At 45.6% G+C, this 143,604-nt stretch overlaps 2 protein-coding genes across 2 annotated transcripts; one reads left to right on the forward strand and one right to left on the reverse strand.

Annotated features, from left to right (window-relative positions):
* The first annotated feature begins 17,668 nt into the window (after positions 1 to 17,668).
* Positions 17,669 to 43,253, forward strand: LOC132327039 (sodium- and chloride-dependent GABA transporter 1-like). The gene is made up of 14 exons (XM_059845717.1): positions 17,669 to 17,995; positions 22,647 to 22,778; positions 24,058 to 24,158; positions 27,150 to 27,259; positions 27,639 to 27,771; positions 28,961 to 29,095; positions 30,539 to 30,642; positions 30,927 to 31,051; positions 31,736 to 31,848; positions 36,638 to 36,769; positions 37,491 to 37,593; positions 38,010 to 38,110; positions 38,883 to 39,050; positions 41,772 to 43,253. The coding sequence occupies exons 1-14, from the start codon at positions 17,755 to 17,757 to the stop codon at positions 41,874 to 41,876; spliced, it is 1,803 nt and encodes a 600-aa protein (XP_059701700.1). The 5' UTR covers positions 17,669 to 17,754; the 3' UTR covers positions 41,877 to 43,253.
* Positions 43,254 to 59,093: 15,840 nt separating this feature from the next.
* On the reverse strand, positions 59,094 to 82,834 carry IQSEC3 (IQ motif and Sec7 domain ArfGEF 3). The gene is made up of 11 exons (XM_059845718.1): positions 81,762 to 82,834; positions 77,448 to 77,609; positions 67,910 to 68,032; positions 67,135 to 67,301; positions 64,893 to 65,032; positions 63,964 to 64,089; positions 62,747 to 62,846; positions 60,529 to 60,690; positions 59,731 to 59,823; positions 59,259 to 59,302; positions 59,094 to 59,175 (listed from the first exon to the last, which is right to left on the reverse strand). The coding sequence occupies exons 1-11, from the start codon at positions 82,832 to 82,834 to the stop codon at positions 59,101 to 59,103; spliced, it is 2,265 nt and encodes a 754-aa protein (XP_059701701.1). The 3' UTR covers positions 59,094 to 59,100.
* Positions 82,835 to 143,604: the final 60,770 nt, after the last annotated feature.

Here is a 143,604-nt window from a genome sequence, read left to right on the forward strand (position 1 = left end):
GTTGAAGGAATAAGATTGAGGTATTAAAGTGAATGGCTTTACTCCTGAACCTCACAAGGGAAGAGAAGAAATGCATCTAACAGTGCACGGATGGACAGTGCAGAGGTTGTTTGGCTTTGTATTGTTTTTCAAACCCACAATAAGACCTTGCCCCTTCAACTGCTTGTGGACCATGATCCTGGCTCTGGTTTGAATCCCTGACCCACAACTGCAAAGGAGGACATGAATTTTCAGAGCAGTGTGTTCTGGTTTGTCAAGTCCGAGCTTGGAAAGCTCTGTGGAAAGAAAAGGGATTCCTAGGGAGAAAAGCTTTCAATGTCTATTCAAAGCCTGTTGTGGGCAATTCCATCCTGTCTAAGTTTTGGTGACATGCCAAGACCATTCTGTTAAATGGCTTTTTGATTTTTTTTCTCCTGTTTTGCTTAGGTTTTTTTACAGGCTGTAGAATAGTTTCCTGCCCAGCCTGGGTTACAGCCAGGATGGGAGCTGTGGACTAGGATGGCTGGCTTGGACCAGAGGCATGCTTACCCTCAATCGTTATTTGCCAGTGGCCACTTTTCCAAAACATGCTTTATTGAGTGTGGAGCTTTTGTTGTACCACGATGTAGATAGTGATCTCTGGAGGAGGATGGGAGATTACAAGCCATCTGGTGCCTTTCTGGACCACATATTTCAACAGGACATGAAATAAGCTTCTTTTTCTCATGGAGAAATAAACCCTCCCTCAAGCATAAAAGCAACCTGCCACTTTCACTGTTATGGTTTGGAAAGACAGGTGTCTGCTAAGGAAGGCAGGAGCCTCCCATGAAATGGAAAATATAAACCCATCTCTCCAAATTGCTATAAATTTTAAATTAAGGGGGTCTCAGGCAAAAATATGGGAGCCAGAATAACAGTTTTTTATTAGGGAAGAAAATAAAAAGAAAAATAATGCAGCAAACCAAAACAGCACTGACAAAGTCAGAATTCAGCCTGACACTCTGTTGGTCAGGGTGTTGGTAGCAGTCCAATTGAAATGGTGGCTGCAGCCCTCCTGGAGTGACAGGTGTGGTTCTGTTGGAGCAGTGATCCTCTAAAAGGGTGTAGTCTTCCTCTGAAGATCAAGTGGAAGAGGCAGCTGTTCTGGGAAATCCAGTGGAGAAGCTGTGCTGGCGTTCCAGACCCTCAAGATTACATCCAGGTAGGAATGCTTGGCTCCTCCCTCTGGGTGGAGCATCTCACAATGGGATGCTATAGTCCTTATCAGTCATGCAGTGACATTCAATAACCTGTTATCAGCAGATGTCTCCCCTGAGAGAGGGTTGGTTGTTCAAGAGATAAGGAAAACTGTTCACTTAGCAGAAGACAACTGCCATACAGATGGCAGATAGAATACATCTTGCCTTGCAATCTGGGACATTCACATATCCTGGAGAAGGGCCATCACTGTAACATGAGCTTCCTCCCCACCTTCTAGCTTTGAAGTGAGGGTGACCTGAGAGCTGTCTTAATCAAGCTCTCCAGAAGCAGAGATCTTTATGCTGGAATGCTTCAAGCAGCATGCACGTGGGTCCAGGAGCTGCTGAAGAGAAATCTCATCAGTGGCAGGGCACAGCAGTGTGAATCAGTAACCCTGCATTAGCTGGGAATGGTGGGAGGCAGCCTGGCAATGGGAACTGGCTGGTGCTGGGGCTCAGAATGGTGGGGAAATCATGCCCAGGCAGTGTTAGTTTTTTGTGCAGTGTTTTTGGATGAGGTATTAATTTCCCAGACAGGCTAGGTGGCTGTGGCTCCCCTTGGCACTGATGTGATGCATACATCAGTCAAGGAACAGGGAGATGGCAGAGTTCTCTCTTCATGTTCCAGGAGATCCTGTCTTGTGTGTGTCTATCTCTCATCAACAACATTGGGCTCTCCCACCCCAAAAATGCTTTTGCAGAGCTCAGATTTACACCTGCTTTACACCTGCTTTACACCTTAGCTAAAGCATAAATTTCCAGCCAGTAAAAAAGAGGCTCAGGAGCAGCCTCCAGTTGTCCCGTCCCATAAACCTCCTTGTCCAGGAACCCAAGCATGGGAGTCTGTCTCCACATAGGAAAGCAGTAAGGTCAGGCACAGTGAGGTTTTTTTCGGAACCTCTGGGTGGGGGACATCTGAACACTTTCAGAGCATATTCATTTTACAGTGTTTAGGCTGAGAAAATAATAGGAATTAATCATTTTTCTTTTTATGAATTACCTGCCATAATCAGATTTCAAAAAGTTATTTGGTGGCTATTTTTTTTAATATGACAACCACTCCAGCCTCTTTTGCAGTACAGGTCAGGGGATGGCATTTCCCTTGCATTTGGGTGTTTTTGAGCTGTGTCACTTTCCTGTTTCTATGGTCAAGGGAGGCACCAGCAAAACCTTTGCTGTTTGGCCTTGGGGCACCTGTGAGGCTTCATGTGAAGAGGAGAAAGGTAAAAGGGGGCTGATGCCTTTTGGAAAGTTGGAGGTTCAGAACATCTTAGATCAGTGTCTCCATGTGGGGGTGTGTGTATGCTTCAGGGCATCCGGGGGAGAATTTGCTTTGGTAGGTTTTGCCTTAATGACATCACTACAGTGACATTGTGACAGGGGCTGGTGGGTAAATGTATTGCTGTCAGCGTTTTGAGTTTGTGAGGCTCTGGACTTATAGTGTAAGCAGAGATAATTTTTAATCTTCCAAAAAATTTTAAGCTTCCAAAAAATTTTAAGCTTCCAAAAAATTTTTCCCTCTCTGGAAGAAAGGGAAGGGTGTTTTAGTGACCGTGGGCAGAGGTGTCAGCAGCACCTTGTGGTTGTTCTGGCCAGAGTCCCTTGGGCAGGCTAACATAGGACACATCGAGCGATGGCAAAGCAATTTCCCATTGTCCAATCCTATCAATAAATGCAATTTCCCTGGAGGGTGGGGCTGTTTGAAAATCGATTGCTGCAGGCTGGGGCTGCTTCTGGTTGTGTGCATCACATGGCCAAGCAGCAGCAAGGCTGCAGGCTGGAGGTATTTCCCCTCCCAGTGGAGGCTCTGTCCCTTCTGATGTGGTAGTAAATGAGGTTGTTCCTGTGTGGCACTGCACAGAGGAACCAGGCCTTTACTCTTTCTTGTCCCCAAGGACTGTGTACTTATCATGATGGAGCACATGTGCTGGACAGTGGTTATACTGCCTCTGTCAGTAACCCCCATTTGCATCTCACACCCAAATCTGTCCTCTTTTTCCTCTGCATCTGTCACATTTTTCCCACACTCCTGTGCTTTTGAGGTCAGACACAGCCATGCAATAAGGCTTCACCCTGTAGGAAGACATTGCCATAAGGTTTGGGAGGTGGCATAAGCTCCATCAGTATAACTGTGCTTATGCTGATTTAAAGCATCTACCTCAGAGCTTTCATTAGCATAAGCCTCTTAATAAAGAGGGAAAAAAAAAAAGTAAGAGCTACACCAATGATGTAACTAGACACATTTAGTAGACACATTTACTTTAAAATTAGCTTGGTTTCCCAGAGTATGTGATTTCTGTTAAATCTTTCAAAGTACATGACACTTCTATTTATGTTCCATTCATACTAATTTTAATTTATATTAAGTCCATCAGGATCAAGTTTGAGCCAAGTTGGATGCAGTGTTACTGCTCACACTGGTTTTGATGGATTAGAAGCAATAGAGCTAAATCTTTCCAGTCCCTTGTGAGTCCCTTGCAGTTTCACTGACAAAAAGATGATCAGGTTTTTTTTAACTACATTTATTAAAACAGCCTGCAGGCACAGGCACACTTTCATAAATGTGACTCTGTCCACTTATTATCCAAATGGTCTTAAAGCAGGAATAATCATGCTTCAAAGTGGGCTGCTCTGGTTTAATTTAGCCTTATTTGTTTTGATTTAGATGGGCAGCACTGGCTGTAGACAAGACCTAAGAGAACACCCTGCAGGTAGGTACTGCTATTACTCAAGTCCAGCCAGGAATCTTCCATGCAGAAATCCCATGGCTGGTGTCCATGATAGCCCTCACTTTCTGGTTCCCAAGGCCTTGTGCTCCTTGTTGCTGTGCTGGGCATGTCACAGGGACATAGCACACCTGGTGTCACTCAGACACCCCTTTGGCAGGGAAGATAGCTGGGAAGAAGGAGCTGAGGGGAGACTCTGCCATACTTCAAATCTGCTCCCAAGCTGCACCAGGGACACCAGTGGTACATGGCCTCTGGGGCCACCCACCCAGGAACCTCTGTGTCCCTTTGTCACCTGGACCTCGGTCATGCTGTCACTCTGGGGACTCCAGCCCTTGGAGCATGTCTGGAGAAAGCTGAAAGCAGGTGCCTTTCTCTCATCAGTGCTTAGAGACTAACCAGCAATCACCTTGGGAGCTTTCTGGCTGCTGCTGGGAGGTGGGTACTGGTAATTTAACCTCATGCTTTGGAAGGGCAACTTAGGTCTGGCTTTGTCCACCAGGAAACTGAATCTGTGTCACAGTGAGATGCTGCAGGTGTCAGCCCCACAGGAACGGGCTATCCTCAAGCACCAACAAAAGCTGTGCTGTGCCTGGGGAGGGAGACATGATGGTGCAGAGGGCTGAGCTTTCACTGTGCTTTAGCTGTTGACAAAAGCCACAGACATGATAATGTGTGTAGCAGTGTGTTTCTCTCAGAATCATCCATGTACATCCTTATTTATTTCAATCAAATGGAAAAACCTAGAAATGCTTTACCCACACAAACTGGAGGTGAAGGCTCTTCATTGAAAGAATGAATTTAGAAAATGCCATAGAGACGTCTTTAAATGTATGGATTTTATTTTAGTGGCCTTTTCTTTCTCTTCTACCTAATATCCCTCTCCTCCCATAAGACATCTTAGGACTTGTCAGATTGATCATCTTCATTTTGTACTGGGGAACTCTTGGTCCTTCAGGTCTTACTTGCTGACTGAAAGCTCAGTGCTGATAAATCTTTAGCAGAAGAAGTTTTTCTCCCAGGTATTTCTCAGCCACATGAGTTATGGTAAGGTGCACAGGACAAACAACACAAAAAACACTGAGCTTAACAGAACTCGGCTGTTTCACACCTGACAAAATCTTGCTGCCAGAATATCCAGTGACATTATCTCACTACTTCTCCCTGTCTCCAGAGTATTCCAGGGGAAAGAAAATGAATAGGCACACACTGAACAAAGTGCTCCAACCCGATCTATTTTTCATTGACAGGTCACTTTTAATCTCCTCCAGTGGTGGAAATTCCTTTTCTTTTCTTATATTTATTTTCACTTTTGTTCTTGCCATATTTCTTTTACATTTTTATTCCTTCATCGTGTTCTGTTTTGTTTGTGCTGTTGACAGCAGGAGAGATTTAAAAATGCCCAGACTTTGAAGCAAGTCATCTACAGATGAAATTGTTCCTAAGGGCTCCTAGCAGCTGCAGGGACAAGTGGCATAAATGCAGATTTAATACCAGTGGCTGAAGGTAATTGTAAATAAAAGTACTCTCTGTGAAAAGTATTGCACAGGTTTCCAGATGAATAATATTTCAAAGAAGCTGTTTGCCCTGGAAACATGGCTAGCAGCCTGTGGAGAGCTATGAATATGTGGGGCAAGACCTTTCCCTGTGCCATGGGACTAGCTCATCCCAGCTTGACCAGGAATGCCCAAGATGAGGAGTAGCTGAGATTCTGGCAGTTTTCCTGGGGAGAAGGGGTCAGTGAGGATGGCAGGTGATTGTGTTACCAGATATTAACAGTCCAGCCACTGGTGACAAAGAATTTCTGGACAGCACAAGGGGAGTCTTCAACAGGCCACCAGGTTGGGAGTCACATGAAGTACCTGTGAGTGGAAGCTGGGAGGATTGAGCACAGGAATTGTCCTGCCTTACCTACCCTGGTCCCACAACTTTTCCCTGTCTATTCCCTACTGGCCATCCTTTAGGATAGGATGGCTTGGGTATTAGGAGTCAGACCAGACCTGAACTCTGAGCCTGCTCAGGGAGGAAGGAGGCCAGCCAGCTTGGCCCCCACTGCAGGCTGGCAGGATTGCTGAGGTTGTTGAGGAGGAGGCCATGCCTTAGACTGAGCTCAAAAAAGCTGTGCCTGCCAGCTCTGCTCTGCTGGCCAGTTTTGCTTCCCTTTGGAGGTGGTGGACTTTGTGGGCTTAGTCACCAGCGCCAGGCAGCCTCATATCTCATAACAGCTCTTTTCAGTGAGTACAGCCCTATTCCTCTGCAAATTATCCCAGAGTGATTATACTTCTGCTTATTTTGCAATGATTGTGTTAATGATTTTTGCAAATGAATTTTAAACCAAGAGATGTCTAGCCTGATTATTTGGCTGCTTTCACCACTGTCATCACATCCAATAGCTGTTATTTAGAAAACACTCTTTGCACTTGTGTTTACTTACACAGATTATATGGTGGGGTTGGGCTCTTTTGCTGGATATTTCCCAAGCCACCAAAAGCTTTGGAGGTGGCAGCCCAAGTGCTTTGAATGCAAATACTGAAGCCAGTGAGTATTTGTCTGAGTATCTGCCAAGCTCTCATTTTCTGGGAACACACTGGTGAATCAAAATTTAGTCTCATGAACATTTATGGGAAACAACCAAGTGAGCAGCTCCAAATCCCATCCTCTCAAATGAATTCTGCTTCTCTCCTAAGGCATGTTCCCAAATTCATTTGGGCTTACCAGTCTATGCCTAGCTCTTGCCAAGTATGAAATATCCATGTACTATCTTCTTCTCTTGGTCCAACTTCCCTTTTTTTCTGGAAAAGCAGGGGTTGCTCAGACTGGTGCTGAGAGACATTGTTTCTCTCCAGCACCTTTTTTACTCACAGCCTTCTTCTGCCTATAACTCACACAACAAATGTGATACAGAAAACTCTTGAGCTTTCAAATTCAATTTTTACTCCTTCAGTGGAAAAGGTCACTTTCTGGCCTGTTTTCTTTCCAGACTAGCAGTACATGTGGTGGGGAGGTGGTTTGCTGTACTTCCTGTGAAGGGAGTCTGCCTATGGTGGGAACTGGTGTTTCCAGTGGACCCACTGCAGTTTTCAGGTGTTCCTCAGTCAGGACTCTTTGGAGATCTGTGAAAACACATATAACAGGCTGGTTCCCTCAGGCCTGAGACCTCCACCTGCCCTGCAAGCAAATTGCTACTGTCTCTCTCTATCTTTTCATTTTAGGAGGTGTCACATCAGCAGTTGGTCTTGAGGCGAGATTGAAGACTGAGAGAGAACAGTGATGGATGGACTAATGCCAGACTCAGGAAAGGGTGAGCTATGATATCTTGGTAGCTTAGCCTTCACTCTTTCTGACAAAAGGGGGCCAGGAGCTTTGCTGCTGGCTCCCCTCTGAAACTACCTGCAGGTACCTGCTTTAATTTGGTTGGTTTTGCTGAAGAAAATCTCAATCTCCCAGTAACACAGCATTGCATTCAAAAAGCCCCCACCCCTCTGAGCTCTCTGGCAACTGCAAAGCAAGCTGGGCACACAAGGGAGAGATGAGCCTCCTACATGGTCCAGCACATCCAGGGCTGTGCCTGCACACTTCCCAGGAGACAGGGCAACATGCTTTTGCCAGCTCTGCTTTCACCAAGAGTTGCTTCATAGAAAATAGAATGGTTTGTGCTGGAAAGGACCTTAAAGGTCTTCTAGTTCCAGCCCTACCATCACAGAAAAAGCTCTCCAAGACAATGGGAACCTTAGTTCACCAGGAAGGGATTTGATCTTGTCCCTGTGGGACTGAGCTGGCAGCCATTCCAGCAGTGTTCCCTGGCATGGTGGGCAATAATGGTTTCCCTGTTCTCTACTACATGCTCCCTGTGCTTGCAGGTCTGGCCAGTGCAAGCTGTGCTCAACTGCAGAAATACAGAATGGGTTTCCTAGGGAGCAAAGGCAGCACATGTTCACTGGCTGAATTTTTATCCCAGCTAAGAGCCTAAATGAAAGATTTCTGAGACAGATGTAGTTTACTTCTCTTTTTACTCCATAGGCTGCTAAATAAGAGGTACTCAAGCTCCCAGAGTAGTGTGGGAGACACAGATTGCCTGAAGAGGAGAGGGATGAGAGAGCTTTCTTCCAGAAGGGATTGCCCCTCACTGCATTTGCTTCAGGTCCAGAGAGGGTGCCTTTTTGTCAGGTTGCCTCTAGTGCGTGTGCTGGAGAGCTACTCAGCTCTCAAAGCCCCCTGGGTTTACCCAATAAAAATACATTTTTTCTCCAATTTCCCTCTTGACAGCCTTCCTAGCACCACTGTCTTTCTCCTTTAAGGGCCAAAAAAGCCTGATGTGGGTCTTTCTGCCTCCTCCATGCTCCTCCAGTGACCACTTAGTCTGAAATGTGATCTTTAAACATGGTCTGTTGGCAGGATAATAGCACAGATGTAGGTGGCAGCACGAGCAGCAACCTCAACAAAGCTCTAAGGCAGCAGGTTTTCCCTCCCATCCCTATGGGGCAAGGGCTTTGGCCCATAGGCTGTGTCAGGTTTAGCTCTGATGGGTTATTGCCTGATCCAAGGGAGCAGGGGGCACCTTTAAAGAAGGAGAGTTTTGACAGCAAGGAATAAAATCTGTGGTATTACCTTGGTGCCCTCAGCCCAAGGAAATACCAACCTGAGCCTCCATGGAGAGGGTGCAATGTCAGGAATGGGGTGAAGCCAGCCTTTGTTTGCATGTAGGGGCAGGAGGGGAGTGAGGTCACCAGGTTGTCTCTTCAGCACTGAAAGCCACTAAAAGTACTTTTGTCATTTTAAGCATCCCTACCACTGTTTTAACACAGAGAGGAGAGCTGGTGAAGTGCTAAGGTGTTATCTCTGGGGAGAATTATGTTTTAGCTCATTTGGACTCCTTCCCCTGCCTCTCTGTCAATGCTGCCTCTAATAAGGTGATGCTCACAGCATCAGCAGGTCCCCTATACTGCTTTTGAGAGCAACTTCTCTCTACTCCCAGTGAATGGAAATTATCTTGGGCCTCAGAAAGGAAAAGTTCCACACAAGTGTTTTTAGAGCCAATGACAAGATTTACACACTAAGCAACTGGTTATTCACATGTGGCTCCTTTTCTTGGCTGGTGGTTGGTACCTGCCACTTCAAATGAGAAGTATCCATTTTCCTGCAGCTGGCCTCTCCATCCCAAAAGCCTGACCTGTACCCAGTAATGCACTTGTTCCTTGCAGGAACTAATAAATCCTTGCAGGAACTGCTGCACCATTAGGGGTTCAACCAACACCTTGCAACCAACTTGCTGGATGGCTCCCCCTTCTTTGGCATCAGGCCCTTTTGCTTTGTCCTCCCTCCTGCCCATGACCTTGGAACCTCTTGTCTCCCAGTGGCTGTGATTTTCCAGTGGCTGTGGGACCCCCCCCTCCCCACACCCACGACATGCAGGGTGTTGATTTGAATGGACATGAGCGCAAAGCTCATTAAGGACTCGTCGATAGTGCAATGAGAAGCAGTGTGGGGTGAGGCAGAGGGAGAAGGGCCCTGTGGCAGGAGGGGCTCACAGCTCCCCTCTGCCTGTGGGAGCAGCTCTGTATGTGCATCCCTGGGCTGGTGGCTCTGTGAGCAGCTCTGCGTGCCCCAGGGACCCGCCACCAGCTGGCACCGTGAGGCAGGTGAGTCCAGTGGGGCTGCAGTGTCTGGTCTTGGGGTGTGAGGACTGGGGGCAGAGAAGGGAATGTCAAAGTAGTGGTGGGACAGAGCCACCTGCCTGCACTAGGATTCCTGGGAAAGAGGGGTACAGGTGCTGGGCTCTCCTCCATCTATACCGGGTTGGATGTGGGGCTGAGTGGCGCAGCAGCCTGAGTACAAGGCAGGATGCAGGATTGTTACTGTCTTCCAAAAGGTGATGGAGGGCTGAGCAAATGAGACAAGCCCTGCCTGGTGCTCAGTTGGGGCAGTGTGAAGTGGAGCAGGTTTTGCCCAGCTTTATCTACAGCTGCACCACTGCAATGCCTAAATCTCTTCTGTTAGTTGCCATTGCAATGTCCCCTTGCTCAAGAAAGACATCAGCAACTTTCCCATCTGTCACTCCCATGCAGAGCCAGCTGGATTCCCATTGGTGTTAACAGGCAGGTGCAGCAACCAACCTCCAAAGCCTGTTCACTGAGCAAAATCCTGGGCTGAAGAAGTTGTTTCTGCTGCAGTAGAGAGGTGGGGCATGAACCATCTCTCCCCCATGCTGCAATGGGGGTGGCTGGGAAGGATCTGCAGGTGCTGCTTCCTGCCCTACTGCAACAGCAACCCGCTGCTTCCATCCAGGGAGCTGGCACTACCAGGCAGAGCAAGAGAGGAGGTGACTGTCCCAGAGTATGATCTCAAAATGGTACTGAAAGGTACCTGAAAATGGGGTCCCTAAGATTGGAAAGCTTCTCACAGTGCCTGTGGGCTGGGAAAAATGTAGTGTATGCAAATGATTGCCCAGTAAAGGTGCTGTATCAGCACTTATGTGAAAACCTCGGGCAAGGTTCTCTGGGGAGGTCTCCAGTGGGTAGAACTCCAGGAATGGGTTAGGTGATACACACATAAGAGGCATGGGCTCAGCTGCCCCTCCCTGGGGCTGGGATAGCCCTCCCCAGCCTTATATGTTTCAGTCCTAAGGATCAACATGATACACTGTTCTAGGTTCTTTGTGACCCTTCACAAAGAACCCCTGCAAGCTCTGATGGTCTGAGGCAGTGGAGTTCAGCTTCCTTGCCTGTATAGCTGCTGGGATATTTCTGGGGTCTGTGTCTGTGCCCTTCCTTCCTATCTATCTGCAAGAGACTCTGACTCTGGAGGAGGTAACTCACTCCTTCAGTGAAGCCCTCCCCATCTCTTCTCTGTCTCCACAGCACTGGAGACTGGATAAACTCACCCATCCCTTCCTCCCTCTCCTCCTACCCTCTCCCTGCTCCCTATCTCCCATGAGTGCTTCTTGGAACAGTCTGGATACCAAAGGCTCCTCAGTTTGCTGGTGACCTTGCTGTGATTCTGCCAGCACCTGGTAGAAACCTCCAGCACATTTAATTTTGGTTCTCTCCCTTCAAAGAGAAGCTCTGCAAAACAGTTTGGGATTTTGTTGTGTGGAGAACAAAAATCAGGTTGAAGACACATGGCTGGAAATGCATTTTCTTATGAAGAAACTTGATGGGCACAAGGAACGAGCAAGTAGTGTCCTTATACTGCAGGTGAACACCCCATGACACTGAGTCCTGTTTGCTGAGGATAGAGCAAGTGAGTGCTGTGTCTGGCCCCTGTGGAGGTGCTCATGTGGTAAAGGCTGGTGCTGGAGGGCCAGGGTCTGCATCCTGATATGGACTGGCTGTATGGGATGTGACTCGAGTCTTCAGCCAAGGCAATGGGGACAACAACCTTTCCTTCCTCTGCTTTATCTCCTGATCACAAGTCCTGGTGGAAGAGCTCTCCTTCTCCACTTCTCTATGGAGCTTAGCCTAAGAAGTGAGGATAGGAGAAGATCTGAATGTTAAATTGGTAGAGATAATGCCCAGCTAGTTGCAGGTTGATCCTGGACAGCAGAGGATGGTGCTCTGGGTAATGAGCATGTTTTCCAGGCTGTTTTGAGGAAAACCTCAGCTAGGGGGCTGTAGGCTACTAATGCTCTTGCAAGGTTCCTGCTGAGGCAGCTGGCTCTGCTGTTCTCTCTTTTCCACCCCCCAAAAAAGCGTGTGATCAAAGGGAGCCTTGTGGCAGCCTGAGGGCTCTGGAGCATGATTATCTCTCTGGTTTCATGAGAAGAACAAAGAGTTTGGCATCTGAGAATGAACACAGATTTTCTTTTCAGCTTGGCCATGCTGCAGCAGGAAAACAATGTTATGGTCTCCATGGTGAGGCTCTAGTCTCTTTGGAGCTGTATACTTGTGCCAGAGTTGTGACAGGCACATTCCCAGGTGCCATGTTCTGAATGAGGTGCTTGGTGGCTGCTGTGACCCTGCCCAGAAGGAGCAGGGGGAAGGTCTGGGATTTTTTCATTCTTTACCTATCTACCTTCCTCTTTGTGCTCTCATCTGAATGCAGCAGCAGAAATTTGTTGAGGCAGTGCAGGGTTTTCAGCTGCCCATCTTACTCCAAGGGCAGCAGGTGCTGTTCAGTGTGGAGCAGGCTAAACTCATCTGTGCCCTGTGGATGGGTCATTTACCAATCTGAGCTTCCCAGCCCCAGGGACAGCCAGTCCTTTGCTCTTCTGCCACACAAGGTGAGAAAAGACTGCTCCCTGGCAGCTCAGAGCAGGGCCTGGATCATTCTCATGCTTGTTTCTGCTCTTTCCTGCACAATTATTTTCCTTATTGAATTTTATTTTTATTAAATTGTGGCAACAAAGTCCAAGGTGACTTTCTCAAGTGCATGTCATTACTTTTCTTTGCAACACTGATTTTGCCCAATCTGCTTAGTTCAATGACTTAATTTAAAAAAAGGAGCAAAAACTAAATAAAACCCAAACAAAAAATCCCAAACAATGAACAAACAAACAAACCAACCCCCCCCCCAACCAAACCAACCAAACAAAAAAGAAGCACAAAAAACCCCCACAAAGCATATTAAAACAAATACAGCAAATAATGGCTGACATCACTTGCAACATCTCTGGAGCTGCATCAAATCCAGCTTTATGTGTACAAAGTTACGATTTCTTTCCCCTCATGCACTGGCTTTTGCACAGCACTGATGAGTCCTTGTAAACAGGGCAGTTTACCCCTGGGATCGCCAAAGTCTCACCCAGGATGTTGTTTCAGACCAGGATTTAAGCTAAAATCTTGGTTCAGAGGCAGAGTTTTGGTGAGGTAGTGGCCAGTGAGCAGGAACTCAGGCTGCATTGACTGAGCTGTGACAGTGCAGCCTCTCTGGAAAAAGAGAGAAGGGGCCAGTGTGGATTCCTGTCCCCATCCTAGTGGCAGTGCCCGGACACTACTCTGGGCTGTCACAAACAGGCACAGGAGGTATAAAGCAAGTGAGAAATTCCATCTGAAACTGCCCTCTCTGTGTCCATTCTAGGCACTTCTGCCCCACTGATGTTCTCATTGAAGGCATTGGGAAGGTTTTTTCCATTAGCCTCCCTGGAGTGGGACTATTCCTTACCAAGGAACAAAGCAGGTCACCCCACCACCCTTCTGGAGGAGCACTAACCTGCAGCTCTTCTCTCCCTCCATTCCCTACTTCTTTGAGAACTGTGCTTTTTTTTCATGCACAGGTGAAACTCACCAGTGAACTCAGAAAGTAACTGGTGTTTGTTGGGATCAGACACATGGGTCTTTGCAGAATAAAGCTGGGCTAAAAACGTCCATGTTGCTTCAGGCAGGGCAAAAGAATAACAGCAAAAACTACCAATGGTTTATGAAATGTGGCTCGTGACCTGATTGCCCCTTCTCATCTGGATGAGGTTGGGTGTTGTGCCAGCCTCACCTGCCACATTATTGAGTGATGTGGGCTGCTGGTGGAAGAAGCACATTGCACAGCAGCTGCAGGTCAGACCCAGGTATCAGCAACCCAAATCTTGTGCAAGAGGATGGAAAAGGGTGTGAAACTGCAGGCTACCCAGCAGCTCCATCACCTAGGAGAGGTAATTTACTTTTTTCTCGTATCCTCTGTGAGTGGTGACTTCTCTAACCAAGCAATCAGCTGTCTTCAGGGGAAAGCACATGAAATGTTGGGTGCCCGCAGTGGTACCTCTTGGGCAGCATGCAGAGAGGGCTGTGAAGCATGAGCCCTGTCTGCCTGACCCAGCTGGAAAGGACAGTGATGCTCCAGGCCTGAGTGGGCTCCATGTGGGGCCAGCACTCTGCCAGAATCCTCAGGCTCCCACAGGGAGCTTTTCCCCAGACCCTCCAGCTCTCCTGGATGCAGGAAGCTTCAGCATATGCTGCTGCTGCTGAAAATCAGCCCAGAATCTGCTGTGCCCTGATGGGCCGGTCACGGCTCTGAACAAGACACATGAGCCTTGGGGCTACTTGGCTGTCATTAAAATGCTGTGGATGGAAGGAAAAGTCTAATTGACTAAACAACAGCCTGCACTGTGTAATTAAACTAATTGTGGCTCTACCTGCATGGGTCGGAAGTAATTTGTGTGGCTGTTAAATCACTGACAAATAAGAGGTGGGGAGGTGTGTGGAAGTATTTCTTACATATGTTTCCATAGGTCATTTTGCTCATTTTGCTGTTTCATTTCAGGCAATTTTATGCCCTTGAAATTTTTGGTTTCTGTCAAATTTGAGGAGATTGTTAATATTTGATGCTGAAGCAGGGGAAAGCAAAAAGGTCACTGTTGTTAGCAACAGTGTTTCAGGAGGCAGAGTTTCAAGTGGCAGCAATACTTTCTCAGTGCTATTTTCTTATTTGAAGTGAAATCCCTCAAAAAAAAAAAAAAAAAAAAAGACAGTCTGTTTGCCAGAATGTGTATCAGCCTGGCTCTGCATCTACTGGGGACAAGGCAATTGTTTTTATTGACTTGAGCATCAGAAGACCAGGCCTTCTATACAACTTTGTGAAACACAGGTCACTCCTTTACTGCCAGGAATTTATGGCATTAGCTTTCACAGATTGCTCAGAAAATTCTGGCTTCAGAACATGGTGCATTTGGAAAAAGTTGAATGAGAAACCTGCTATAGTATCATGTTGAAACTTTGACCTTGTTTTCAAGTCCTTGCAAAGCAGAGCCACCTCCATCTTGTAGCTCTGCTCTTATTGATTATCATTTTGACTCCTTCAGCATTTTGTTGTGCCCAAAGCACCGTGTGCTTTTCAGAACAAATAATCTGATATGACAGAGAGCTGCTGAACTGACTCTGCTCTCTCTGCTGTCAGCACAGGACAAAGCTTTGTGCTCGTGCTGGAGGAGACCTGTGTGGATAAGTGGAGGGGCTGACATTTTGTCCCAGTAGGACTTGTTCAGCATGTGAGCAACATAGAAGCCAAACACTTGGCCTGGGGAGACTGATGCCTGCCTGTGTTTTTGCTGGTCAGGGCTATGTGTCTGGGGAAGGACATGGCACAGCTGGGCTGTGGGACATGCACAAGCCCTTCTGGCCTAATCATCCTTCACTGCAAAAAGACAGGACTGTGGAATGGAGGTGGAATAGATCCTCTTGCCTGTTTTTCTATTTCTTGACTGTGAAGAAACCTCTATAAATCTAGCTTACTCTTTTTGAGCTGGAGATGAAGAACCTCACTTTTCAGGTAAGAAGAAGTTGCCAGTGTGGTCTGCTCCTTTATCATCTTACCCCAAGTCTAGGAAATATGCATTGTGACCATCTAGCTGCAGTATCACCCCAGAACAGTGGCAACAGGACCAGGGGAAAGAGCACAGGGAGAGCAGGATATATAAATACTTTTTAAAGATAGCAGATTACCTTTTGGTTTTTTGTCTACAGAAAAGAAAATAAGTGAGTCTAAATGGCTCCTACTGAGTCAAATTTGTTATGTCTCCAGGCATAGCTTATTACCCTGACTTAGCCCAGCTCTGAGTTCTTCCCAAGGGTTTTGGTGCTATTTCTTCTATTTTGATTTATAAATTTTCTTGATTTTACTTTCCTCCTACATGTTCTGTATAATCTTTTTCTCCCTGCCTTAGTGAGGAGCCAGGAGCTGGTGTGACAGTGCTATCACAAGGTGTAGGACAGAAATAGGATCTGTCAACCAAAGCCTTTGCTCTGAGTGTCCTGCAATGGTCTCTTCTGGCATCTGCCTCATGGGCTATGTGAAATAGTCTCTTCTCCCCAGAAACCATTTTCATGCTGCCTCTTACTGCTGGGCTTACTGCAACCATCCTGGGGCTAGAGGAGTGAGGGTGAGGCTTGGTGTGGGCTCCATAGCTCAGGGAGCTTGGTTACAGACTTTGTCCCACAGCAAAGGAATTTCTGGCTTCTCCACTGACTTATCAGAAGGAATTACAGACATCTCCTGGTTCAGCCATTCCCTTCACAGCTGATAGACTTTTTCTAACCTCAGTGATGAATTCTGTGGGGGAACAAAATCCACCTGCTGTAATCATGGGATGCCTGCTGTAGGAAGCAGGAGTCATACTGCCATTGAGCCTGGACTTAGGAGATCATCTCTGTCCAGTACACTTTAGGAATGCCCATTAATGAGTCCCCCAAACATCCCATGGGACAAATGGGTTCTGTTTCTTTATGAGAATAGACTGCCAAGTCTAGAAAGCAGCTCAAGCAAGGTCAGCTTTAATGCTAGAGCATGACACCTCTTTACAGCATTGATTTGTCTCCTGATGTGCCCATTTTTTTTCCTTTCTTTTTGTTGGTTTGTTTGTTTTCCAATGTTTGCATCTATGAACGTTTTTTGTCAACAGACTTCTCTGGGAGATTGTAGCACTGATCAACCTTAGGACTCCTAGTGAGAATTAAATTTGTCTCTGTAAAATGGGCTGAGATGTGGGTGAGAGCAAACCTCATGCCAGTCCTGTCTTCTGTGCTGAATGACGGTGGATGCTGAGGGGAGAGGATAAAACCAGGAAAAGCAGAGGTGTTATTTCCTTGGAAAAGTCCCTCAACCTCCAACGACTTCCAGCTCAAGGTTTTGCAGAATGGCAGTAGTAGATTCTGGTGGATTTTCCTTCCATTATTTATCCCCTTAATTTCCTCTTCTAAAGTTCATATAAATTCTCAGCATCCAGCTTGTCCTGCAGTGAGGAGTCTTGCTCTATAGCTACACATTTTCTGGAATATCACCTCTTGCTCTTTTTGAACCTACCACCTGCTGGTCATGGTTTAATCCCTTGCAGTTCTTATGTCAGAAAAGGTGAATACTTGTATTTTACGACACTGATACATTTATAGGCCCCTGCCAGCTACCTCTTCCACAGAACAATGGATCCTGTTTCATTTATACTCTCTTCACATGGAAGTTACTCCACACATTTAAGCAGCCTTTTTGGCTCTCTTCCATGCCTTTTTCTGACTTTGCAATAGCTTGTGTGACAGGAAGAGAGAACTGCACTTATTTTTCAAGACATGAATGTGATGTTGGGTTAGACACAGGTGTAGTAACATAGCCTGCTCTCTCTCTTTCCCAATTGTTTTGGTGTGATGGTTATATACTTCTTAGGAACTAAAATCAATGCAGGTATTAACTAAATTTTTTAGTCGGACTCATGCAATTAATCATCAGGACTTGGAAGTCCTGACTTAATGAGATTTCAGTGGTTCACAGGCTGGGTCTAGTCACAGTGAGCACAAGCTGAATACACCTGGGGATTACAGAACCACATGCAACATGGTGTACAGGGAGGGGCTGAGCAGAGCAGTGATTGCCTTGCCAGATGCTGCAGGTGCACAGCTGTGAACAGGCTGTGTTGCTGCTGTGGTGAGGAATAAATGCTTGGGATTTCCAAGTGGAGCACATCCATAGCAGTACTTAGCTGGCTGGGCCACACAAACTCTCAGATGGCTCTGTGACTGCTGCACTCAGTTTTGGACCCCAGACCTGGGAGCTCTGGCACCTTCATTGTGCTCTCCTCCACTGTCACTCAGACAGGACAGATATATTTCTGTGCTGTGTGGTGGGTCACCCCCAACCGGTGGTTTTGCTGCATGCCTACTGGTCCCAAAGCTCTTCCTGCAGAGCACTGGGATGAGAAGCAGATGAGAGTGAGGGATTTGTTATGTAATGGTAACAACTAAGTCTGACATACTACATTGACACAGGACACCTTCCTTCTCTCCTTTCTCTCCAGGAGCTTTGCCCAGTGCTTCCCATCTTGTCTTCTTGTGGCCAGGGCAGAAACTGCCTTTCCTGCTCCTCCAGCCCCTCAGCAAGAGTGGACACACTTCTGAGTCACCATGGGCAAGATGGACAACACCTCCGTGGAGCTGAGCTCTCCCTCTGAGGTGAAGCAGGCAGCCCTGGAGGAGCCAGAGCCCATCAGCCCTGAGGTCGTGAGCACCAAGAAGAAGAAGAAGGAGATCCCAGACAGAGGTTCCTGGAAGGGGAAATTTGACTTCTTGCTGTCCTGTGTGGGCTATGCTATCGGTCTGGGCAACGTCTGGCGCTTCCCTTATCTCTGTGGCAAAAATGGAGGAGGTGAGAGAAATGCACAATGAGCAGCCTTGCACCTGAGCAGGCTTTGGCTTGGTGTGGGTCTGGGCAAATGGGTGGTCCTTCAGCTGGGAGCTCTCCCACATGGTGGGAGTTATTAAGTTGTCCAGAGATAAGTTTCCATGATCTGTGGTCTTTACTAGCAAGTGCAGGCTGGGAAGAAGCAGTCCAAAGAAATAAAACAAGCAGTTTTAGTTGTGCCATGCTTGTGCAGCCCAAATTTTCAGGGCTGAAAAAAAAAAAAAAAAAAAGCATTTGGGACCTCATTCAGGGAGGGCTATGCACAAATAGCCATCCAGCTGGATTCTGGGGCACCTCCAGAGAAACCAGTTTGCATCTGTTAAAGGTTGGGTTCTCTTCAGTCTACGGTATTTTCAAGGAAATTCTCCCTGCTCCGCTGCAGAATTTCTTGGATCAACTCAGAAAACACTTCTGTGCCTTAGCTCCCCTCTCAAATGGTGCTCTTTCTTCTGCCTTGTCAGGGAGATGCTTTTGTGGAGGGGAGTACAGGCAGGTGTCAGTAGAGCAGAGGCTCTTTCTTCTCACTCCATGCTGAGCTCTCCCATTGCTTGTGCCTGTTACTAAAACAGCCCTCCTTCTCCCCTTTGAAGAGCTGCTCACTTCCTTGAACCATTTTACAGACTTCCCACACAAGTCCAAACCCATTTTCCTCACCTTTAAATCTGTATATATCATTTTAGGTTTTGCCTGCTAGCCTTCCTACGTTGCTCTTTGCTTCCCTCTTAGTTCTTCCTGGCCTGGAGTCCCCATCCCAAGTGCCACACTCATTCATGCTGCTCTGAGGGTCTCTTCTCATGTTTCTTCTCCATGTCTTTTTTATTTTCCTTTTACCTTTGGCTTTCATAACTTCTTATATCACCAGCCTATTTCTGCTGTTGCAGGCAGTGTAGGATGCTCTTCTCCTCCAACCCTGGAGAAGAGAAGGGTCTTGTTCCCTGAAGCAATGTCCATTTAACTTCATGGCATTTAAGGGTATCTAGGACCTTTCTCTGAATCATGTGGAGTGAGTCCTAGCAGGAGACCAGAAAGTAAGTAATTTTGACATGAAGATTTCTAACTGACCGTGCTGTTTTCATAGAATTATAGAATTATAGGATAGTCAGGGTTGGAAAAGACCTTAAAGATCAGCCAGTTCCAACCCCACTGCCAAGGACAGGGACGCCTTCCACTAGGTTGCTCAAAGCCACATCCAACCTGGCCACAAACGCTTTCAGGGATGGGGCATCCACAGCTTCTTTGGGTTTTGTGGAGAGGTGGAAATGTGCAGCTGAGCTGAGTGAGGCTTATGGGAATATCCAGGCCTGCCCTGGGGAATCTGTGCCACCAAGGCCAGAGCCATGGTGCAGGTTTGTCATCTTTGTCTGGCCACACTCTGACTGCTAGCTCCCTTCATAGAACATGTCCCCGTGGCTGGTCCCAGCACTGGTTGTTAGCCAGCATCTGCCCTGTAGTTGCTGTGTCATCTCAAGTCTCTCACAGCTCTGCGCTGCCCGTGACTGTCTCCTCACACATAAAGGTGGGGATGACTATGGGTGTAATTAGATGAGGGGTGTAGTGAAGCTAAAATCGATCCTACATAAAAAGTCAGCTGAGAACCTAGGACAGAGGGTGCTGTAGAGGTGCGGAGCGCTATTTTTAGCATTAGCAATGGCACACGGGGTGACCTCTGCCCTGACAGCCGCGGGCACGCAGAGGGAGCAACCGGCTGCGAGCAGAAACGCCAGGCAGATGAAACGCGGGAATTGGTTCCTGCCTGCTCCCAACAAACACCCTGCCTCCCCTGCTGCTTCGTGCCGTTCGTGGCAGCCTGGATGGCTCCTTCCTCCGGCCCTGCCGGCGGTGGCCGCTCCCGCAGCCGGCAGCACGGAGCGAGCGGCGCTGGCAGAGCCGGCGGCGGCGCTGACGCACGGGAGCGTCACCGGGACCGGAGCGGAGCGAGGCGGGGGCGCACGGCGGCTCCTTCGCAACCGGGTGGGCACCGCCTCGACTCTGCCTCGACGGAGCACAGCAGACTGTGGGTGGAACTCTAATTTTAGCGTCCTGCATGTGCGCTGCTCAGAGCACGGTCGTGTGGGCTGCTTCCATTACGCACAGGCAAATTGAACTGAATGGAAATATTGTCGTCTCACTTACCGCTGTCGCATTGCATCGGCTCACGGCTGGTTTGCTCGGCGCAGGGAGCCCGGGGCACGGCAGCCCAGGGCTCGGACCATCCGCTGCGGGGAGCAGGCTTCGCCCAAAGTGATGCCTGGGCTCCCTGCTGGCCCTGCACGCAGCTGGATGTGCCCAGCTGTGCCCATGGCTCCAGCCTCTACACTGATCTCTAACCTTATACAGTCCCTCTGATCTCAACAGAATTGTACCAGACTCCAAATTCACTCTAAATGCAGCTCAGTACATGCTAAAAATTGCCTGTGAGATCCTAAGCTTGAATAACTTAAAAGAAAAACAATCCTTTAAATAAGCATCCTCCACTCCTCATTTGCACACTGAGACTCAAAACAACACAGTGTAACAGCTTGTAATGCTCAATTTTTGATTTGTGGGCAGTGTTCCCTGTTTTAAGGATTGTTGTTCTCTGCTGTGCAGCATTAGGAGCAGGCAGATTTGGGGCTGCATGGTGAGCACCAGGCACTATTGATCCTTCCTTGCCTCCAAGGGTCAGTGCTCTGAGCTGGACCAGCATCATCACCTCTTTGACACCCATGGATCTGGAGATGAACTGGGACTTTCACAAGGTCATGCACAAACATATTTTTTACCAGCCTGCAAAATTTAGATACAAATTTCAGAACTAATTTCCCATCTGGCTGTACAGGACCTGGGGACATTATCCATGCCTGCTTGGGGACCTGGCTCTCCAGAGTGGCAGTGGCATTGCCAACAGCCCTCAGCTCAAGGAGGTGGTCTGGTTTGTAGATTTTCCACTATTCCTGAGGATCAAGCCAGCATAAAAGACTTGTGTCCAAAAGTTTATTTGTTTGTTTTTTGTGTTTTTTTCCCCCCCAACAATCTAATAAGACCTTTTACCTACAAACCTTCCTGACCTGCTGTAGATGAGAAGTGCAGGATCATCAGAGCTGCAGCCAAATTTCATTAATTGCTTGCACAGAAGTGAGGAGGAGACTTACAGTGGTGCTAAGCTCAGCCTCCAAACTGCACAGCAGCAGGGTGGCAGCAGCCTTGGAGCAGACACTGGTTTCCCACAGGGCTCTCAGGGGCCTGGACCTTGCAGGCTGTGGTGTCTAGTGAGCACACAGGGGAGGCTGCTGAGCAGGCACAGTGATGCTCAGAGCTGTTCTCTCCTGTGCACCAGGCTGCTGGTGAAGCCAAGAGCCTGTGCTTCCATGCCAGCTTGTGATTCAGGTTCATGGTCACTGAGCTGCTGGCACAGTGAGTGTTTTCTCCCCACCACCCACTGCCAGCTCTCTTGCATGCTGCCTCCCATGGACTCCCATGACGAGTGCTGGCACCTGCCTCTCCCAGCTGGGTTCAGCTCCCTGCTTGGCAGGCAGATGTCCCCAGCTGGGTGTCCCCTGAGCCAGCATCCCTGGCTGTGCCTGGCTGCTTCCCTGCCCTCAGAGAGCAGCTGCTGGAGCCTGGCTCTGCTGGGTGCAAGCTGGGCCACAGCTCTCCAGAGTGCTTTGCTCGCTGGCTCCGTGTTTGCTTTCCTACGATTATCTGGTAAGACTCAGACTGACAGCTCAGCCCTAAGGCTAGTGCAGGAATCAGTGCTGTCCTGAACACAGCCAGCCACTTCTGGGCAAACTGAGTGTCCTCCCTCTGTCCCCAGTGAGCATCTTCTGCAAATGTTTGTCGTCCTCAGAAATGATGGTCTATTCCAGTACATGCATGAGAAAGACAAAAAATGGGCTTTGTCCCACATCCCAGAAATCAGGATGACCTGAACTTGTACAGCCTTGCAATCACACAGCAAGGCTCTCCTATTCTAATTGCTCTTCTAAAACTGGGTGCCAGTAATATCTCTAGTGAATGAGTGTTCTACCTCCTTTCTAGTGATGAGATGATTTCCATAGGGCCATGTAGAAGAATAATATTTTCATCAAGAATTTTAAGGGTAAAACCTAAAACACAGGTGGGGTGGTATATAGCACTATTACAAGAGCCAGTACAGTCTTGGTCACAGCTTTCTTAAAAGACTGAAACAGCTATAAACAAAGAAAGCAGTGGCCAATGCCAGATAATCCTCTGCACTATTCCCTCAAGAAGAAAAAGAATTGAAAGCTTCTGCAGGTAAGACAGAAAGCATCAACAAGTTACCAATGTCAGTGTCCAAGCTTTTGGGGTTGTTGTCAGATTGGGTTTAGCATTGTCTTAGCAGCGAACAAAGTGAGCCTGGCATTGCACAGCTAGTGATGCCAGTGTATCTGTATACACTGTGTACATGGTACATACATACCCACAGTGATAAGGGGAAGGCAGCTGTGACCTCAGTGGGAGACTCACCGAACACATCAACTCCAGCTGCAAACTGTCACCTCTGGGAGAGGCTGCTCCTCATCACATGGGTGCTGCAGAGCAAGAAACTGCAGCTGGAGGCATTTCCTTCTTGATCAAAGGGGGAACTGCCTGATAACATTGCTCCTTCTTTCAGGGGCCTTCCTCATCCCCTATTTCCTGACGCTGGTGTTTGCTGGGATTCCTCTCTTCCTGCTGGAAACTGCTCTGGGCCAGTATACCTCGATTGGTGGACTAGGAGTCTGGAGATTAGCACCCATGTTCAAAGGTACTGTGCTGTATGTTTGTGACAGCAATGGCACGTAACTAGAGGCAAAAGCCCATTAATGGTTTGAAAGCAAATCAGCAAATCCCTGGGGGCTGGGATGGGGTGGCAGGTGGTGGGGGGTTTCCTCTCTGTCTTTATCAAGCTGTCCTTGACCTCAATGTCTGCAGTCACTAACATCATTGTGCTCTGTTCAAGCAGTTTTGTGTGATGACAATGGACTTTATGGGACAAGGGACTGTGACAGAGGGGCTCTGGTTGCAGAAGACCCTTTGTTTTCCGAAGCCTTTCTACATATGCTTACTTTAATTGCATGGAAATGCAACCTCTTGCCATGCTTGAAATAACTGTTTTCTAGAAGCCAATGGTGATTTAGAAATGCCTTGGATGTGGGAAATTACAATTCTGCCAGGGAAGTGATAAGATCCTGTTTTCATGGAGCTCTGTCCATAGAGTAGCAGTAGCACACTGAAAGCATTGCTCCCCCAGTGGAAATGGGTGGCTGAGAGACATAAGGGAATGAGCCTCCCTTGCTGACCAGCTCACTGCACAACCATAGCACACTATGTGTTGATGAGCTGGTTCCCTTTTTTTGGTTTTCAAAAAAAAAAACCCTTGCTGCAGTGTCCATGAACTCCCTTGGGTACTCGAGACCTGGATTTGTGGAAACCCAAGACACAGGGAATATTTCTGTCTGCTCTGGGATACCCTGACCCCCAGGGGAGCACTGACTTTGACCTTCATTCATGGAAAAAGTTTCCTACACTTCAAGGTAGACTAGAATCCACAAAAGTATGAAATAGATTATAGAGGGTAGTGTAGGGGTATCACTTGGTGAGACATTTAGGTTTTGGTTTTTTTAGTATGTTGTGGATGGAAGCAAGATGAAGGGCACAGGGTGTTGTCCTGGGTTTCTTCTTCATGCTTCTTCTTCCTTCTTCTCCATGGGTTTGGGTGCCATTTTGTAATTGGGCAGAAAAGTCTGCATTGGGGGTTCCCTGGGATCAGTTCTTGGGTTAAAAGGGAAAATAATCTAGGTGTCAGTTCTTAATGGGATAGTTTAGTCTTAAAAGACCTTGTATCAAGAGATTGTTAGCCATTTTGTGCCTTCTAATGAAAAGCTGTTGAATTCACATTTGTGAGACTGTTTTACTGATAAGAAATAATAAACACCTGAGTCCAAACATGAATTACTGTCTCAAGTGCCTTCAATCCAGACCCAGAGAGACTGACAACTGGTACCCCCACATCGACTGATGCTGCTCTCTGCCTTCATTTGCAGGTGTGGGACTGGCAGCCATGGTTCTGTCCTTCTGGCTGAACATCTACTACATTGTCATCATTGCCTGGGCTCTCTACTATCTCTTCAACTCCTTCACTTCGGTGAGTCACAGGCGTGTCTGCAGCATGGCATTGGCTGTGGTCTGGGTCCTCACTCCCACTTTGGGCAGTGGTTTGTTTATGACCCACAGTGGTCACTAGCTGCTTGCCATTTGTGCAGAGCCCTTGTCAGCATTGTGCTACACCCTTCCTGAAGAGGTTCATCAGGCCTGGAGGCAGTTTTGTGGTGCTGATGGGTAGTGATGTTTGTCCTCTGGGGGGCATGGTCCTATCCCCTCTACAGGAACTGTTCCTCACTCCCTTCAGTCTTTAAAACTCAGCCTGTGTTTCTGTTTTATTTCTAGGGCTGCTCGAATCTGAGCTGCATATTTCCAGAACTGGTTTTGTCAGGTTTTGTTACATCATGGTCTTATTTCTCAGGACTTGCTCCTTATCTTAATTAGTTCTTTTTCACTCCTCCCTTGATAAATGATCTCCAAGGGATTTTTTTGCTGCTGGGAAAATGATTTAGAAAGTATCTAGACATCTACTTTTGGCTGTCCCTTAGTGTGTGCTTTGGTGTTATGGTTTATAGTGGGTTCCTCTTTCACAGCAGGACCTTCTACCATACAAGGTTAGAATCACACCCCATATAAACTTCTTGGTAGCTGAACTATTTATTTCAGCCCAGAAACTGGTAAGAGTTTCCTTAATGTAACTCTCTGAGCAACCTGAAGCTTTAAATACATCAGCCCCATGGTTCAAGTGGGATCTTTTAAAATGTCATTTAGATATAACGCTGACATGCTATTGTGGACACTGCACATCCAGTTTTCCTTTTTGTTCCAGCAAAACTTTCAAGTATCTATCAAGACTTTTGCTGAATTATTTCATTTGGCATTCTCAACTGTGCTTCTATCACCAACACCACCTATCACTGTAGGGTCCTGGATCTAGAACAAAATTATTGGCTGTGGGTAATTAGATGAACCCTCAGGGATTCCCAAATAAACAGAGGTCTTCCCCAAAGTAACCCATCCCAACTCCACCCTGGGCAGGATGTTTCTTAGGATAAGGTACTTTCAGGTGTTACAGACCCGGGTGGTGACAGTGCTTGTATGTGCATAGGCAGATCCAGGTGTTTGGCTCAAGACCTTTTCTTTTACCAGGGATAATAATTCCAAATTCCCAAAAGGAATTTGGGTGCAAATGAAAAAGCCAGGCTGATGTCTGTTCCCCTGTGCCTCCTAAATTTAACTAAGAGTATTTTGAACTATAATAGGAGCCCAGCCTGCCTTCTGCAGTTTCTGTCCTCTGAAATCCAGAGGAAATGGAGCAGCAACAAACTGTCCCCCAGCCTGCCCCTCCTTGTGAGAGCTGTGCAACTTCTCTAAGATGCAGACATTAAAGAGCTGCTGTGCAGCACTGCTCAAGCCACTGCCTTTTCTTCAGTGCAGTTAGCAAGTCCTCATGAAATCACCAGGGGGGTGCAATGGTCTGGGTGGCCACTGGAACATCTCCTCTGCCCCTGCAATAGTCACCATTCTGCCAGGATACCACGCTTGAAGGTATCATCTGCTGGAGTGAACTGATTTAGATGGAGCAGTGAAGTCAGCACTTAAAGGCACTGATGGCACAAGGCACTTAAAATACAGATAATATTCTTGAACAGTGTGGCATTGGCATTCTCTGAAAAAATTCCTTTGCCCAGGGTTTTTCTCCTGGGAAGCGAGAGAGGCTTCAGAGAGTGAAAGGCAGCGAGAGAGGCCTCAGAGAAAAGGAAAACAATTTTTATCTCATTTGCTTCTCCTGTGTTGTGCTCACATGTGGAATGTGTTTGGAGATTGTTTACCCACAGGTGGTTGTTTCATTGGACTCTGCTGTGAGTTGTTTTGACTCATTGGCCAATCAGGGCCAATCTGTGTCAGGACTCTGGAAAGAGTAATGAGTTTTCATTATTATCTTTTTAGCATTCAGTAAGTATCTTTTCTGTATTCCTTAGTATAGTATAGTATTCTTTAATAAAATATAGTATAATAAATTAATAAATTAGCCTTCTGATAAGATGGAGTCAGATGCATCATTCTCTCCCCTCATCGGTGGACCTGCTTTTATGATAAAGAGGTCTACATTCCTGGAGGAATAGGGATGGATACAAACATCTTCTTAAAGCTTTGTTGAGCTGGAGCCTCAGGTCTTATCTGCAGAAGGAAATCACCCAGAATAGCTGCTCTGCATTTATCTACATGCACTGTGCTTGGGAAAAGAGGTAGCTGCTCATGGAGACATATCTGAGCTGCTTTCCTTGGGCTAGCTCAGCCATGGCACTGCATGGCCTGGGTGAGTTGTCCTGCACACTCACACTGGCACTGCTGCTTCACTGCCTGCAGTGCCAGAGATGATTTCAGTAAGTCTGTAGTGTTGTGCTGCTGTCACACAGCTACCCGCAGTGTAAACCTCTCCGAGGAATCCCTTTGTGCTGCTTACCATCAGGGCAGTGGACAGTATCAAACAGCTACTGTCCTGGACAATTTACTCCTGTGCTTGTGTTATAAAAGTCTGTTTGTGTCGACAACCCATTGCCTCCATTCCCATGGCCATGTTGCTTTTTAAACATTGAAGTTGGTGTAAATGAAACATAAGAAACAAATCCCTGCTTATTCTTTCTGCAGTAAATTCCAGCCACCTGTTGAGTGAAGCTAGCAAAAAGCTGTAATGATTATAAACACAGTATCCCTTGACAGTATTTTAATTTGTAGGTATTAACTATCAATAGTTAATTGGAAGTGGCTTTCTATGTGGGGAATTTCTAGGAGCTATAGTATTGCCCTAATCACATCATAATATTTTTTTCTCCGGAAATCCTTATCACAATTTGTCATATTTTTGAAAATTGTTCCATTATTTTGGCTACAAGAGCATGCCCATCCAGTGGAGCTGCCCATTATCTTCACAAAAAAAAAAAAAAAAAAGAGGCTTCAGTTAAGAAGAAGCCAGATTTCTCTTGAGAGATATCCCATGAATGATCACCCTGCTGTCCTTGTTCTGGTGCAGGATCTGCCGTGGCAGAGCTGTGGGAACGCCTGGAACACAGAGCGCTGCTTCTCCAACTACTCCCTGAACGACACCACCAACCTCACCAGCGCCGTCACCGAGTTCTGGGAGTATGTCCCCAGCTGCCTACACCAGGTTTCTCCCCCTCCCTGTGGTCACTGTGCCTGCCCACCAGGGCTGTGGCTGTGCCTGTTGGCTCTGTTCCTTGGGCAGCTTCGGCAGTAGGGCATTACAGCCAGCCACTGGCCATGGTGGGCATGGGGTGCACTGTGCAGATGCACGTCAGATGGACCTGCAGGCAAACAGTCTCTCTACCTCTCTTCACCTTCCTTTGTCCCATCACAATGATCCTCAGTTCCCTCTAGGGATTTGTGGGTTCTCACACTTGTCTGTACCTAGCCCTTCACCCTCCAGCCACCTCTGGGAGCTCCAAATTCCTCTGCTCTTGACTGTCAGACTTCCTCCTGACACAGTGTCTCCCACCTTTAGGAGGAACATGCACCAGATGTCTGGAGGCCTGGGGGAGCCTGGCACTGTCCGCTGGCCCCTGGCTGGCACGCTGGCCCTGGCCTGGCTGCTGGTCTACTTCTCCATCTGGAAGGGTGTGGAGTGGACAGGCAAGGTACAGTGTGAGGGTTGGGTCTTTTGGTGCTGCCTCTCATTGCTGTGCCATCCAAATGTCCTCCAGACTCAATTTTATTTAAGTTCCTATAACTAAGGTTACAGTGTTTCGAGGCAAAATCACAGTAGATGCTATTAAATTCCTGACATTTACCTTTCACAGCTGTAAAAATTGCTATGATGTTTATGGTAATTTTCATTCTAAGTGTAGAGAATAGCTCTTGCCTGTAAGGTCATGGGTCTGAGCGTGCATTCTTTTTGGGAAGAGGCATTTTCAGAAATTACTTATATTTCCCACTTTGGGACAGCCCTTTGAGAGAGCAAAGCTTCTTGTGGCCTCCCACTTTTGACAATCACAGTCTCTTAAATTGCCTCTGGTGGAAAAAATCTCACCATCTCCTTTGAAAATTTCCCTGCTGCCCTTTTGATATTGGTGGGAGACCTTCAGATGAGAAGCCCGTTGTTATTCCCTGTGCAGTGTTCCAGGCTAGCACAGCAGAAAGGTAATTGCTTTGTTTAGTGAAACAGCAGTGCTGAGATGCTGGGATGTGTTATTTAGAGCACAGCATGGTGCAGCAGGACACTATTATGAAAGGAATAATCTAGAGGAGAGATCAGATAGAAGCACTTCAGGAGTAGGTCTCCTAAGCTGTTAACTTCCCCAGTGGCTCTCAAACAGGCTTTAGCTACACAGCCACAGCAAAGCCCTGGTGATTACTGGTGTGGGTCCTGTGATGAGGGACAGCACATACCTGTAAGATACTGAAACAGTGCTGAAAAGAAAGCAGTGGAATCAGGACAACTTGTTTTGGTTGATGCATTGGTCTAGAGAAACCCCAGCTTTAGCTCTGCAAAATAAGGATGTGATGACTTAAGGGGATTATTTCTGTGGGCTAAAATTATCCCTGTGCAATTCCCTTGTCTTTGGGCAATTCATCCAGACTTCAGCATGCTACTTTTGTGATTAGTGTGTCCTTGTAGATCATTGGCAGGGAGAATCCTCAAACAGCCAGAAATGTTACTGGCATGGGAATGGGGGACAGAAAATGCAAGGAAATGCTGCTGAAAGTGCTGTGCTTGGGAGCCTGTCCCCCTCACAGGGGAATATGCCAGACTCAATGACACCATGGGCAGGAAAGGTCCTGGGCACTGGTGGGCTGATGGCTTCTCTCCCATGGGGTCTTTTTCAGGTGGTGTATTTCTCAGCCACCTACCCCTACTTCATGCTTTTCATCCTCTTGTTCCGGGGAGTCACGCTGCCAGGAGCCAAGGAGGGGATCCTCTTCTACCTCACACCTGACTTCAAGAAGCTCTCTGACTCTGAGGTTTGTAGCCTAGTGAGGAAAGCTCTTATCTCCCAGCTGTCTCTGCATTAGGCTTCCCCAGGCACTTCCCATGAATATTCTAAATACTTAAAATAACTCTAGAATAACCCTGTACAAGTATTCATGGCCCATGTCCCATAGGCTGAGACAAAACTGAGGAAAAGGTCCTTCATGGGTGGAAATCTGTGCAGCAGCTCTGCTGTACTCAAGCAGTGTTATCCACAGGGTGTGGGGAGTCAGAAGTTATCCTGACAAAGGAACCTGCCCTCTGGGCTGGGAATGTCTCATTTCAGTGACTGCCCTAGGGCTAGTGGTCTGGTCTTGTTCTGGTGGTCCCAGAGAAAGGATGATGTGGCATGGGGACCTCATAAGGAGCACAAGCACAGCAGCACACACAGCAGCAGTTTTTGGAAGTGCTTAAGTGGTGAGTAGTGGCCAGTAATGTGTTCTTGGTCACTGGAAGCAGAGAGGACACCCAGGAGGAACAGGGATCCTTGCAAAAATGAAGTTTTTCAGGATACACAGACTCTGTGTTTTTCAGCAGCAATACTCCCATGGTTCCAAAGTCACCAGTCATGTGTGAGTGGGGACAGCTGGACATTTGTCACTTTCCAGTGAGGGTCCCAATGATCCCTCTTTCAGGATACTCTCTGTAACTATACTACCAACTGCATTGGCTCTAATGCAGAAAACAGGGTTCTCAAGACCAGAGAGTTGTGTAAATACTACACAATTAAGAAACAAACAGTCTGTCTCCTTTTCTTGAACTTTCTAAGCTTTAACACCTTAAGGCGCTGGGACCACATTTGCAAACTCTCTTCTGCAGTTGTTTGCACATGTTGTTTCCATGTTGGAAAATCAAAGACACACTAGTGGAAGAGAAATGGAAGGTGTGAGAGAAGGATGTGGGTCTCTGAGTGGAGCAGCATCCCTTGGGGGCACATGTGAGAAAGCAAACACACACACACAGACTCAGACAATGCAAGAGTCCCTTCTGATTGCACAGGACACTGTTCAGAAATTCATGACCCTTCATCCATCTACATCATCCCATCAGAGGGCTGGGGATATGTGTCTGATGCTGAGCCAGACTGCACTTTGATACACTTGACACATGGGAAGGATGCAGATTCCCTATGTTCCTGTACAGAAAAGCCCTGGAGGGGAACTTTTGACAAGACCATGGAGTGATAGGACAAGAAGAATGGCTTTAAACTGAAAGAGAATAGCTTTAGATTAGATGTTAGTGAGAAATTCTTGACTGGGCCCTACTGACAGAGCTCCCTCAGGTCCTGGCCACCCCTGTGGGCTGTGCATCCAAGCACACAGCTCCACAGTCTGCACCCAGTCCCCCTGCTAGCCCTGCCCTGTCCAGCTGCAGGACATGCACCTACAGCACAGAGTCCTCTTCTGCTGCACTCCTCTCTGGCTCCTTCTCCACAGGTCTGGATGGATGCAGCCACTCAGATCTTCTTCTCCTATGGCCTGGGGCTGGGCTCCCTCATTGCTCTGGGCAGCTACAACACTTTCCACAACAACGTCTACAGGTCAGCTGGTTTTTTCCATCCTCCTGTGTGGCTGGGACTCCTCATGGGTGAGGCAGGGGGTTGTGGTGAATCTGCCTGGTCTCTGCTGTCCCCTTGATGGCAACATGCAGCCTAGGGGACACACTGTGATCTCTTTAGAGGGGTTCCCTGCCTACATGACAGTATGTCACCTGTGCTACCTGTCCAAGGCACAGGACCAGCTATCTGCAAAGCTTGGTCTTACCCCACCCTCTGCTCTTGGTGGGACCTGCAGGTGGGGTTTTTTCTCTCTTTCTCTCTTCCAGAGACTCCATTATTGTCTGTTGTATAAACTCCACCACAAGCATATTTGCAGGATTTGTTATTTTCTCCATCATTGGCTTCATGTCACACATCACAAAGAAGTCAGTGTCAGAGCTGGCCTCCTCGGGTAAGCAGAAACCCAGGTTCAAATGCAACACCAACCTGTGAGAATCATTTGTGTGGGGTGCTCTTGGTTCTTTCCTGACTAGGTGTGCTGAAGTTTTATTCTGCTGTAGTGAAATATTTAGGCCATTTGCTGTCTGAAACCTTCCTATGGAGAATAGAAACTACCTATGTTTTCAGTAGATGTGATCAAAATTTGGAGTCCTTTTTTCATGCAAAATCTTGAGACTGTGATCTCAGAATAATTTTTAACCAAGATAGGACTGTGTCTTTCTGCACGAAGACATATTTTGAAATTGCTGTCTTTCCAGAGAAAGCTTTTATCTCAAGAAACAGCCTTTTATGGTGGGAGAAAATAAAAAGGCACCAGGAAAGTTATAACAAGCTCTGAATATCAGCTTCTTTTTCTAGCACAGTGCTCCAGCTCCATTTGGTTGCAATAATTTGATTACTTGATTACTTGCTTGCAAGACTTGTTTCTCCAATCCTGTCTCCCCATCTTGCCCCCTTGCCTCCCACCAAGCTGGTGTGTCACAGGCACAAAGGCACAGGTGTTCCCAGCTCCTACATAAAAACCCCTGAGTTCTTGGCTGTAATTTTTGTCTCTCTATTTATCTGTGGCACTCAGCTCAGACTTGCCATCAAATGCTTTGTGAACATGGACTCATCCCCCTTTTCCTTACTGCAGGCCCTGGACTGGCTTTCCTCGCCTACCCACAGGTTGTCACACAGTTGCCCCTGTCCCCACTCTGGTCCATCCTCTTCTTCTCCATGCTGATGATGCTGGGTCTGGACAGTCAGGTGAGACAACTCAGGGACAAAGTGGAGGAAGATAAAAAACTCAGGTACAATTGTGGTGTCCCCTTCTGCACTTGGGACAGTGCTGAGCAGAGGGGTTTTTTACACTCTCATGATGTGAGGGCCGTGCTTTCCTACAGCATTTTGGGTATTGTTGTTGATGCCAACAACAATGCACCCCTGTGTGGAGCTGCAGCTCCTTGGCCTGGTCCATAGGTTAGCAGGGATAGATCCTGGCAGAAGGATCTATGCCTTGGAAAAGGCTGTGCCTGGATACCCTGACTGCTTTGCTATCTTATCTGGTGGCAAAGTTTTACAAGATACTTGAGGGGCAAGAAGTTAGATATAGCAAAAGGTCTCTACCCTCCCCCCTCAGAGCCCTCACAAAACAAACCAGAAAACATTATCTCTGCATTTTTACATTATCTCTGCATTTTTACAATTATCATTTTTCCTGATAATTCAGCATAAAAGTAGCTACTCAGTGAAGCAGTGAATTGCAGCATGCCTTCCTTTTGAGTGTATCAAAATCAAAGGTTCCTGCAAAAACCTGCACTTGCTCTGTCATATCCACCCTTGTGCTCCCATGCTCTTCTCTTGCAGCACAAACCACCAGTACAAAATGGATGCTCTCTTGGATTACAGGTAGTGTTCATAAACCCAAGCCTACTTCACAATCAGACTCAAACCTATTCCTGAAATGTCACACCTGGTTTCCAGCAAAATCCAATCAACCAAATCTGATTTTCAATCATGTCACACTCTCAATATGCACTTTATAAAGCTCATGAATGCATTACCACAGACATTTCTTAGGAAAAAAAAATTCAAATAATACCTGAATGTTCTGAAAGAAACTACATTTACAGGAAAAAATCATCTGCATGGATTATTCACTCAGTGCTGGTAAATCAAGACATGACAATAAGCCCTCTAAGCACTCTGTGTGGAATTTATTTGCTGCATTTGCTTCTGAAATACCCCTTGAAATTCTGCACATCCCTTCTGACAGCCAGTTTCAGAGGGCAGACAGTCTGTTGGGAGGCTATCATTGCCTGGAGGAAGAGGCTCGTGGGGGGAATGAAGCATCAAAAGGAAAAGAAGCTTTTAAACAGCACAGCTAAATACATGTGGAGAAGCTTTCTGTCTGCATGCTGGAGCTCTGCTTCATTCAAACACACCAGCAACAGCATGGCAGCTTCTGCATATAAACCAGTGAACACAGGCTGCTACAATGGCTGCAATTCCACATGCGGTTTCAAGCATTCAGTTCTTAAAAAAAAAAAAAAAGAAAGGTTTTTCTACATGCTGATTGCATATCCTTTGTGGCATATGCAGATGGGGAGCAAGCATATTTCATTTGGGCCAGCCGCCCAGTTCGTGAGGCACAGCAGGGCCGTAGGGCATTTCCTGCCCCCCAGGGCTGCTGGGCTGAGACTGTCGCTTGTCACCGGCGGGGCACGGCTCTGTCGGCACGGCGGGGATGCTCGGGAGCCTTGCAAGGGAAGGGGGACTGGGCTGGGATCTGTGCTTGTGATGCAGCCACGAGCTGCAGCCCTTTAGTGGCAGCGGGAGTAGGTCTAGCAAGTCTCCTGCAGGTGCAGCACAGCTCCATCTGCTCTTCCTACCAGGGTGCTCTGCTGTTCCTTGAGTGGGATGAGTGACCTGTACTGACAGACACCTCCCTCCTGTGCCCTCACTCCTGTGCCTTGGTGTTCTGATCTGTCCAGGCTTCAGCTCTCTCCCATCCAGACCCTCTTTCATAATATGCTAGTGCTTCCTTTTAACCTACCAGTTTCCAGGTCAGGCATTTATTGCTCAGGGGAGCTGGCAAGCCTTGTGACTGCCAGCCTGTGTCTGTCCCATGTGAGGCTGCCTCTCTCAGGCTGGTCATGAGGATTTCCAGCTGCCAGCAGTGAGATGGCTCTCGAGGCTCTCTGCTGCACATCTGGCAGCTGTGGTCAAACTCCCCACGGGCCCATGCATCCCAGCTGGGTGCTCTGTGTGGCTGAGGAGGGAATAACAAGCCGGAGACACTGGGAGAGGGTGGAAGAGAGACTCTCCTTCAGTCAGAGGTGCCACACCTCTATTGACTCCCAAGCCCAAATTACTGCACTCAGCAGCCTTTGTAATGACTAGGCCCCTAAGGAGGAAAAGGAGCAAAAGAGAGAAGTTAATGGAAATAAAATGCTTGGGAAAGAAATAATATCATGAGGTGAGTCATCAAGAAGAGAAGAATGTGTGCTAAAAATTGTGGCTGGAGAGGGTTGGTAGGAAAAGCAGAATTTTTTGGAAAGCAGACTGCAGTGGCAAGAACAGGAGGCACCAGTGTTCAGCTCCTTGCCACTCTGAAAGCAGCATGCTTTCATTCAGGTGACTGCATGTGCAAGCAACCAAAGTTTGGTCTGTAAGCTGGGAAAAGTGAACCCCATGCCAAGCACCTGCAGTCCCTGGGGCTGGAAAGGTAAGCCTCCTCCAGGCTGCATCCTCTATGAAGTCTGAGGCTGTCATGAGGTAATTTTCAGTAAATGGTATGAAGGTCATTGCCTGTTCCATGGCTAGAATAAGCAATGTACAACCATTTGTTTCTCCACCTTATCCATGACTCAGGAGCTTAATTGTGATAGGAGACAAAGAGAATTCAACTGACTTTGTAGCCCTGTTCTTCACCACCCATCTCCCTGTCTTTCTTTCTGTGTATTCCCTGATTTTGATCATTCTTCCTGCACCAAAGGGCTGTCAGCTTTACTCCATCCAATTTTCTAAGGCATCATTTTATTTGCTCCTTTTCTACTGGGCACTACCCTCAGCCCATGACCAGGGCTGCTCCCCTCCAAATGCATTTACCTTTCTGGCCTCAGATCCCCTGGCCCTGCCATGGCTCCAGCAGTGCCTGGCCATGTGGAAGGAATAGCTTTCAGCAGTGGCTTTTTTAGTCATGCTATCTCTTCACATTGTGGTGCCAGTTCAGTCCTGACTCTTCCAGACAAGAAGCCAGGTGGGATGGGGTGAAGCACTCGCTGTCAATGGCTATAAAGGCAGCTTAACCCACGCATGAACAGCAAAAGATGCTTTAATGGCACTTGTGTCCAACACAAAAAGCTTAGCTCATTAAAAATTCAAGTGGAAGCAGTTGAGCTTTGATGCTCTGGGAATACTGGCTTTCCATGTGGATATAAAACCCTGGGCATGCACATCTCCCTTTGCCTTGCCCTGCCCACGTGGAAGGCAGCCCCAGCAGTCAGCAGTGTGCAAGCTCTTCCACCACCCCTGCCCAGCTATGGGCTGTGGCATTCACATGCCCTCTGAACAGACAGAAACTGTGAGAGAGGCAGAGAAGAAGGGAAAAGAATTCTTATCTCTGCTTACTACTCCTGTTGTTTTACACATGTAGAATGTGTTAGAAAATTATTTCCTAAAAAAATTAGTAATTAAATTCTACTAAAAATTATTTTGTTTTCTCAGCCAGTCACTCAAAACTGTGTCCTGACTGTCCAGAGACAGTCATGAGTTGTTAGTTAGTAGTATTTCTTTAGTATTCTTTGTAGTATAGATATAGTATTGTATAATACCTCTCTTTAATATAGTAATAATGTAATATAGTATAGTTTTAATAAAACAAGTATTCAACATTCCAAAACCATAAAATCAAATACCAATCATTTCCCTGGTTGGGGTCCCTAATTTTACTGTAATAGGCTCAGGCACTCCATTTTTCTTCCACACATCTTCCCAACCCTCTGCTGCTCTTTTTGGTCTGTATACCTCCACCTCCACTCTAGGGGATTTTTTTCTTCCCTGGGATGGGTAAGTCCCTGACATTGAGAAGTGATGAAACCACTTTAATTTTCATTGTATTGGCTTGTACATTTGGTCAGCATGACCAGGGAAGCCAGTTTACTGCCCTCATAAATTCCCAGGGTCATTGCTAGAGGCAAGATGTGCTCTCTGAGAGAGGGTATGTTACCTGTCGTTTCTGGGAGCGAGATATAAAAGTAAATCTCACAATTTATCAAGAGAGAGGAGAGAAGAATGCACTTCACAAGGGCAGTCAAACTGCCTTTGTGCCAGAAGGCAGAAGTAGTAGGAAAACTGGAAGGCAACACTCATGGGGATTTTGTTATGTGTTATGGTGCAGACAACATTATTGCACTGTGGCTGGTGCAGCTCTGCACAAACCATCCAGGGATTTTCACCTCTAGAAAGATGGTGTGCTGTGAAGATGGGCTTTTGGTGTGCTACATGCATTTAATGTTGTGTGCTTGAAAAAGTGAAATGCAGTCAAGGACTGGGTAATCAGAGATGTTATTTACATGCACACAAGACTGGGTAATACAGGTCCTTATTGAGCATTTTAAATCGTTGAACAGCACAAGTGCTGCTGCCACAGCCTGAGAAGAGCAAGAAGAGGAGAGCAATAAAGGTCCTGCACGTGTCCCAGCAGCAGCCAGACACAGAACTGTGGCACAGGGCCTGGCAACGTGGGGAGCAGGGCAGTGATAGGGAGTCCCTAGAGAGTTTGTGGGAAGAAAGAGGAGGCTTTTCATGAGAAGCAAAAGGCAGAGATTTAGCTGAGCTATTTTTAAGTATTTAACTTTGGTGCTCCTAGCTCCATCTATATTCAGTGGGGAGAGAGATGAATTTTCAGAAGATGGTTCTGACCAACTTTGTGCAGAGATGACTCTTTCTTTTCTAGAGTCTGCAGAGTCCATAAGGTTCTCAAAATTGAAGTTAAATGTGTGCAGGTTAAGTTACTTTTATATACATCTTCAGTGTATGCCTTTTCCCACAGTTCTGCACTGTGGAAGGGTTCATTACAGCCCTGATGGATGAGTATCCTCAAGTCCTACGAGCCAGGAAGAAGATCTTCATCGCGGTAGTCTGCTTCATCTCTTATCTCATTGGATTCTCCAACATCACCCAGGTACAGATGGTACAGGCCGTGCTTGTACCTCCATTCCCAACACCTTTCTGGCCACTTGGCATATCACAGCACCACCAAAGCTTTGGGACAAGTGACAGCATTTCCCCTACTCTGGGTGAAGTGGTCTGCTCATCACTGCTGCATCTCAAGTGACTTAGGATGCCTCCATAATTTATACCATCATCCTATTGTCAGTCTGGTCTGTTGTTCTGCTGTTTGCAATAAGGACTCAAGCCAACAGAGCCTAAATTTAGTGAATGCTTACTTCAAAGAGTTAAGATAACACAAATAAAACCTGTCTGTTGGGGGCTTGAACCTCTGGAGCTGAAGCTGAGATTCTTGTGAGGGGAGGTGAAGGCTGAGGTGTCTGGAGACCATTTGTGGAGCAGTGTGGGTTCATGAGGAGCCAAGGCAAAACTCTGGAGAGGAGCAGAGCAGACTAAATTGACTCCTTCTAAAGCAGAGAAATAGAAGAGATCCTAGTAAATTCTTTTGTCCTCACCCTGGGCTATGCCTGAAAAGGCTGGCTAATTGTCTGCAAGAGATCATCAGTTTTGCTGCTGGGGACCGGACTCCGGTGGAAACATTGCAACAGTGGCTCTACTGTCCAAGGAAATAGACATTAAACTAACAGACATGGACAGTAGCAATCCAAGCTGTAGCTGATATTGTTGATCATAACCTATAACTGAACTCCTTGACCCTGTTTTTGTCTTTTCAGGGCGGCATTTATGTCTTCAAGCTGTTTGATTACTACTCAGCCAGTGGCATGTGTCTTCTTTTTCTTGTCTTCTTTGAGACCATCTCAATTTCTTGGTGTTATGGTAAGCACAAAACACCTTGTTCCTTTGTTTTCTCTGTGGGCATAGTGACTTACTGAAAAAGACAAAACTGGTGAAGACAATGACAATTTTGCAGCCAAAAATGGCTAAGATTGATAACTTCATAAAATCAGGAGTGGGAGGCTGTCATGTCACTTCTCCAGGCCCTCACAAAGACCTCAGCACAGACTGGCAGATGCCCAGGGTCCTTCCCTCTGGGCCCTCAAGAGGACACCAGGAACATGGAAGCTGTTAGCATGAATCTGTGTCCCACTACTCCATCCCTTCCAGCTAATTCTTCTCATGCCACACTGTCACCCTCTTGCTGTGCCTGGCCTGTGCTCTGCCATGAGAAGAGATGAAGACCATGGTGCAGAGATGTTTTGGGTTTTTTTTCCAATACTAATTTCTTCTTGTAGGTGTGAACAGGTTTTACAGGAATATTGAAGAAATGATTGGGTACAAGCCTTGCATCTGGTGGAAGATCTGCTGGGCTTTCTTCACACCTCTTGTCTGCCTGGTAAGACCTGGGGTATCCTATGTGCAGAAGTGGGTCTAGAAAGGCCTCTAGTTGAGCTGTAGGGAAACATTCTGTTCTCAACCCAGTGCAGGTCTGGTGCAAGGTGGTCCCAGGCAGACTGGAGAAGGGTAAAATGATACAGGAGCCTCTTTCACTCTGCCTGCTGGAAGTCACCCATAAAAAAGTTCTAGATGATTGCTTTTATTCTAAATGAGGCCATTGGGATTTTAATTTTTTTTTTTCTCTGAGGTGCCAGAAGATAAGCAAAATAATGTAATGTTTTAAAAAGCTGTTATCAGTTCTGGCTTTCAGCTACTCCAGCTTCAGCCTCTCACAGGCTTATGAGAACAAAAGCTGTCACCAAATGCAGGATAACTGACTGCAGAGCAATTTGCCCTTTGCATGTTCCTGCCCTCCCAACAGAAGCAGTGCAGGAGTGGTGTGATATGAAGACTCCTGAGACCAGCTGTGAGGATGCTGTTTGCTTGCATAGGAGCTGCTGTGGAGGCACTGCTTCTCTGAGTAGTCTAGTGAAGAAAGAAATGTGGGGTATTCCAATTCCAGCTTTTTGGAAAGCTTAGGATATCTTATTCACCTTAGAATAAGAAGAAATTATATGAAATTACCAGTTGGTGGGCTGAAAGAATCTAGGTTAATGAAAAGAGCTGTTGGGTTCCTGTAAGGCTGTTGGGAGCTAAGAAGGTAATGAAGGAAAGAATGGTGGGACCCCGATTTTGCACTTTCCCCTGCAATGGCTGGTGTTCTTTTCTAGGGTGTATTCTTCTTTAGTGTGGTGGAAATGACCCCTCTGACACTGGGCAAATACGTCTATCCTGTGTGGGGCCAAGGCATCGGGTGGCTCATGGCCCTGTCCTCCATGTTTCTGATTCCAGGGTACATGCTCTACTCCTTCTTCACCTCAACAGGGACTCTCCGGCAGGTAGGAACAGCTTCACCACCCTCTGCTCAGGGTAAGCTCCTCCCTGAACTGAACCTGGACCAAGCACACCCTGCTCTGACAGAGTTATCAGAGTGCACCAGGCTGGTGCTGCAGGAGCTCTGTGCACCATCTCCCCAGGAGAGGGGGTGGGTTCAGATCAGCCCCAGTGCACTGAACAGCCTCCAGTGACACGGGCTTGCTGGAGAGGAGCTGCCAGCACAGCTGAGCAGGACACATCTGACTCTGGCAGCTCTGCTGGGCTGTGGCTGGACGTGCAGGTAGACCTTCAGGTGGTCTACCCTTATGTCTTTTGCTCCTCATTGAGAGTTTTGTGACCATCACCACAAAAATGGAGCCCTCCTCCCCTGACTATCTCTTTGGCATGGGGTACTGGAGCCATGAAAGAGTTTGGGAAGAAATCCTTGAGGTTTCTTGACCCAGAGAAATCCTGGCTCCTGAAGATTCCTGGCTATGAACAAGTTTACTTGGCATTCAGCTGGGAGATCAGCGCCTCCAAGCCTGAATCCTGAAATGTCTCAGGCTAGGCTCTGCTAGCAGCAGAAACAAGTACAGGGGTGGTTTGTCATGTGCCTTTCAGAGAACACTTAATGACTGAGGCGTTAGGAAGCAAGAAAGACCCACAATACCCACCCCATTAGTCCTGTTTAAAACATTTGCTTTAGTAATTTGAGCAGGATTTTTTGAAGCAGTGAATCATGAGTCTCTATGTCATACCCAGTACCTACTGTTAAGATTTTATGTACAGTGTTGACATTCAGTCTTGAGAGCACTGTGCCCCAAATCCCTGTCTCAGTGCTTACAGTTGTAAGAAGTCACCCCAGGAGTGTTGATTTATGGCTTTCCCAGCCCAGCTGGAACAGCAACCAGATGCCATCTAAATCACATGAGTTTATTTTAGGGATGCTGTATTTTAAACAAATTTTGGCTCAAAGAAATTGTGGCTGGAATTACTGGCCTGAGGTCAGCTACAGGTTCTCTACCTTTGAGGTGAAGTTGCAGGTGGATTTGAGTTTTTTTCCTCCCAGCATTCCATTTGGATGGGCTCTGATGTGGGTGAACTGGGTGGGTTTGGGATCTCAGATCTGCTTTCAATTTCTGGTTTCTCATCTAAAGCTGGGTTTAGGTACTTGTCCTTCCTGCAGGACTCAAGCCAGGGTGTCATGTCAAGCCACTTCGTTGACTTTGGCTTGAAGGCCAACTGAATTCCAACTGTGGGCCCTTCCTCAGACATTTACAGGGCTCCTTATTCACTCATAATGTAAGTTGGAAAAGTGGGGAAGGGAAGCCTGAAAGTACAGGCATGGGTTCAACCCTTTGCCTAGTCCCAATCCTGTTTCACTGGAGATGGAGAAAGCACACTGCAGCATCTGGGGGAGCCCAAACTGGTCTGGGACCTCTCAGGAGCAGCTCGACTCCTCCTGACCAAAGGCTTGGGCCAATTATATCCTTCCAAAGTGCTGTGTATTCCTGTGCTGCCCCAGGGGCTTGGAGGGAAGCTCATGAGTGTGTTTCCACCCCTCCCCTCAGCATCTTGTGCAAACCATCAGCACCAGTAAGCAGCATGAGTGGCTGATGTGCACCGTCCCTGTCTGACTCTTTCTCTAACATTGCCCACAAACATCACAAGACCCAGACCCCTCTCAATCATTCACAGACCTAGGAGTGAGCAGCAGATGGCAGCAGGAAGAAAGTAGGCTAATCTGTGTGTGCATGTGTTGGTATCAGAGAGAAAGAGAGAATTTTTGGCCTCTTATACACACAGATCCTGGATTAATTTGTAATAGAGCTGGAGCTGGAGGGAAATTAGATGCCAATCCTGAATAAAGTGGTTTTGACAGGCAGGAAAGATTACAAGTCATTTTGATCCTACTGAGCCTGAATGTTAGAGGGGGAAAAAATACAATGAATGGCAGAAGCAGTTCAGTGAACATTTCAGGGAATTCACACAGGACCAGTGGCATTGGAGGGTAGGAGTTTTTGTTCCCTTTACTGGAAAGAGGTTCTGCTTCTCTTAGTGATATCTGTTCAGGTCAGGCTTAATCCTCCTCTACATTCTCTTCTGCAGTGCACAGCATCAGTCCCTCCCTGACTGGAAAGAGTGATTCATTCTTTTTCATCACTCCTCATGCTCAATCCACATGCCTCCAGTAATGATTGTCCCCTCCATATTTTTCTAGGTTCTTGTTTCACTTTACTTGACTCTGCAATTTTCATTTGATCAGCTCAGGGTGACAGGAATTGCTGCTGTGCAAAGGTTTGTGCAGGTGGATATTCTGACCAGCATCAAAGGCACAGACTCTAACCTTGTTAACCTGCTGTAGTTACTTAGTAATGCTCTGTAATCAACCCTAATTGAAAAATAGGTCTGCTCTGAAGCCTGTGGCATTGCAGCTCTCTTCTTCCTCCTTGCAGCTGGTCTTGCCTGGTAACAGTTTGCCTCTTATCAGGATGCTCCCCATATTTCAGATACAAGGAGGAGCTGCTGTGCTCTGTGCAGCATCAAAGCAAAGGTGACTCTCAGAGGCTTTTGGGGTACTACCAAATGCTGCTGGAGGAGTCACTCCATGCACCATCCCCTTGCCCTGTAATCAGGGTCACCTCTGAGCCATGTGGTGAGGATCCCACCCCTCAGCTGCTGCCATGCATGCCCTGGCTGTCCCAGCCCTGGCTGACACACTCTCTCCTTTCATTCCCGGGCAGCGCCTGCAGCAGATGACACAGCCCAGGCCAGAGGAGCACGCTCACAACAACGGCCTCCAGCCCAAGACAGCCTTGAACGGGAGGATCTCGGACGCCGCCGTGTAGGAGGAAAGCCCCAACTCCTCGCTCTGCCCTGTAGTTGCTCAAAGCTCCACATTGTCCCTCGAGCTCCTCTGGCACAGCTAGCTGTCCCTGGTTCTGCAGTGGCTTTCGTTTGTCCTGGTGGACCTGGTGGAGGAACCTGTTCATGGCTCTTTCTCCTGGCATGGCTGAGCAAGGCCCTGAACCAGCTGCCACCAGGGCATTGTGTGGTGACCACCTTCATCCTGCAACATCCTGGTCCAGGCCCTCAGGGAGGAGCAGCTGGTGCTCACATCTTCCTCCTCCTGAGGAGAGGTGGTGTCTCTAGAGAGCTTAAACTGATTGTTATCCACTTCTCTGTTTTTCTTGCCTTTCCTGTGAAACTCCACAGAGCATCCCCCAGCACGCAGCTGTGTTTCACCCCAGAGAGATTGCTATCACTAGATTCAAATCCCAGATGGCTGTTGACTGATGGAGCATAAAACACCAGCAAATACATAACTGGAGGGGATGTGCAGAACAAAGGGTTCTAGTGCAGAACAAGGGATTCTAGTGAAAAGTCCTGCCTGTTGGTTGGTAGCTGTAGGACATCACCCCACACCTGGAGAAGGGCTTGGGGACAGTGTGTGCTGCTCACGGTGCCGTGTTTCATTCCTGTCAGTCTCCAGACACGTTTGCTGTGTCCATTGGGGCTGGCGCTGTGAGCCAGAGCCCAATGGAGCAGTCAGCCTTTCTTTTCTGGAGCATCCTGCCCTCTGTAGCTGTGTGCAGTAGCCACACCCTGACCCTAAAAAGCAGCAAAAATGGTAAATGGAGGGCTCTTTGCTACAGGCTGTTCAAGTCTCCCACACTGACCACAACAAGCTTCGTGTAGAGGCAAGGCTGTGTCATAAAGAGATTTTCCAGCACTGTGAAAATCACCATTCAGATAAAACAGGGTCTTTCCTGCCAAGCACCCTCTCTGGCTGTGTCCCTGGATGGGAAATAATAAGATGGAGCATGATGCCCATGGGTGGTTCAGTTTATACCCTTTTCAGGAAGTGGCCACTCCTAAATCCCAGCTGGTGGAAGGCAAGAATTCCTGAGGCAGTTGGCAGGATGCAGCCACCGTGCTTAAGGCCACCCCTATGAAACAGTGCTGACTTCCCTTGGGAAGTGTTTGTTCAGCCAGATCAGTTGCTGGCACATCCCCACTCCCAACACATAAACCACAGAGGGCTGTGAGCTCTTGTAGATGGTGCTGGAGGAGTGTAACACCTTGGAGAAGCCTGCAAAGTGTTTCAGAGCAATCCTAAAACAGCAGCATATTTCTTTGTAGTGAAGCTTTGTAAAAGGGTGGCTTATCAAAGCACCATGAGTAGGTGTGACAGTGATGCTCCCAGTTGTGCCAGTGACCCCACAGAGAGAGAGACATCCTTGTACAGAGAGTGTTTGATGAGCACACATACTGTGACTTAGTGCTGATTAGTCTCTCCCCTCCCCTGGCACAGCATTGCCAGGTCTGCTGACACTCCCAGCTTTAGATCAGAATCAACAAACTCATAAATGAGCATTCAAGAAAAGGTACACCCCACCCATCTTTCCTGCCAAAGAGTCTGGTCTCAGAAGTGACACTGCAGTCCCCCAGGTGTTCTACTGCAGGTGACAGATGAGTGATGAGCCTTTGCACAATTGTTTTGCTCTACAATAGTAGCTTCAGAATGTTGCAGGTTGGCCCTGTGCTGCTTGTCCCTGTGACTCACCAGAGTGAGGGGCCAGCCTACCCTTCTGCCTGTCTTCCAGCCTGTGGATCAGTAACAGAAGGAAGAAAGAAGTCTTCTGGTGAAAGCTGAGGTCAGACCCCTTTGGGAGTGGGTCCCTTGCCATCTGTGCATCTTGATTAGTGCTGCTTCAGAAGTGTAACCAATCTGTATTTGTATGCATGATTCTCAGCAGTTATGGCTGAGGGCATTAAGTGCATGTTTTGTGGTCTCCAACACCCTGAGCTGAGATCACGCCCTGTCCCACCTGTGATTTTTACACTGTTTGTGTCAAAAAAATTGCAGCTGTTAAATAGACATGAGGAAATGCTGTATTTATAGGCTTAGTTTTGTAAAGCCAAAAGCCAAACACTGAAAGCTGCAATCATAGCTCATCACTATTAATCTCAGCCAGTTACAGACATGTCATCTTTCCTTGTCCTTAATTGTCTGTGCCACTGTAGCTGAACATTTCTATTCCAATTTCACCTATTTTTATGAACCAGGGCAATAAGGAAATCACTCTTTATAAGCATATATGTCCTTAGAAAGGGACATCTGTGCACAAAAAAAAATGTGTTTAAGCTCTAAACTTTCCAGTAATTACCCTTACTAGAAACCTGCTTTTGCCTGTGCATCCAGGTCCCAAAACCTCCCTTCCCTCAAATGCAGACTGAGGGTTGCCCAGGTGGGTGATGGGCAATGGACTCAATTTTTGAATGAGGCCATAAAACCATGGAAGACTTTGTTTCTTCCAGCTTCCTTGGGGCACCTCAGGTCTGAGGAAGAACAAATCAGTGCAAGTGGTAATTCTTTTGTCTCTTGGCCAAAGAGCTTGATTGCTGGCAGAGTTGTCCAAAGGTTGTTTCCTTAAGGGGAGTAGAGAAGGAAGGGTCCAAAAACCAAATTTCTCTCCCTGGTTGCTGAGGAAATCTCTAAACCCCCAATTCCTCTTTGCTAGGATTTTAACCCCAGCATCACTCTGACCTGTGGCCTTGCTTGTGGCACATTGTTCCAGATGTAGTAGTAGGGGCTGCTCATAATAACAATATTTGATAAGATTTAACCACTTGCTCAGTTTTCTGCTTGTGACCTTCTCCTTTTGTCTCTCTCTCCTACCCTGCTCCTTTTTGTTCTCTTGCCTCAGTCCTTCCCAGCTATCATTTGTCCAGTGGAAATTATCTACCTCAGCTTTCTTCCTCCTGCTTTCTTAGTTCCACTGCTGTAAAATTGCAACTCTCCCTCCTTTCTCTTCTCCTTTCTATTCTTTCCTAATTTCTATCTCTTTCTATTATCACCAGCCTCTCTTCCCTGTTTCTCTCATGTGCTCTCCTTCCAACCTATAACTCCTTCCTGCATGCCTTAGGCTTAGCCTCTCACTGTGTGCATGCTCAACACTTCTGCCTACTGAAACCTGGAGCTCAAGATCCCACAGAGGAGCCCAGCTTTTCACAGGATCCAGTCCCTCAGAACCAATTTCCACCCCAATATCTAAATTATAATGAAGTTCCAGGTATTTCTCTTCCTCTTTGCACCAGAAAATGCTGTGCCAAGGAATACTATCTCCCTGTATTACTAGAAAGACATTTAAACTCACATTCCACCAGTGTGCACAGAGCAGTGCCTGTTCTGGAGGGGTTTGTGGCCTTTCCTGTTTTTGCACTATGTTATTTCCACCATGAATATTTGGATCTGTGAAGTCTGGCACCCATAACCTTGCAGGTAGGAAGTTGCCCTTAGTCAAGCTCTGTCTGATGGACTGATCCCCTTCTCCAGCGTTTCAAACTCATCCCATCTTTAGCTGGAAGAGCCTTCCCACCTCCACACACAGGTTTTCCATCTAGTGAGAGGTCAGGGGTGTTGATGGACCCCCTTAAGCTCATCCCACACCTCTGAAATGCCACTGTGGGTGGGTCTGTCAAAGCAGCCATATCTGTTCATTGACTGTAAGAACTGCTGTTTTCCTCTTCCCAGGATACACCACACGTGCTGACCTCCCCTCAGCTCCTCATTCCTTCTGACTCACCCAGAAGAGAGGATAAATAGCCAGGGTGTGGACTGCTGCCCTCTCCTCACTGCTGTAGTTAGAAGGGGATTGTTCTCCCCTATGCTCACCTACAGCACTCCTGCCTTTTCCCTGTCCCCTCACCCCCCCAGCACCTGTCAGCCTCTCCCCCCCACCACAGGCAGCTGCTTGAAATAATCCTTTATGAAATCTCTTAATTCTAAGAAGCTATTTAGGGACCTGTGTTCAAATCCCTCTGAAATCCTCTTTTTCCTGAGGCCTGCAAAATATAAAATAAATGCCACTACCCCCATCCTCTGCTGCAGCAGGGGGTGACACAGGCCATGGGAAAGGCAGGATTGTTCTTCTGCTGCTCAAGAGCTGCTTCCCCTGAAGACCCAGGTGTGATCCTCTCCCTTGGGAGAGGGGAGCTCTTCTTGCTGCTGTTCTAGCAGATGTGTTCCAACAGCTGGCAGCTGGTCATAAAACCCTTGTGCCATGTCCATGGCAGGATATGGTGCTGTGTGGCACTGGAAGGCTTTGGCTGGCCAGCCACTGTGCAGCTTGTAGTGTCTCCACAGTTCTATTAAATGGTGTGTTGAGAGGAGTTGTGTCGTGCATAAGGGCTGCCCTTAAAGCTGGTGCCATCCTGGATGAGCAATTTGTCCTTATCCATTGCCTCTTCCAGGGGGCTTCTCTCAGGACTGGAGGATCCTGGCTGTGATTTGGTGGTGGTGGCCAGATGGGGAGGGGGTCTGCATCACTCTTGGGATATATCCACTGTGGTTTGGCTTGTACTGAGGGCCACAGCTCTCACCAAGCACTGCCTGCCTTCCTCAGCAGCTGAGACCACAAGGCCCAGTGCTCAGCTCTGGGTGTCTACTGGTCCTGGAGGCCACGTGGTGTGCCCATAAAACACAGCAGGGGATGGGGTGCATCCCTCATCCCCACTGCAGCCCTGGCTGAGGCAGCACTGCCACAGGCCCTGACAAGTGTGTGCCCATCATCCCCGTGATGCCATCAGCCAGGAAGTGTCTGTGTCTGGAGAAGCTCAGGAGAGGTTAGTGCTCCCTGTGCTGATACCTGACAGCCATGAAGTGATGGAGATGCCTCCTGACAGCCTGGCACGATGCCACTGTGCTGCCAGGAGAATGGCACCAGCATTCACTGCAGCTCCAGGGACCATCCACAGGCCCTCGTGGGGTGGCACGTGTCCCCAGCACAGCTCCTGGGGACAAGCAGCCCTCACCCTCACAGCTGCAGCCCTGTGCAGAGTGCTCATGGAGGGATTTATCCTGAGCAGTTGAGGTGTTTCTGCTTCCAGGTGAAAAAAACAACTCATCAGGAAGGGACTTGTCTGAATCCCTGCTGTAAGGATATGGGGAGCAGGCTGGCCCCTGAGGGTCCCATAGCCAGAGCACAGGGGCAGGCAGACTGCTGGGGGGCACTGCTGCGTCTCCCACAGGCCCAGGGCCCACTGGCAGAGCAGGGCATGGTGGCACAGCTGGGTGTTTTTCTCCCTTTGAAGGCTGTGTGTCTTAGAGAAGACTCTTGGCCAGTTTGTAGTGCATCATGCTGTTCAGGAAAATACAAATATCCCTGCACTGACCCCAAAAAGAAAAGCACCTGCTAGTTTTGTGCTGATGCTGCTGACCCAGATCCAAAAAAAGCCTGCTCCATATCTTTCCAGATAAAAGGTTCTATGGTGTAAACTCATCCCTTGCCATCAGCACCAGGGCCCCTTGCACAGACCTGGGGGTACCTCAGCCCCCAGGCTGGCCCTAGGGTGACAAGGGCAGGACGTGGTGGCACCTGTGCCCCCTGTCTCAGCACACAGGCAGTGCCAGCTCCCTGCCCTGCTCTCTGCCATCCTCAGGGAGCCCGTGTGCCTTTTGGACACAGTTTGCTCCTGTCTGAGTGCTCCTGCCACCCTCTTTTCTGTGCATCCCCCTGCAGCACATGCCAGAGCTGACTGACACACCTTTAAAAATAACTCCTAGGTGTCAAGGAGGGCAAGAGATGGAGGGGGCTGACGGCGCCTGGTTGGAGAGGGACAACATCCCCCTTTGCCTCTCCCCGCCCTGCCGGTGGTGCCGCGCTGTCCTGGCTGAGCAGCCGCCCTGGGTCGCTGCCTGCCCAGCCCGTGGCACAAACTCTTTGATGTGGTTTTGAAGCGCATTTGGTCCTGCAGGGGGGAGAGAGAGCTGACATCTCTGTTCCCTCCCTGCACTTACTGCAAATGAAGGGATTAGGAGTTATAATCCAAGATTCTTATTTTAAAGCGGCTTTTCAGCTCTGTGAGGGGAACTTCAGCGTGATGCTCCTGGGGGAGGTGGTGGCAGAGCAGCTGTCACAGCCCCAGTCACCGCAGCTGCCTGGGCGTTGGCAGCCGAGGCTCAGTGGCACTGGAGTGCTCCAGGCTGTGGGAGAGGCACCTCTGCAGGGAGTGGGAGTGGGTGGGCAGCGGGCTCTGCAAGCCCAGGGTTCAGGGGTTATCCCACCACTGGGCACTTGCCTTGGCACCAGGGAGTGCATCCAAGCACTGTGTAGGAACCACCTCAGATTGCACCTGGATTTACAGGGGTTTCCAGATGTTTTGAACTCTGAAAAGAAGCTTTTTCCCTAAAAAAGGGCTCTTCCTTTGGGAAGGAGGGCAGGTCTATATTAGCCAGCACTGTTTAAATGGGACCTACCCAGGTGGGCAGCACAGCCATGGTGAGAGAGGTGACAGGCCAGCCCCTCTGAGAGCATCCCAGCCTTTGGCAGGGGATCATGTGCACCCAGCCCCGTGGGGACTGCCCCCATCCCTGGCAGCGCTGTAGACCCCAGGATGACCCTCCAGCTGTGGGGACTCCTCTGCTGGGCAGAGCCTGGGAATCTGAGGGGATCAGCTGCTGCCAATCCCCCACGGCAGCATCTGCTCTTGGGATGCTGAGTGCCAAATTGCACCAGCCCAAAGCATCCTGCAGCCCTTGGAAAGCTTCAGTCCCACACTGCCAGCAGTGTCTGCTTTGGAGAAATGCACTGATCTTTCTTCTTTTGTATTTGTTAACTCTTTCTCCTTCCCACTGCATTCATGGCAGACCTGTGTAAAATGTTAGCAAACTGCTGTTTTTTTCACTGGCGTCTCTGCAGCCTTTCCCTCTGCTAATTATTATAGCCATGCCTCTTCTAGGGCAAGTTGACAGATGGCTGGGGTTTTATCTTTGAACAAGCTATTTAAATAGGGCTCTGGCTTTTCCCTTGCACATTTCTTTTCTGGCTGCATGTCCTGAGCTGCTGGATGGGTTGTCCTTTTCACTAGAGATGACAGAAGTTGTGAGTTGAGACTGAAGGCTGAGGTCAGATCCCAGGAGATGGGTTCTTTCCTTTCCTTTTAGAAAGGGAAGATCATTCTGCCCTGCTTCATGTGGCCTCATAGACTGCTGTGGTTTGGATTTAGCATGAGAATAATGTTGATAACACCCTGATGTTTTAGTTATTGCTAAGTAGTGCTTACCCTAAATTAAGGGTCTCATTCTCTGCCAGTGAGGAGAGGCACAAGAAGCTGGGAGGGAGCTTGGCCAGCACAGCTCATCTGAACTGGCCAAAGGGATATTCCAGGCCATAGCACTTCATGTCCCATGCATAAACTGGGGAGAACTGGCTAGGAGCTGCTGAACATTGCTGGGGCATGGGCTGGGCATTAGTCAGTAGGTGGTGAACAATTGCATTGTGCATCTTTCCCCCATTTTCATATTATTATTAGTATTATTATTATTGTTGTTGTTGTTAAACAATTCTTATCTCAAGCCACAAGTTTTACCTTTTTCTGATCTCATCCCTATTCCACCAAGGGTGGAAGAGGAAGAGAGTGAGCAGCTGCAAGGTACTTATTTGCTGGCTGGGATTAATCCATAAGATAAAAAAAATGTACTGAAAAGTCAAGCCTTCCATAATGGGAGGGAATAGAAAGGTGTACATAGAATATCAGGATGGGTATATATCACACTAAATGTTTTTACTGCCACAGCCTTGGTCCTACTCTCCTTTGGAAGAAGCTCCTTCTGTTCCCTGTGTTGTTTCTTGTTTGTTTGTTTGTTTTTAATGATCTTGATATTGTTTTGGACACCCTACCTTAATGAGGAGGAAGGATTAGGAAGACAGGATTCTTGTTTTCAAAAAATTCAGTGATAACTGTGCCACACTGTAAGATCCCAAGGCTGGAGTATGAGTGCTGTATAAAATATGATCCTGCCCTACTAAGAACATTCCCAGTTCATGGACTGTATGGTTTAAGATAGAAAACAGCTCCTCAGCTAGCTTTTAACCTCAGTTGCACTCATTAGCTGCAAAAAAGTTGCTTCAAGACCCACCACGTGTGACAGTTCCTAAACTGGTTAAATCCCACAGCCCTGCTAACCATGCCTCATCATCTTTGAGGCACCTGCCTATTTTCAGCCACCATTCCCAGGTCAGGCAGGTATATGTGCATGACTCCAGGCTGCTGAATTAAGGATCTGGGCAGTGACTTTACAGAGGGGCACCCCTTCCCCAGCAGCTGGTGATGACAAGAAACCTCAGTCTGTGGGAAAGGGTGGAGCCTGACTCTGATCAGCTGTGCCCCAGGCACCCTCTTTCAGCAATTTTCCCAGAGTACCCCAGATGAGGGGTAAAGGGACCCATAATGACCTTCACACAACAGTGACACTGCAGGCACGTGGCAGCTCTGGGTCTGTGCTGACCTTCCTGCCACCAGAGTGCTCCTGGAGGTCTCCCCTCTCTGGGCAGGTGTTGGGATGGGTCTGAGACCCCAGAGGCAGCACCTTCAAACAGGAGGCAGCAGGCTGTGAAGTGCTGAGTTCAGTGGTGAATCTGCATTTTGCTTGGCAGGGGTGGATAGAGCCCACCACAGCAAAGCATTTGAGGATGTGCTTTGTAAAAGTCCATCTGAAAAGTTTTAGAGAAAAATTGCATCTCAAGATTCTCTGTGGAAAAGAGCAGTGTATTTTGATCCATTCCAACCACACTATGTATCAGTTATTGCACATAATGGATGCTGTATAGATATAACAGGGTACAGATGCACTGTGACAATTGTGGTATTTGCTTTTTGGGTTGTAATCCTCTATACCAGCACTACCTATATATGTCTACATAGCATCCTCCCCAGAGACACTTGCCATCTTCTGATTAATAACAGTACCTGTACATTGGAGCAAGTGAGGAGTATTTCACATATAGACAATCTGGTTTTATTGCTTTCATCTTCACTTTACAGCCAGGTGTGTGATCTGAACATCAGCCAGGAACTTTAATAATCTGTTTCAAAACGTCTTAGAAAATGCCTGTTTGGGATGGGCTAATATATTCATGGCACACAAAAACATAAATGGAAGCCTCTGAATCCCTGGGAAATATGCTGTCTGTTTCTAGGAGGGATTTCTGTCATCATAAGTATTTCATGGTGGGCCTGGGGATCCAAGGGATTCTTTGAAACCAGCAAAGAATTTGCAACCTATGGTCAGGGTTTTTTTAGCATCATTGGATCCAGCTGCAGAGATGGAGCTTGCCTTCCTCACTCATTGCAGAGGAGAGCTCGCTTTGTGTGCACGTGCTTGATTCTCACTCAAAGGTCAGCTTCATTAACCTTGGGGTTATGCTTTGTGTAAATATGCACTTATATCTGATCTGCACAGAATTGTGATTTTCTTTACGTGTCTCCCATCCAAATGCTCCCCAAGCCTGAGCCTGTGTAGCTGGTGAGATGTGCTGCAATGGTGACGCTGTGGCCAGCAAAGCTGTCCTGCTCAGGCAGTACATGCTGCCTGTGCCCCACAGTTTTGCTCAGCACGTTCTGTAGAGGTTCCTCCATGCTCTCTGAGGTGTAGTCCTCTGTGGTGTGAGCACTGCCCCACGGTGTGTGCTGCTCTCTGGTGCACAGGTTCCTGTGTGGCCACACGTCCCGCAGTGCACAGCAGCAGCGAGTGCTCTGCAAGGCTCTGTGGGCCTCCCTCCCCAGAGGTGCAGCCTGCACAGCTGGGAGCATCCAGCAAGATGGACAGCAATGAGCTGTGGCACAGAAGGGCTCTGCCTTCCCCCTCACCGTTTTCCTCTCCACCTCCCTGCAGGGGTGAATTTCACAGTTAAGTTGCCACCTTTTGAACAAGTTTATTGCTTCCTGTTTTCCTCTGGATCTGATCCTCAGAGAGCCTGAGCGCAGAGCTAGCTCCTGCTGTTTTTGACAAGAAAACAGCAGTAGCTGGGGCAGGCTGCCCCTGAGGCCAGCAGGAGTCCAGGATGCTCAGCACTCCATGGAGCAGCCCTTGGTGCGTGGCTGTGCGCCTGCGCACGCCGCTGGAGCCCAGGGACGCCGGGGTGGGGGCTGAGGCAAAGAAGACATTGGAGCACAAGTGACATTATCTCAATATAATTTCTAAAACTCTATTGATTGAACAGATAAAATACCTCTGATCTATTTTTTGTTATTTTTGTTACAAAATATTAGCCATTTGGACTCTTTGCTAGGTGTGACCACACCACTTTTCCCAAAGGAAGCTTTTGTTGGTGATATTTACAGCAGGAGACAGGTACAGACAGACAGGTGCTTTCAAGAGCCTAGGCATAGGTAACACTTCTGTTGTTAGATTTTAAAAAGACACATTCAGATGGGGTTGTGACTAGTGTTGAAGAGCTGGGTGACTTCAAAGCTGCTGTCCCAGGCGTGGCTGCGAACGAGAGGGCAGGACAAGGACAGCTCTAGCTCACAAAACACTGCCAGCAGTCCCTGGAGCCTACACTAGCACAGTGAGGCAGCTGGTGGAGTGGGAGACGGGGGAGTTTGCTCAGCAACTTGCATTTCAAAGCAGAGACTCTGCCAAGCAGCAGCATCCTTGGTTTAGGGCTCAGATTGGTTTTGGAAACCTCAGAAACATGTGCACATAGTTGCAGGTTGAGCCTTCTGAGAAACAGGTAACAAAACTCAAATCCTCATGGCTTGGAGGCCCTCAGATGCATCCAAATCTGGTGGTACCTTTCAGTATGAGTATTGATGAAATTCAGATTGTGGACCATGCCCTCACCTTCATCGACAGGAAGGAGAGGAAATGTGAGCAGTGGGATGCTTTGAAAGCCTTGTGAAAGCACTGAGTGTTGCTAACCCAGCAGCCAAGACTATGGCATTAAAAATTACTATGGCATGGGAAAAGCACTGCATTAAACCCAAATTGCTTGCAAGGCTCAATTCTTCTGTCACATTTTCCCATCCCTTTGCTACTGGTGCAAACAGATTCATTTCACTGGGCTTGCACCAGCATGAGCAAACATCAGGATAGAGCCTGATGTAACTCAGCTCAGTCTCTCCTACTGTTCAGCAAAGCCACCTTCTCATTTGGCCACTGACTACCAACACTCGCTGCAGAACACTTTTCACAAGGTTTCTGTTTTCTCTCTCCCCCCACTCCTTTTTAATATAGAAGGACATGAATTTGGCAGCAAAAAGACACTGGTTCATTTGGGTTGAGCTAATCTCTGCAGCAGCTCCCTGCCTGACTCCTCCACCTGAAAGATTGTGCTAGGTTCATGATCAAAATCCCTGCTGTCAAGAGCTGGTGATTTTTCTTTGGGCTGGTCCCTCCAGGTGGGCTGTGGTACACGTTTTGTCCTTCATTAGGTTGTCACTGAGGTGCCCTTTCTAGCCTGCACCCTGTCAGTCTGAGTGCAAGGGTGTCTGCTCACAGCTGTAGGGCTACACTGAGTCTGTGTGTCTCGCTGGCATGTGGGGGGACTGCAGGAGCAGACAAAACAATAAATCAGGCGAGGTGCAGAGATGTTTTAAAGTGCTTGTCATCCTTCGAGACCAACCTTCAAAGAAAAGAGAAAAAAAATCTGTGTTGTGAAGTGAAGTCCGAAGGGCTCAGCTCCACAGTGGAATTTTGACCAAGCTGTTCTATGACAACCTGGAACAGAGCAGTTTTGTGCCTCTCCAGCTAAACCAAACAGAAGATGTGGCAGCCAGCAGGCTAGAAGACAGCAAGAGTTATCTACATTTGCTTCTCTGTCCAAAGCTCAAGGCCAGCAGTAGCCTTTGCAAGGTCAGGGAAACAGAACCAGCTTGCCCTGAGAGAATACCTTGCCTCAGGTACCACAGCACTTCAGTTCACTCACTTCTACCTTCATCCTGCAGGGAGAAGGGAGTCTCAAGCAGTTTCCTTATTTCCTCTTTAGATCCTTGTAGCTCTCCCAATCAATTATTAAAGCAGCAAACATCTTGTGTAGGAACTTCATAGGCATTGTTATAAATATTTTATCTTAAAAAATTATTTCCTCAAGTATCTTAAGGTTTTTTGCTGTTGTCACTTTGTGTTAAATGTCAAGTAAAATCTAATTTATTTATTTTAACACACACACAGAACTTCATTGGCACACTGCACTCTGGAAAAAAACCTGAACTAGTACTGCCATTCCTCTCAGACAGTGAAATAACTACTGGGAAGGGGGGACAGTGCCAGTGCCTCCTGCACACCCATTCCACTGCAGCAGTGAGCAAAAACAACAGCAGCCACATACTGCATGACCAGAAAATGGCAGATGGCACACACACTTTCTTGGGAAGCTATGGGCAGCTCAGATGAGGCTCTGGCTGCTGTGAGGCAGTAGGGTGTCACCTTGGAGGGAGTCAGCAGCCGACCAGGCCAGCTGTGCCTCACAGCTGGCTGGGGTCTGAGGGGCTGAGCCCTGGCCAGGGGTGAGGACCTCTCCCAGCACCCAGTTCAGGATGCAGAGCATCCAAACTGACCTGGGGGCTGGCTAGGAGAAAGCTTCTCTGGTCTGGAGGAAAACTGGGCTTCTATTCAGTGTTTTCTTACAATCTTTTCTGTCATCTGCTTCTGCAGTCGCCCCTGAGGCTCTGCTTGTGGGCTCACAGTTGGTACATTTGCTATTGCAGATAGAAGTGGCAGCCTGGTGCCCAGCTGAGCAAACAAGTCAGAACTCTTGGCACAGCTGGGTCCATGGGTCATGCTCAGACTGAGGGGGACCTGGCAGTGAGCAGGCTCCTGCCCTGGAGGGCTGGCTAAGTGCAGGAGACCTGTCACTCCAGCTCCTGTTTCCCTAACTCCAGCTGGGCTTCTGCCCAGGTCAGATGTGTGAACTCTCTCCCTGAACATTCCAGCACAGCCAAGAAGCATTCAGGGAGCACTGAGGGAGCCAAGCCCGTCCCTGATCCACTGTGGCTTCTATCACTGGCCCCAGAGATCAGCACACTGGCACAATCCCTAAGGAAATTGCTGTGTGGCTTTTACCCCACAAGGTTAAAAAAGTTTTCTGCATCTATCTTTGCTGTCCCCCTTGTCCTGACATTTTGCACATCCCCACCACTGGCAACAACTCCTGCCATTCCTTACCCTACCATTACATCATCAGCACCCAGTGCTCATGTCTCAGCCTTGCATGGGAAGGAAGAGCATTTCTGTCTTTCCCTCATAAAATAACATAAAAATAAAGGCCCTAAAAGGCATTCTGTCCTATTTTAGAATCCTGAAGTTGATCTTCTTAAACCTCGAAGGGAGATAGAATGAGTGACTGAGACCAAAGCCTTTAAGCTAATTAATACCTTCCCTCCCTACTGCACAAAGAGATTTTTTTTTTCTAAAAATACATCCACAGCCCATTTTTAATGCTGTCTTCCTTCACGTCAATGTCCCCAATAAAGCAGAGGAGCTGAGCTGTCATCTCTATCTCAGGATCTGCCCCTCCTCTCACTTTGAAGCTGGGATAGAGAGGGAGAGAGAAGAGGCCTTGGAGTCTGGTATCTGGGCAGCTTTCCTACAGGAAGGGCTGATGGAGGTAAGAATATAGGGGTAAGAGATAACAGGCAAGAGATACAGATGGGACCTCACATGAGTGGTCTCCAAAAAGTCCCTTCCCTCTAACACAGGTGGAAAAGCCCAAGTGAATGGAATACCCACCCCAAAAGGTGAACATAACACTCAGCTTTGCTTTCAGAATACAAAAATGCAGGTGGGCAGGAAACACAAAACCAGCCAGAAGAAGGAAAGCAGAGGTGGGTCTGTTTTAGAGAAGACAATCTCCTGTGTGTGTGGGGGGGTGTGTGTGTTGAGGTGGGAGGGCACCTCTCGGTGCTGTCTCTTTGGAAAAGCACACATCCATTCATTCCAGGAAGATCCCTGGACTGAAGCCCTCCCTTCTGCTCCCTCAGAACTGCTTGGTGTTTCTTAGTAAGCATGCTCATACATATGCTACCATACAGGTGTATTTACATGTGGTGAGGTCTGCTAGGTCTCAGCAGAGGTCTCTGGTACAATGCTCCAACTTAACAACAGAAAAAGTTTTGGTGTTCAGTGAGGCCATCTTTGTGTACTTGTACTGCAGCTCAGGACAGTCTCTCCTCCTCTCAAGCTCTCTTCCACTCGTGCACTCCTTCCTTTGGAGCCGGTTGCTGCAAGGAGATAAAACTTGGAGAGCGATGAGGAGGAAGCGTGGCAAGTGGTGCAAGTTCTCACTCCAGCTTAGCAGGTGGCAGTGATGGTGGCAGGGAGAACTCCACCCCCAGGAATGCCCCAAGGCATGGCACAGGTGAGTCCATTTCTCTCTGAGGCTGGCGAAATTTCAGGGTGGGTACGAACCTATGGCCAGGTAAATGCAAGGCAGGAAAGGAAGTTGAGGAGTTGGAAACGGAAGACACGGTGCCTAGAAAGCAGCAGGTCATCAAGCCTCTGAGGAACAGGGCAGCAAAGTGCTACATGGGGACAACACGAGCACAGAGGCCAGCTGGGCTGGCAGGGTGTGAGGATGTGTGAGCATGTAGGCTGGCAGTTTCTACAGATGGCTCCTCACAAATAGCATCATCTTGAGGGGAGATGGGGTAAGACTTAGGTCAGTTGGCTTTTTTTTTTCTTTTGTTCTTGTTTTACTAAAAAATAAATCACAAACTAGATCTCTGTAGGCAGAAAGGGTCCCTGGGAGGTGCTGGGGAAGGGGAGCGAGGAAGTCTGTGCTGTTTGGTGCTGGTGCTATGGCTACACGAGGCTGCGTGAGCCACTGGAATACCTGCGCCTCTGAAGCAGCGAGCTGGGGGGGCAATACTGGTGGGGGTGGTTGTAGGGAGGGGGTGGAGGTGGCAGGGGAGGCTGATGGACCAGCTTCATGGGGGTCCCAGGGAGCCCACTGCCCACACCGCGCCAGGGGGTGGAGGTGCAGGAGTCGGAGGTGACGTAGCGAGTCAGAGTCTGGTTGAGGGCCGGCTCCATCCGAGCGAGGCACGGCTTGTCCAGGACAATGACTTTGACAATCTGCTGGCACTGTACTAGTGTCCCCGCCGAGGCGGGGTGTGAGGGCACCAGTGCTGTCTCCAGCTGCTCCCGTGGCATGTTAAGACGCATGCTGGGCTGCATTCCACTCTCGGGCCCCAGGGCGGAGTTGTGCTGGTACGTTTGAAGCCTGTTGTGAATTGACACCTAGTTTAGAAACAGCCAAAGAAGCATTAAATGTTACAAGACTTTTCCCATCCGCTGCTACTGGCTGCCCTGAACCCCCGCCACCGGACGACCTCACATGCATTCAACCCTCCCTCCCTCAGAAAACCAGAGGAGGTACAACCCTGGCTGCACAGTCCCCCTCAACAGCCCCATTGTCCCCATCCAGCCTAAGTGTCCCTGTCCTTTCCATCAGGTCAAAGGCAGCAGAGCCGCGTTCCCAAATGCAGTGAGCTTTGGTTATCCAAACAGCACAGGGAACACCAATCGATTCTAAGAGTGGAAGTGTCCATGAATTCTCATGGAAATGAACAGACCTCGAGGCCATGACTTTGCCCCCACCAGCGAAAAAGAGAGGGGGACCAGACCACAAGGTTTCAGATAATCGAGGCTGTACGTTTCAGCAATGACAGCAGCTGAGTCTCAGATAGAGACAGAGAAACTCAAGCCTTTCCCAGCTCCCTGCCTTTCTAAGTAGGAAGGTACACCACATGACTGTCTAATCTGTTTACAAAGGAAAATTCAGAAACCTGACATAGTCTAGCAAAAAGCAGCTCCCTCTGCTCCATTTGATGGTTTGTCAGTGAAAGGAAATGATTAAAAAAAAAAAAAAAAAGAAACAAATATGCCCATCTAGCTCATACAATGATAAAAGAAATTCATGATGAAATGGCAGCAGATTAGATAATCTCAGAGAAATGGAAATGCTCCTCTGCTGGCAGAGTAATACTTGGTCAGCTGAAAGCAGGTAGGGAAGCAGGAGGTCATCAGGGTTTCCACATGGAGATGTTGATAATGGAATCAAATAAGGGAGCTCACTGAGACCAGACTGAAAAAGACAAGCTGGCCTGGACAGGAGGTCCCTAGCAGGAGAAGTGCAGCAGGGAAATAATGCTTCCCAAATGATGGATGAGGTTAGAGTTCCACCTGGTGAGGACATGGGCTGATGGAGACCCCAAACCAGAGCTAAGTTGCTGGCTTAAAACAGAATGTCAGTCAAGAGACAAGCCCTGGGTAGGAAACAAGCCCTAGGTAGGCTGCACCTCCAGCCAGGCAGGGGTACAGGTGGGTCAGTGGGGCTGCCATGAGGGTCTGGCAGAGTCAGCAGCTGCACCAGCAACTGGGAAGGAGAAGCTGTGAAGTGACCAAGCTCCCAACCATGCTGGAACAAGGATGAGCTGTCTGTCCCTATCCAGACATGGAGGTTGCTCAGACTCACCACACAGCAGGACACAATATTGTGTCAATATTTATTCAGGTGTTGGAACATCCCACAGGAAAAACTGGTTGCTGGGCTATGAAGTGCCAATGACATTAGGATACATGGAAGCTGTTCTACATAGGGAGACACTTCTCCCAACAGAAATAGGAAACTGGCTGGCAGAGGCACCTTTCCCAGGAAGGGGGTGTCTGCAGAGAAACAGGGGGCTCTCCAGGGAAAAGAAGCAGCACCTTCTCCCCACAGAGAAGCTGAATTCTTTAAGTGAATATATGTTGACAAGAGGGGAAAGAACTACCCTGGAAAAGGGAAGGTTCAGCACAATGGAGATATTTCAGACAGAGAGAGTAGGAAGTAGTTGATAAGATTTTCAGTGTGAAGATTGCATTTTCCTGTTTCCTCACAGGCAGTGAGAGTATGGGTATATGTGAAGAAACAGGCAACCCACTGGATGCTAGACATTCCTGCAAAGATAGAAGTACACAGGACAGCCAAGCTCCCTGCCTAGGAAGGTGAAGCTCTAAGGAAAGTCTGGTGTACAAAGGCCATGCTTAATCCCCTTCAGGGGGACGGAGAGACAGAGCTGCAGAGATAGTGCAGGAAAGCTGGGCTGTGGGGAATTTGCATGTGATGCTGCATGGAGTTAGCATGTCAGGGAAGTCCTTAGTGGGGTTTTCAGTCTCCCCAGAAGCAGTGGGGTGGGTTAGTCTACAGCGTTTGGGAGCTTGGTCCATGAAGGATGTTACAGTTATAGAAACGGATTGAAAATGCTTTGAAGTTTAGTTTGGATTTGAAAGTTGTATTACCCGTCCTAGCAGTAACTTTTAATTGTATCTCTGGAAATTGGTAAAATTGTCAGTCTGGCTGGGGAGGCATTGATTAAAACCTGAGAAAAGAAACAACAGAGAATGTGAGAAGTGCTGAAGTGAGAGAGAATTACTTACCTCAGCTGCTCTGCACTCTACTTACCTCCACTGTGCTGTCCGAGACCTTCTCCCCCAAATCCTTCTTGCCTTTGAAATAAAACAAAATGTCTCACTCATGAGATCTGCCCCTCTAGTCAAGAGCTGGCCCTCATACTGTGGACTGGAGAGTTAAAGGGAGAGGTGCAAGGCCAATCCAGACCCTCTTGCAACCTGTTAGCTGCTTAGTGGGGTAAGTTTTATCAGTTCAGGGAAGAAAATTAGGCCAGGTTCTTCAGAAGTTACCCATGCTCTATCAGTAACAGCTCTTTACCAGGTATTACAGCTGCAGACTGGGTAATGAGACTTCAAGGGCTTTTCTAGGGTATTTGGAGAATGTATATGCTCTCATATTTCCACTATTTGGCCAAGGCTGAACACTTCTTTTTGCAGTTATTCTCACAGGAACCAGTGAGAACACATATGCAAAGGCAGCACTTCTAGACCAAAAAAAAGTTTGGTGCTGGGTGCCCTGTTACCTGTTGGAGAGCCTTGCTTAGACTGCAGTTCCATCTGGGCTCCATTGGTCCTTAAGGAGAGAGTCTTTGTCCCTTGCTGTTTCTCCAGTTCCCCTGCAAAACAGACATGGAGGGGAGGTCACCAGCATATTGAAGGAACAAAATGGGAAGTCAGCAGGGAGAATTAATGCAAGGAAATCACAAGTGAGTGTCAAGAAAGGAGAGAGGAACAGCCAAGAAAAAACAGAAACTGAAGAGGATTTGAAATGTGAAGAAACTTAGGTATCTCTATAGGACCTCCTACCTGTGACCTACATTTATGCAGGATTGGCTAGTGCTGGACAGAGGGGACACTGCAGCTGAGCTACTCTGGCTGGTCAGTCTGTACATGGAAAGGCCATCAAAGGCCACATGGATGTCTTGTCTGTGTAAGGCCATGGAGTGACAGACTGCTTGCCCTCAGGAAACTCTGCTAAAGGTAAGAGATCTATCCCAGCTATTTACAGACCATGTTTGCCCAGTCAAAGGAGTATGGGACAGAAAAGAATCTTCTGGGTGTGACAGTCTAAGCTTCCCTGTTCCAGGCTGCTGTATCACACTCCCTGTCTCATAAGCATTGTAAGTAGTTAAGTCCTTCCATTTCTCCTGCTGGCTGGTGGTCACAGTGTGCTTTTTTAACCTGTCAGTGAACCCAGGAACATCCTGTGCAGACTTGTGCTGCTCATCCTCTTTGCCCCTGTTCCTGAAGAACACTTCCTTTACCCTTTTTGCCATGCAGTGTGATGGCATTGGAGTGTGAATTGTATGAGAGACCCTTACATTCAATTCGTATCTGTTCCAGTTCTGTCACTTCTGCTATTGACTCTTTCAGGTCTTCCACAAACTTCTGCATTTCCTCAGCACCCAGAGCACAGAAGTGTAGTACCTGTTTTTTCTCTGAGCCTGAAACTGGAGTCACCAGTGTAATGCCATGGGGGTAATCTGAAAAAAAGATGTGCCAACAAAATAAAGAGGTGTTAGGCATTCTTGATGGAGTAGTTGGTTGTTTTGGTACATCTGAAGGACAGAGAGTTTTCAGCATGAGTCCAATGGAATTGCACAACCCAGAGTTTGTCACAGTGCCAACTGTGGGAACCTGCAGCACTGCAGCCCTCCAAGAGAACAGAAGGACCAAGCTGCAGCAGCAAGGCAAGTGTCACCAGCACCCCAGTGCTGCCAAAACCAGAGAACTCTAGCTCTTAGTTGCTTTTAGTGCAGCACTGGGCCTAGGAACCTGGGCACAGAGGTAAGACTGTAAAGCCTTTCTCAATCTGTGGAAGAGCAAACTCTGTTTATGAGGCCAACACTTTTTCTCCTGTGGGAGATGCAGCAGGAGACTTTGTCTTCTGGGGTCAGAGCCATTGCATCCACAGTGGCAGGACTTGTGCCCAGTCTCTCCTTTCACCTCTAGAAAACAGGAGGGGTGTTGGCACAGTGCAGGTGGGCAGCTTATTGCACTCTGCAGAGAAAATGGTAAAGGGAAAGATGTGTATTTGTAGGTCTCTGCTTAGTGCTCCTCAGAGGAGCAAAACACACAGGAATGTAAATGAGGGGCCACGCCCAGAGAGTGAAAATAAACAGCAAAAGGCCTTATGTTTTAAAGATCAGGTTTGTGTGCAGGGGGGGTGATGACTGGAGATTCAGCCAACAGAATCAGGAGAACACAAGAATGCAGACAACTTGCCATGCTTTTGACTAGACTTCCTCAAACATTTGCTCAATGGCTGGTGGTTTCAATCCGTTTCCTCCTTTCCTTTCACATTCCTCTAAATTTAATTTCTGTCTTCTCCTGTCACTTCTCCTCCAGTGCTCCTACATCTGCCTGCCTTCCATGGGCAGCCTTCCCTTATCAGTCTTTCCCAAACAAGCCAAGGCCTAACCTGTTATTTTCAGCCAGCTCTCTGCTCCCCCTGTTTGCGTGCCAAGCTCTTTTCCCACCCTGTCTCTCTCATCTGTTCAGATCACAAGATCTTTGTGACGTTTACTTTACTCTCTCTGCAGGGGATACACAACAGGGCACCTTTGCCAGAAGATTTGGGCACTAGGATAGTCATGCTACCCCTGAAAGCTGATTCCACTCTGATGGTGCCTCCTGGGGATGCTCAGGTATGAATGGCCCTTTAGTTCACAGGGATGTAGGAGCCTCTGCCTGCTGCAGAGTAGGGTGTTGGGAAAGTGACTCATGCTGCCAGTAGAGTAGAGGAGGGATAGAAAAAACTTAGTATAGCCACAGTGCTGCTATATTTTGCCTTCCTTGCAGCATGTTCTCCATGTGCTCACAATGGAGTGCATTGTGATCCCAGGGGATTGTGCCCCTGATCCCAGGAGCATCAGCCATGCTTGCCTGGGACTGCTCTGCCTGTGCCAGCAGGAAGCCTGCCTGTTTCTGGAACTCCTGCACGGCACAAGCAGCCCCAGTCATGACAAATCATGGCTCTATTCCCAGACCATCAAGGTCAGGCTGACTAGGGCTGGCCTCCTGCCATGCTTTGGTGGGTACTGTTCCAAGGGCTCTGCCTCTGCCTTGGGAAGCTCTCAGCACAGCACGGCATTGTGCAGGGAGGTGGCAGCAGCACCTCTGCCTCTGCCAGCATCAGAGGCAGCAGTGGGGGCTGTGACTTTGGGGATGAGGGGAGAGGGGCTAAAGCTGGCAGCAGCTGTTCTGTCAACAAGATTCTGCACCAACAGCTGGCTTCTGGGAGCTCAGTGAGATGTATATTGTTTCCCCTGGTCTTCACCACTGGTGTTGTCCCTGCCACCTTAACAAGCCAGATCCTTCCATTAGGCCCTTCTGCAGATGCTCAGACCTAGGAGAGGTACCAGGAGCTTCTTCTCATCACAGTGTACCAGTGATCTCCTTGGCACAAGCCTCAGTTTTCTCTCCTCCACTTTTAACTCTGACAGAATCTCTCTCCTAATACAAACTCACACAGCCCCCTCCCTCCTTCTCCTTTTCCCTGCCAAACCCCTCCAGGAAACCCAGGAGCAGTGGACTTACACTCATTCTCAAAGAGATGGAACTGCATCCCTAGCAGGCCGACTGACTTGCAGAATGTGTATGTTGAGGAGCTTTTCTTCTTTGGGCAAAGCTTGAGGATCTGTTGGAGGGAGAGAAGCATCATTGGTGCTGAGGAACAGTGAGGCAGGAGTGGTGCAAACTGCTCAAGGCAAAAAAGCTCTGGTAAGTGTACATGGGAGCAGTGTTTGCTGAGTGACTGGATCTTTGCAGGAGAGCTGCCTGGAATGCTGCACTTATAACAACACTTCTGGAATCCTGCACACATTGCTCGGGGCCCACTCAGCTCTCTCCCAGAGGTGCTTGATCACCACATTTTGACTTTGAAAGGGTAATTCTCTTCACCAAGGAACAGATCAAAAGGCAAAGGGAAGCCTGTCATAAATACCTTAGAGCTGGGAACAAGCATGTATGAGAATGCTGTGCTGCCCTTGTACCTCAGCACTTATGGACCTTGTACCTCCAGTTCTTATGGATCTGGTTTATCACATGGAGTAGAGGGATAGCAGGGAGCAGACCCCCTCCCCAGGTTCATAACTGTGCAAATGGCTGCAGAGGAACAGCTGGGTAAAACTCTTATCCTCTCCTTCTACAAAAGGGTTTGGGTTTAGCCTTGCATCTGCTGCCACCACAGTTTTACTTCACCATTAAGTTCAGGAAACTTCCATTTTGTTTGGCCTCCTTCCAGTCTCAGTGTAACTCTGGTCTCCTGTACCTGCATAATTCCATTGCTGGGGCAGGACACTTTCAAAAATACTCTGCACATTTGGGGGTCTGAAAAGTACTATCTAGTCTGCTACAGCCTTTTCCATGTTAGAAGGCAGTGATTTTGAAGTGTCTGGCAGGAAAGATTTAAAGGGCATGAGAGGGCTCTGTGTACTGTAGTACAAATATTCAAAGAAATGAACCTCTCTTTCATGAAATGAACCTCCCTGCTGGCAAAGGCATGAGAGAGAGCAATAACATTGCTTGGATGGCTGTGGGATGTGACAGTTTGTTTTTTCAAGGGTTTACTGAAGTTCTAGATTTAGTAGGTTTTTAATGGTGAAGGGTCCAGGGCTGTGTCTTACAATGATGATGAACTGGGAGCTGTCCTTAGAACAGAGGGAAAATGGATGTTGTGGGCTGGTTTCAGATTTCTTTACAGAAACCAGGGCAGGTTTTATTACTGCAGTGCCTAATTGCCAAGGCACACTCACCACCAGCAGGTCATTGAAGAGGAAGACTTCCCTTTGGTGAGCTGCCTGCTTCTGCACTTTGTTGACATCAGTCACCTCGAAGAGGCGGCTGCAGCACACCAGCCGGCGGTGGGGCACCGACAGGACCTGCAGGGAGCACACAAGGGCAGGCAGGGGCTCAAGGAGGGGCCACTGGGGGTCTCCCCCACCCTCAGACTGCACAACCCTGCCCAGTGACACAATTCCACCCACTCTGCCCAGATAAATCACCTCCTCACCACCATTCCTTGCCATCAATTTTCCTGCTGGTGCAGTAACAGAGAAAGCCTTTGTGGTCTGGGTAAATCAGAGGGCAGACTAAATGCAACCTTCTTGCTCACACATCCCATCTCTGGCTTCCAATCCTTGGGTCACTGCTCATCCTCTCTCACCCCACTGGACACCTGCAGGTTTCCTGGGCTTTGAGAAATCATTCTGCTTAATTTTGGATAAACAGTATGTATGCTCTTGCACTACAGATTAGTTTCTGCCAAAGACAATGTCTGTACTTTGGGGATCTCTTAACCCCAGCAATTTCTAGGGAACTCATTAGAGACAGACAGATAAAATTGTTTTCCATCACTTTGCCTTTTACTTCCTACACCCTTAAAAGGCCTAAAGGTTGAAACACTGCAGACCTATCAGCCAGCCAGGACCTGCAGTAAAATTCATGGGCAAACAATTACAGCACTAGATACTGTAAACTCTGCCAAGGAGATCCCTCAAAATTAGGAAAGAATGAGATAGCAGGAAATAAAGAGTTTGGGAAAAAAGGAGTACATTTGTAGAGACAAGCAAGGCAAGTATTACATAAGAGAAGAAAGGCATAGAGGAAAAACACAGGAAAGAGGGCAGGGAGAGAGGTGGGGACAGAGGGGCTGAGTGGGGGCCAGAGGGTTCTGGGTGCTCACCGTTTTCATTCCAACTATGGACTTCTCCACCTTGGTGACATAAGTTACATGGTCCTCATTAGATTTTAGCTCTTTCTGCTGGATCCTCTCATAGATCCCCACCACCAGCTCCCGAGGGATGTCAGCACCGTCGTCCACCCCTGCCAAACACAGAAAATGTTGGGCAGGCCAGCCAGAGAGAAAAGAAAAGGAAAGAAGCAATGATCCCTGGCAGGTCACTACTGCCTCTGCACTGTGCAGTGCTGGGAAGTGAAGGGGAACAGCAATACTTCACTTTAGGCTGTCTCCTTTGTTCCTCTAATGCATCTAATGCACCAGAGGAGAGACAGACATCTCTAAGGCCAATGCAGTTGATTTCATTATTCCATTGCTCTGCATGGTGGCTCCTTTCCATGTGTTCCCTAAGGTTTTATAGCCACAATTTCACATTCATTTATCTTGGGCCACTCAGCAGTAACCCTTGCATTGATTTTGTATCATCAGAAGTGCTAGATGTGGAAAAGGCCTATGATGGGATTCAGCAGCTCTTCCTGCCAATGCAAGCATCATCTCTCCTTGTCTGCTTGGTGACCTCCACCATTTTCCTTCTGTGCTGTCTCCTAGGAATAATGCTTTCCTGCTATTGTGTTTGTGGTATGTCTGCCTTGACCCTGCCCCTCTCCTCTTTTACATCTCCTCAGATAATTCTCCAGATTTTGCTGTCTGACCCTTCTGAGCCTGGCAGAAAAGTTTTTTTTTACCCTTCCCTGAGCCAAACACTGAAAACCAAGTTTCCAGTCCTTCCTCCAAACTGAATTCCTCCAGTAATTTTATATTGATTTTCTCTGTATTCCCTCCAGCTCCCTGGTCTGAGATGTACTATCCTGAGTGATGCAGGTGAGGACCTGCTAAGAAATAGAAAGGCATTGAGATCTCCTGCTCCCTTACCTACATCCTTGCACGTGTATCCCAAATAACATTCCCAACACAGGCTGCTGAAGCTGCTGGCCTGGGCATTGGCCTGCAGGTGAGTCTGGATTGAAGTATCTCTGCCTGTCTATGATGGGGTGACATTCACTTGCTCTAATGAGTTGTGGAGTGTTGCACACTGGAGATGAGTGACCCTCATGCTGATTTAATTCATTGTGGTGTGAACTGACAGTTTTTAAGGCAACTCTAAGTGTAAGTTAACATCAAAAAAAAACCAAAAACCTTTTTTTTAGTGCTATCTATTGTAATACTAAAGGGGGTGATGACAGGAACCAGACCCATTCAGTATCTGTGGAATTCACTTGAAAGAGGGCCTCAGTGTCACATAATACCAGTCTGAACCAGGTGACAAACTGTGGAAGGTGTGGGAGGCTCAGATGACATTTTCTGAACAGCAATCAGGACAAAGAAACAAGTCAAAGGAACCCAGAAAAAATCAAAATTTTTAGAAAAGACAGGAATTTATGCTGGAAAAACTTTGAGGGAGCTTTATATGAATTGCAGATGTGCACTAAGAGAAACTTGGAAAATGGCTGACCTAGGATGACCTAGGAATGAATATGGCTGAGAAATTAGACAATAATTTGTCTAGACATGATGTCAAAAAGGCCAAACAATACTGAGCTGAGTTAGTAGATCTGAAAATAAGAACAAGGCAGTCGCTCTATATATGAGTATGTTGTGATCACATTTGAAAAAGTGCTTCTTACAATATATTACCAGGATTGAAAAGACTGACCTTGAAAAGAGAAGAAAATTGATTTGGGGAACTGAAGTATCAGAAATTGCAAAGAAATAATGTATGCATGAACACTGTCACGCCTACAGTTACTATAAGTAATTGCAGGCAATTAAGAAGGGAAAGATTTAGCCTGAATAAAAGGAAAATGTGTTCATATAGTCAAAGCAGCAAGTAGGGCTTGTTTAGCACAACCCAGCAGGGTCTAAGAAGGATGGAGCTGAACAATAGGAAAATGTAATACAATGGACTGTTTCCAAGCAATGAGATATCTTAAAAGATGAATCCATCTCTCAAAGGAAAATGGTTGGTTTCTGAGAAGACTGGACAGCTTTCTGCAGAAAACAAAGTTAATTAGAACTTCCCTTCCCCAGCACCCTAGAAGGCATCTCAAAGGGCTTTCCATGTCTGGCTCACAGGCAAGCAGCAGAAGACCTGGGGAAAGGCAGTTCCACTAGGTTTTTCCTGACTACATCTAGGCAGAATTTAGAAAAGCAAGTGGGCAAAAAAGAAAAATCAAGGCAGAACCCTCACCTCTCAGATTGCGAATGAAGTCCTCCAGCATCATCTTCCTGTCAGGCTTGATGTTGGGGCTGTACATGTCTGTGTTGAGGAGGATGATTGCAAAGGCCAAGATGAAGATGGTGTCCGGGTTGTGGAACTGCTGGACCACATCTGGGTTACACATGCAGTACCTCTGGCTGCAGCAGGAGGGATGCACACACTTAACATGGAACATGGGAGCCCGCTGCTCCAGCTTGGCAATGCCTTTACTACAAGCAGATTGAAAGCAAGTTTCCCCTCCTGAAGGCAAATTTCCCCACCAATGGCTGAAGTAGGCCACTGAAACTTCAGCCTTCTTATTGTCAGGAACCAAAAAAGCAGGTGAGGCAGGAGTGGAGTACTCAGAGTGTGTCAGTACACAAGTGTAATACAGGAGGTGTCTGCTCCAGCCGGCCTTGTTGAGCACTCCTCTGGATGCACCAAGGGAGAACCGAGCAGCCCTGCAAGCCCCTCTGCTTCTCTTCCTGTGAGTGACCAATGATCAGGGAATCCCTTGCTGGAAGCCATACCAGGACTGGCCTCCCTCTGGCCCCTGGTACCCTTCATGCCATTGAGGCTCTGACAAGGCCAGAGCTGTGACAGAGCACAGAGGACTCCATCCTTCAGGAGCCCCTCCATGATCCCCCTCTCAGGAAGGGAACTCTGTGGACATTCTCTCCATGACTGCTGGATTTTTGCCTTTGGTGTGCTGTGTTCCCTGCTTCCCCTGGTTGCAGCAGTGGGGCTGCAGGGCTCCTGCTCTTACCTGAAGGCCTCGATGAGCCGCTCCACCTTCTGCGCCTCCCCCTGCACGCGGATGTGGGCCTGGAATTTCCGCAGGGCTTCGTCCAGCTCCATGCCTGAGAAGTCCATCTCGTCCACCACACAGCTGTGAGAGGGGGACACAGCCTTCATCAGAACACCCTCCTGTGGATGACACCGGGCAGGCTCCTCCACTGTGGCACTGAGGCCCAGTCCCCAAGGGAAATCCCATGGGAGGGGCCCTGAGACATCACTATGGCTTCCTGGATCCTGCTTGCCATGGGCAGTGATTTCACTCAAGTGATTCCTGCATTCTACAGCTGGTGAGCAATTCCTGTGCTTTATATATATATATATATGTGTGTGTGTGTGTGTGTGTGTATACATACACCATCATATATGCATATCACACCATAGACAGCATATACATTCACATGTGCACATACAGAGAAGGTATGTGTACATATATATGTAATGAAACTTACCTGTATCTATATAGATATATAGACATCTATATTGACATAGATATTTAGACACCTGTATCAATATCAATAAGACCAGAATCAGCTCAGAGAAAATAGGAAATGGAAGCTGTTGCACAGAAATAACATGCAACATTACCTGATCATCTGGTGTCACTTTGCATTTCAGTGTGATTCACTGCCCCCTGGAAATTCATGGCCAATTTAGATACCCCAAGAAGGGGATGACACCTCTCTTTTTTCCCACTAAAGCATTCTCATCTTATAAAGGCCCTGCTGTTAGTCTCCAAAACCTACCACTGCAGTACTTTCTCTCTGTATCAGTCAAATAATCTACTTGTTCTTCTTCTTACTGCATAATATTTCAGTCACTTGTAATGACAACACCTTTCTCATGTGGCTTCAGCACATTCTGTTAGCATATTCCTACCTTTTGTGCTCAGGTCATTACTGCAGCATTAATCAAAAGAAACTCCTGTTCATTATGTCCCTCAGGCCCAACTTCCCATTTCAGCAGAGTATGTAGGCATTAATGTCTGTATCAGCCAATTTGCTCCCCTGTTTATTATTCCTCTGCTAATTTCTCTCTCTTCCACTCTCAACAAAAAATTTCTCATGTCCAAAGCTTTGCTGAAGTCTAGATTTATGTTCTGCATGTCCTGTCTAGAAAACTAGTTATTCTAACAAAGACAGACATTGAATTACTCTATTTTCCACTGACTTTGGCATGTACAATTTATCTTCCTGCTTGTCATTATTCTTACCCAAAAATAAATTTTCAAAACTGAAATTCTGTCTGACAGTTGAAGAAAATCACAGGTGCTAAAATCCCATTTTCTTTAAACCTTCATTAAATACAAAGTCACTAATTTGCTAACGGGACCATCTTGACATTAGAAGTGCATTAAAAATTCAAGAACTTCATATTTTCTGCTGCTTTTTACCTTGGAGGCTACTTCTATTAGCCCCTTAACTCCTTTATTTAATTCTTTGTATTGTGTTTGGGGTAAAGGATATGTCATATGGTAAAGGATAAACCGATCCCACATTTAAGGTTATTAAGGAGGAAATTTTCCCCAAGACAGGGTGTCTGGGACTTTATGAGGAGTGGTATAGGGAAAAAAAAAGGGGGGAGGGGATTATCTCTCTTCTGGATTTGTTTGTTTCCTAGGATTATCTGGAATTTTTGCCAAAGAAACCTCTACTAATAAAGGGATATGCTGTTACCAGTTTCTTCCTTTCTGAGATAAACTGGGGGTGTGTCTGTTGGTTGTTTCTAAGTGCTGCAGTTTGCTGTGGGTTGTAGGAAACTGGTTTGTGAACTAAGCTGTTGAGTGCCACATGAAGCCTTGCTAGAATAAAAATCTGTTGCACAATTCTTGAAATGGGTGAGGGACAGAGATTTGAACTCAGAAATGTCTCTGCATTCCTCTATTGCCTTATTGATTCAGGAGTTATCATCATTTAGCTGGGGTGACACCTGCAGAATCACTTACCAAGAGCTCTGACTGAACATAAAGTGCTTTGTATCTTCTGAGGTTGGACTTGTTACAACCTCAGGTAGGAATTGTGGGCTTTTTCTCTGCACAAAGTCCATATAATCGAAATTCAGAAACAAATAGGGAGCATGGGAAGAGAATCAAAGGGACTGCCTCATAGGAAATCTTTTATGAAATATTTTTTTATCTCTCCAAGAGGTGGACTGCAGAAACACTTGGCAATAAGAAAAACTTCCTCCACTGCATCTTTCCTTATTTATTTTTATTTTTCTCATACTTACACTCAGTCCCTTGGGTTAACATCAAAGCATTCTTCTTCCTGGAATTTATCATTGATAGTAAAAACAGTTTTCCTCTTGTTAGTTGTTATTGTGTTCACAGCAGCAACCACCTCTGCACTTGGGCTTTTGTTATTATTTTTTAATCCTTTCCAGTGTGCAAGTGTTTCTCAGCACTGACCCTGGTGATTTTGCTGCTATTGTCTGCTTCCAGACATGTGAACACTGAGTGCTAGCATGCCCCAGGGACACCCACTATGGTCACCCTTGTAGCCCCAATCCACCAGCATTAAATCATCTGTCTTTTGCTTACTCCTTCCCTCTTTGATCAGTCTTTCCCCCTCCATGCAGTCTGCCCTAAAACATCCTCTCCTTTGTGTACAAATCTCAAGTAATAAAGTCAATGCCCTTAATACAGAAAGCAAGGAGCCTTCATTAGGACAAGTAGCACAAGGCAGATGTTCACAGCTCTTTTCAAACTCAAACAGGCATTGCTACTTGAGTTATGCTCAGATTCTCCTTGGAGAGAATCTGTCTGTTTCTCTCACAGACTGACTGATGCAGGTTTACTTTGTAAATTCTAACTCCTGGGAGTCTCTTCCATTTGGCTCTCAGCCCAAAGAACAGTGTCCCCTGTCCTGCTTACTGAGAAAAGTTGACCAGGCAGAAAGGACAGGTTAGGAAGAATGTTTGATTCAAGCAAAGTCAGCCTGTGATTGGATTTGATTTATCTGACAAATCCTGTGCCAAAGGTCTGAAGAACAGCTCCTAGAGGAGCCATCAGGTACCAAGCTGCTATTTCTGCTGTTATACAGGCAGAAAAAAAGATGGGTCAGACTTGTCTGGTACTTTTGTGTGCAAATTTGACACAGCAAAGTCCATTCAAAGAGCCAAATAACCTTGTGCTATGGGTCTGCCATGTTCCTCCTCCTCTTCCTTGTGCTATAGGTCTGCCATGTTCCTCCTCCCCTTCTAGACAGCTGGAAGTGTTGCAGCCTTCCCTGACTTCAGATTCCTGCACAGACTCGCAAGAACTTTCCAAATGCACTCTGTAACTGTGTCAGACATCCCCTGAAGTGCAGCACAACTTTTCTTCATGAAACCAGAGCAAGGACATCTTTTCTTTCCAAGCTAGAGACCATGGAAACAGACAAAGGATATGAAAGTGGGTGGCTCTCTGCATCCAAGGAATAAACAAAAAAACTTATGTGCACATGCCAAAACCAGTGCTGAGTTCATTTTCCCAGAAACAGCTGGAAAATGTGTTTTTTCACACCTGTGAGATGCCTATTCCAGGACAGCCAGGAGGCTTGAGAGATGATGATACAGGGACACAGTAATCACCTTATAAAATCTCATGTTTGAACTCCTTCTTGCCCAGGAACTCGCAACAAGCCACACAAATTGAACTCACAGTGCATCCAGAGATTCATTTAGCCCACTATCTGCAAGGCTATGACTTTGGATATTTGGATCATGCTGTTGAAGTGAGCATTGACTCCCTGCCTCATGAACAAGGGGATGGGGGTGGAGGACTCTTGGGCCACCTGTGTACATGAGGAGTTTGATCTGCCCTGAGGCACCTCACAACAAGAAGCAGAGAATTCCACATCAGGTTCCAGAACCAAAGAGTGAGCTCCTAGATGGTTTATTATGCTTAGCTGTTGTCTCTGTTGTAGCCTCCTAGGTTACAAGGAAAAGATCCCCCTAAAAGTGGGTGGACATAATGGCAGAAGAGCTGTGAGGATTTAGCACAGGGCTAAGCATGGCAAAAGAGCCTGTGGCAAAAGGGTTCAGTGAAGATAGGAAGCAGCTGTATCATGTGGGGCTGGGATCTGCTCACCCAAGTGTAATGACCTATTTTCCAGCTTTTCCACTCAGGTGACAATGCAGCAGGAGCTGGGATGCAGCTAAAAGCATCTGTAATGAACCTGCAGCCTCCACTCAGGGAGGGAGCAAAGGGGGAGGCAGCCAGGTGGAAAGTTTAAAATCACAAGGCACAAAAATTTTTAATAAAAGCCATCCCTTTTCTCAGCTTCCCTAATTCTACAGGCTTTCTGAAGGTGAATCAGGATTTGGGTGAATTGTAGAAGAGCTCAGCTCCCTGGAAGGAGACTGCCCTGCCTGTGCAGGCAGAACAGAAAGAAAAGTTAGGACTCCCCAGTTCCATGCACCAGTGGGCACAGGTGTGTGTCCCAATCCTGCCCTCCCCACCCTCTTGGGAAGGACAGTCTCTGCAATGGAGACCATGGCCCACACTAGACTTCCCTTTCTGGAGAATGCTACAGGATTGCTGTATTGCCTGTTTTTCCCCTGGGCTGTCATGCCTGCTCACCCTCCCATGGTTGTTGGTAGCTCACATGACTACTTACCTGGGAATCTACTCCTTCCTGAGTTTCCCTGGGGATTAGGCAGGCTCCAGCTGCACATTCAGCATGTACAGGCCTGGCATGGGAAGGCTGTTCTTACATTTGGTGTGTGCCACAGCCCTGCTTGCAGCTGGAGGTCAGAACTGCCTAACACGATCTTCCCTCTGTCCTGCTTCCATCACATCCTTATCTATTGCCCCTGCTCAAACCCTCCTGTGATGAAAGTCCCCGACTGACCCTCTGTAGCATCCTCAGCAAGGAAGGGAAAGAAGGCTAGTTTGGGCTAACCTGGCAAGTCCATTCTGCCTGTCCAAGAGGAGCCTAATTCTTCTCTGAGAGGCAGTCCCTTTGCTGGGCTCCCAGCTCTGCATGTTCTGAGAGCAGCTTTTCTCTCCCTGACTTTCCATGACAGAGAGAGAAGACAACACAGGCTTGGCAGACAGGAGACCTGCTCAATCCCAGGAGAATGTCTCCAACAGCAACTTCCACTTTTAACACCAGCCAGACCCCAACTCAGCACAATGTCTCCTCTGCTGGAATCTGTGCCCATTCCTCCTCTGACAACAAGTACACCAGGACAGCCACATCTGCACTTCCAAATCCCACAGGCTGAACACAAACCATCCAGTACCAGCACAGCTGATTCCATTCATGAAATCACTCACATTATCTTGTTCATGAATGAACTATGAATGGAAGTAATTCCTGAGTCAGGAACAGGTGGAGGGGAAGAATGGACTAAAGTGAAGGAAAGTATGAAGAAAGGAGAACAAAAGCAACAAATAAACACAGAATGAAGAAAGGATGCAAAAATGATGACGTGTCTTATATTAAAACTATGTGTTAATGCCTTGGGCCTGACTTTTTCAAAGCAACAGAATTATTTTTCTGCAGTACTTGACAAATAGATTTGATGAAAATGCTCAGTACCACACAGGTCCTTTAATGGGCCAGGCTACCTCTCTCCAGCTGTATTTCCTGGACTGGTAGACACTGAAATCCTGGGGCCTCCAGGATCTTCAGTGACTTCCTCTCACTGTCTGCAGGACAGCCTGTAGAAGGAGATTCTTGGATCTTACTGGATCTTCTTAGATTCTTCTGGATGCTGATCACAGTGAATGGTTATTTTGTGAGATGCTTAAAATAGATTACAAATGGGATTTATGCCCTCCAACACAAAATGCCTAAAAGCTGCACATCCAGACTAAACTAACACACTGAGAAAAACAACACTCTTGAGGGCCCCGCGTCTCTCCATTGACAGAAGGAATTCATAAATTTCTAGAAGACGCTAAACTTGGTGGTAGCCAAAAACAAGTGAGATAAATCCTACTTTTAAAGACTGAAGTCTTTTCTATACAAGAAAATTACATACTGCATCTTCCTAAAGAGACAGACCTGAGTGGTTCAGTGTTATCAATTTGTATGTGTCAATTATAGTCAGAAACTGTTGAAAATCTCCTGCTCTCTCTGCTCTTCCTCTGGCTAGCATGTAGAACTACTTGTGAATTATCCAGACATCTTTTTTGAGTTCCAAGAAAATCAGTTAAAGGTCGAAAGATATGAGCATGAAAATGGAAGGGAGATTATAATTTCAGGGCATTTAGGTGTTGGGCATGGAGGTGTGGGAAGGCAAAATAGCACACCAAAGTGCTCAATCCTCATAAAATTCTTACCTCACCCTAACCCCTGCCCTTTTACATAAAAGGCTTTGCAACCAGCATAGCACTTCTCTGGAGTTTTACATTCACTGGTGGCAGTAAAGTGGGATCATCTTCACAGTGCCAAATGCCACTCTGCACTCCTGAGCTCTACTGTCTGACAGCAGGAACAGGCTTCTCTGTCAGCCAGCACAGCTTCAAAATCTGCAGAAACCAAGAGAACTCTGCAGAGTACAGACCTAAGTCTGGACATTACAGCTGAGTCTGGAGTTTGTAACCTGGGCAGCTCTGCCCTGCCTCAGAATGCACAAGGGAGGCTGACGCTTCTGCAGATGTTTTAAAAGCTGTGCTATTATTTATTCATGCAGCTGAGTTAATTCAACCTGGATGCAATAGAAACATTGCTCACAATACACAATTGCAACATAAGTTTTCACATCAAGCAAAAGCTAAACTAACACAGCAAGTGGCATCAATAATTGAACTTACTTGCTTTTGGGAGGTAGAGGAGGCTCCAGGGTCAGGTTTGGGATGTGAAAGAGCACAGAGATCTCTGCCTGCATACAGGCTTCCTCACTGCAGATGATCACAGCCTGTCCAAGCACTACTGCTTGCTCATGGCCACCCTGCCTGGGCATTTGACCTCAGCAGGACTAAGTGCCTGTTCTTCTTCTGCCCATTTGGGCCACAAAAATGACTGTGGTATTGGGCAAATCATGCAAAAGCTGCAGTATGAGCTCTCCTGTCTGCTGCATGCTCTCCAGGGAATACCATGTACCTTTACTAAGCGTGGGTGGATGTGGGCACAGCAAGAGAGCCCTTGCAGAGTCTATTCTCCCAACCTGTGTCAGTGTTCCTGAGATAGTTTGATGGGAGTTGGATGGGGAATGAGAACCACACAAGGTCTTAGTTCTAAAATGCCAAAATGTCTTTGATCTGCCTCTTGCTCCCATAGAAACAGCTCTTAAGTTGTGACCAGCCCTTGAGATACAGTGCACTGGAAATGCCAGCACACTACACTACACTGCCAGCCCTCTTCTTCCTGCAGCATGGACAGGAAAAATATCCAGGATTATAATTCTGGGCCATGATTTCTCCTTTCAATGCCTTATTTCCATGCATGGCACACTGCTGGGTGTGCAGCCATTGCCCATCCAGCTCTCATGAGCGGCTGATTAAAAATTTGCTTGCAAACCCCACCAGATATGCTCAAGCATACACCCAAGCTCAGAACTGGCACAGGAAGAAAGTACCTTCAAATGGCACAGCTACAACCAGCTGAATGTGCATATTTTTTCCTTCCTGTTTTAGAACATTCTACATATATTTTAAGTCTACTTTTATCTTTGCCTTTATGGAAGACAAATCAGGCATTTATTGTGAAGAGGGGATGGCAGCACAGTTTGTCAGTGCAAGCATATCATCTGTTGCCTGGCACGATCAGACACAGGTTTGAACCCTGAACTCAGACCCAGTTGTTGGATACATTCTCAAGTACACACAGTCCCTGCCCCAGATGTATCCACGCACACACAGCCTCAATATCTCAGTCCCCATCTTTGAGCCTTGTTTTCTACAGATGTTAACAGGATGGGCAAGGTCACTCCTTCACTGAATATTTGGAGTGTTACCATGAGAGGGGCAGTGGAAACTTTGATTAATGAGCATGATGGAGTAGGGCCACCTGCTCCAATGGCCCCCATGCCTCATGCAGAAACAGGACAGGCAACCCCAGTGTAGCACCTCCCTGACACTGAGGCTGGGAGGCTGACACCAGGCTTTGAAACAGGTACTGCTCCCAGGAGCTGCTGACACCGAGTTTGTAGCCCCATGTGAGGCAGAGGAACATGGTCATTTGCAGGGATGATGCCAAATTTACAATTACAGGGAAGTGTCAGCCTGTTGTTATTGCAATATTTCCCTGTGTGTGCAGAGGCTAGGTTTGGACCTGAGCAGATTATCTGTGAGGGGAAGCAGCCCACACAATGCTTACTGGAGAAAAAGAGGCAATTACTTTTAATTGTAGTTCTCAGTATGAAGAGACTGGACAGCACATGTGTATTATTGCTGGACAAATCAGTACTTCTACAGTATATTAAAAAAGAGCCCAAAGGTCAGGTGGGTACCTGCAGCAAGAAGAAGTAGCAATTGCAGCTGGAATTAATTTTAAAATTTAGGCTTAGATTTGGCTCTTGAACTTTGCCATCCTCCAATTTTTCTCTGGAGTAGAAGTGGTACGTGGATGGGATTTGGAGTTTCTTTATGGTTTGATTCAAGAGAAACCACTGCAAAATTCAAGGGAAATAGAGAACATTTTGGAGAATGGGAGAATCTAATAAAGGACCCAGTGCAAAGGACTTCCTGCCTAATGGAAAGGCAGCCCTCACTAAGAGTTGTGCTTCTGCATAACAAAAGAAAGACACAGCTGAGTGCTGGTCATGCCTTGAAATGGGTCTCTGAATGAACTAGACTTGAAAGAGGAGAGATGTGCAGACTGAGAGATGCATGGCTTGTGACCAGGAGAGGGTCACGGTGAGAGAATTGAAGGTAACAATGCAGCAAAGGCAGCCACTGAACAGAAGCAGGGAGGGAACCTCAGATTTTTTTCTGAAAAGGGGCAGCTCAGCTTGTTGGAGATTTTGGAGTGGGGATGTTCCTCAGTGCTCCGTGGCTGCTGTGGCAATGATGAGCCCTTAATAGCACATTTTCATATGCAGGCCTCCTCATCACCACAAACAGGACCTTGTAATTATCCTCATAATGCAGTTGGACAAACTCAAAGGGCCACCAATTTCCAACCTGGACAGAAAGATAACTGAGTATGTAGCCAGTATTCACTTCTCCCTGCTGGTCTCACAGCAAGAAGCAGATGTTTTTCCTCCTCTGCCTCTCTTAGTACTTCCCAGAAGGCATCAGAGGTACTTTATATGGATGGGATGAGACCTCAGTCAGAGAGTTTCTCAGCCCCCAAACCTGCCAGCATCACTTGTTCTACCACCTGACAGTGCTGAGCTCCTGCTAGGTGACTGCAGGCCTGCTGAGGAAGGACAGAAATGAAAGAACTGATGATATGAAGGGTGACACACATAGCTGTGAAATGTGTAGAGGGACACCAGATAGGGACTGGCAATGGTGGAGTTCCTGAAGAATGGGGACAAAGGGGCATGGAGTGCTTGCTGGTGCAGCCAGGGGCAGAGTGGGCTGGCAACTCCTTTGGAGTGGAGGCAGGAGGGGAAGAGATTTCCACACTTACTCCAGAACATCCCTGTTGAACTGCTTCTTGCTGTTGCCCAGGAATTCCCCAATCATCTGGCGGCTGAGGCCCTTCCGCTGCAGCAGGAAGTGTGCCACCCCAATGGGGGTGTCTGGGATGAAGCCTCGGGAGATCAGGAACTGGATCCCTTTGTCTGGGTTTCTGGAAGGGAAGGACAGAGACATGGTGAGTTTGCATGAGCTCTTGGAGGCATTGCTGCCTCTGGCTCACCCCATGGCTTGCATCAGTGCAGCCCTTGGTATGTGCCTGGGCTCCTAGGCATTCACGTGTATCAGGAATGGGGCTGGTTGGGGTGAGGAAAAGTGACTTGCTGAGTGCCCCCCTAGCTGCTGCTGAGGACAAAAAGATGTCATAGGACTTGCTGTGTCACTCGCAGCACCTGCTGTCACCTGGTAATCACAAGTGGCATCCCACTGCCACAACAGATCCTACTGCATTGTACTACACCTCATAAATGACTCTTCTGCCATCCATCTGCTCCAGAGTCAGAGGCCCATCCCTCTGTGAAGAAACTTAGGAGACATTGCTGCCATGGTTTCTGGGCAAACAAGGCTCAAGGCTCCAAGGGGGATAACAAAAAGTGGACACTTTTTCTGTTAGACAAATAATTTTGTTTTTCATACCTTTTCAGCATTCATTGTAGAGTGATACTTTTTTACCTTCCTCACCTGAGCTTGATGTTGGCTGCCTGAACAGAAATCCCATACTCAGATTTATTTATCCCTCCTCCACTCCCCCCACCCTTAGCTGTGATTTTCTTCCCTTCTCTATTGATTCACGCCCTCAGGTAGAAATCTTTGTGTGTGAGAGAAGGCACCCAGAGAATGCTTTGTCAGAAGAAGGGAGGGAGCAGTGTGCTCCCTCCCAGACAGAGGGCTTTTCTCCCTCTGTGGCTGGGAGCATCTCTCTGAGAACAGGTCTGGTGCTGAGTGGGCCTGATTGCCTGGCTGTGGGAGTGATTTTCTGCTTCTTAATGTGCCAGTGTTTGTGCCTGCACACACAGTTCTTACAGAAGCAGAGTGGTTTGGGTTGGGAGTGACCTTTAAAGGCCATCTACTCCAACCTTCTTGCTGTGAGTGGGGACATTTTCAACTAGATCAGGTTGCTCAGAGGGCCCTCCTACCTGATATTGTATATCTCCAGGGATGAGGCATCCACCACCTCTCTGGGCAATCTGTGCCAGTTTCACCACCTTCACTGTAAAAATCTTCCTACATCTAATCAAAACTGGCCTTCCTTCAGTTTAACAGCATTACCCCTGGTTCTATTGCCAGAGGCCCTGATAAAACATCTGTCCCCATCTTTCTGTCCTGGTTTATAAGCCCCTGTGTATGTGGGAGTGGCTGTGAGCCTATGTGGTGCCTGTCTCACAATTCAGACAAGAACAAACAGTATGTGTGTATTGTGCAGGAAGTTTTCCTCCTATATTTCAGTCTATCCCACTGAAGGGTCTCTGTCATGGTGCACTGTGCTGAGGTGTATCATTGCAATGGCAGGAGGATTGCCACATTTCTTTGGTTCTCTGAGCTGGTGAGTGGAGAGAGGTGAGAGGTGACTTCATTAAATGATGTTATACTTCCATCATGAATCCAAATTCAGTGTTCCTTGTCAAGGTTCAAGGAGTGAGTTTGCTCAGGCAGTTTCCTGGGGTGAGGAAAGAACAGGATGAGATTTCAGAGCACGTGAATGCATGATATGCACAGGCACAGACTGTGACATTGTCAGGTGGTGAAGTATGTGGGTGAGCAACATATGTCTAGCTATAAGGGGAGCTGCATTCAGCAGAATGGCCTGCTCCTTACAAGGGCCTCATGGACATGTAAGAAGTAGATGGGCTTGAAATAGTTCTGCTTACTCTGTAAGGTCAAAATAAAATATCCTGGGCAGTGTGGCATTGCTGGGGATGGGGCTGCAAGAACAATCAGCCCATTAAATTTATAAACAGGAGAGGTGCAAGATCTGATACTGAAAACCCCAGGCCTACTTCAGGGAAAAGAAACAATACACCTTCTTTATTATCATACAGACCTACTGGTTCACTGCTGAAGGGTACAGGCAGAGTTCCCTGCTAAGTGCAAAGGTGATATGGTTGGGACACAAGTCACACTAAGCACCAGAGATTCATAAAATGCACACCCACCTGCACACTTTGGTATTTGGCAAGGGACAGTATGGTGTTCATAGCACAAGGATGAAGTCAGTTACACCTGTGTGACTCCAAGGTCACTGGACTGACTCTGGATCCACTCCAGAGGAGATGAGAGATTAATACGGCCAGAAAAAATGCACACACTAGCATGGATGTGCAGGTTTCAGTAGAGATGGTACACACAATGCCATCAAAGGATGCAGGATAAAACAGTCCAGCTGTGACAGCCCTCCTGCACTGCCTAGACTATAACTCAAAAATTCTTTCACTAACAGCAGCCTTCCATCAGTTTTTCCCAGGATTCAATTTGTTCTGCACAGAATCCTGATAGCAATACAGCATCTCTTCCACTGAGCACCTGCAGATGTATCCCACGTAGTGCAGCATGCAGCTTTTACCCAGAGGTGCAGCAGACAACTCTACTCCTGTCTCTCCTGAGCCTGGTCCCTGCTATCCATTTTTGGTGCTGCAGGGGTGTTAGGCAGAGCCAGCAAATGCTGCGGGATTCCTCAGTCCTGCTGTCTTTCCCTCTGCCCACGCAGCCAGCTGCCCACACACACTGAGCTATCACAGCAGTGCTGCATAATGAAGCACTCACCATTCCAGGGATTTTACCCTCTCACAGTGCAGCAGGGATGGGGAAAGTGCCTCTGCATCGATGTGTTTCCAGAGGCCTGCTTCAAGCCAGAGCACTACATTCCAAAAATGCAAGGCAAGGCCAGAGAGGCTGTGGCAGTTTCCAGTAGAAGCTGCAGGCTTTCAGCTCCTGCTCCAGGGAAAGCCAGGAAAAAGGATGTGTGCACATACAGACACAGCCTCAGCTCCATGGCCTACGGATCAGTGCCCACATCCCAAACCCCACAAGAGTAAACTGGCTTCTTCCTGGAATTAGACAGGGAAAGCAACAACCAAATAACTGCAGAAAGCTTAATGGCCCTCCCAGCCCCTTGGATAAGAGGCCACAAGGGGAGCCACATGTCCCCTAGATACTGCTTGGAGATTGAAGAAAGACATCATTCCCCAGAGCTAACTAGTTATTTTCCTCACTCCTGTCCTCCAACCTGTACTCAGAACTGGAAATATGTCCCTCTCACTTCTGTAAGAGTCCTGAATCTGTCTGACCTAACATCACTTCTGAGTGTGCTCTGAGACCAACTCTAAAAACCTCTCTTACTAATGCCTGCCTCCCAGAGTCCACAGCCTCCATGGAACACATATATAAATCCTGTGCATTGCCCCTTTGTCTGTGAAAAACTTCTGCCTAGGACTGCATAATAATCAGTCCTTGCTTTGACTAAAATGCCCACGCTAATGTGTGGAAAAACATTCTCCTAGTATGGGTACATTACATCCTCATTATTAGGGGACTCAAATGGAAACAAAGACAGAGATATGAGAGTGTGATGATAAAGCAAAACCCAATACTTCTCATGGCTTGCTTAGATGAGAAAAGTCTCATCAAAAGGCAATGAGCAAATCTAAATCTTAAGGGAGCTCAGCTCCTTTCTGCCTGTCCATGTGTGACCCTGTGAGTTAGCCTCTTCTGATGGTCACCTCTGCTCTGCTTTTGCTTTCACACCTACTCATAGGATATCAAACTCAGATATGTGAGACACAGGTGACTAAACCTGGTCTGTCAGGTGAAAATCTTCTCAAGTATCTGAAGGAAAATGACAGCCAGAGATACAATTTTATCATTATGACTCATACCGGGCTAGCTAAGCTCAGCTCTACCTCTGTCTCCCTCTCTCTTTACTTGAAATTGCCCCATGTTAAGTAACCAGGGCTGAGTTTACAGTCCTAGCTTAGTTTGTTCCTTTGCAACAGAGTGGAGCAGAGTGATCCCAGGCTCAGCTGGTGGATGCCAAATGGACAGCAACTGGAACTGAAGGCTCAGTGAATTGTGAGCATGGACACTATTCATAGGCTTGTTCCTCTGTTAGGCAGAAGAGAAGGACAGTACTTGGGAGAATTTAGGGAAAAAGCTGATGGGAAGCCAACCTGTGTTGGGCACTGCATATCCAGATGGTCATGCCCTTGAATACGAATGATGTTCCTTGGAGATGGATCTAGACCAAGAGCCTGCCATCATGTGTTCCTGTGAGGCATAACACTGGCTGGGAAATAGAGGAAGAGTCACTTACATATTAAAGAGGTTCAGTCCAATGCGGTAAAGGCGTTTCCTCATGGTGTCTGTGGAAAGTGTGGGGGACTTGCAGCTGGCTGGGTTCTCGCAGTGGTACCTCGGGAGACTGAGGATCATGGCCTGCAGGGCTTCTTTTGAGGACACCTCAGAGGCTGACTTGGCTGAGGTGGAGGTGCTGCTGCTGCTCAGCTGCTCTGAGTTGTCTGCATTCTCAGACTCCAAGCCTTTGCTTTGTCCTGCCTCATTGCTTGCATCAAACTGGAGCTTCTGCACCGCCATCTGATCCGGCTCAGCACTGCTGTCCCCTGTGCCATTGGTACTGACATCCACCTCGGTGGAAGTGAGGCTGTTCTCAGGTAAGCTCTCTGGGGCAGACAGTAGTTCACTGGCTTCTCCCTCCCCTTCTCCTGGGCTTTCTTCAGCCTTGGTAGCTGGAGAGAGCCCAGCCTGGTCATTGCTGCTGAGACAGTTTGCCATGGACACCGAGGTAGATGAGGAGACAGAGATGTTCTTGTTGTCGATCTGAACTGTGACATCTCGAAAAGCCATCATGAGAGTGCTGCTGCTCTTGGGTAGAGTATCTGGCAGGAGACCTTCCTCCTTCTCCTGATCCTGTAGCTCAGCCTCTAAGTCTTGGTTTGGCTGCATGGAGCTAGCACTGAAGGTCTCCCTGATCTGGTAGGAACCCCCATCTTGCAGGGAGCACATGGTCTTCAGGCTCCAGGTGCTGAGGGCATCATCGATGGATTTTGCCAGGGACTGAACTTGTTCAGTGAAGGAGTCCTCCAGCTCAGTTAGTGCCCCACTGATAGTGGCTGGCAAGGACGGCGACCTCACCAGTGGGATGCCCACGAAGTTGTACCCCTCCACCAGGGCTTTCTCCGCGGAGAAGCTCTCCGAGTTCTGGACGCGGACTTTCCTCAGGGAGATGCGGCGCGGCATGCGGCTCTCCAGCAGGGAGTTGCGGATCTTCTCAAAGTTCTTGCTGAGCTGGTACTGCCGGAACGCGGTCTGGATGGTACAAGCTGCCCTGCGAGACACCAGGTGGCCGCCGTATTTGTGTTCTAGCATTTCGATCTGAAAAGCAGAGAGCAGATACGTTAGTTTTTGCTAATTGCCTCCTCGTGGCTTCTTATTGCCCCACTTTCTACCCTGATTCATTTTCAATGATTGTCAAAGGAACTTCTGGCACCGAATTAACTTTTCCCTGCAATGCCATGTCCTGGATTTCAACAGAAGGTTCCCATTTGGACATGACTGGCTAAATCATCAGCACCATGAGCTTCCTCACAGCTGTAGCAGGATCCTGCCTCTTCCTAGAGTGCCAGTCATAAAAGCTGGAGCCCGCAGGTGCCCTTCCCTTGCAGACTCACTTCTGATGGCCTTTAGGGCAAGTTCATCACTGCAAATACAACGTTCCAGCAATATGTCTTCCTGCTCAGCGGTGCTCTGGTAATGTCAAGCATTATCTCTTGTCTCAGAGTGTTGCTTCTCCCCTCCTTAGCAACCTTTGGAAATACTCTCAGCAAAATGAGAAATCATTCAGAAAAAGGGAAGGAAATTTCATTTTTAAATGCAGAGAATGCTGGCTTGATCTAGCAGTTAGCAAGAAACATAAACTTCCATGTAAGTTAGTGGAGACTGGGCTTGTTCTGAGTTGTGTCTTTTAAAATGTACTCTGAATCCCAAAGTGTCTTCCTTTTTGCTGAGTTTTTCAAGTGTCAGCCAGCAATGAAAAGAAAAATACCCAGAAAAAGAAAGACTCTCCGTTTTGAAAGGCAAAAAAGTCTGAATTTTAAATGTTGAGACAAGATAATAAAAAAAGCAGAAGGAAGATTTACCTGAGCTGGTAATGACAAACACATGTAAGTACATCGACACACACCATCTCAACTGGCTTCAGCAAAGCAGGTATGTATGGTCGTCCCTGTAGTCTAGAATTTAAACTGCCTGGTAATCTCCCCACTCTTCCTCTGCAGCTGGGTTTTCACTAACAAGTTCCAGGAGAATGACAGATGATTTGGTTCCAATGAGTGACTGACAGAGGACAGGGGGGACAGTGTGAAGATGAAGGTGGAAGATGGGGTTAAAAAAAAAGAAGAATGAACTCAAATGACCTTCACTGAGGTTTAGGCTATAAGCTATCATTGGCACTTCACAGGGCAGAGTGCAGATGCAGACTGCGTTAATATGTGTCTGCACACATGTAGAAAAACCAAAAAAAAGATGAAAGGCAGGACTGAGAGTGCTGGTGAAGTCAGTCCTGAATTAGCAGCGGATTCACTGCATCAGTCATGGTGAATATGAGCTCATTAGCAGAACCAAAGGATGGATTTTACTGACTGCATCCTCATCCCCAGACATACCACTTGTCCCTCACCATGCCTTGTTGGCCCAGTACTCACAGTTTGAAAAGCTGAGCTCCACAAGATCTGAGTTTAAGTGCAAATTGCTTTCACAGTCCAAGTGAGACTGAGGCATGAGCCTCAGCTCACAGAGTCATGTCATGTCACCTGCTTCCCTCTTCTTTTTCATAGCATGATGTAAGTTACAGCGAAAAGCATCAGTGAGTGATGCAGGTACACGTAAAGACCTGGTCTGACAGCTATGAGAAGTGTAAATGACCTCTGGAATCTTTCCAATATTAACTCCTCTGGAAGTAGAGAAAGATAATGTGACCTTGGGAGATGACAGACAGAGAGGAACAACCTAAGCCCAGCCATTTTGTGCCTGCACTGGTATCCTGGCTGTGGAGCAAGTGCTGGGAGGCTGACATTCATGAATGGGGAGCACATCCTTTCATATTTCCCTCTCTAGACATGAACCAGGAACCTTTGCCTTGTGTTCAAACAGCAGGTAGGCTTCTGTTTTCTGTCTGCCTTGCCCTTGAGCTCATGGTCTGTCCAAGGCAAACCTCAAAGCCCAGCACTAAGAAATACCAGCAATTTTCTTAGTGATGGGGTTGGCCACTGCAGTTGCAAAGGTAGCTGGCTCAGAGCTCTGTTTACCCTTAATTTAAAGAACATTTGCCTAATACTTTCACTGCTGCCCTCCCAGAAATGGTCTGCATAAATGTTGCTAAAAATCATCCCCCCCCAATAATCATGAGCACAGTGTCATTTACCACAAGACCTGGCAGCAGGCCTTTTGGATAAACAAGGACATCTTATATCCTGCCATAAAACCAACACTCCTGACACGTCTTTAAAGTTGGCCTGCCTGGAAAGAGACTGAACTATCCCTTGGCCCATTCCTTCAGGATGAGGGCTCATGCAAATAAATGTAAATTAAACCAGTAACCTGCAAAGGCCCAACCCAGACAGTTATTACTGACAACTGACTGTGAGCACTTAAAATAATGATCTGGTTAATGCAAATGTAGAGCTAATTGTGTTATGAGGGAAAGAGGAACAAATGAGAGGGACAGAATAACAGTAAAATGCAAAATAAAGCAGAAGCAAGAGCCTTACAATTATCTGAGGTTTCCAAGGAGGTGACAGCCATTCTGAAAACATGAAATTCATATGCTCTGATCTTATTAGAGGCCAAGGCAAGATGTCATTGCTGATCTGAAGTAAAAGGCCAGTTTATGTCATGCAAGGACAGTGCCAAAAATGGCAGACTTTAATAGCTAGTGAGGAGAGAACCTTCTAAAAGTCCAAAGGAACAGAGCAAGCTGTCAGTACCTCGATAAAAAACATCACCAGCTTTTTGCAGTCCATAATCTCAGTCCTCCCAAAGGACTTAGGCATTAAGGAGCAGAACAAGATAAGAAGTGAGAGAACTCCTAGATCTGAAGTGACAGGACTCCTCCTCAAGTAGTCTGTTTTCTAGTTCGTACCTGGGGTGCAAGGCTGGGTTCTGCCTGTGATCCACTGCCTATTGGCACTGTCCAAAGCAAGGAGAATCCTACAGTATCTTTCAGCAGGCATAACAGGGACAGGGAGTGTTCCAAGGGATGCTTGAGAAGACTGGCAGAGCTATATGCAGCATGCCCATAGAGAAAAGAGCCCTCCCCACCCTTGTTTGGTAGCAGTGGGTCTCTGTCTCTTTTTCTTTGCTGTTGCCCAGACATTTGCAGCTAATGGATGTCTGAGACATACTCATTTGCTGTCAGATCGAGCTAACTGACAGTCCAAAGGAATTAAGGATTTCACACAGCTGTAGCCTGTGTTCTTCCCCTCCAGAGGAGGGAAGGGCGTCTGTTAGCACCACAGCAGTCACGGGTAATGGAGATATAACTCTGGATGGCTGGAGGAACCTTCTGTTCTCATTTGAGAGCTGAGAAAGGCCAGACATGATTGGCCTTCTCTTGCTCCTAATAAACCCCATGAATTACAAGTAATTGCCTACTTAAAGCTACTCTTCTCTGGGGAATGATCCGACAGCCGGCGCCAAAGGAAGGGAAGAGCAGGAGGGGGATCAGGGGGGGATTTCAAAGAATAATTAGCTTAATACATTTCTGGGCCTCAGTATGAACACTCATTCTGAACAATTGTGGCTGAATTAGAAATGGCTGTGAAATATCCACTGCGATGAGGGATTGCATATGAAGGGAGATTTAGCAAGGTCAAGGCAAGCCAAAAGGCAAGCCAACTGCAGGCCTGGATATGGCCAAACATTTGAGGTGCACACCCCTTGGCTTTGGTGCCCACAGGCATAAATTTATAAACCTGTCAGGAGAGACCACAGCCTGATCTTATACTCAATTAGTACTGGTTTTCTACCCAGGTTGCCACTGAACATAGTGATGTGCCACCATGTTATAACTGGAAAAGAATCAGGCTTAGGGACAGAATCTGAGTCACTCAAGGCAATGATGCATTTTAAAACATTAGAAAAAAAGAAATACATACAAAGTATACATGTCACTCATTCTTAATGCTTCTCCCTTCCTTTAGCCTCTCACAATGGAAGGACATTGCTATAAGGGATATTTGTTAATGGAGTGTTTTCCTTCATCCATGGGACATGTGCTGCCCTTCAGCATAGCCCAAGTGTATGTATGACTGAAAGCATGCTCCTCTTTCCCGTGGTCCCTTGCATTTTTCCAACATTAAAATAGAGTTTAAGCACAGGGGAACTTTAGTACTTGAGTCTCTGTTCCAGCCTTCCAGCACAGAGTACTTCTGCTCTGTGCACTGTCAGAATTCTCTGTTTCATGGGGTAGGGAGCAAGGAGAGCCATGAAGCCACTCACCAACTCTCTAGGATTATGCTGAGGGGCTATGACTGGTCCAAGTCTTGCAGAGGAGGCTGCACTTTACCCTTCTTCCTTATTAGCACTCAGTCCTCTCTCAAAAGGTAAATGTGACTTCTGTTGTACAATGAAACTAAAAATGTCTCCTTGCACCTTTTTCTCTTACTGTGAGTTCTATTCCTGTATTACAAGTTCTGCTAAAAGTAGGGTTCTACTGGGACAGCACTGTGCAGGTCCTATCACCGTTATTCCCATTTAAGAAAACTACCTGATGAGTAATTTGAGAGGAGTATCTATAAAAACACATACTACAATGGAAGAATTAGTGCTCTTCACTGCCTGAAAATCCCCCCTTCCAGAGCTGAAGGCAATTCAATGAAGATGCCCATGAGTCTGGAGAGGCACACAAATTGTAAAACCTCTTTGGTGTGAGAAAAGTGGTTTCACCAAGGAGATAGGCTCTGTCCCTGCAAGGTCAGTTCTGTGAGGCACCAGACATTAATGAGCAATCAGCTGATCATGTCTCTCTTGTTCACATGCATCCAGGGCAGATTTGGCCTCTGCTGCAAGAACAATGATATGGCAACCTGACCTTAAAGCTAAAATAACACAGGACAGACACTCCCCAGGACAAACCAGAGCAGCTGTAGGATATTGAGGAGACAGAACATGTATAGCAGTCAAGATGTGGTTCACCCTGAAGATATTCACATTAGCTTGTGAAGTCAGTTAATTAGTCCCTCTAATTTTTTTCCTGTGTGAAGCAAGAATTCTGTCTGAGTATGCAGTATTTTGAGAAAGACAGAGCTAGAGAGCAAAGGTGTCTCTTTAGCTCAGAAATCTATTGGGTCATTGATCTGACATGTATGTTTAGGGACAGCATCTGTGCCTTGAGGGAAGTGGTAGAGAGATGTCCCAGAAGCAGCAGCTTCTTCTGTGGAAACCTCATTAGCTGAGACCCTTCAGCTGCAATAGCACAGCTTTCACTGAACTCTCCCCCTATCACTTGTCCTCCTCACCTCACAGACTGCAGGGTCTGCATATCCTACAGCCTCTGATTGAGCTGCCTTCCCAGGAAAAAGGCACAAATTATGCTTTAGGTTCTGTTTTGCACAACAGCTCTCCTGCAGAGACGAGGAGGGAGGGGACACATTCCACCTGTGAAGGAAGAGGCCAGCTGCCATTAGCCCCTGTCCCAGTGTCTCCTGCATCAGGACACGCAGCTAGAGATAGGCACTCTTGTGCTCTGGAGCTAGGCTGTAGCCTCAGGCACAGAGCACAACTTCTAGGACTGAATAATTTTCTCTTAGCCCAGTAAACTTGCCTATCTCTTTAGCATCCTCCTCTGGACTGAGGGCAGTGGTGGCAGCAGTGCACAAACATCGTGGTAGATGCTGTGCAGGACACTCATTGAATAATCCACTTCCTCTTAAAAGCTCATGCTAATGAAGAAGTGTGCTGGGGGCCTGCTCTCCATGATCCAAGATGGGAAGATGGTTCTTGGAGACTCACCCATGAGGGAGGTAATTTGGAACAACCAGTTGCTGGGAGCCCTGTTGACACTGTACACTTGAGAGCAAAGCACTACCCTTGGATGCTGCTGCTCTTGGCTGCCTGCAGCCCACCTCTAAGCCTACACTTACGACTGGGTTCCTAGGTCCATTTTGGACCACTGAATCCAGGCAACAAGAAGCAGATGCCAGCAGGTTTGGGTGAAAGAGTGACTCAGTCACAGGTGGGGAATCTACTTCCTCCATCAGCCTCACATACCCAAAGGGCCGGCTAGGCAGGGCAAAAGCTCCAGGTGAACAAAAGGCTAATGTATTTGCTGAAAGTCATTCCACCACAGTGCAAATACAGTCCCACCCGCCCCATCCCCTTCTCCCACAGCCTGAGGAGGAAGCCTTGGTACCTGTTTATTCTTTAGGTCAAGGGAGAGCTCATAATCGGAGGCAGCTGCATGGGAACACGAGGCCGTCCCTTTGCTGCGCTGCACTCTCACTGGGGAGCCCGTGTGGTGGAGGCTCGCCTTCTGCACCAGAGGGGAACACCCCGCTGCCTGCTCTTCTTGGAGCTCCGCATGCTGGGCTCTTAGCGGGTCGGACCTGCCTTCCTGGCCACTCTGTCTGCCGGCCTCCTTCGGATCCTCCGTTTCACACCCGGCTTTCTTGCTTGTGGAACCGCTGGGATCGTCACTGTGAACAAAACGCAACGTTTCGCTTTTTTTATTTGTTTATATTATTTTTGATTTATGACCATGTTTATTGCCGTTTGCTATACTCGGTCCCTGAGCTGCGTTTTAAATGTCTAGAGAGCCTGGGCTGTCAGGGGTCTCCTCCAGTGATGGATCAAGATTGGAGGTTGATCCAGCCAAAGCTCTGATGCCTCCATCTCTAAGAGCAGGCTCCCCTGTATGAACCAATCCTGTGACTCCTCAAACTGCCTGGTTGCCTCTGTTCCAGGTTCTGCAGTTGGAGGAGGTGGAGAGCCAAGGAGGGTGTCATGGCCTGTGGACACCTCTCCTGCCCTTTGGAGCAGCTGGCAATCACCCCTGTGCACTTGCCACCTACTCCTCAGCATCTCTGCACATCCTGTGTCCCATCTGGCATGGAGCCTGGATCCCAAGGAACCAGTTTCCCCTTGGGGTTTCTAAGGGCATGTGGGAAATGGGGCAGGGGTGGCTGAATGTTGCTGAGTTTCCAGAGAAACTCTTGTTTCCAGAGAAACAGAGCCGGCCAGCCCTGAGATCCTGACCCTTTAAAGAGTGTCTCCAATATAGCCACAGCAGAACTGCAGACATGAAAGAGCTACCATGAAAGAAGCTGCCTCTTCCTCACCCACAAATTGCTGTGCCACTGAGATCTTGTGGAGAAAATTCTCTTTTTCTCCTGTCAGCCACAGCTGCAGCTGTGTGAAACCAGGGCCTGACAACAGTGCACCCTAAGAGATGGGACATCTTGCTCCAGGCAGGATAGGATTAGCATGTCTGATCCATTGAAGTGATGAGGAAGTCTGTACTTAACCCCTCTTGCAAAGTATATTCCAAAATAATCAAATTTCAAACAAGATTTTGTTGTTCTGGAGTTCTGTTTGAACGATGAGAGTGTTTGTTCATTGTTACCTTAGCCTCCTTCTTGTGGCTACAGAGGAATAATTTATGATTTCCAAGAGTGTGCAAGCCTACATGGACTCTGGCTGCTACTGCACCAAGTCCATCAGACACAGTTCCACTGGTATCTAAGGGATGAGCATTCAGCTGAGAACAACATCCAGTTTGGATATAATTACTACAGAACCTATGCATTTAATTTCACTGAAACCAAGGATGTGTATTGCCTCCCATACTTAAACACTATTAAATGATTTAATTCACTTCTGAAACATATCTCTTTCTCTTGGATTTGCTCCACATAAAACCAGTTCTGCTATCAACTAGATAATAAATCATTTTATGATTGGTGTTGATGTCAGAGCAAAAAGAGGAAATTAGATATGATTTTACGTAGTGCCCATATTACTTAGAAGCATTTCAGTCTCATTTTCAAAAGTGCTGTATGCCCTTAAGAGTCCAAGTCTTCTAGCTGTAAATAGACTTTCCCTCCTAAGCCTCTCAGCACTTTTGCACATTTACTAGTACTTTAAAAGGAAGTTTATTCTCTCCAATGGCAGCTTTTCTGTTCAATAGATTAACAATCAAATTTAGAAACATTCCCACAGTTTCTAAGAGCGCTCCAAATCTGATGAGCCAGACACTACCACAACTTCAGAATTAAGAAAGATGAAGGATTTAAATTTAGAAAGTTTCTTCTTTTATAGACAGGCTTATAGTCACCAGTTAGACTTAAAAAATAAATTCACAGAAGAAATCAGTCTCTTACGTAAATGCTCATACATAAATGCTATATAACCAACTTTGTCAAAGAGTATTAAAATGACATCTTTGCATAATCATCAGGCAGGAAATACATTAAAATGAAGCATAAAACTGTTCTTTTAAGTTGAACACCTTATCAAAGTTTGCATTGTTCTATTCCTGATGCTACAATTTTTCCTACATCTAAAGATATTTTTAACTCTTTATTTTTAATTCTTTCTCTTCTATGTCTATCCACATTGCAGGAGATCTTACTAAAGGACTTTTCTCTTACACATCTCACTGTAACATTTTTATTGGCAGCCCCTGTATTGTCCATTCTGATTTTAACCAGCAGAGCAGCAGTTTTTATCCTCAGCCTAAGGGAAAATCAGGTGACATAGATTTGATCACATTTTCATTGAAGTGCATGGCAAATCTTCCTGAGCATTTCAGTGGGATCTGGACTGTGCCCTATAAAGCAATTTCAGCTAGATGCATAAGCTCTCATTCAGCAAGACACACATTCCAAATTGCTCAGCTGAGTCAAGGCCACAGTGCCCAGTGTGACCTTCTTTAGGGCAGGTCAGCCTTGAGGCAGTCAGATGGAGAGCTCGCCTTCCCTTGACTTCCCTTTGAGCCTGAATGGACTCTAAATGCCAGCAAATATTCCCTGACATGGTGGTCCTCTAAGCACTGGAACATGGACTGTGTGTAAGAGTTTGCAGCACTCGGTCCCTCTGCTCTGTAAGGAGGACATCACCTCTCGTGGATGCATCTCTGCTTGATCTGTCACACACAGTGTAGAGCCTGACTGAGTAACATTCACAGGATATCCTGCATCCACTGGTAATATAAGAGTAAAATCAGCAGGCTTTGTAGAATCAGACTAACCTAGACTGGGAGGGAAGGCTGGAGGTGTCTCCTCCAACTCCCTGCTCAAAGAAGGGCCATTTTCAGAGGCAGATAATCTGGGCCTTTTCCAGGCAGCTCTTAGGTATTTCCAGACATTAAGGTTCCCCAGGCTCTCTCCCCAGCCTGGACCCATCAATCCCTGTTCCAGCAACACTGTAAGAGAGCTGGTCTCCAGCCCTGCCACGGCTTTCCCCTTTATATGGCCATGGATAAACATGATCTGGACCCTGAAGACTGACTCCTTAACTTGACCTTGGACTTGCCACAGCACCACAGACCTACTGATGTCTGGGCTCTGTCTGGCCCTAGGTACCCTCCCCACACCCAATTCTGACCCTGGTCAATGAGGCACAGGGTGTTGGACCAACCCAAATTGCTCAAGAAGCCTCCTTTAAACTCATTAGGCATTTAGGGTATTCTTCAAGACACAGGAGGGCCCTAAGACTGGAAGGACTATTCAGATGTGTGAGAAGCATCATCCACCTCAGCACTGCTCCCCCAGGGCATTACTGAGGTCCCTAAGGACTCTGTGCTGGGATAAGGACATCAGCTAAGCACACATACACATCAACCTTGCCTTCCTCCTCCATGCACACTCTGAGCCCAGTGGACACAGCCTTACAGAATGGATTGTGCTTATGCATGGAATTTCCTCAGGGTCAAAATTCAGTCAAGTCAAACTCAGATTCCATTAGAGCACTCCAAGGCATTTTTCAGCTAGATGTTTTTATGCTAAATATAAAATTTTTAACCCCATGCTGGTTTGGCTGTGGTGCTATCCAGGACATGATAGCAAACACTCCTGCTGAAGTGGGAATAGTTTCTACATGTTCTGTTGTGGGGGAAAAAAAATCATAAAAATGGCTGAACCATTTTAAAGTTCTTTTAGTGTGAAAAAATTCTGGGAACAAACAAACAAAAAAAAAGCAGACTTATTTCACCTTTGAACAAACTTGGGAAATTTCAGCTTCAGCAGTAAACTTCAGTGACTTTTAAGCAGTGGAAAAAAGGGGTAAAGACTGGTTTTGATTAGCAGTCTGAATGTTACCATTACAGCCCTATGGTTCCACTTACCAAACCTGTATTTCTCCCAGGTTTATTCTCATCTTCAACCTGTTTCTGAGGAAGTGTTTTGGGAAGGCCTATTCTTGGTTTTCTAGAAGCAATGACTGATGAAGCCACAAATAAGAAATAAAATACATTGCTAAAGAAATAAAATACATTTCTACAGTGAAATAAATAAAAACGTAACAAGCCTGACATTTTTCCTCTGTCCTGAGTGACACAGTTGATTTGCATTGGTAGGACACAGGGTTTTGTAACAAAAGAAGGCTCAAGAGCTATTATGGTCACAGTAACAAAAAAGCCAAACAGTAAGAAAAGTAAGGAGGGGAAGGATAGAAAGTATATGAAAGATCTCTGGGGAAAAAAATGTTATTGAGCTAATTCGGGGGATTCACTTGCTTTGCCTTGGCCAGTAAGCAATCAGACTCCCTGGCTGTGGGATGAAGAAAGGGAATGGAGCTGTTGCATGTTCTGTTTCTTGGATGAAAAAATTGGTCTAACCACCTGTAACAATTAAAAGCCCCATGCAGAGTCTAAGGTGAGAATCCCAAAGTCCCAGACAAACTCCAACTAGGTCGATTAGTTTGAATCCCAGCATCACCCCTGCACTTTCAGCTGTACTAAGGGTTCTTTACTTGCTGTCCTCAAGTATTATATACCACCATTATTCACAGCTTTTACAGTCATACAATCAGGTAGAGAAGGTTTGTCATTTCTTTGAATTCTGTTTGATTCAAAGTTGAAATATTAATGTAAATTGCTTGCAATCAGGTAAAAAGGAAAACTACAAATTTAGCTGTTCTCTTCTTCCTAGATGTTTCTACATGACTTTTATGACCCACAACGAGCCTAGTCACTGTTACAAATAGATTCCATCTGCTGTGAAAACCATCTCTCATGTTTCAGGCATGTCCTGCTCATTTGCACAGTTGACTTGTATATGCCTGCTGCAGACAGCTTTGTTAACAGAAATGGTTACTACAGACAATCTGATTTAGGACTATATAAAGTACTGTCTCCAGTCTAGCATTTCAAAACAGGGGTATCAGGGTTGTGAGCTGAATCCCAGTGCTTGTTTCAAGAAGGCAGGATGGTGACAAAGCTCTCACTGAGACAATTCAGCTGGCACCCATAATATTTTTATTTAGGACAAGTAAATCAGACTTCTGATACTTAGCTTTTATGTGCAGGTTTCCCAGGAAGATTTTATATAAGGATTAGAGTAAGGGAGGGATGAAGGGAGAAGATGAGGGAGAAATGTTATAATAGTGAGGTTTTTTTATTACTCTCTTTTTTCTCCCTCCCTGCTCTTATAGAAGCATAAAGACCAAATCAGTGACACTAAATTACCAAGCCAGAGAAGCCATATGTCCATTTCTAGCTGTATCAACTCCACATGTCTGCATAGAGCTGTTGTGTCACTGTCTGTCCTGGGAGAGATACGACTCCTTTGCACCTGCTAGAGCATCAGGATGTTGCACTTCTTTGCATACTCCTCATCACCTCTTTGCTGCTGGAAATACATGTTTCCAGCTGGGAAAGGAGCTGGGAAAGGAGCTGTTTCCAGCTGGGAAAGGAGAAGTGCAACTCTAATTGACAACTGTGGAGATGAACCATGGTTATCTATTGGAACTTGACTGTCAGGCTTAGACATTCCCATACTTCATGGCTTGAGAAACAACGTGCAGCCCCTTCCCCTCAAACATCTCAAGGCCATTTCAAGGCAGACCTGCAGGCAGGAACACACACCAGTTGGATGCTCCAGACATTCCATTCCATTGCACCACTGTCAAATACCAGAATCAGTTCACTTTTCTGAGAGGAATTTTCAGAGCTCTCAGAAAAGTGTTTGCAGGGTGGCCGAGTGACTAAACAGGGCTCAAGGACCAGAAGAGCCACTCTTCTCAAGGACAATAATGTTAGTCCTGTAAGAAATTAAAACTGAGCTTTCTCACTGATCACTCCAGAGCTGCAAAGCTCCCACGTGGTCACCACACAAAACTCATCTCTTTGCACCTTCTCTCCTTTTCCAAGAAGAAAAAAAAAAATTGCACATAAATAAGAGCAATAACAGAGTAAAACCAAATAGCAGTGGCTCCTCTGGATTTGGTGGGAGGTTTAAGAATCCAGTCACTGAAGAAGAGAATGTTCTTGTTGCCAGGTACAATGGTTATGCAAAAAGGTCTAGCTAATCATACAGAAGGAAGCTAGGGCTGTGAGGTGTTACAAAAGTACTGCAGAGACTGATCTTAGCTTTTTTTTGTGTCTCTCTGTCACTCCAGGAGAAGACCATATTTCTGTTTCCCATATATAACTTACCAAATGCCTTCTTCATAGTATTTGAGGTCTGTGAGCAGGATTGTGACCTGTAACTGAGTCAAAGATTGCCTGGACTAGTTGTGAAAGACCACAAATTTTATGCATCCATTTCTCAGTGCTCCTTATGAGGACTGGTTGGTTATAGTACACATACTGCTCTTAAATTGCTGTAAGTGAATAATAGTCTGATTCATTGCCTCTCATGGCCTCAGACTTACATGAGACTTCAAAGCTTCAGAGATGTCAGAATAAAAAAAAACCCTACAAAGTACCATATAGAGAATTAGAAAAAGAGTTCACTATAATGCCAGTAAAATGGAGTCCAGACACCAAGTCTGCAAGAGCCCGTACTTCCTCTGTCTTTCCTAAGCTTCCCTGATCAGGAAAAAAAAAAAAAACACCAAAAAACCCCCAACAACAACAAAAACAACTGCTGACTTAGCAGGGTCTAAAGTGCCTTTTCAGTTTATTTCACTTCAGTGTTCCCTGAGGATACCCATGACATGTGGTGAATGGGTTCATCAGAATTCAATGGGGAAAAAAAATGGCTGAGACAGGCTTGGTAATATATTATGGGACCTTTTCAAGGTTCAGAGATTTCTGACATGCAGGGGGCCTGAGTGCAAAAGAATTGCTTCTGATTTGCTTACAAGTTCAAGTTTTAGGGTAATTTGGAGGCAATGTTCTCTGGGAGCCTGCTGAAACCGATGGAAGGCAAAAATCTCCCCTGCCAGAAAGGCAGGGAACTTGGAACTTGATCTTGGCAAATCATCCCTTGCCAGCCAAGCTGCAGTTTTCTCTGACAGTCTCCCCCAAGGAAGACAAATACAGGAACAAGATTCTGATTTTGTCTACATTCACATAACACCTTGCAAAGCAGTGGCATCAAGCCATCTTCTCACACTAGTTTTACCCAGGAGGAATTAATGGTAATTAGCCAAGCTCATTACCCATCCCAGAATATATTACTTATTTCATAAAAGGTCTGGCACACACACACCTGTAAAATAGATTTGACAGTATGGTACAATAAATATATTGGAAATCAATTAAATTTAACATCCCTTAGCACAGACTGAACCAGGCAACATCTTTTCAGCATCACTTGAAGTTTTTTTGGTGAGATGTACATAAAGCAGACAGAGAATGCAATAATACTAGCAAGACCCTCCTGTCCCACAGGGACCAACATGCTAAAGTCAGTGCCTTCATTTCAGATTGAGTCTTTAAACTTGATCCCCACGTGCTGTGTAATTCCCACAGTGTTGTGTTGTTGTGCCTTTTGCTACAGAACTAATTGTTCTGTAGCACTACAGGAACTAATTGTTTCTGAAGCACCCCATGCCATCCTGGTGCAAAGATGATTGTCCAGGGGTCAGACTGGGCTGGCCACCAGTCTGAGGGGCTGGGTCTGCAAGACAAATTTCATCTACCAGAGGACTAATGCTTTTCCAAGAGGACAGACAGGTTTCTCCAGAGGGTGGCTTGGAATAGCTAAGGCAGCTCTCACTTTATGAGAAGTGGTGTTCATGGTGCATGGCTGGTTGTTCTGGGTGGTGTGGGTGGCTGTCAGAGTTTTTTTCTTGTAGTTCCTACATGTGTCTGGATGACACCTCAGAATGGCCCTTGGGCCACCTCTCTGGCACACCCCTCTTTCCTCTTCCCATCCATGTTTCACCAGCTGCAGAGCACAAGGCTCAGCTTAGGAAGTGGAGCCCCTTTCTGAGCTGCCTGTCACACCTTGGGGCTTGGCACCCCGGGCTGGTTGCTGTGCTGTCTCTGCAGGTTAGACACAAGTCCCACAGCCTGGCACTGCAGACAAGGTTACTTGTGGCTGTTTTGAACAGGGCCCTTGTGCTTCACTGAGGTGTGAAGAGCACCAAGTGGACACTGAAGGCACAGGAGGTCCTCCTCTGCAGGGTTTAATTACTTTTATTTTAACCCCAGACCTCTCTTGCTTCTGCAATGTTTGGTAAACACGACCTTTTAGAGAAAGAAAAAACAGATGGCACCCTGCATTAGTGTTACTGCCCGCTCAGCACCCCGGGAAAGAGAAACTTGGCTTCTCAGCAGCAGTCTTTCTGCCACTTTGAGTCAGATCTCTTGGCTTCTCATCCCTGAGGCAGGTTTGAACATCCCCAAATTCGCTGACAAAAGCCTGCCGGTGCAATCATGCAGAAGATAGAATTTCACTGCTAAAATGAGATGAATTCAGGGCTGGGAGGCAGCAGAGACTCTACAAGGCAAGGAAAGCTTGCATATCCCTCAGCCCATTGCCCTCCCAATCCAGCAATGAGCTGGGTGAGGGACATGGCTCTTGGCATTTATAGACCTGGGCAAGGACTTCTGTAGTCTTTTTCTACCTGCTGCAGTGGACTCAAGGTTGGACTGCACCTCTGGGCTCCTTCCTGAGGGATCAGGGTAATGGATTTGTCAAGGTAGAGAGTGAGCCACTTCACAGATAGATCTTGGTGTAACTCAGATAAATTTTGTTTTTATTCTCAAGTATCTCAGCTATTTCATCTCTTGTGATTACTGCAGCCCAGTAGAAGGTCACTGCTTGTGTCAAACCAAACAGAAAGAAGTCTTTTCTCCTCAACATAAAGAGGAACATGGCCATAAATCACCATCCCCCTCAATACAGACAATGCATTCACAAGCTTTATCCAGATTTTAACTTTGCCACTGTGCTCAGATCTAGAGGCTTGCATTGCCCTTTGGCTGAAGACCAAGATAGAAACAGCATGGTTAGCATTCCCTCCTCCTTTCCCCAATGCAGTGACCACCCCCACAGCCTTATGCAGTAGGCACAAACCTCTACTTTTCCAGTTTTTAACCTATTTTTTCTCTGCTGCTTCCTTACACTCTGATCCACTTCATGTTACATTTCTTCCCTGAGGCCCCATTTCTTTTTCTTTTTCAAATTCCCATTTGGAATACAGGATGACTTAGCAACTTACACATTTGGCCACACAAGCTCATGTTTCCCTGTGGCACCATTCCTATGAGGAATGGAAATTATTCCTACCCCTATTCTCTGTACTCAGACATAGAACTTTTGGGGCAAGATCATAAAAACCCCATGAAGTTTGCCTAGACTCAACCAATCCTATTGTGTTGTTGAACAGTATCCTGGCTGGTGTTACAAATGGCCTTATTCCTGTGGATTGCACCTTCCTCAGTGGAGGATCTAGCCCAGTATGCTCTATTTTAGGACATTCTGTATAATCCTTATCAGATCCAGTTGTGCTGCAACAGCGCAGCAATATTTTTCACAACACCATTCTGCACCATTCTGATTTGTGCATCTCCACTTACCCTCTCACATCAGTGCATTCTGGGAAATTACAAGAATTGGTTATATTTTGCCAATGACCTCTGGAGGCACATGGAAAAAAGCACTAGCAGTGTATACACAGGATAGCCTATCATCTCCATCTTCCCTCTTTCTGCAAAAGAGGGAATGAGAGAGATTGCAGTCAACCTAGACACACAGACAACAACAATAGCTTCATGACCTGCGTACAGGGAAGCAGCACCATACCAGTGTGGGACACAACAAAGGTGACTCACAGCTCTAATCACCAGGCAATTCATTTCCAGTGGGATGATGCTACAATCTAAAGGTGTGTGTCTAAAGAATCAAGGTGCCAAGCAGCAGTTGTTAAAAGTTAGTGGAACACACTTCCAAGTGATGTGGCCAGAATTAGGTTTCACAGTCTCACAAGAAAAATCTCACTGAACTCAGATCTTGTTTATGACACTTTTCTTCAGGATTTTGTTTTCTCACAGAAGATGGAGTAGTCTCCAGCTGTTCTGCAGTTTTGAACAGGTGAGATGACAGTCCAAAATACCTCCCAACCTGTTTGCATGCACTCCCTCAGCTATCTTCTGTTTGCAGAACTACTCAAAGCAGCTGTACAGTGTGCTCCTCTTCAGCATTTCAGACTCTTCAGTTCTTCCTGAATCATGTTAAAATCTACCAGGGCCACATGCAGGAGAAGGAATTCTAGTGCACAGAGATGTTTTTCCAAAGGGAGAGCTTAGTGTATCAAAGCACAGAGCCAGTTCCATAGGGGTGAACAAAAGATGAACCTTCATAGGATTGAGTTCATGCTGCAGAGCACCAAAAAGACAAAGGCCTTTGGATTGGCATCACTCTATAAGAAAATGTGTAATAAAAGACCACAGTCTCATTGTGTCACAGCCAAAGAATGCTGTCATGAACAGGATTATTCCAGACAAGAGTCCTGCTCATTTATCTTTTGCTCATATTTTCTTGTTCCCTGCAGTTCCTTCTTTCATTTACACAATTTTTTATCTTCCTGCTTTTCCTGCTACTTCTCTCCTGTTATTCTTCTTCTCTGTATAGTGTGTTTGCCATCCATTTTTCTTACAGTAGCACTGTTACATTTGTTAATTTGTTGGGATGAGTCTCTCTCCCTTTTTTTAATCCTCAACTCTTTTTTCCATCTCTTTGCCCTATGTGTCTCTGTCTTGAAAACCATTAACAAGCATGTGGACAGAGAGCCCACAGAAAACACCTGTCAAGTTCAACAGAGCACACCTTGGTGTACAAAAGGTATGGAATGGCTCCATTTTGGGGGAGGGTGCATCTTGACTGATGCAGATCAGGTCAGATGATATTAGCAGAAGATTAGGATGAATGGCGTGAGCTCCACCATGGCCCATCTGCCGTTATTTTACAAAGCATCTGTGCCCATTTTCCAGTGTTAGATACAGGGCGATTTCCAAGGATGGCACAGCTTCTTCCCATGCATGTCTGTAGCATTATCACACAGAAAATACAGGATAGAGCAGGTGTTTATATTGCATTCCCCTGGTACCAAAAAGCTGTGATGGTATGGACAAGAAATTCTTTGCAGTGTAGGAGAGAGAATGTAAGGATCATCTGCAAGCCACAGTGAATTGCCCAGTATTAATGCCACTAACTGATCTCAACAGCTGAGGAGTGTGGCTCCCACAGCTGTAAAGTTGGCTTTGATTGATTCCCTTGCACACATATCACCATGGCCCAAGAAACAGCAAGTACTGGCACATGTGGGAGAAAAGCACTCGAATCCAAGTCTAAATTCCTCTAGGGCAGGACCCACATAAGCCACAGAAGCAACAGGGGAAAATAAAGAGCTGGAAGAACATGTGGCCAGGCAATGGCTGGATACAGCTTCAGGCTCTCAGAAAATGTATCTGATGGGCATCTTTGCAGTTTCAAAATAGGATACTTCAAGAGTGTTTTCTTCGGCCTCTCTCCCCTAGCATGTTCCACCTTCCTGAAGTAAGGTGTTGATAGCGGCAAGCAAAGCAACCAATGTGACAGGGAGACTTCAGATTCCACCAGAAGTATTTTTTCCTGTTGAAGAGCCAATCTATTCCTCACTTAACTTCTCCACCCTCATGTTCTCCACACTTGCCTGAAAGTAGCTGCACCAGCTGTTGGAGAGCAGCAGGGAAATACCTGAGTGGGAGAGAGTGCCAAAATGTCTTGGTGGAGCTCCTTTACAGGACTGACACAATGCATCTGAAACTGACCTCCTGTTTCTTTGGATGCTTCCAGAAAGAGCCATTCCTCCCAGGTCATAGTACCAGAAGATTTCCCAACTATACCTCCCTGCAAGAGATTCCCAAGGTTGTTGGTAACTATGATGTTAAGGATGTTTTCTAAAATATTTTCTGCATATAATTCTAAGTGATTGCATATTTGCCCTAAATCTACATTCACTAAACACCTTTGTGGTTCTGGCCTTAGGCTCCTACAAAGCAACTGAAGCTGCCAGTCCTCACTGTACAAAACACCCACAAAAAGTGAGGAGTCTGCTCACTCCCAAGCTTAGGAAGAGTTCAAATCTGGGTCTAGATATTACTCTTGGCTCACAGCTTTGTGTCAGACTGAAATCAAAACTCTGAAAACTGTGAGCTGGGGGAATATTTGTGTGAACTTTGTTGACCCATGTCTGCCTGTTTGCAGCTTCCTGCAATCTCCAATGGTACTAGCTGGAACAGGGTTATTAAGTCTAAGGGGATGGAAGAATAAGAGATGAACTGTTAAGAAGCCAAAAAATAAAAACCCCAAAAAAACCCCAAAAGACTTTGTGCCCATGACCTCAATAAGAAAAAGAAATGAGAAGCACAAACAGGATGTGATAGCAAAGCAGAAATGTTGCTCCAGCTTATGTGTGTTTTCAAAAGCAGTGCTCTGGAGGACTTTGGGGGAGTGAAAGAAGCCAGACTGTGAGTTTTGTGTATGGTCATTTGTGCTTAGAGTACACAAGACCATGAATGTAGAGGCTTGCTTTGCACTGGCATGTCCACATGCTGTTAAGATGGACCTGGTGTCTTCTTCATTAAGAATCAGAGAAGAATTCAGCCTCCATGGTGCACTAATTGTAGGAAAGTGCTCTTGACACTGCCAGCTGGGGACAAATTAGGCAGAGTTGTTAGGCTTCTTTAAGTGGAAGATTGTAGATCTGATTTGATACAGACTAGAATCATCATTATGCTTCACACCTGAGCTGAAGCCATGGAACAGCTCTGAGCTGAGATGAAGCACTGACCTCCAGATTCTATATACAATATCCCGCCAGCAATCCTAAATCAGAAATTATAATTTCCCATTTCATGAATTGGATTTGCATTTGTCCTGTTAGGCAAGGTCAATCTTTCACAAGTTCAGATAAAATGTTGAGTAGTGCAGTTGTTTAACTGTAATGCTTGAAGAGCCACTGTCCACCTGTTTCTCAATGTACTTCAGTAATGTCCAGAGTGAGCATCCACTTGGTGAGTGGTTCAGTTCTCAACAGCTTCATGGGCCTCAGCCTTAAGGGACATAGCAATCACAACCCAGACAAGGTCTTGGGAATTTCTCAGGAGGATCTAACTGTTAGAGAAACTAAAGTGACCCAAAGGCAAAGGGAGAGCTGTAGCAGAAGGAGAGATGCTCCTGGGCTACAGCAGTGAGAAATCAAAGAGGGATGTGATGCTGTGACTGTGCAGTGGATAAAATTCATGGGTCCTTTGAGCCAACATCTTCCACCATGACTTCACAGGACAAAGAACAAATGCATGTTCAATGGAAACAGAGAGTTCAGGAAAAGAGACATGAAGAGTCAGAGACAGGGTTGTCCAGAAGAAAATGAAATCAAATTTTGGGCTTGAAACATGTGCTGCTGAGGGTGCAGCATACCCATGCAGCTCAGAGAGCTATCAAGAAAGATGTTTGAAGGTTTAGTTTGAACAAACTGTCCAAAATCTGCCCATCCACTTATCAGCCTCCCACATATAAAAATGGAGCAACCAGCACCAAGGGCTTCCTCCAGCAAGAACGGTGGAATTCACATTTCCATTTCAGAACTTTGGTAAGTCACAAGTGGGGCAAGAAGGAATTTCTCCAGAAATGCAAGGAAGGCTGGCTTGGAGAAGTAGCCAATGGTTCACATGTCTCCTTACCACTAACTGGTGCCAGGAAGCAGCCAATGGTGACAAATGGTGACAAATCCAGCAGGCACTTTAGAAATTAGTCCACAGGGGTTCAAAGCTTAAACTGTATTGAATTATAATTTCATTGGACCATAATCATGAAGTAAACATTTTGTAAATTAGTGGCACTAATCATGTTTTAACCCTGATCTAAGCAGCAGTCTCCCTATTGGAAAGTGTGGAAAATATAAACAGAGCCAGCTTTTCCAAAGATGTTTCAGATCCTAGCACTTCTTCCAAGTACACATCCAAGCCCTTCCAGAAGATTGCTCTCTCTTCCTGAGAGAACTTTCCCTTAAAAGCAGGTCAGGTCTCATTTGCAATTCTGCCACAAGACTTCAGCACTCCAGTGCTATTCCCAAGTCCATTGCCAAAGCAGACTTGCCCCTGATGCTTAAAGTTTTCTGTAGAACTTTTCACAGGAGGAGAGGTGATTTTCTGCTGATTTCCTATTCAGCACCACAGAGGCAGACTCCGAAAAGCCTGTGAAAGGCAACTGAATGAATATACTGTTCCCTCCAATTGTGACTCCATAATTTCCTCTCATTACTCTAATAGAAACAAATCTTTCTAATCTCAGCCCTATTACCTCACACAAAGGAAAATGGTCTGTAATCCCGTTAGAACTGGGCTGCTGCTGGACACATTTTAAGGTCATTGTTCTGGGATGCCAGCCTTCACTCTATGTGACTGGGAGAAGTGGGAAATGCAATTACTAGGCTATTCAAGTCCCTAGAATGAAACCCTGCCATTAATAGGCAAAAGCCAGTGAGAAAAAGAGCCGTTGCTTTATGAAATTACAGGGTTTGGCTAAATTAGAGTCTAATCAGCACCTCAGTACAGGAGCAGGGTTAGGTCCTACTGCCATCCCTGGAGTTTCTTCATGTCACTCAACCAGATATTTGGCATCCCCTATGGAAACCCAACCTGCAAGATGGCTTATGGTCATGAAGCAGGTGGTGTACAAGTCCAGTGGAGACAATGGTAAAGGATTTATACTGTTCTTTGATATGGAAAAGCCCTTAGAGTTCAGGAACAGAAATCTGCCTGCTGCTGACATCACCTCATCCAGCTCATCCAGTACTTTGGCTTTGAGCTTTTTGGCAGAATCTGGGATCAAATTTGTCTCTTAGTATTCATGGCCTACAGCACCAGTTTTGCTAATTGCTGGTGCAACACAGCTAAGCAGCCAGGTGGGAAATTTGCATTGCTAAACTCATGGAGATGCAACTTCCCCACAAGGAATTCACACTTGGGAGGAGAGAAAGGGGCTCACTCTGCTTGTGGCAGTCAGTGAAGCAAAGCAGAACAAGATGAGTGGGAATAATCTCAACCACCTCATTGAGATGGCTCTTGTTGAGTGGTTAGACACTGACATGTTCCTAATCACTCCCATCCATGTGAAGCCAAGGCATTTTTATCTGGCAGCAAAGAAAGAGTGAGAAATCTTGCAGAGAAATATTAGGGAAGACCACACAAGAACAACAATGACCATCACAAACCACAAGCAGACACAAATTTTTGTCCCAGATTGTTCCTGGCATTCAACCTCCAACTGTTATTCCCTGCATTTGCTTCTCCTCCTGTCCCTCTCGAGCTGTATGGCTGCTCCTGCTGGTCTCTCCTGCAGTCAGACAGCCACTCATCTCACTGTTTTGATGTCCCCCTTTCTCCTTCTCTGCTGTGTTTTTCCTCAGTCTCCCAAAGGACTCCTGTCCCACAAGATGACTCTGGCCTTCTGCTGAAAACAGAACTGTTCTTGCAGGTCCCAGACAGAAGGGATGTGGGCCGAGGTACAGCTCCTGCTAGAGGAGGAGGAAGCAGCTGATCACCACTGGAATCTCCAAGTCCCTTGAAGAGCTGAGAGTCACTTCCCTGTTTATGCTCTTTATTAGTCCCTATTCTCTTTAATCGGCTTAGACTGATGAGCCAAGGCAGCGGTAGGGATCAGCCAGGCTGTTTAATTAAAGGATTGCAGCTCAGCCTTGCAGTTTGGGGGTTTGTGTAAATGAGCTGCAAGTACATTATTTAATCTGCTGTGCTGAGAGGAGTTGGGGCATTAATGAAGCAAACTCTAATTAAAACTAGATGGCTGATGGTTATTAGTGGCATCAGTTCTGACAGGATTTATCTCATTTAGGGAAATCATCAGAAGGGGAAAAGAGAGAATAAACTCGAGCTGGTTTATCAGAATTCACAGTAGCACCACTTGTGACTGGCTGTCTGTTCAGTGGGACATGGAATAGCTGCACAGGGAGCCCCTATGTACCAGGCTCTCCCACCAGGAGCCCTGATGAGCTTATTCAGAGATATGCTTGGCTCACCCAGGAAGTGATTGCCTATTCAGGCTGCCTGACCCACATATTTCAGTCTTGACTGAGTTTTGTTCTGCCTTGGTTTAATGGGGAACCTGTTCATGATTTAAGCAGGGTGACAGACTCTGTAAATGATATGATGTGCTTCTCCTAGAAGCCTACTGAGCCATTCCAGAACACCATATGGATACCAGCTCCATGCTGACTCTGTGTTTTTCCATCTCTGACATTCTTTTGCCTTCCTCACAGCATTGTATATGTAACTTTGGACATGAAGGAAGCCCAGGGCTGACTGCGAGACCTGGCAGAGACTAGGAGATGTTTTATGGCTAGCATAAAGCTAAATAGTGAGTTAAATAACTCTCTGCTTGTTTCTCACCTTCAAATAGCCATGGTGGCTTCAACCATCTTTATGTCTGCATAGAATATTATGTCACATGGAGAGGGATTCAGGACTGCTGTTGGGATCCGGAGGCATTAGAAATGGCAAGGACACAAGAAAGGCTGGGGGAAAAAGTAAGGAATGCATGAGGTCTGCAGTCTGGGACAAGCTACAAAAGGCATCAAATGGACAGGCATAGATCAGTAGGAGAAGCCCAAATGCAACATGCTATAGGGGTCATTGTCATTCATCCCCAATTCAGGATTTCCTGGCTCAGACTCATCTTCAGATGCAACTTGCCAAAGTTGTTAAATTATTGAAACAGGTGATCACTCCTTCCTCAATTCACCTGTCAAATCCCAGTGGAAGGAGGGCAGGTAAACTCAGGCTCAAATGATAGGCAGGGCCATTGGGAGTCAGCAGGACAAAAGGAAGGCCTGACAAAGAACATGACAAAAATGATCCTAGAGCTTTAGCCTTGTAGATTAAGAACATTCTAGAAACGAAGGGATCTGATCAGAAATAAGATGGAGGCCGGGGCAAGAATGGGGCAGGGTCAAGGATAGGGTAAAAAGATAGAACACTATGGTAAAACTGATCCTTAGTTCTAGACAAACTAAAGCACTTAAACAAAACCCTCTCACTCTGGAAATGTAAGGGAGGGGTGGCTTTCCCTACCACAGAAATCTCCACAGATTTCTGTGGTAGGGAAAAATCTCTGCTGTCTCCTTTTCCTTGCCAGCATCTCCCCATCTGCCATGACAGAGCTGCCATTTAAACTTCCCCAGTGCCTGAAAGCCCTCAGCACAGACTGGTCGTGGGGATTAACCCTTCCATCTTCATACGCAAATGGGCAAGAGAGGTCCTTCTTTACCCCATCTCCAAGTGTGGCCAAACCCAACTTTTGAGCATACACACCCACCCATCCTTCCTCTCTTCACAGTTGTCCAGCACTCACACTTTTTCTTGGAAGGAAATCAGAAACCACAGTCTGCTCCAGTGAGTACAAGACAAATGTAATTATAAAAATGCGGTAGCCTTACTACTGCAATTCAGCTGCCCAGTTCTGTTCAGAGCCCTGCTAGTAACTCAGGCTTTTTACACAGGTGCCAAAGGAGGTAAAAGTCTAGCAGTGTAATGAGAGACATCTTTAAAGAGAAACCTCTGTGCTGTTGTCAAAAGGGTGAGGAGGCCTGGGAAAACAGAGTAGGTCTGTAAGAGGTAACGGTGGGGAGTCATGAGAGGGGAAGGAGATGGCAAGAACAGAGGGACAAGGCCAAGTGTGGAAGCTAAATGCAGTGTATGCATCTTGAGTACCTCTGAAGCTCTTTGGGCCCCTTGGTCTTGGCACTGACATCTTTCCCTGATGAGGAAGAGCTGAGAACTGCTGGTGTCTCCACACCTGGCTGCACTGGATACAAGCTGGTGATAGTTAATAGTACCTGTCTGTAGCTGTTCTTCACTTGCAAGATCACACAGGTAAAAATGCTGCCCCCACCCCATCTCAGGGTATGTGAAGAACCCTGAGTTTTTTGGGTGAATTTTGCTGTACTTTAAATGGTATAGTGTGTGTGTCCAGGAACCTCACATCATGAGATAAATAATTTGAAGGAGAAGAGAGAAGCTTGTGTGTGTCAGTGTCACATACAGTAAGAAGAGGTACAAGCATGAATGTGGATCAACAGAAGTGGATGTTTGAAGAGAGGCTGAAAAAACATTTTGTGTGTGTGTGAGTGGAGATTGAGCGGGTTTGCAGGCAATTACACAACAGTACCAACAATAATCTCTGGAAGGGAAAAGAGGGGCAGCAATGCTGGGAACATGGGATGGAGGGGAGGATGGAGGAGGATTGGCATGTGTAATATGTGAGTTTTGTCTAGGGCAGGAAGATCAGTGATGCATGATAAAGAAGTAGAAAAAATAAATGTCTTGCTGACAACAATTTCCCACCTTGGTGAGGAGTCTGGAGATGAAGGCTTCTGCTCTGTGTCAGCTGCTGGACAACAGAACTGGTGTAAAACAGTTTCATTCCTGTAAGAAAAAAAAAACACAGTGGGTCAGTGTTCACTCAGCAGAAAGCTCAAGGGAGAATGCTATTTTTAGCACTGTTCCAAGGGGATGGTGTCTCCCAGTGATGCTGAAAGAGTTGTTAATTATGACATGAAAATTTTTTACTCCAAGGTGTAGGGGAGCAGAGAGAAGGGGGCTGACAGTTCTATTTCTTTACCTTACCTGTTCTGCTGCTGATGTCAACCTGTGGAAAATGGGGCAAAAGTGCACAAACCAAAAGTTTTCCTTCTTGCAGCATTTGTTTCGCAATCCCATGCATCTCATGAAAACCAGTTTTGTCTGTCTTTCATTTTATTTCTTTTCGGACAGAAACATATCCTTAAATGTGTTTTCTTGCATATGTTTCCTATATATTGTGAAGTAGTTGATTTTTTTTTTTTACCATGGCTAAATTACCTCAGCAGACATTTCTTGTGAAGCCTTGCTAGAGCAAGAAAATGTCCTTAGCAGATCACTACTGGACATTACCAGGAATAGTAGTGGAGAACTGACAAAACAACCACAAGTAGGAGGACTGAGACTATAACAAGAGAAAGAGACCATAGAAGAGAAAAGCAAAAAAAGTAATCAAACTTGAGCAAAACAGGAAAACAAAACTCTAAAAATGTGTTTGTTAGATAAGAGAGACAAAAGATTTCATCCAAAGTTAGAAATCTTAGTCTTACAGAAGTTTTAGACTCTGGGCTCTCATTTCCATCGGATAGGTTTATGGCAAGAAATCAGTTATGGTATTTGGTGTCTTGAGCTTGATGCCTCAAAAGAGGGACCCCAGACAAAGAGATCCTTGGACAATTATATCCTCATGGCCTAAACTCCCCATACCTCATGCAACAGATCAACAACATTATTGGGATCTGGGGTCTCCTTGCTCTTCATTGGTTTGATGTTTTGTTACCAAGTGTTTGCCACTTTTTCTTCTCCATATCCTCCATATATCAGTTTCAGTGGAGGTTTTGGTCAGTTCCGCAGTCAATGTGTCTCGGTTTGAAAGACAGGTGTCTGCCAAGGAAGGCGGGAGCCTCCCTTGGAATGGGGAATATGACCCCCTTCCCTCCGAATTATTCTTGCTTTGAACTTGCGGGGCTTTCAGCCAAAGACATGGGGAAAAGACTGTCAGCAGTTTTTCACTAGTGTGTGTTTGTACAGCCAGGCACACCAACAGCAGCAGTGGTGCCGGCCTGTCGGAACCCAGGACATTCCTCTGACTGCCCTGGGTGATTTGAGACCCTGGCAGTGGGCTCAGACACCTTGGCACAGAGTCAAAAACACCTGTGCCTTGGATTTTAGCCCATGGAAACAATTACCAACTTTGTGCAAGGAGTTACAAGCCACAAGAGTTTGAGTAGAATTTTAGTGAATTTATCACAGGGTGAAAAAGTAGAATTTTGGGGTTTTTAGAATGGGGGTTCAAGAAGCAAGATGGAGGAATCTGGGTGTGTTCTGTCCTTCTTCTTCTTCTTCTTGTCCTCCATCTTCCGCTGTGATGGTGGCACTTTTGGGTTGGTTTAGGGTAGAGACAGACTGTCTAACATAGGTGATAGGTATTGGAAAATTATTGTAAATAAAGTACATGTAGTTTTTAGTACAAAAAGATAACAGCGCCCTAAAGGCAGTCAGTGTGCCTCAGCCCGACTTGTTGGACAGACCTCCGCAGGTCCGAAAAAGAATGTATTAGATAGGAGAAAATAAACAGCCTTGAGAACCAGAGCCGAGGAATCCCGACTTTTTCAAGCACAGAGCTGGAAAAAAAGACTTTTTAATACCTCGGGAACGCTTTCAGCAACGACAAAGGCGACACCGGCCCCACAGGAGTACACCAGGCCCGGCCAGTCCCTTCCCGCCCTCCAGCCCCTTTCCCTGCGGTGCAGTTCCGGGCACAGCCGGCAGGGGCGCTGTTGGCTCCCGGCCGGGCAGGGTGAGGGCCGTGACCGCTCCCCGCCTGCAGGGGGCGCTGTGGCGCGAGGCCGGTCCGGTCTCCCTCACACGGTAATGGCGGCAGGCTGGACGGTGAAGATGGGCTGCAGCAGGAATTTCGGGGCGGCGGAATGGCAGGGCAGGCTCACTGCCGCTTCTAAGCCTCAAGGAAGTGCTCCAGGAAAGTAACGGTCTTCCTAATGCTGTGAAATCTTCGGGTAAGATGTTATTTTTGTTGCTGTGATTCAAGAGGGCCTGCCAGGGTTGTAGTGTCTGGTGACTACCTGGATTTTATCACCCTGTGGTGTTGTAAGCTTTTGCAAGTTTGATGTTTGAAGTGAGCCTTGAGATGTTTAGTATCTGTCATAAGTCAAGGTAATACTTTTGATGGTGGTTTGTTGTTTTTTTTCTTTTCCTTTCTATGCTGTCTTTTTGTTGTGTTTTAAAACAAATCTTACTTCATAAGCCAGAAAGGCTACATAACATAACTTGAACATGTGGCCTCTGAGGAGTTGAAACCTAGAAAGCATGAGTCTTTGAAAACTAGGCAGAGAGGCAATGTAACTTCACTCACTACTTTGGAGTGTGGATCTGTAATTTTGTTCCTTTTTAAGTACTTCGGGTAGGTGGCAATGGTCAACCAATTAAGAGGGTGGGTTCAGGGCTGAGCTGAACTGTTGCAGAGACTGAAATTAGGCACACACTATTGTAGGCTGATCAGGCAGGTGATTGTGGAGATAATACCTCCCCATCTACCAGGATACTGTTGAACTGTTCTTTTCCAATGTATTGCTTTAAAAATAAACAAATTATTATCTCTTGGGCTGTATACTGGTGAAAGATGGAAGGGAAAACCAGCAAGAAGAAAAGGTCTTTTGGGTGAGCTGGGTGGCACAAAAGAGGAAGGGGCTCAGGGAGAAGAGGAGGAGGCATGCTGGGGTGATTGCTGCCAGCACTATGAGGCCAGTGTGGAGGAGCAGCAGAGGATAAGGGTGAGCACAGATGCAAAGGGAGGAATGAGAACAGCCTGAGCCTGTCAGTGCCTCGCTCCATCTAGCTGGGATGCATGCTCCGGAGGCAAGGATTTGACAGTCCAGACCTATCTTAAATGCAGAGATAGCTTGGCCACGAAGTTACCCATGCTGTCAATTGAAACATTAGCTCTCTCTCCTCTGAGAGAAAACAGCTGACTGAATTTTATTCAGTTGTCTTTAACATTGCTCCTGACAAGAGGTGTCATGCAGCCAGCTGCCTGCAGCCTCGATAGGGGTATCTGTGAATGAACTGTCCAGCCACAGCAATTCCTGCTCTGTGATGAACTTTAGAGAGGCTTGTGCCAAACCTCCTGGCTAACACAGGCTGTATAGTGAGCTCAGGAGTTAGCTCTACCTTTCTGGCTTCTCAGAAAGTTGGACTGTGCAGCAAAGGGGCTCCATGACTCATGCTGCCTTGGTCTTTCATCAGTGGGTCCCAAGGAGATAAATTTTTTTTCCTCTTTCTTAAAAACTGGTGTTGTAGAGGGAACAACAGCTGAGGTCCAAAAACTGAAATTGTCTGTAGCTTGCACATCACAGGGTCAAATGAAGAAAACTCCCCTAAAATTTCCTTAATCCTGTATCTTCCCTTTAGACAAGTAAATGCCTGGGGCTTTCTGCTCAGTCATCGTTGCCTCCTAAACATCAGTGCCCACTAGTTCACCACTGATCAGAGCTGTCTCAAAATAGAGATGCCCATCTGCTGAGAGCTGTATTATGGGAAACAAACCTAACTTTTTTTTGTTCTCCTGCACCCCCACAAAAGCAAACCCCCAGACAGCATATGGAAAATGGTTGTGTTCCCTGCTCGCCAGCAGTCAGCTTTAATTAAACATATATCCTGTGTGGCCTGTTCCCAAAGATAAAGAGAAGCTCTGTGTTTTTCTGCATGAATGATTTTAGACTACAAGAAATGCCAAAACAAGACAGGATGAAAATTCTTCCCACTACGAGTACACAGAGCGTACTTCTCTGTACCATGGTGCAACAGCCCTGCATCCATCCACTGCTCTGGTTAGTTATGTAGGACTGCTGGCATGCTCCATGAATGAAGACCACTGGGTTACCCCACTGCCCATACCAGTCCCTGGATTCTGATCCTTGAGCCCTACTGGCCTGCACATCCAGCAGCCTTGCCCTTGGCCCAAGCACACAGCAGTTCTTAGAAATCTGACAATGCTGAATCCAGCAATGCTCTATCAGTAAATAACTAGTCCAACTCATGCAGCCTTTCTGGCATGTTCCTCTTTAAAATGCCACCTTTTGAAGAAAAGCAAGAGACTTTGACCAAAAGTCACTGGTTTCAGTGCTGGATATCTCAGCTTTCCTGGAGTCTTTTGCCACTTGTCTCTATCTTGCCTTTTTTCAGACAGCTGCCAAGAGAACAGATGGAGTCACAGAAAATCATGGCCTAGGAGGGGAAGATTAAAGGCAGAAAGAGTCAAAGGAGAACTGAAGTCATCTCAGATGAAATTTTACTGGCTGTTATCTTTCATAAAATGAGCACTGGAGAACCACAAACAGCAACTATTTAACAATGCTAAGTTAATGAAAGGCCAGTTGCAGTCCTCTGACTCCCAAAATGTAGCTCAATTCTACTTCTACCTACCAATGGAGCTGTGACAAAACCTAGCTAAGGTTAGCTGCAGACCTTACTCCTTCTATCACCTCCCTCCTGTGATAGATCTGTTTTTGACTCCAGTCAACCTGATACTGAGAGTTGAAATGAGATCTCAAAGAGACACTGTTTCCAAGAGTACTGTCTAACAACTTCCTGCTTCTCCCCCCTTCTTCACTCTTCACTGCAGAATACCACAAAATTTTCTAGCTGTCTTACTGGCTCATCTCAATTGTAGGGCATTACACTAGTGTTTTGGAGGCAGTTGAGTATGGGCAGGGTTCATATTGTAAGGAAACATACACGATTCAGGAAAAAGAAATTCAAAGTAATTTTTGGAATTTAGGTTCATTAAGTTCCTGTAAATCTGGTGCCCTTCTCATTCTTATGGGATACTGTTGACAGCAAGAATTTGATAAGATTCAGACAGGAACTGGACATTTAAAATATTATCCTATTTGAGTACTTAATGCAGATCCTTCTCAAAGCAAATGTGTAGGACCCAAATTTACCATCATTAGAAAGCCAACATCAAATGTTCAAGAGGAAAGAATAAAAAAGAGCTATGGGCTATCTCAGAAAAACAGTTATACAAACCAGAACCACAAAAGTGATTGACTGAGAAAATTCTGTGTTAAGGGGCATGGGCCTTAGTAACCAAGATATTGAGGTGTAGGAGTGCAACAAGCCTGAAGCTATTGTTGCCTGGAAATAGAACAAACCTTCCCAAACAATGTTAGAATGGTAATATAAAAGCAAACCTTTACTTGAAAGCCTTTAGATACACAACATGGCAAAACCTGCATGTGGTACAGTAATTCTACCATTTTTACAAGGTTAGTTGATTAGTATACCAATCATATATTGTCCAATTAGGAGAGTAGTTGCTTAGGTAATAATTCCTTAGGTACTGCCCTTTTGGAATTGGTCCAGGGGCTTCCTTTCCCCACTTTGTTTCGTCTTTCCAGATTCTGGTTGGAAAACAGAATATCCTTGTAGTTGAGTTTCTTCTTGGAATTAGACTACATAGTATTTCAGGAATGTAGGTAGGTTAGCTTATTGTTCCAAAATGTAAGGGAAGAGGGTGGTAAAAGGACTAGGAGCTACAGCCATGCATTAGCAATCGACAAAGCTACAAATATATGAAAAATATAAAAACCTAAAAATCTTTAGGCATCACTATCATTTTATTTTACATTCCCAGCAACTACTACAATCCCAACTTGAGTGTCACTGGGATTCAGGGATCAACATTTTCATAACTTAGTTCAGACCAGTGCCTGTCTAGTTCAGCCTATAACCCTCCACAGGCGTCTATATCTAGTTAATTGCATGGCAAAAATCAAGATGTGTCTTGATGCTGTCTAAATTCCAGAACACAGTCCTGCCTAACAAAAGCAAACTGATGAAGAAACCCCACTGTGCAGTGGCAGCACGATGGATAAAGGTACAACAGACACAGACATGCCCAGCCTAGCCAGGATGCTCGGTAGCCCCTCTTTCAGTCCACCTGAGTGCCTACCATTCTACAGCTCTTCAGAATTCTCAAAGCTGTTCTTCCTTCTCTCCACCACTCAAAGTCATGGTAGGAGGGAGGAAGAGCGGGGGGAACTTGCTAGGAGCATCTTTTCTCTCTGCTTGCCTGCCAAAAATGAAAAATCAAATATGCTTTGTAGTCTGGAACTTGGCTTGCTTTGATCATCTCATGAGTGTTGGAGAAAATGTCTTCTTCCATTATGTTTCTCTATAAATTTGATTCTTGAAAGATCAGCACTCATCCTCTAAAACTTACCTAGCACATGCTTAATCATCTTCTTTTTTTGGTACAAAAATTCATTTTAAGTCACACATCCTTTGCATAACATTACTATAAATTTCTTTTTTTTGGGCTTGGGGATGGGATGAAAATGGAATTCCCATTGCTAGAGTATTTACAGTTCTCACTAGAATATGTCAATTTTAGAGACCCTATATAATATCTTAAAACAAATTGCCCTTGCTAGTATAAAATACCATATGCATACACTTCTGTTTGGAAAGTGACAATCCAGTGTGACACTCTGACGCAAATGTGTGTCTCTGAGCTATTGTGGGGTTTTCAGAACAGCACAGCTTGGGAGGATAAGCACAAAGCACTGTGCTGGGGAAATGGAATTTCCTGTGTTGGAGGAAGAGGGTCTGAGCCAATGCTGCTGTGAACTGATCTCTTTTTGGTTAACTCATTGGGTGACTACAACTGATATGTCACATGTGCCATTCATTTATCACCATCTGCTTCTAGGGATGGGGAGATTAATGCCATATCTTCCTGAACAGTTGGTTTCTCAGCTTACTTTAGTCCATATAAGTGGCAGGGATTTCTTCTGTTCATCTTCACTTTTACCTTGAAGAAATCCTTGGGGGAAAATGTGGCATGACTGGCAGATGGGTACATGGATTTCAGAAAGAAATTGTGGTGTTTTGCACCAATTTCAGTACAAAGAAGATGACCAGTAGATGTGCAGGTGTGTACAAAGAGGGTCTGAGCACATAGTGATTGACCCTCTGTAATGTAAGGTGGCACTGTTGGCCTTGGGATCAAAGTCAGCAATGAGTCTGGTAAATGGTGAAAATGAACTCAGCAGGGTCTGTTCCTCTGCCATGGACCAAAACACATGGTTTTCTCTTCGTGACAGAATACTTGGCATGAAGATGTCACCTGTCCCTGTATTCAATGAAAATTGCTGCTCCTAAGTCCATTTTGTTACCCAGAAACACTTGAAGGAAATCTCATCTGTTAAGTCTACCAGGTGTGGTTGGGCTAACTGCCAGGTTTTCCTACATGCTGGAAATGGGCAAGAGTGGGAAAAGGAATGGGATGTACTCAGGAATCAACTGCAGAGAGACAGTCCATGCTGGCTTCTGGGTCCTTGTGACAGCCAGAAGCAAAGTCTGGGGCCAGGTTTTGGACCCACTTTCAGCATTTCTTGTGCTAGCTAGGGCATTACTTTGTGCAGTTTTGTGGCTCTTGATGCTTCAGCTACGATGGGATTAAATACCAAGGTGAACTAAGGAGGATCAACTCACTCTTAATTTATCTGTGGACTAATTCTGTTATAACCAGAGGCAGGGTAGATGAGAGAAGTTGTCCATAGGAGGAAACTTAAGATCAAATATCTACTACTAGTATAAAGTTGGATCCTTAAAGTAATTAAATGCAATGTATTGAGTGCACATGCAGTGCCTTCATAAAAGATAGCAGCTTGAAGGGATTTGGAAATAGTACTTAAATTGGATGGAACAATATATTCCAATTTGGGACATTTGGATGGCCTGGGAAGAGCTAGCTAACTCTCTCTAGAGGGATACTCATATCTCTGATGTTGCTGTGTTGGTGTCTCTTACAGAATTACTTGATAAAATACTCTTTGGGTTTATGGGGGATTCTTCTCAGATTCCCTCTCCTATGTGCCCAGTGAAAGTGATTCACTCAGAAGTTTCTTTTCTTGCTATTCTTTCCTAAGGGACAGTAGGAACAGGGATGAGGGAGATGATAGTAGTTGATAGTCAATTTTCAGGAAAAAACTTCCTGGGGAGAAGAGAGTTTGTCATCAGCTGCTAGAGGGATTGGAGGCCTTCATCTCCTGAAGTATTGTTGAATCACATGTCAATTGGGAGTCCATTTACTCCATTTAAATTGGCATGGCTGTCTGCTAATTGGATTGGTGCCTGTAAGCACAAAAAGGAAGAGGCCAAAGTGGCCATAGGAGGAGGAAACACTGTATGTTGGGCTATGCAGTCCAATGTGCACCTTCAGCCTCTTCAGATCCTCTGTCAGTGGTGGAAACAGCTGATGACTTTTTGTGCTAGACAAGCCACAACATCATTTTCTTTGGCTTGCTCACAGGCTGAGTAGTGGCACTCAGGAAAAGCAGCTACTGTATAAAGAGCAGTCTGACATTCTCTGTGTGTGTGCATCTGATCATGTAGAGGGGATCCTCTGGTGACACACGCAGCACTCACTGCAGTGAGCAGAGGTTTCATAAGTTGTAGCCAAAACTATACTTCAGATATCACAACTAAGAGGCTGCTAAAAATCCAAAGCATGTGTGAGGGGGAGTTTGTGTAAGTTCCTGAAATAATTTCAGTTAAATAATTACCATAAACAGAAACTGTGTCAAATAATTCCTTAATCAAAAGCTATTTTTCCAAGATAACATGTGACCTTTTCCAAGACAACATCCCTCACTTCCAACTACAATAGCATCATTTTTTTAAAGGTTATATATGTAATGGAATAATTACATGTCAGCAAATGCATGCTGATAGAGATCTGCAGTTTGAAACATCTTTTCATACCTCTTCTATTTTGTACTATGCAAAGGCCCTTTGTTCAAATAATAGATTTATAACTACATAAAATGGAAATAGCTGGCAGAAGCTCACTTTTAATTACACTGATAAGCATTCTCCAAATCCCCTCCAGTACTTCATATAATAATTATAGTTTGTCAGCCTCATACCAATGAGTATGTGGTCCTTCTGAAGAGATCCAGAACCAGCACTCTGCCTGAATGCTCTGTTAGCAGAGCAAACACCTTTTTTCTTCTCCCCTATTTTGGGCCAATATGTATGAACACTAAAAAAAAGCAAGAGGCTTGTGTTTGTGGAATTGGCAACCCCTTTCATAATTACTGGGACTGTGAGATATAAACGGAATTTAGGTCTCTTCCTCAGTAAGTATAAATTATTTTTACTTTTTGAATGTGTCAGAATTGGACTCAGTAAAAGGATTTTTATTATGACTGAGTATTTGATCTGTTTTTAATCAAGCTTACACTTTTTACTGGCTTCTCACTCATGTTTAACCCCTTATTATGGGAAGAAAGCCCTGGAATTTTCCAGAGGCTCAAATCAAAGCGTCCCTAGCATGGGAGAATGACACAAAAGTAAATGAAGGAGCACTGTTCAGTAATGCAGAATCTCATAAACATGCAAATTAGCTCCATCCATAGCTCACCTCTGAGCTCTCTGTGCCCCTTGGCAGCGCTTGCTGCTGCAGACCTGTCCCTGGCTGGCACTGCATGGCCAGATGTGCTGCTGGTACCCCTGCAGCTCTGAGCCCCCACAGGCAGCTCTGTGTTCCACCCTTGATACCAGCACAGCAGGACAGTGAATTGCACCAGCAACTAAAGACAAGCTGAAAAGCTCCTTCCTACCACATTGGGCTGATGCACTAAATGTCAGTGGTGATATTCTGCACACTCACCAAGGATTTTCAGGATTGTTCTGTGCAGTAAGTCCTGCTGCCAAAGGCTGAGCTGCCCCAGCTCTGCTGTCGAGGCTTGACACAAAACTCTAACACAAGGACTGCAATTGAATGTGGTGAGGAAGATCAAGGCTTGACTTGCAGAAGGCTTTAGAGCTCTGGTTTGGGGCCTTGGCTCTAGAAACCCAATTACTGCCACACCTACAGGTATCTGGGGCTGCTGCATTGACTTAAGTGACCTCAAAATTGAATGTGATTTCCTAATGGGGAAGGACCAGAAGAAGAATTAGGAATGCCTAACTGGACACAGGTTGCTTGCTGGCATACCCAAGCTAAACAGTGCTGTTCCCTGATGATGGAGAGCTGAGTTGCTTCTGCTGTGGGAAAGAGAAGAGCCGAGGAAAAGTGCAAGCCCAGTTGCAGAGCTGACTCTAATGCCTCAAGGGACAAATAGCAATAGTCACCACTGCTTCAGAGGAAATTTGATTTGCCCATTTCCCTTCCACACACACCCACATGCTTCCACCAGGGCCTTGACATATGGAAAGCAGGCAGTGTTTGAGGCTGGTTGTGGACACAGCAGCTGGCTGACACCAAGAGCAGCTGTATTTGCATGAGTAGTTGCCCTGGAAAGAAAGTACCATTTGGCACCAATGCAAACGGGGAGAGGACACAACTTGAATGCTCAGCACATTGCCATCACAGATACTTGGGTTTTAGTAAAGGGGAGATTTCACAGCTTCATGAAATCGTGACCTTGCTAAAGTTGCAGAAGAACAGATGGAATTAATGAGGTGTTCTAAGATTTGGAAAATGTATGAAAGTTGTTCCCTTTGCCCATCTTAACTGTTCAATAATTCCTGAGATTTATAACTTGTAGGACATACAATGTTCTGTAAAGTCAATTTATCAAGACAATGACAGTTTTGGTTGGTCTTAGTCACAGGAGTTGGATTATTTTATACTCCTTGTGGTGCAGCAAAACTGGGAAAAAAATAACACAAAAATGGAGAAGGCATCTCTTCTTAGCCTTGGATACAGTAATTGTTCATCCATGCCCTATCTCAGAACAAGATACCAATGTTGGCTAACACTCATATATAGATATGTAGATATAGATATACATCTGGCCAAAGATATGTACATACACCTGGCCAAAGGAGCTGTGCTTCTCAGTGATGATTATGGGAACCTATACAGCCTGCCCCTTCAACCGTATGTACAGTTCACCTGGAATTAAATGGGCTACTGTACTGTACTGTACTACTGGATATCTCTGTAGTGCCTTATTCCAGCTGACTTGTGCCTTGTGGGGACTCTTAACTTGCTAAGCATTTCACATCCAAAACCATGACTGTTCTCTACTGGAGCTTGGAACTTCACACTGTGAATTGGAACCCTTTGTTTTTGGAGGAAAAAAATACCTCTAAGGTGTGGTTCTGGAAACATAAGCATAAGAGATTTTCCTCTATTGCAAGAGCCTGATTTCTGCAGAAATATTTCAGGTAAGTTTCATAAAAAATTACTAGAACTCAGAGTGAGAAACTGTGGGAATAATTATTCTTCTGCTCCTGAAACAAGATGGTTGATGCAGACTTTTTGAACTTTGCAGTACTCACAGCTGGGCAATCTCCTCTAACAACTGAGATTTAACAAGTTTGCTTCAGTACCCTGGTGCCAGCTGGGCTGCAGCATAAGCTGACACCATGAGGCTCAGCATAAGCTGGCAGTGCTATTTGTGCTTTCACACTTCAGCTGTGAAGCTACATCAGTGATGGTTCCAGACCCTGCATGCTGGGATGGGATGGTATTTCCCATCTCGGGAAAAGGCAACAGGAGTGGCTGTATCTGCATCTGTGGTTACTTTAGCACTTGGAGCTGTTGAACTCTTGATTCTTGTGGTGAACACATTCTGCCTAGACTCTAGTTTAGCATTGGAACCTGTGTGATGGGGGAAATTCCAGTTTTGGCAGCAGCTGTGTGGTATAAAAAATGTGTGGTACATGAAGAGATCCCAGAGCTGTGCAAAAGAGACAGTGAAGCTTATCTCATGAAAAAATAACCTTATCTAAATAAGTTTTTAATAAAAAAATAAACTTGTTGGCCACCTGGGAACACACTGGCTCATATTCAGCCGCTGTTGACCAGCACCCCCAGGACCTTTTCCAATGGGCAGCTTTCCAGCCACTCTTCCCCTGGCTTGTAGCACTGCAGAGGGTTGCTGTTACCCAAGGAGAGGACCCAGAAAGGACTTTGCCTTGTTGAACCTCACACCATTGGTCTTGTCCCATTGATCCAGCCTATCCAGATCCCCCTACAGAGCCCTCCTACCCTCCAGCAGATCAACACTCCCACCCAACTGGGGGTCATCTGGCTTTATACCTTTGAGCAAAACAATGGAATTTTCTGACCCTTTTAGGCTTGTTGAAGACAACCATCTTTTCTTTTTCCAAAGTAATTTGCCAGAATAACTGGAATACATAAGATATTTCAGACCCTGTTCCTATGTCCTCATAACTAGGTACTTTAATTCCTTTATCTCTAGGATCAACCACTGCCATAACAATTTTATTCTAGTGTTTCTACACTAATACAGTACTAAGGCAGTGAAGATCATATTGCTACTTTTGATCCAGCACAGACTAGGCTCAGTGAAAGAGTACATTGTGATGTTCTAGCAGGATGTTATTTTGGAACCTGCAAGATCTTAGAATAGCAATATTTTTCCTTGCCAAAGTTATGCTCTTGAAATAACTTAAGTAGAAGGTTCTGTCTCATTAGGTCTTATGATAGCAGGACTTGGATTCTATTCCCATGCTCACTTCCAAACAGTGACCCATTCTCAGTTGGATGGAGACAGAATTTCCCATCTTGTTGAACAGGTTGCATTACAGATTGGATTCTTGTGGTTAGGCTGCACTTGAATGGATCACACTTTTTTAGCATTTATTGAGATCACATGGTTATTATTGCCGTAGGACAGCTCAAGTCTCTTTGCAAAGCAGTGCTGAATTGTATAAAAGGCATCAGTAGAGAAAAAAATTGGGTTTTTTGCTGCATCAGCCATGGGCTGTATCTGTTGGCCATGACTCCACTGCATGTTTCAGGTGCCATTGTTAAGGAGCTGCCTGGAGCAGTTGGGTTTTCACAGGATCAGAGATTCTAGCAAAGGTTAACCATATTAGAAGTTATCCCATAAATAAAATATAAGGAGAAAATACATGTACTGAGAGATTCCCCATTAGCAAAAACCTCTGAGGATTCCAGAGGATTGAAAATTTTCCCGTGACACACAGCGAGACCTCAATGTCGAGTCCAAGGTGCAGAATCTAGGGAGGAGTTTGGAGGCCTCTATGGAATTCTTACTCTTTTCAGAGGAAACTGCTGTCAATATGCCAGCCAATGAAGGGTAAATAAAGCTTGCAGTGTCTTTGACCACCTACTTGCTTGTGTAGGCATCGATTCTACATCTAATCATCCTTTGTCCTTTAAGTTTTTCCAAGGCAGAACGGGTTTGATTGAAACAGAATGTACCCTGGCTGGCTATACACAATCCTTTAACATCACACTCCTGAATGCCAAACCTTGGCCTTACTAAACTGCTAGCACCTCTGTGCAGTGAGAAGGACAAAGAATGCCCCAGAACTGTGATGAGGCACCATATGGATACTGTTTCCAAACTTTTTAATCTTTCCCATCACATACAAAAGAAGCAGCTGTCCAAGAGCAAGGGTTGAAAGGGAATCTGATTGTCATTCATCTGGGATCTCTTCCAGCTCCCACTAAAACAGTATTTCCACTGAGTTTGTATATAATCTGATTTCAAGTCTCATGCAGTGAATCCTAGCCAATTCAGCTCTTAAGGGTTGTCCTGACTCAAATGCTAACTATCTGCATCCAAATGAAGGCTCTTCTTACTTATGAACAGATCTTATTCTTCTGTCTGTAGCATGAGAAATGTCATTTATTGCCATTGCAATTGGGAGAATCAATAAACAATATGGCTTCTCACACAGTAACCTCTTGTCGCAATGCCTATGTTGCCCTCCCTGTCTTCAATCTTTTTCCATTTGTAACTAAACACTTTCAAACGGGAATATTTTACTATGGTTGGCAGAATCAACAGTCTGATCTTAAGAGCCCCTAATGATTTTATCCTGAATATTTCAATAGCATGGGTTTCGAGAGAAATTCTGTGTGAAAGGCATACAGTTCTGAAAAATCCATGGCTCACATATAATCCACAATACATAATATTTATTTCCAGATGATAGAATACTGAGTTGGAAGGGATCCACAAAGGTCATCGAGTCCAACTCTTAAGTGAATGGCCCATATGGGGGTTGAGCCTGTAACCATGGTGTTACTAACACCATGCTCCAACCAACAGAGCCAATCTCATCCAGTATGAGCCTCAAAAGGACTGAAACAACAGCAAGAGAGGTGTCAACTGTTCCACTTAATCACTCTACAGTCTGTGTGCTAGTGTTACCATGTCCTACCTGACTTACTGTGTCCCACTAAGTTGATGATGAGAGCAGGCACAGTTGGCAGTGGCAGCTGGTGGGTGAGTACCTCACTTTAAGGGGTAAAAAAAACCAACTTGCCCCACTTCCTCACTGAGATCAGTGAACCTCTTGTGGGTGGCAGGAATGTTATTTAGGAGCATCTGTAAAGGCCTTTGATTCTTGGGCTGAAGACACTTTGAAAGAGGGAAGAGATGGTGGATGCAGGAACACAGCCCTGTGCTCCTGTGGTGCATCCCTTTGGGTGAGAGGTGATGATGATTTGCTGAGGCACTCCATGGAAGCCTGAGCCACCACAGCCTGTGCTATACTTGTTTTCTGAGGTAAACAGGAAATCTCAGACCACAGTGATGTCAACTCTGAACTTCTCAGCAAGGCTAAATTCCATTTGAAAGGAAAAGAGCACTAGGAATGATCTCTGTGTTTAGTTATCTCGTATCTTGTCTTATATCATCCTCTCAGGAGTGTGCAGAAGGCCAAAAGGAGACCTCTGATTGTTGTATAAATGACCTGCATAACAGGCTTTTCCAATTGTTGATATGGCATGTGGAAGACTGAGCGACCTGTGTTCCTCTTCTGCCTATTTCTGAGTGACTGGAGAGGAAAATCTTTGCTCTGAATCGGTGGGAACCTGATCCTATGCCTCTCTCCCTTCCCAAATGAGCTCTAAATCCAAAAAACTTAACTGCAAAAAGTGCTAAGCTGGATCTGAATTTAAGCATCCACATCTTTTTCTTAGTATTCTCACTGGCAAATTGTACCATTGCATTTGGGGTGTCATACATCTCTACAGATATAATCATCAAAACATAAAAAACACCAAAAATAATATCAGTCTTTGTCAGAGACAAGAAAAATGCTCTCTCTGCTTTTGTTTTCCTTGGCCTTTCTCTTACAAGCCTTGCCTCTTTTCAGGCTCCATCTTCCACCTGTTGGGAGAGAAAGTTGTTTTGTCACCCATATTTGCTGCTGGAAAAACAGGAATTATGTGTAAGCAATTTAAAACTGCCCTCCTGAGAGTTCTCTCACCAAACAGTGTTTGTAAGTCAAACTGCTCCACCTAAACTGCCTCAAAGAGAAAATGGAGTCGTTAAGCACAGTATGTGATTCTATCCATCTGAGGCTCTCAAGTTCCTCATCTCAGTGCTGGCTTTGGGACAGCACTAGGAATGCTCCAGTACATCTGCCTGATTCAGCCCCTACTCTAACTTCTGAAGTTGTGGCACCTTGTATTGTGTCTAAATTAAAATATATTATAATTATGTATAGAAATTGGCTTCAAAAGCTGTCTCAGAAACTGTCTTCCCTTTGTTACAAAGCACAGTCCCACTCATTTTTTTGCTCCACAGAGTGCTGTCAAACATGTCCAGCCATCCAGCACTCACTGCAGCCACAATGTTCATCCTTCAAAGGCAGCATTCTCAAAGCCCTCCACAAACCCCACTGGTAGACACCTCATGCTACCCCCTGCAAGGGGAATGAGTAACCCTCATCTGTGCACAGAGGGGGATGCTGAAGTGGAACCAGTGTCACACACGGCAAGCCTGGCTGTAGCATGAAGTTCCTACCTTTTTAACAGCTCAGTCCTGGTTTCTAAGCAATAACCCAAACTTCCTCTCTATTCAGCAACTTAAACTACTGAAAAGGATTAAATAGGTACTTAACACCATATTGAACAGGAGCCAAAAGAATTCATTTCACAGGAGAGAAAGAAACCAGCACAAAGAATTAAACAAGTCAGGGGGTGAAAAAGCTGTGTGGTGATTAAAAGACAGAAACAACCTACACTTAACTACTAAAGCTTGTAGTTGTCAAATCTAGCCCTCCCATGCTCCTTCCTCTGCCCTGATTTGTGATACTTTGCAGACCAAAAAGACTCTTTAAATAAGAAAGAAACTTCCCATAGAACAGAGTGCAAGTCACTTCTGCCCAGTAGCTCCCCTAAAGGTCTCCCCAAAGTAAGTTACTTTACTGGATAGTCAGGACAGTGAACAGAACTGGGCACCTCTCTGAGACAAGAATGCCATCTGAGTCATGGGGCTGTTCTACATAACCTAAACTAGGGTTCAAGCAGAGTATGTCTGTCTCAAAAGCATTATGCTGTGTCTGTGGATTAGGCATTATTCTTGCTGTGCCAGGGCTGCAGATGCCATGTAACCTGCCAGTGGGACAGCAAATGAGCTCACATAACCATTGAAAAGCCTTGAACCTGAGCAGCATAAACCTGGGCTTACAGGCTGAGCAAAGCAAGCCATTCATTGCAAGTAGCAAGGACAACACAAAATGAACTGGAATGAAAGGGTTCACCTCACTAATAAACCACAAGAATGGGAATGAAGCTGACCTGTGCTGCTCACTTGTTAGTAACAGCCAGCTTCACTGACTTTTAACCATTGTCCTCCTTTCCAGAAGACAACACAGAACCTCAATAATGCAGTGAGAACCTCCAGTGATTCCTCAGCACAGAAATCAAGCAATCAAATCAAATCAATCCTTTCTGTTGGAATCACCCCTAAAGCTCATGGAAGTCTTGCAGCAGCACAAGGCTAAACACCTGCTTGTCGGTTGAGAGTAGAGAAGTGGAGGCCCTTATGTCTTCTTATGGAGAGAGAGCCTTTTCCTGACTGAGATAAAAGAGGATCTCTTTGAGAATATTAGGATTATTTCTTCCAGTTTCCAGGTTTACTTAAACCAAATGTTCTCCATCTATTCTACTATACTGCAGAAAAAGCAAATGGCACATGTGCTCAAAGAAAATCAGAGATAAAGGGTTTGTCTAGAACTTGAGTCTATTTCATGGTATCATAAAAAATGTTACCTTTCCCAAGGCACACATTAACATGCTTTGAGTCCTCACACCTTGCCTGCTTCCATTCAGGCAGAAAGTATCTCAAGAAGAAGGAGGTGCAGCATAAGTAATATACTTAATTTGGGTGGATATAATAAAATGATCAAACTGAAAAGTTGCAGCATGCCTGAAGAGGCAACACCAAATCTCTTTTACTAACTGATCCTCCCTAAAAGCTACTGCAAGCAAAGGGAAAAAGAGAATGGAGAGCCAGCAAAATGGAAATTTCAGCCAGCCAACAGGAACAATTACCAACAAATTCCCACATAAACATTTGAGACATTTTCTCCTTGTAAAACAGCTCACACAAACAAAATACAGCCCTCAAATAATGAAGTTTATCCTCTTCTGTGCTTGATCCCAACACATATTCCTTTATGTGGAACTCACAGTATGAGGATAGAACATGAAAGGGACAGGCTGTACCATGTGCATAGAATGGAAAGCAGCTTTTTTCCCTCCTTCCATGTTCTAGCATTTTGCCTTGTCTTTGGTTTTAGGTTTGAGGAATTTGCTAGCTTTTGCAGATGGGAATTCTTCTGCTGAGCCTGCCAGTAGGAATTGCTATAACTGTGCTTGCTCACATGGAATCACTATGAGTTTTCACCCCATTTCAACTTCTGTCACCCATGCTGAACGCCACCACATCAGGGCTGTGCAGGCTCCCTCCTCCTGCAGACTAATCTGGCTGCTTGGCATCAATGGAGGAGCTTTCAGAGTTGAGGAGTACTGGCACACTTGAATACTCTGCTAATCCTCTTTCAAAAGGCATTGTTGCTATTCTTGGAATAATGAGTAGGAAGTTTCCTTGCTCTGTTAAGGGGTCCAATTAGAGGCAAAATTGTTGAGTTGCTTTCTGACAGCTTTCTCCAAAGATGCCATGACCCATTATCACTTCTGGGTGAAGCAAAAAGAGTCAAAGTATTCAGGGTATTGTCTAAATGACGATTCATTAAGCAACAACTAGTCAAAAATTACTAGAATCCAAACAGCCTCCAGACAAGAAGTGTTTGTTTGGCTCAGAAGGAACACTAAAAGACTTTTAAATGTTGGGTTTTTTTAATGACCTTCCAATGAACAATCTAGGAACAAAAACCAGTTTGCTGATTCTAAAGCATTGCATTTTATTGAGAGATACAGGTTCTCATGAGACTTTATCATACATTGAAAATGTGTGGGTGGTTTCTTAGCCAGTTTTAGTGCCCATAAATATTCTCAAATGTTGCCAGAGGGAGATTACAAAAACTTATGCTTGTGCTCAATAGAAAGGGATTCTGAATTCTAACTTATCTTCCTGGAGACTAGCCACTAGATGCTGTTATTCCAGTAGCACAATCCCATCATCCCAGACTGAATGCAGTGTTTTCTCCCTCATTTAGCAGCATGATCCAGCTTGGCTTACGGTGGCTGAACCTCACCTGAGAAATGAAGTCTAATTTACAGTAAAAGGGTGTTAGTACAGTTCAGAACTGCCTGTGAAGACACTCACCTTCTCTCCCACACCCATCCCATCTGCTGGCATTCTGATGTCTGTTCCCATGCCATAGATATGAGAAAGACATTGGAAAACTATTCACTGATCTGGGGTGTTACATGGTCTTCCTCATGCAGTAGTGGTGACCATGGATACAAATGTGACTGCATTGGTATTGAGGAGGGGGAGGTGTCAGAAACCCCATTGCTGGAGAAGATGTGAAAGAGATAAAAAATAATGCCTGGATGCTAAACTTGAATGTCTTTAGTCCTCAGATAGTGTGAGAGACATGGCTGGTCAAAGAAAGCAGTGAAGCCACCTTTTCCTCTGTGGCACTACTAACATATTTCATAAAATTAAGGTAGAGTAGCTGTTTGGAATAAGAAATACAGGCAACTTTTAAAATACTCCCAGTAATCCCCTAAGTGCTTTATGAGGCAGGTAATTGGGAGAGAAAAATAGAGGGGGTGCCACAGAATACCCACCTATCTCTTAGGTGTGATCTGGCAGTCAGTATGCTGCAGAGCCATATGAGGAGGAGCTTTGAGCCAGGAATATCTAAATATTTTCTCTTGCAAAATATACTGGAAGATTATTTAAGGGTTTAAGCCATTCTGGGAAGATCTAACTGCTCTTTTTGCATGAGTGTTAATGAAAACTGAGCACCTGAAATGTCCTGGTGACTTTGGAAGATGGAGCATTTTAAAGTTAGTCAGAGCAGATGGGAACACTGCTGTTCAGATTCCAAATCTGAGATGTGCTGCTCTACTGTGAGCCCCTGAGAAGACAGTTTCTTTGCCTTTTAACAGAACTCTCTTTGCAAATAAATGCTCAGATCAGTAAGTCATTTTGGATAGGAACTAAGAGCTGCCCTGCTTGACTGTGCATTGCAGGTAAGCTAAAGATACCACACATGACTGCAGCAAATCCTCAGCAACCAATGTTCCTTGAAAGATGTCTGGTTTCCTTAAAATTATTTCACTGTCCTAAAGCAAGTGTACAGACTGGATTTTGTGAGCTCCCACAAGAGTATGCCATTCTACTGCTTTCAGACCTCCATAAGATTCTCTGTGATTCTTCCTCACTTTGCACAAGCCTTTCTGCACTTCTATGTTGCTGCAGCTGACTGGATTAGAAAAAGGGAAATTATGCTTTTATTTGTGTTTGATAGCTTTGTTTCCTTTCAAGAGTGGAAACTGCAGCATTAGGAGCCTTTATATAAGAAAAAATGTGGAAACAGACACAGATTGAGGCTCAGCTAGTTCATGACTGGTACTTAGAAATGTTTTAGGGGTAATACTGGGCATTACTCGTGTTGTATCCTTGCCATGTTCAAAGGCATGCTTCTCTCCTTTGGAAAGAACTGGAGTAAGATCCTTGTGTTTAGAATGACAAAATTCACAGCAGGGTCATATTCAGAGTGCAAAGCAGAAAGACTGTGTCAAGTGTCACCGTCATATTTTCTGAAAAATTCCTTCACCAGGATTTCTTCTCCAGGGAAGCTGAGAAACATCAGAGAAAAATGAAAACAATAATAATCTGATTCACTTCTGTGTTTTGCTGCTTTGGAATGTAGTTTGGACATTGTTTACCAACTGGTCATTGTTTCATTGGTTTCATGTGAATTGTTTTAACTTAATGACCAATTGCTGTCAAGCTGTGTCGGACTCTGAGGAGAGAGTCACAAGTTTTTCATTAGTATCTTGTTAAGCCTTTTGTAAGTATCCTTTATTTTTTAGTATAGTTTTAGTGTAGTATTCTTTTATATAAAATAGTAACATAAAATAATAAATTAGCCTTCTAAGAATATGGAGTCAGATTCATCATTTCCTTCCTGCCACGGGGGCCCCTGAAAATACCACAGTCAAGTTTTTACTGCAATTGTTAGACCTCCTTCATCAATTTGGAAAGGTCTGTTTACCTATATGCAGTAGGCCCACAGGTGAAGAAACTTCCTTGGCTATTATAAATGAATCATTCTGGGCATGCAGCTGGATTGAAGACTTCCAACAAAAACTGAAGGGGATGCTGCAATAAGTGGTACCCTTCCTTCTGAGGCAGCACTGCACCTGAGCCATGGCATGTGCTGTAAGGCTCAGTGCCCCCAGCAACATGGATTGCTGAAGCTACTTGAACTCTTGGTAAGACTAAATGGATTTTTGTAGTTGTTCTTGTTGTTCCATGTTTGTGTGTCTAAACATGGAGTCTTCTGTCAAACTCCATTTGGTTAACAAAAGTCACCAGGGCACCAGTAACAGCCTGGTCTCAGTTCACCAGCCCAACACCTGTACAACAGATTTTGTGGAGTAAATGGCAATTCTGATTATAGGGAAGTGCTGCCTTCTGTCCAGAGGCAGCAGTGTCTCAGTGGCAAATAATGGTTAGTCTGAGTGCTCAGAAGGAAAAACATTTCTGTAAATGGAAATGCATATTCTTCTGTGTTGGAAAAAAAAAAATTACTATGTCCCTCAGGGCAAGAGGGGAATTCCAGTCCACAGCCATTATTTGATGGAACTGTTTCCAATTACATATGCTCTGAACTCCTTAATTCACAAACTCTTTTTTCTAAGGGGAACAGTGCTTCTGAAAAACCTTGTTAAGGCAGGGTATAGAGAGAGAATTTCTTAAATGCTTCAGCTATTGCTTCAGTGCAAGCTAGGAATGCTAAGAATTGCCTTGATAAAGTTCACACAACTATTGGAAACACATGGAAGTTTAATTGCACTACTGTGTAAGAGCCCCTATAAAGTGCAAACCAAAGCTTCTAGCAGAGCATAGATCTGGGATCATAGAGGAAAAGAAGCAGAATCCATTGGAGTGGTCATGGGCACCCTGAGAGCATGCTTGGAGTAGATGGTGTTCCAGGTTGTATCAAAGGGATGCTCTGGGGATGACCTATGGGGCTAGGGACTGCTGAGGACCATGAAGAAAGGAAATGCATGTCTGATTTTCCTTAGGAATATTAAATAGCAAAGTGACTAAGGGTGAATTGAGCTTTCACATCTGTGTACAGCTCCATATTAGACCAGTTCTAGAAATCTAACAGTGGCAAGCTGGAATGGATAAGATATTGGAGGTTGGAAGGATATTCTTTGATGTTCTTCACTCAACAGTTCCGTGCCATAGCCTGAAATTTTCTGTCATGATCCTTAAAATGGGAAAGACAATTATTTGTGACCTTTCCTATCACTCTCTTCTCCATAATCCACTGCTGAACTCTTACACCTCTGAAGGTGTCTGCAACTAGACTCACTCAACTTTTAACAGCTAAACCCCAGCTGAGGCCAGGAGGTGCCAATGAGATGTTAGGAAGCAGAGAAGGAGTAATGGTGTTTTGAATCTTTATGGGGTTGTGTTTTTTTCTTTTATATACTACTCAATATTTCATAATCTCTATGTAGGTATGAAAGATGCAGACCATCTAAGTCCAACTCAATAGGTTGATCTTTTCATGTGCAAAGTGCCCTGAACAAAATTCTGTGGATGCCTAGGAATAGACAGGTTCCTTAATAGACAGGTTCCTGTGGGCTGCTGAGGCGTTATGGATGGGGAGAGATTACTTTGATTGTGCATATGTAAGTCTGTGCCTTTCTTCCGTTTGTTTTCTGGGAGATCTAAACCAAAACATTTGCTGCACTCTTTATCAGTGTTCCTCAGCTTATCTGTCTTTTTTAATCCTCACTCTCTCCCGCAGACAGCTTGGCTTGCTTTCCAGGGTCATTGAGTTTGAGCTTTCACACTTTATTTTTACAGTAATTAAGACTTGTGTAATATTCTTGCTTTCTTTTGCTCTCTTTCTGTGACATTTTCTAGTTCTGGCATCTCTTCTTTTGCTCTTTTGCTGGAGGCTCCAAGTTTATTGGAAAGGGTTTTGCTGCCTGCAGTGCATACAGAATAAAAGTGCTGTGGATTTTTGCCACTAGACATCTACAGCACAGCTGCTTTTGTCTGCAAGGAACTAGAGCCAGTGACTTTTTACAGCTGATACTGAGAGCTCCAGGTGTCAGGATGAAATGAGGAGATGCCAGCATTTCCTTCACCTTCCTCAGCCTTTCTCTTGCTTCTAATGGTTCAGGAAGACTTTGGTAGCCTTTGCTTCTGAAAAAGATCAAGGGAATGACACTTACATTTACTGTTTGACCTCAGATGAAATCAAATTCCTCTATCTTTCTAGCTATGTGATGGTTTTGACCAATGGGAGGTTCATAGGAAGAAAAACCTTCAGGGAGCAAGACAAAAAAAAAAGGAAACAGTGTGATGGAAGTACCAGAGGTGGATGGGGAGTGTTAAAATGGGGTTTGGGCATCCCAATTCTGCCTTGGCAACTAATAAAGTTAGGGCTTTTACATCAATCCAAGGAGTACTCAAATGTAAGGTAAGATGAAGAATTGTTAATAATGGAAAGAAATGGAGAATATAGTCAAGAAGAAAGAAAGAAATGAAATTGTACAATCTTACCAAACTGAAACTCAAATGCATCTGGAGGTTGGTCCTCAAAGACAAATCCAGAGGCTCCTCCACTAATATGCTCCATTTGAAATTCCATAAGCTGTGAGGTAATTGTGAACCTCTGGGATCAAGCAATACTCACACATGGGAAACTCACCACCTCACCTGTAGCTCTCAAAACAACAGTGCTGGATCTGAGAATGGACTGCTCAACATGCAAAGCAGTAAGTCTGTCTGATGCAGGAGCAGAAACTTTGGATGACTAAGTGTCATGGTGCACAACGTGCTGCAGCTTTGTGCCTCTGAAATGTAGCAGTTGATAGCATTAGCTACTGCCTCATCTCCTTCTTCCAGCTGTTTGTTGTTTTGCTTTGCTTTGTTTAATTAGGCCAGCCTTCTGAAGGACAGAGCCATGCAGCAGTGATCCTGATGTTTAACTACCTTCATAAAAACCACTGTTGTCAGGCAGCATTGGGGCTGGGGTGATTACCAGATCCTTTACATAAGTCTCTCTCCTGAAACTAATTTTTCTCAACAAGTTCTTGTATCAATGTTCTCTTTATTATCTCTCCCTCGAAAGGCTTGCTGTCTGTCTCAAGACCCTCAGTCTGTTAAAGGAGGAGGCTAAACAGAGGCAACTGATTAAGTATGCATGTATTACAACAGACTGACTGTTTCTCTCCTGTGTCCCTCTAAATAATTGTCAAGGAAATGCAAGGTATAATAAAGTGTTTTGTTTTTTGCTTCTTTAGCATTTATAAAGGATGCCTTCATATGACACTGTCTTTTTAATTTCGTATCTCCTTTCCTCTCACAGTTTTTATTGAAATTTACCTTCTTCTTTTGTGTCAGATCCTTACTGAAAGGAACCTGGGGCTCTTCTTCTCAACAGTGTGTGTCAGGGAAGAAGTAGGGGAAGAGGGATAAAGGCAGGGAAACTTACATTCCATTCTTTGAGAGTCTTGGTGATGATGAGTTTCTTTGAGGTTTTTTATTTAAATACTGGAGTGTTGAAGGAAAGGAGTGTGTTAACATTCCTATTTGTGATTCTCCAGTATCCTTGACTAAATTAAACAATAGGAAATAGGGTAACAAAGGCTTCATACTTATCATGTTTAGAAAATAAAAATCTGTTTGGGCTAAAAGTTAAAATACAAGTTAAAAGAAAAAAAAAAATATTTACCCATGCATCTTTGTCTCACTTGTGCTACAACCAGGAGGGGCATGAACCTTGAAATAAGCAGCAGTACACCAGAGTCTGCTGTGGCACTGAGACACATGGCATGTCCATTACTACAGCTAATTGTTCTCACACACACAACACCCTTTTCTGGGACAGTGCTACCCCCCTTCTTGTTTGCTTATTCAAGATCTGTTTTTCAGTTAGCAATGCAGCCTGTACTTCTTTACCAAAGCTGAAATAACTTTTGCTATTAACTGCTCAGTCCAGCCACTAAAAGTTTTATTAAATCTGAATCTGTTGCCTGCAGGTCCACTAGAACATCAAGGGCTCCTGCTCTCTCCTCACTTCTGCCTGTTCATGGCTGGGGACTTCCACTGGATTGGCTTCATTGCCTTCCATGGTTACTCTCCATTTGTGCCAAGGTGTCAGAACAGGAATGTCACACTAAGCATCTGGAAGACACTGGAAGCAGACAAAATATATGAGTAATTTTCTTTTTAGGTCTGTGGTTTATTCTGTGGAAAATCTTTATTTTAGAGACTGGTTTGAATGCTGTTTGGAAGATAGCTTCATCTATCTTTTTTAAAAAACCTATTCTCATGTAATTAATAATTAAAACAGCAACATCAAAAGACTGATTGAGAAAATTGGTTTAGATTTTTCATAGTCAAATCCCCAAACAGTCATACACACACAGAGAAATCCTGTGCCTGGGCAAGGCTTTCTACCCAGGAGATTTTCAGCCAGCTATGGAATTGTCATGCTCTTTCCACCATTAAAAATACAGCTTGGTGAGCATCATGGGACATCCCAAGTTCTCAGGGCTGCATAGACAGTGTGCAGCCTGCAGGTACACAAATGGGTGCAAGCATCCCCACATGTATGCCAGCACTGTGCCATTGAAACAGCATTCCTGTCTGGCAAAGCAGGCCAGGAATATCCTCAGTGGATGGACTGGCTATTATAAACTAGAATACCTATCAGCAAATGAGGTGATTTCTGGCTTGGTACTAGTAGAGAACACAAGGCTGTAAGGACAAAGAACAACCTGAGCTGTTCAGAGAAGAGGAGCCCCTGAGAAACAGAACTTTACAGAGGACAAGGGAAAGGGAGTGGTCAGTGGCAAGTAATCAGCCAATGCTTGCACTCATCATTGTGATGGGCAGGATAAAATTGAGTTGTCATTTTCCAGATCCCTATCAAGTTGTCTTTTATCTAAGTCCATAAATATGAAGCTACAGAGCCTTTTCCTCTTCATTGAGGAACTTCTCTTTTTCCTTCATAATTTATGTGAATATCAGCGCTTGGGGAAGCAAAAGATTAATAGCAACTATCTGTGGCAAGCAGAGTGCAGGCAGGTTTCCTTTGTGCAGCTCTGCAGCTCTTCTCACCTGCAGTACCTGCTTTAGCTTAGTCCTGAGCACCCATATTGCTGCCAGTACCCCAAACCCTGCTAGACCAGCCCAACTCATCCACAGAGCTCTGCTGCTCGTGCAGAAGGATGTATAAGTTACTGCCTGTTCTTCCAGTGTGGATTAGATGCGTGAGAACCCTGTCCTACTCTTTCTAATGCTATTCCAGTCTTTCTCCTTCACCCATCTTACCACATGCAGCATCTTCTAGTCCTTTGCAGAACACTCAGTCTTCATCTGAATCCTGCAGCATCACTTCCTCCAGTTCCCCATGTCTCTTCCTTAAAATGCAGACCTCTTGCATTCATCTCAATCCTGCCCAGCAACCCCAACGTCACAAATGGAGTTCTGGATTTTCACAGCAACTTTGCTGAGCAAACTTGGATTTGTCACCCACAGAAATTCCGTCATAAAGGGTAAACAAACACCACTCAGCTCACTTTATCTTAATTCAAATACATGGTAGCCCACTGGGATGGTAGTCCCTCTATGGTCTGATATAGGAGATCTCCCCAGCTAGCACAGGTTAGTGGTAGTAGACAAAATCTACTATTTCATTTTAAATAGGAGAATCCTCCATTGCAGCATTAGTATTGATAAATACATCTCTGAAGTTTATGCCAAAGCAAAGCCGCTGCTGCTGCTCATCCTACAGCACCTGCCACAACACATCTGCTACAACAGCTCAGGAATGGAGGGGCAAAAGAGGATGTGTAAAAGAGTGAGAGAGAGAGAGACTCCTCCTAAATGAGGAATCTTTTAGCCCCACAGACTGTGGTCAGAAGGTTGATACTGAGGAAGGCTACGCTTGGTTTGAGTTGCACATGTAACTGTGGCTCTCTGTTTCAGGGAGGGCTGGAACCAGGTGACAGGTAGCATTTTGCTTGCTTCAGTCTGCATTTTGCTCTCCTACTGAGAACTCCCACCTGTGGTTTTTCATGCTCTGTCAGAAGTTTCTCAAGCTTGGCTCCTCTTGCTTAGAATGCTCTGCTGAGTTTTTCATTCTTGTAGCATGACTTAGTTTTTGCTTACTCAAAGTTTCTCCTAAGCTATCTCTCTGGCATTTTTAGTCCCAGGTTCAGAATGTGCTCACTTACTCTTTGATGCAGAAAATACAGGCCAAAAGAGCTGACTTTTTTTCTTTCTGTATTCATCACTGCACCACTAACTAAAACAATTAAATCTGAAGTTCTTTTAAAAAAACATTGAGTAAATATTCCCTTCCATCTTTCCTTACTGATGATTTTGTTAATTCAGTGGGTTTCTGAAACCCATGTAAGTCACCAGCTACAAAAAATTTGTAGAGGTGACATAAAGCACATCTCACTTAGACAATTCATAGACAATAGTGAGTGACTATATATGTTTATATACTTTTGAATCCCTCTTTCCTTCAGACTTCACTTGCCTGCCAGAGATGTATAGGAAGACATATTCTAATCAGGATACAGGTGTATCATCCACATGCCACTTCATCCTACCTATCCTACTGTTCAGTTCATGCTGGTGTGCCATCCACCTTGTCCTCCCAAGAGCTGTCTGGGAAGTGAGCAGCAGAAACCTTCCTCACAGCCTTGTTCTCAGCACTGCTGGATTCAAACAAAGCTACTACAGTGTAGCTCTCACACTCTGCTCTCAAAGCAGAGCTGTAGAATAGAGGTTTGGGGCAAAAAGAGGTTAAAAGTTTGGAGAGGGGCTCTAAGGACTTTTCCTGAAGGCTGGTATCATTCTTGCTATCTTTGCAAAAGCCACTGTACTACAAGGAGGGAGTCAGGTAGGTCCTAACTTTTCTTTGTGACTTAACAGAAGGATTAATAATAGAGAAATGTCATTAAATTGGTCATATTTGAACTATTTTTTGTGAAATATCTCCAACTAGTGCCACACTGGATCCCCGGAGAGCAGTTACTAATTTTGCCTCTGGTTAGTGCTCACCTCAGGGAATTCAACAGCAGCAAATAACACCAGAATGAAGAAATAAAAAACATAGAGCTGGAAGATAATGACAAGAGATTGAGATTGTGGTACTCAAAGATCCCAAGTATTTTCAAATTGAAGAAATCAGTATCATCTTACAGTACAAGCTGAGAGGAGAAAGTAACCAGCACAAATAACCCCTTCCTGGTAGGAGAAAGAAATTCCATAAACATCCAAGGCACATTCACATCCTGAAGGCATGCTTGCTCTCATTGCAGACCTCCCTTGCCACCTCTGCTGCTAACAAATGCAGCCTAGTCTACACTGAATACACCCACTGACTGTGGTATGAGTTCTGTAAGAATCCCTGAGTGTTCCTGCTCTCACCCAGGCACCAGAGTGTGCCACAGAGCACTTGAGTCTGTGAACCACTGGGTCTGCCCCAGCATAGAATGGAAAACCAGGCAGGATGGAGGATCCATTTCAGAGTGATGTCCTTGGGTAAAAGCTAATCAGGATAAGCTAATGTAACTTGTTACCATCAAACACTGTACCACAACCAGAGGGATGAGCAAACACAAATGCTCTTCTTATTACTGGACATTAAAACTCAGCCCAGAATCCAGTTAAACCAGACATATCCATCACACAAGAGCTCTTCTTGGGTGAGGGAGGAAAGATCTGACAGCACAAGACTTTGTCTGTAGGACTTGGTGATTAGATGTACTGCTGTGATAGTGCCAGGTGATGAGGGGACAAGGCTGCAGACCCCTCTATGGCTCTATACTTAACAGGAGAACAGGGGGAGGGGAAATACAGCAGTGGGAAGAAGAAAGTGTCTTGCTAGCCAGTGTTTTTTGAAGAAGGTACTGTGTCAACTTACTGATGTGCACTTCTGTGTGTGATAATTACTTTTTGCTTCCCCAGGCTGCATGCAGTGCCTGCCTCTGTAAGAGGCTTTTCCTTTGGCTTCCATGAGAGGAATATTTCTGGTGTCTTCCATGTGCTTGCTAAGTTTTCTGCCATCAAAGCAGACTGAAACAGCAGACAATAGATTCTTAACCTACCTTTTCTCTCTATCCCTCATTATTCTGTGCAACTCATAAATGGTTCATTGCTGCAAGAAACCTTGCTGGACTTGCATGTAATACACATGCCAACCTGAAACCAGGTGTCTCAGTTCCTCCTAAAAGTCAATATTCAGTTTTGTTTCCAGCCTCCACTGCTCTTTCTTTCTATTGTACATAACTGACACCAATCATGAATGCCTGTTTAAGACTTTTGACCAAATTACAGATCTTTAATTGGCCAAAATTATTTCTGTTATCTAGCTGTCCAGGGAGTAAATCAGATTTCATGATTTAGAGCAACGTTATTTATGCCACAGAAGTGACCTCATAACATTTAACGCTTCTTGTTCCGTTTGTCTCTTTCTTTCAAGGCACTGTGCCTACTTGACAGATCAGAGCCCTGGGACACAGGTTTTACTCTCAGCTTTGACTGGTTGGGTGAACTCTAGCAAAATGTTTTCCATGTCTTCATTCCCTCCTGTCAAATGAGAACTACCTTTGTAAGGACTGAAGGGTTTACTGCTAGACAGTAATGCAGAAGAGACATTATTATTATTATTATTGTTATTATTATTACTTACATTTGCATGGTATTTCTATTATTCATCCTGCCACAAGATCTTGCCATGGTTAGAGGTATACTAGAGCTTACATGCTTGCTACTTGATGCACTTTCAGATATTGGTAGGGACATTTAATAGCAATATTCCACATGTGAATAAGTGCATTACTTTCTAAAGCCCTTTAAAATGTAACATTAATGAGCATTTGTGCTCTTCTCTCAAATGCAAGTGTTTCTGGTGTTAGATCTGAGAATTGGCCATAGCAGACTGCAATGAAGCCTTGTAAAAAACTGCAGCAAAAACATGGGCTTTGATTCCTTTTATTTTATATTAATATTTGTGCTTGAGGTGGCAGGATGTAAATTGCTTAGTGAGAATTTGTCAGCATCTCAAACCTACATCACACAAAAGAAAACAAGTTCACTAGATGAAGACAGTAAAGAAGGAAGCCTGTTGTCAATGAGACAAAACAGTCAGAGGTGTGTGAGGACGAATTTACTCTGGCATGTGAACAGAGAAAACACTTTTGTTCTGTGTGTGTGCATCCTGTGAGGGGACCCCCAACATTTAACCTGAAAAACAGAGGTATTAATGGCAGGCAGAGACATCCCAAAAATTGTGCTATCTGCAGACATACTCCACTGTCCTCTCTTAGCACTCTGGGTATTTCTTGGAGATCTCCCAAGCATTGTCCAGCCAGGTTAAACTGCATTGCTTATGAGATCTGATAAACCTCTCACCCCACAGTGATGAGAACTAGCCACATTAACTCTGGGCATACAGCAGTGGGCTCCTTCCTTATGCCTAGGAGTTGCCTACTGGGCTTCAACCAGTTGGTACCTGTTAAGGATAATGTTTAGTGTTTGCTGTTTATTATTAATTTTTCCTGAGTGAGAGGCTTCATAAAAATAGAACATAACCCTGTCATTCCTTCCCTCCCCCAGCATCATTACAGTTGCACAAGTAAATGAACCACACATTCAAAAACTTCACAGGAGCCTCTGCTGGGGCTCCTGGCCCTTCTGCATTCTACAGTTTCACTGGGTCTTCTCCCCTTACCCTTGTAACTCCTCCCTACTGCTGTTCACTCTTCCATCACCTCATAGCCTCCTGCACAGACATCCTCTGCTGAAGCCCAAATTATGGCATATCCTGTCTCTGAGTGCTGCAGAGGCCTCAGGGAGCAGGCAGATGTGCACACTGCTGGGATGCACTTCTGAGGCAATACTCTAGCCATGCTTCTGGGCTTGGGATTTGAAGACTGAGTTAATATAGACTTAAAGCCAGCCTGAGGGTTGCCCTTAGCAGAGAGTAGAGACACACTGTAGATGCTTCTCACCCTTTTCTTCTCCTCTTCCCCTGCCACAGTACTTTCTTTCTTCTGCCTGCCTGTAAAATAACTTGCTGAAAGCAAACAGTTTGGCAGAAGTCTGATCCCTGCCTTAAAAACTAGCAGATTCTTTCTTCCATTTTTGGGAGGTTAAATACCTTTAAATGTCTGAGACTCAAACTCTTTGCCAACATTTTCTTCCAACAAGGATACAGTCTGGTGGTAAATGAGGTGATAAAGGTGGTATAATAGTTCCAGTCTAGTGAGGAAAATATTTCTGTATTCAGTTTAACAAAACAGAGAAACTCACCCCTTCTTCAGCAGAAACAAGCAAACAGCATTGAATGTTCCTGAAGCTAACATGGGGATCACAGTCCCCATATGAGTAATAAAGAATTCTTGGGGGAAGCATTACAGCAGCTGGCTGTGCCATCCCAAATGAATGTCATGGCAAGTATGCAGAGAATCTGACAGTCTGCAGAACTAACTCTAACTAGTTCCAGTAGTGGGATGGAATCAGTTCAAGAACATCTGTAACATCAGATGTGCATGATATTATCTCATGTCTCTTCCAATTCGAAGCCACCTATTTAAGTGAATTCAGCCAAGCATATTTGCATTTAGGTGGTGACAGAATCTGGATCTTAGACCTACCTAGATTGTAAAATAGCAATATTTACTGAGCCATGCAGTCTGTCTACTTCAGAAGTTTGAGTGGACATAGATTTATTAGCACGGAACATTATAGAAAAAAATAACTTGAAGAGAGGTCTTTGGCATGGGAATCAGTGAATCCTCAGAGCAAAGGCAGGAGATTCCTCAGATTCCCTGCTAGTTCAGATGAAGTTTAGTTGTCCAGTGTGCCTGGATATCAGGACAAATCCAGCTACTATGGTGAAGGGGGCCATGTGAGTACCTAGGCAGACACAGGCAATTTACTGGTGCCCTACAGGGAATGGATTTGCAAATTAAAAACCAGCAAATTAAAGACAAGGACATCTGTAAGAATTCTGAACTGACCGAAGAGCTGAACTGTCAAAAAGAGGCAGAATCAGGATTCCTCACAGTGGGGGAAAAAATCAAGAAAAGAGGGCTGAGCTTGGTTCTTTAACTGAGGTAAAAAGAAAGGATATAATTTCTATAAATATGGAGAGAAACTTTCTCTTTTCAAAAATGCTATCACTTAAAAAGTCTGTGAAGAACCTTAAGGCCAAACAACACCGCTCCAGGAGGCAGATCAAAGGATACTTCATGGAGGCAGGGTCCACCCAGGCACTGCAATACCAAGATGCTGGATGTTGAGGTTGAAAAAGAAACAGTGTAGGAGCAATTCTCACACTGGAGCAGGATAATGTGAACCACTTCAGAGGAGTGCCTAGAAACCAACATGGCAAACAGACTGACAGCAATGTCCTCAATTTAAATAGAAAGGTCAGAATTTGAAGAAACATCCAAAGTTCAGCAAAACCTGAGGAATATCCCAAGCCTCCTTAAGATCTATATTGATTTCAGTGTCAATTTTCTACTTCTCTTGAGAATGACATAGATGCTTTAGTGACCTTCAGCAAATACAAACTCTTTAGCAGTAACTTCCTGAGCAGCAGCCCATGCTGATGCAAATGTTAGCAGGTGGAACAAGATGATCCACCAACTTCATATGGAAAGCCAGGAGGAGGAACAGACTCCATTTGCCAGTGGTAAACCTCTACCAGTGTGTCCCCTGAATTCCTACAATAATTCCCCAATTCTTCATTAACTTTAATATTCCAAGACTTTTAAGCAGCTATTAAACAGAACACCAGTTCCAAGACAGGGTCACAGATTTGGAGTGGACTGTTCAGCCATCTCTTGTACTTTGCTTCATTGATCTAGGACTTGATCTTTATTCCCTGGGTTCCTAAGCAAAATATGATTTCTGTGACCATACAATATTTCCTTTTTTCCTCCTATGCCTGTGTGTCTCTCTTTCTCTCTGTGTGTATGTGTCTGTGTTGGTTTCTGCTTTGTAACTGCAAATCCCACAGAGAGTTCCAACCAAGTTTGAGTCTGTTACAGTGATTTCAGAGATACTAACCTCTAGCAAGTTCCATAAAAGTAGCTGGCAGGGTGTAACAGAGAGAACTTTGTAGGCTCTCCTATGAGGCAAAGGCTGCTGAGTGAACTGAAGTCTCCATGTTGGAGTGAGATGTTATAAAAGCCTCAACACCAGGAGAAGCTTAGATCAGAACTCACATCTTGTTATGCATCAGAAAATGTAACTGTGACACAAATCTTCTGGAAGGCAAGCTTCATTAGTTCTGCAGATCACAGATCCCCTTGTTTTCAGCTAGAAGAGGGCAGGAAGGATAAGATTTAATTTTGTATTCAAAATCACTTCAATTTCATCAAAATGTTCTCTCTTAGATGTGATTAATCATGGAAGATATTGATCCACTTCTATCTCTCTCAGAAAGTGCAACTTCAGACCACATGAAAATAAGAGCTGAGCAATGAGCATAAAATAATGCAGTAATACCTGTGTGAGAAGCAGGCTGTGCAAACACAGCACAGAGAAAAAAAATCATTATCTAAAGAGCAAATATGTCTTTATAACCCTGAAGCAACAAAACTCCTACCACCTTGTATTAAAATACTGGAAGAGAACATCACAAACCTATTACAGGAAGAATGAGAATGCTGCTTAATGGTTTTCTCATTGTTCACTATTATCTCTGTGCATTGCTATCCATTGCTATTATCAGCACTCATTTACACCAGTGGAGGGATGTTTATTTCTGTGTGAGGAAAGATACACAAAATCTGGTTCAGATCCTCAGGTGATGCAAATTGTCAGGGATGTACTGACATCAGTAAGGATGCACTGATTTCCTCCAGCAGATGATTTGCTTTTCTGTATGTAAAAAGCACAGAAACTAGGTGCTGTTTCAGCTTGGCTCTGAGACACTGCTGTGGACAAATGCTCATGCAAATACATTCTTTTTATGTGCAAATATACATACTGCCTTGCAGTACACATTGCAAAAAAGGACAGGAGCTTTAGGCTGCTTCCTATGCTGGAATTTAGAAAAAGGATTGTTCCTGATCTACCTGCCTGCTCCTGTCTATAACAATAGATCTCCAACTGCTTTGTCACAGATCTTAAAATACATAGAGATGAAATGGTCAGTCCAGCATCACAAGTCTGTTAAAAATAAATTTAGGAGGCATTAAAGTTTGATTTTAGGACTGGTAGTCTAATGCTTGAACTGAGATCTTAAATAGAGCCATTGGGCAGAACAAATCCAATAGTCAAAACTATCATATTCTCACCTCGGGCTTAACTAAATGAAATTACATATTCCAGAATAGATGAATACAAGAATAATACCAGTTTGTTTCAAGGTACATCTTTTTGAGGGGAAAAAAAGGAAATATATATATATATATATATATATATATATATATATATATATATATATATATATATAATGTTTAAAAATTAGGAAAAAGGGGAAAATGGTTGCATTTCAAACTCTGTCTTTATAAATTACTTTTATTTTTTTCTTATTTGCTTTTATGTGGTTCCGTGGAATGTGGACCAAGTAACAAGCACAGGCTACAAGTAATTCTAAAGCAAATAAAATATTTTCCATCTCTTAAACAGAGAATTATTTCTGGCTTTCTATAAGGTTTTCCTAAGGGAGAAAAACAAAAGGTTTCATAACTGAGACTGGAAAAGGGAAATAAACCACTGCTGAACTAGGAAAGAAAGAAGAAAACAAGCAATCTAAAATGGCATTTATAGGGAAAATAACAGGAAAGCAGATGAATAAACCCTATGTACAGAAAGATTATGAAAGACAGGCAGGAGCTCTTTTTTCCTGTTTCAACCTGCATTCCAAGGCAAAAGGAAAAAAATACAGCTGAGAAATTTCTACAGTCTAATTTATATATTTGTGTAGAGGTATTTTTGCTTGCAGAAGTGCACATCATTTTATCATGTGAACTTTTTTTTAAAGAGTAAGTAGATGCAATAATTAATAGAAGACCCAAATTCCAGCTGACAGGCTCTGTTCTGGCACTATATAAGGACTAGATGAGCATCCTGAGGTGAGAGTTCTCTGATTTATTCTGACTAAAAGTGTAAATAATTTCAAAAATGGCGTTGGTGGGAATGTGTGCAGTCTATCTCATGTAAGTAGTAGATATGATAAGTAGATATCACCTGCTGCAGGCATAAACTGTCTGAACAATGCCTAAACTGTATCTTCCTGTGCACATCATTTAATGAAGGATGTGGAAGTGCCAGGTGCTGTCAAGAGTGGGACAGCCAGCCCAAGAGCCACCTGGCACTGAGGCCCCGGCAGAAATTCTCAAGGACATTGTTAACACCTACTCAGCTGGGACATTTTCACTGTAATACTTTTCCAAGCAGCCATGTGTGTATTATTTTGAATGCTAACAGTGTTGCCATGTGTGTCCCCTGGTCCTAAAGTCTTCTCACAGACCTTTAACTCGGATCTGCCTGGAAAGTGACAGCAAATGGGTCAATACAAAGCATATGGAAGAAAGGTACCCTTGCCACCACAGAAGTTCTGGTTGCAACAGAACATACAGCTTAGTGACATAAAAATATCTCCATCTTATTAAAAAAACCAAAAAAACCCACAAAATAATGCATTTGCATCCCTTCTTATTTAAGTATTTTAAATTTCAGCTTTTTGCTGTTGTTTCCAGCCCCCAGCTCCTCTTGCTAAATGATGAGTACAAGTCTTTGCTATTCCAAAGCATGCTAGACATGGTTTCACAAGAATTCCTTCCTTGATATTACTTCCAGATGCTCCCATCCCACCAGGAATATTTCCCACAATAGAAATTTCAGCCTTGACACTGTTTTGCTCTGGCTGGGACTTTACACAGCATCCTACTGAAGTCTTATCCCTGTGGAAGTCCTTGTGCTGTCCTTACTCAGCAATTTTATAGCTGGAGCTTCATCCTGAACCCTTCCTAAGCTAAGTCCTTTTCCATCTCTCACTTCATCTATTATCTCTTAAACATTGTCGTGAATCACTAACTCCATACTCCTCTGCCCAGGATTTTACAGGCCCTGCTGTAGGTACAATGCAAGTTATAAAGTATATGTTATAAAGTATGTCATAGCTGATTGCAATGGAAGTTATAAAGTATGTCTTAGCTGATTGCAAGTATATGTTATATGTTATAAAGTATGTCTTAGCTGATTGCTATGGGAGCAGCATGGATATATCTTTAAATTAGATGTAGTCAAGGAGAGTCTACTTTCTGTTTTCCTCTCAGTGTGCTCTTTATGCCAAAATCATCTAAGCAGGACTTTAGCATCTGTGAAGCTGTGCTAATGCAGACCTCTGTCATTTGAAACCTGCTTACAGCACTCAACTCCAAATAACTTCTGATGCTGAGACAGTACATTGCTAGCAGGGATTTGCAGAACCCAGGGCAGCACCAATGCAACTATTTCTGGTGTGTGAAAGCTCAAGGGAATTAAACCCTGAAATATGCTGGAGGAAATCTGAGACACTGAAAGTAGAAGAGGGCAAAAGTAGCATTCCTTGTGTGCCCAAAGTGAAAAAACAATGGATATCTGGGGTACACGAGCCATTTGGAATTGTTCTGATCTTCTTTTTT

The sequence above is a fragment of the Haemorhous mexicanus genome, chromosome 5, assembly GCF_027477595.1.
Source record: "Haemorhous mexicanus isolate bHaeMex1 chromosome 5, bHaeMex1.pri, whole genome shotgun sequence".
In the NCBI taxonomy this organism is placed as follows: domain Eukaryota; kingdom Metazoa; phylum Chordata; class Aves; order Passeriformes; family Fringillidae; genus Haemorhous; species Haemorhous mexicanus.

Coding starts and splice junctions, on each gene's coding strand:
- LOC132327039 (XM_059845717.1), top strand. CDS start 17,755: ATGGGCAAGATGGACAACACCTCCGTGGAGCTGAGCTCTCCCTCTGAG. Junction 29,096..30,538: donor AGAAGCTCTCTGACTCTGAG/GTTTGTAGCCTA, acceptor CCTTCTCCACAG/GTCTGGATGGATGCAGCCAC. Junction 38,111..38,882: donor TCACACCTCTTGTCTGCCTG/GTAAGACCTGGG, acceptor GTTCTTTTCTAG/GGTGTATTCTTCTTTAGTGT.
- IQSEC3 (XM_059845718.1), bottom strand. CDS start 82,834: ATGCTAGAACACAAATACGGCGGCCACCTGGTGTCTCGCAGGGCAGCT. Junction 77,610..81,761: donor GGACTGAACCTCTTTAATAT/GTAAGTGACTCT, acceptor CTTCCCTTCCAG/AAACCCAGACAAAGGGATCC. Junction 65,033..67,134: donor CTTCATTCGCAATCTGAGAG/GTGAGGGTTCTG, acceptor TGTGTTTGGCAG/GGGTGGACGACGGTGCTGAC.